Source organism: Aptenodytes patagonicus, chromosome 5 (genome assembly GCF_965638725.1).
Source record: "Aptenodytes patagonicus chromosome 5, bAptPat1.pri.cur, whole genome shotgun sequence".
Taxonomy (NCBI): domain Eukaryota; kingdom Metazoa; phylum Chordata; class Aves; order Sphenisciformes; family Spheniscidae; genus Aptenodytes; species Aptenodytes patagonicus.
Window position 1 is genome coordinate 70,907,254 of NC_134953.1, and position 130,329 is coordinate 71,037,582.

The window sequence follows — 130,329 nt, forward strand, 5'->3', positions numbered from 1 at the left end:
TATAAAACTGCATAGGGGATCAGAGAGGGACATGGGTAGAAAAATGCCTGAGCTTTGAAACTTGATCAGCTTCATCCACCACCTGGAGGCCAAAGAGATCTTTCTGCCAAAGCTGAGATGCTTCTGGGTGTCCTTGGAGTAATGAGGTACTTGTGAAGTGAAGGGTTTTTCAGGATTGTAACATGGGATTTGTATGACTGAAATCCATTTTTGGATCTCTATGTAGTCTTTCAGGAGACTCCTGAAAGTCTTTGCCCCTCTGCAAGGACAAATATGACAATTTCTGAGAGCAGACAGATGCAATTCTTGGCCAGGATTGCACGCTGCCTGGCAACAGAAAGCAGAGGTGTGTAAAACTACTGGCAAATACCACTCTATTGCCTATCTGCACAATTAAGTTCATGGGCCATGCTGATGCTGCACAGGCCAGTATTCAGTCTCTGCCCGTAGGCCAGAGTAAAATACTTCTCAAAATTATGCAAGTACTCTGCAGAGCGCCTGTGTGCTGGCTTTCCTTCCTGTCCTGCTCCAATAAAATGATCCCTGCTGCCATACTCTTTACCCTGTGGAGAAAAGCTTTAAACCTAAGCTGCTGCTCTTCTTTCCCTCTGCATGTACCTGGGGCTTTTGGCGCTTGGTGTATAATCAAGATCACCAGACAGGACACATTGCATCAGACACTTTTGCTTATATGATGAGCTATGTAAGTTTTACCAGGCTTACACTGAAAAATGTATTACAAAGTGCATTCCTGAAATGTACTTCAGGTTGTGACTGAAATTGGTTTATGCTCATAAGGGTATAGAATTATTAATGATTTTCAATAGTACTTTTATTAGAATTTCTAAAATTATAAGACTCAATCAGTTATTTAAGGGATTTAGATTTATTAACACATTTTAAAGTTCTTCTGGCTGAGTGAGAAATTGGGGGTGGAATTTCTACGAGCTAGACATTAACTGAGCTGTCTTAGTAATGGACTTGTACTAATAATTTTCTTTCATCAGTGTCAGAACTTTGTTTATGAAATCTAAAGGATTTTGTCTAAAGACATGAGGAAGCACAGAAAAAAATTACTTAGCGCATACATTTATGAGAGATCATATCTTTTGGTTGATCTATTTTACTTACTACATATTTGTTATAGCTTTCATACACTAATGGCTTACACTATTTTCCCTTTCAAATTATACATCGCGAGACTGTATTTGTCCTTTGGGGTTTTTTGTTGTTTTGTATTTCAACTTCCAGGATATTGTACAGATGAAAAAAACCAACCCAAAAACCAAAACAATTGAGTGTAATTTTCTTTCCCATCTGCATTTATGAGCCCGGCAGGAAGAAGTTCATAACTGAACAGATGGAATCAGTACAAACTAATCACTACATCTGTTAGATTTTGAGATTATGACAGGGTACTTAAAGCCCAGCTCTGTGCAAGGAAGACACAAGGGCTTATGAAGCCAGAGCCCCATGGATAACTGTAGAGAGGGGGTGGAAACTTGTTACCCATGCAGAAAGATGGAATCACAAATCGCCGCTCTTGCGGGGCCACCAGTTCATCTTGTTCGTTTTGGTTCAGCGGTAAAATTTCTCACGTGGAGAGGAGCAGCCAAAGTCTGCCTGAGTGATGGCAGGAACAGCTGGAGATGTGCTCTGTGTCTCAGATATTTAAAAAGAGAAAATCAGCTTCTTTTTCCAAAGTCCTGAAAGGGTTTAGAGCAGAACAAGAAGACAAGCTGTTGGTCATACTTCAGGTATAATGTGTAAAACAGGAAAATCCCTCTTCGTGAAATTATCCTCAAGTGTGCCTTAAGCACATCATATCATTTTTAGGATGACTGAAAAGTTCTGAATTAAATAAAACCAACCAACCACATGTTTATGTGAAACAAAGCAGAAAAAATATTTAGGCCTGTTTAATGATCTAGAATATTTTACCGGACACTGGAATTTGGAAACTTGACATAATATGTAAACAGAGCTGTACTAGTGCAGCTCTAAGGAAATACTTTCGTCCTTTTTGAAAAAGAGTGGGAAAATCAAATGTGAAATTGCTTTGACCTAATTTTATTCTGGGATTCTTTTGCATAGTCTGGAAACTATGTATCCAATATAATGTTGTCTTTGTATAGTATCTGTATAATAATGTGCCTAACAAATATAAAATAGGTAGGGTGTGGGTAGTCATGTAATACTTAAAACTTTGCTGACTCTGTACCTCTTCAAGTGTGACATTTTAGAGGATAATTCCAGTCACAAATATTATTGAGCAAATCTGACTGGGAAATGTCACATGCCTTTTCTTATTTTTATCTCTTTCTAATTTCTTGAATATATATGTTCTCTGTGGTATGTGAAGTACAGGTGTTTTGGTCCAAAAGCTAGGCATTTGGAAATGCTCTGCAGCTGAATTTCAATGTAATCTCTATAATAATTTGTGAAATAAAGTATAAAAGGTTCCTCTTGGAAGCATATTCAGGTGTCCCCTAACAATTGCACATGCAACAGCACGTGGAAATTTTATCATCTGGGAGATACCTGCTTGATTTTGTTCACAAACTAGGTAGTTCACATTTTAAGCATGAGTTTAAAGGTCAAGGAATATATTAGTAGATGTATTAGAAAATATTGGGCTAGTGTGGTCCATTACATTGATCTGTCAGTGTACCTATAATGCTGTACAAACAGCTTTTCATTTCCCATTTTATGTATCTATAAATGAGCAACTTTAATTATTGGTGTTCTTAAAAGAAACAGTTCTATCATGGATTTTTAACCTAAGATTGTAAGGGAGGAGAAGAGGGAGAATAAGTTTGAATTTTTTACTAGCAAAGAAAAGACAATAAAAACTGTGATTAAAATTAATTTCTACCTTAAATCCGATACCTCCTAATGATCAAGTTTCACATATAGTAGCTTTAATTCACTTAAAGACAATGAAGAACCAGAATGAAAACTGAATATGAAACAAAACAAAGAAATATGATCTCTGTGGATTCCTGTATAATTCATGTGGTATGGGGTCTGACATTTCTGCATACTGGCAGTAGGAGTTAAGAAAGACCATGTAGTGTTAGCGACTTTCAATACTTTTTCCTCTTTTAAGGATAATGAGGTCCGTAAGTAGGTAAGACGTGCAATATGTGTTTGTAAAGCCAATAGTTCACCACAAAGAAAGACATAAAATTTTCTAGTTTGAAGAACGTGAAACATATGCCAAAACATCTCACTTAGAAATCCTGAGGGTACTTTTACCCTTCTAAACCATTTGTGAATTTAAAGACGCTCCATGGCATTTGAAGGAATAGTTTCAGACTTCCATTTCTTTTTTCACGTGGTATTTATTTTCCTTGTGGATGTTATGAGTAAAAATTCTTCATAGAAGTAAATGTTTTAAAAATTTAGTTATTTTCCTCTCTTGCACCTTTTCTAACGAGTAATGCTAGTGGATGGTGTTCAGTAGTAACTCAGAAGCAGTACGCACTTGCACTGTGTTTTAGTGCTTTTGCTAGTGTGCATGTTCTCCCACCATAGCCAGCCCCACAGCTCCCCACCAGCAGTTCTTTAAATGAACGATTCCTCACATCTTTGTTTGCTAGGTATGCATAATGCTAGCAACAGTTAAAGGCACAATTTTAATTTCTTACAAGCACTCCGTTACCTAAATTACCCGTTAATGTACTGTTACAGTCTATGATGCCTTGCCTCGTGGGAGGAACTGTGATGTTCCTAAAACAGCCGCAGAGCTGTCAGGAGAAGATAAATCCATTAGTTCTTCTGCTCAGTTGTTTAAGTATGCTGTATGTTTATTCTCATCTGAGATCACCACCTCCAAACCAGTATCCATTCCTTCCTTCTTTCTCAGTACTGGAAATAAAACTAATTTTGAGCTGCTTGTGTGTGTTTGGAACTTATGCTACCGTCTGCGTTGACAGTGTTTGCTATTGTATATCCAATACACTATTATTAGCTTGAAGTGCAGACCCCCATCATCTGGATTTTATTTTTGCATTCCTTTTCCTCTGTATTTGTATTTTCTCAGTAATGTGACGAGACTTCTCAAACAGTCCATTCCTGTTTTAAGTTTTCAGTTAAATAAGGCTTTAGCCAATGACATTGTTTGCTTTAGGACAAGGCTTTGTAGTTTTTGCGGTTTGTAAAGCTGTGTGCTTTAGCACATTAATAAAGATGGTTCAACTAATTCTGTCAGAGGGCTGGAGTAACACATGTCTCAAATCGCACTTTGCTGAAAACTGCTTAAATTCATGCCACTACATGATGGTGAGCTATCAGATATGGCAAGTACTTCGTCGTAGTGTCTTCCAGATTTGAATCTGTTTTTAACTGAGGCTTTAAAGTGGTTTAAAAAACCATCTGCTTGAATGCATTGGTGGACAACTTAATTGTTTATATTTATTGTGCAGGAACAACATTATGAATTCCAGATAACCAGAGGTGGTAGAAATGTGCAAAGGTCAGCCATGGTATGGAAACTTTTTGGCACTTTGGAATATTCCTTTGCCTTGAGCATTTGAGTCCACTTAATGTGAAGCCAAGAAGGTATGCCTTTAAATTTAAGTGTTGTACTGCCTTTCAGATGTAGTCCATTTATTTTCTGCTGTAATATTATTCACCAGTTCTCTGAAAAATTCCTTGGAGTTACTGTTACTCTTGTTATCCTTTCTGTTTATGCTGTGAACACTCTGTTGATATTCCCAAATTCTTGCAAAGCGATAGAATCCTTTGAAGTTTTTACATCTTTCCCCAAATACAGGGGTTTGTTTAGTGGTATTTTACCCATCTGTTTTGTTTTACAGTCTTGAAGATTGAAGTTCACATTTCTGTCTTTATCTCCCACATTATTTTGAATTTTTTCTTGTCCTTGGTGTCAGGATACCATTCAGCCTTCAAACTCGACTAACTTTTTGCTTGCCAACAAGTAATTCCTAAGTTTTCTAGTCCTTCCAGACGTCCTATTGTAGACCCAAACTGTAACACAGTCTGAAAGAGCTCAGCTCCACAAAGACTAACTCTTTACTTTTAAAAGAGTCACAGACTCCACTTACTTTTTATACTTTGTCTAAAATTCTCTTGTAATTTTGAGTGCGGTAGATGTCATGTGTCAGTATACAGTACTGTAGTTGTCTGTCTAACCAGACCAAGGCCTACTGAAAACTGTTTCAGAACTAGCAATATCCAGAAATAAAACTAGCTTCTGCTTGTCTTCCTTCTTGCTCACTCCCGTTGCTTGCTGATACAATCTCTGCTTTTGCTGTCCCCATATTTCCTGGTACGTTAATGCTGCTGGGACTTTTTTTTAAAAGGAAAGTCTTAGCTTGCTTTTGCCTACTGCGATATGTTTTTCCATAGTTTCACACAGGTCTGACGGGGGTTTGCTTCAAAGGGTCTTTAAGTTCCTGTATCACTTGAGCAACACAGTCTTCATAACCGGTCCCAGCTGCCTCACGCCACTTTCTCTTATCATAGAACCGTAGAATAGTTTGGGTTGGAAGGGACCTCTAAAGGTCATCTAGTCCAACAATCTTTATTTAGTAAGTTCTCTGAACAGAGAAGCTGAACATCTGGCTCATCCCTTTAGCAAGATGACATATGCCATTCTCAAATCTATTGAATGGTGCCTGATGTAAAGACCATCTTTTGATTATATTAATTTGCTAGTATTTATCTAAATAAATGATAATGGTCATTCTGCAGGAAAAGCTAGCTCTCAATTTCCCTTCTCACAGAAGCTTTATGTAAAAGAAGTAAATAAAATATTGCATTCTAGTTGCAATCTCTGATAACCAACGCATACTGTATGGCAATTTGATCAGATGGATCACAAGCTGTCTTTTATTTTTATGAATAAATAAGCAGTTTAAACTGTTAGAAACTAGGTAATTCTCTTTTGCCATGTTTGCTCAGGTCATGACAAGATGAGATCAAATAGTCTGGTGGTCTAGCAGGGACAGAAGATGGAGTTTAGTCCTATCTCTGTTTCCATCGCTGTCCCATCTAAGAAGTGAGCTTACAACTTCCCTTTCACTTCATTGAGCTTCTGCTACTCCATGAATGATGACACTTTATTATTGCTGTCTCACTCTTCTGCTGCTTTCTTCTTCTGTTTTGTTTTCTGCCTGTGATTTTGTTTTTGTTCAGCGTGCAGAGGAGATGGGGTGACATGGACTGACAGATGGGGAGAGAACTTGTCCTTTAAGATATGAATTTATAGCAACCTCAACGTCTGTGAGTGCTCCAGGCAAAAAGGAGCAAAATTCATCCCAAGCAAGCCGTCCTCAGCACAAGTAACCTGCTGTTGAGAAAAGGCGTATAAGGGAACTAGAGGAAGTCATCAGTCACATCTGTGAAAGTGTTTACATGAAAAAATAAATTAGTAAAACCATAACAAGGCAAGCCCAACAGGAAATTACTGAGTCTGTATTTACTTCTTGTCTCCTTCTGAGGTTAGAGGAGAAAGGTGGCCTCTAATAGCAATGGCAAAGGCACAAAACTCAAATTAAAAATTTGTGCCGTATGTTTTCTAATGCACGAATATAACACTTTAAAACATTTGGGTGTGGAGGTTTTACTGCTTAATGAAAGGCTGTCATGGAGATCATCAGGTTTCTAACAAAATTGAATTACAAGGGTGTGATCAGCGAACTGATGAGCAGAACGCAGGTGTTTGGAACAATTGCCCTTTGCTTGCTTTGTTATGGTGATAGGATTTATATTTTGTGCAAGTACTTTCATAGATCTCTCTTGAGAGCTTCTCTATGCCAATAGTTCCACTGTGTGCCTTTTCTCAATAGCAAATTTCATGTGTTCGGTGTGGCTGGTTCAGTAAGCATATTTGCTCCTCTTTGTAAACAAAAACTGGCTAATACTTCTTCCAATCAGCTGTGAACGTGCTATCCTCCCTCTTCCTCTCCACAGCTAGCATCTCTCATTTATGCTAGGGACCAGAATGAAGTGAAACTGCAGTGATAAAAACATCAAGACAAACTATTTTTTTTCTCCCTGTTTATCCCTTCTCTTATTCTCTCCTTTCTCCTCTTTCATACTGTTCTCGCTCTCACCTCTTCCCTGCTTCATTTTCATTTCCCCTTCTTCTTAGGTGTTACAATAGAAGGTATGAAGGTATTGTCCTTCAGGACCAAAGGACAGCCACAGAAGAAGGAGGAAAAAGATGCTATAACTTTTTATATATATATATATATAAAATTTTTCTTTTATTTTTCACTTTTTATATTCTATTCCTCAGGATCAGAGCAGGAGAAAAAGAAAAAAATAATATATATATTACACAGATACAGAGGACAGAGTGGGCTTTCAGTAGTTTGATACCTCACGTTTGTGTTTAATACATGCACTCACTGGTCAGATACTGTCTTCCTCATTGTAAACGTGGGAGCTTGATGATCAGTTCTCGCTCTCACTGCTCTGATCTAGGTTCACACATTTCCCTGGGTATTAGTGTGCGCTTCGGGTCTTAGTGTTCACAACAGGTTACTTTTTTCTTTAATGGTACGTGGCTTTCATTTCTTCATGCTATTTGGACATATTTCCTATGCATTATGTCTTATAATTAATAAAATATTGAATATAATTAATTAGTTACTAGTGTATTTGTTATTTCTAATAGACGCGATGGATAGTTACGGTGTTTATGGTAATGCTGTAACAGATAATATGGGGCAATATGGTGCTGCGCTGAAATAATGTCCTGAAACAATGCAAACACCTGCTTCCTTCTAATTATGAAAAAAGCATGGGTAATTTTGTTTTTTAATCTGTCCTGGTTTTGGCTGGGATAGAGTTAATTTTCTTCCTAGTAGCTGGTACAGTGCTGTGTTTTGGATTTAGTACCAGAACAATGTTGATAACGCACCGATGTTTTAGTTGTTGTTAAGTGGTGCTTACACTAGTCAAGGACTTTTCAGCTTCCCATGCCCTGCCAGCGAGAAGCTGGGAGGGGGCACAGCCAGGACAGCTGACCCAAACTGGCCAAAGGGGTATTCCATACCATGTGACGTCATGCTCAGTATATAAACTGGGGGGAGTTGACTGGGAGGGCGGTGACCACTGCTCGGGGACTGGCTGGGCATTGGTTGGCGGGTGGTGAGCAATTGCATCGTGCATCACTTATTTTGTATATTCTTTTATCGTTATTATTATTATTATTATTATTATTATTATTTTCCCCTTCCTTTTCTGTCCTATTAAACTGTCTTTAGCTCAACCCATGAATTTTACTTTTTTTTCCCCCCCAATTCTCTCCCCCATCCCACTCCGGGGCGGGGGGGGAGGGCAAGCAAATGGCTGTGTGGTGTTTAACTGCCTGCTGGGTTAAACCACAACATAATCTTTGATTTCAATGCTCTGTCCTGGCAGTGATTCAACATGTTATAGTAGATACTTCTAAAATGAGTGAAAGTTGCTTCAAAATGTCTCCAAGATCATGGAGTGATCTTTTCTCTTTGCTATGAATTAAAAAGAATTGGAAGAAATTCAGGATTACATAGGCAAAAAAATTGTTTGGAGAAAATTTCCAGGACTGCTAGCAGTCTACTTGAACTGCCAGTAAGGTAAGTAGGGAGCAAACACAGAAACAGCCTAGGGTGTTCTGGTGTCCAAATGTTGTAGTAATGAAAAATAAAGTAAAATCTGAGAAGAGGAGAAACCTATTAATTGCTGAGAATCAGAGGGCATCAAAGGACTCAATATAAATATAATTGTGTGCTTTTGCCTTGCCAGCTAATTCTGTCCTTACCAATTATGAGTTGAGGCAGGGGGAAGGACTAGGGAAGAGAAGAAAGCCATGTCAAGGTGTGGTGGGAGGGCAAGGATCGAGAGAGCTCTGGTGCTCTGGCTTCTGTGGTGGCCGTGTGCTAACTGACGTGGGGAGGTGGACAAAGCAAAAGCGTTAGAAGAAAGCACGGCATTTATTTGGAGTTGAAAAATGACTCTTCTTGGCCCTGGCCACCGTACCATCATTTGAATATCTCTTGCTTACTTAGAACCGAAGGAGCAGCCTATTTCTCATACACTAATCCCTGTACATATAATCTCAAGATGAACAGAAATTAAATGGTATCTCTTGTTCCTTACAGTCTCTGACAAACAGTATATCTTAACACTATGAGTCATATCTGATGCCCACTTAAATATAGTGAATAGTGAATCATTTCAGAAAGGACATTCAGCTGGAAAATACCATTTTTCACTTTTTATGTTATTTTTCCCTCAGGATCAGAGCAGGAGAAAAAATTAGTAGTTTTAAATAATTTTGGAAAAAAAGAACTATTAATTTATTAGTAAAATAACAGTTTCTGTAGCTGACAGGTTTTTTCTATTACATGTTGGGAAGCAAATTCCTATATCTTTGCATAACATTGATTTAAGATCATTTATGCAGGAGGAAAATTTTAAAACAGTAGAGTTTCAAGAAGGATTCAAAGGACTCACAGTAAAGAAACTAGGCTCATTTACTGAATTCTATGCCTTATTACTGGCTTCAGAAATGGAAGATAGGATTTATTATGGCTGGAGACACCTCCGCTGTCAATGAATTGAGATAATGAGGTTCACACATCTCATCTCTGAAAGAACTAACTGGATGCCGATTAAATTAGGCTTTCTGGTACTTCAGACTATATTCGTGAAGCCTGTGTTATACAGCCTTACGTACACGCTTTAAATGGCTGTAAGAAAACACTTTTTTGTATTATTCATTGGCTGGAAATTCATCTCATGGAAGTGGTCTATTCAAGAAAGCCATTAGGATAAACCAATTTAACACATCAAAACCTAATGAGCAATAAGACCAAATCAATTAGTCTGTCATTAATTAGTAAGGATTAGACTAAGAGGTGATAAAGTGCTTTTCACCTGCTTATCACAAAGCCCTTTGCAAGTTGGCATCCCTGGTCCGCAGGGAGAGACTGATGTGCTGGAGGTCAGTAATAGTAAATGGGAAATAGGACACAGTTCTACTAGGGCCCAGTCCTGTGCCCTGGGCAGAAATAGCCCAATTACACTGAGATGGCTGACCTTTTCTGGAAACATTACTGAAACTAATGTCATGTATTGCTGCTGAAAAACATTTTGACTTAATAAAAAATTCCATTTTGAATTCTTTTTTTACAATCAATAATGTTTTGTTTCCAATTACTGTAAAATTACTCTTCAGCCTTGGTCAGAATATTCAGCAGTGGAAAAATGAGCTTTCATTTACTTCAGAATAGTTTCAAGATGTCATGAGTTGACATGGGAAACCCAGATGGTTTTAATTCTGAAAATTGAGAAATAGATTTTGAACAGGAAAGCTATCTTGTTTGATGTGCATCCTCAGGAAGGAGGATAACAGAACATTCCCCAGCTCTCTGCTATTCTGTCATTTATATAAAAAGATGGAGCAGAAACGGTTTCCGGGCATCTGTGCAGAGCCTTAGGAAGATCTTGAAGGAATCAAAATAAAACCAATAACCCCCACAACCCCTGCACCTTCATCAGCTATCAAATCCCCTATCAAACCTCTCAGAGTAAATCTAATAATTTGTATTTTTCTTATCCTCTCTTAAATACATATAAGGGGAACTAAAAACACAGCTTATCAAAATATGATCTCAAAAATTAGCACAATAGAGTCAGGAAATGCTAACTTTAATTTCTGCAAAGATGTCTTTTTTAAAATTTATTATTTTTTTTACCCAACTATGCGTGCTATGACATACTTGCATGTCATGCTCAGCAAGCAACACGGTAGGATTTTCACACAAGTGTGGAGGAGAGTGCTAAACCTTTGGTTTTGGTGGTAGTTGGTGTAATGGTCCACACAGGATCTGAAGCAGAAAACTTCCTTGGAGGACAGGCTGTGTATTGCAAATCTCTGTTCTTCTGAAGTCAGTGTGAGCCTCTGTGGAACGCAGGACTCAAGGGAGAGCTCTCCCCTGCTCTGACGTGACTGTTCCTCCAAAAAAAAGCTGTTTATGAAGGAATTGTGTTGGTTTTTTCTGACTACTTAATTCAAACAAGGTATGTGACATTTCTCTCATAAATTTGAGTGGGAATCTGCTGTTTATAAATATGTTTGAATGTATGCGCAATTTTTAAGAAGACTGTTAAAATAATCTCACTTACGAGTCACACAGTATGGACAGGCACAGACCACTTCTCTCCTGCTCTCTTGGTGACTTCTTTACATCCTCTGTTCAGTAACTGGGCCCAATGGCTAACACGATATTTTTCAGCGAGTTGACTTTTCTCTGTACTTCATACGGAGCAGCAGTCTATAAATACAGATTGAGCTATAGGTAAGGCCAAAGACTGTGCCTACAAGATTCCGTCTCTCTCTTTGTGTAAAATCTCTTAGGAGTAAGGTGGAAAAAATAGCCAGTATGGTGCTGGTATTGCCTATTATACTGCTGAAGGGTTTGGAATACTCTCTGCGATGGAACCAGGGGAATGCCGTAGTTCATATGTTGTGTTCAGGAGCTGACAGCAAGATGTGGCAAAAAGTGTAAGGGACCAAGAGTAAATAAATGTATTGCCATGAACTCTGACCTTAGGATCCTGATGGAATGGGTTTGATCTGTATTTGCTGTGGGGACATGCTCTCTTTTGGGTGATATTATCACCAGACTTGATCTTTAGAAACAGCATATGTAATTTTCCTGCTCTCTAACATCTGAATGTCTAGTGAACTGATAAGCCAGTGCAGTCTCTTTTGTTACATGGGTAGGGAATTCCCTCTTAACCTGAAAATGTTTTTAGAAACCTGCTTGAAGTGCATGATTAAAAGTGGTGGCATTGTAGTATCAGATGATCATTTCATTTCACAGTGATGGTTTCATCCTTGGTCAAGGGAAGGCCCTTTGTATTTTCTTCAGTATTCTGGTTTTTCATTCTGGAGGTCTCTAGAGTCACGTCAAAGTCATAATGGATGACTGTAACTTGCTATATTTAAGCAGGTATAAGGACTTCTTTATATTCACTGGGCAAATAGTTGGCGTGACTTGAGATGTTACTGTTCCTCTCTCCAAGCGCGCAAACAGAAAATGTGTCTGAGCTCTGGGCTACAATCTGGCATCCAAGTTCAAATCCAAGTTAATCAGGAGTTTCAGCTAATAAGGTGTGGGTGGGAGTGGAGGGAGAGAGGGATTCGTTTGGCTGACTGAAGTCAGGGGTGTGTGCAAGGGGGCTGCAGAAGTGGGGAGCACCCAGCCCCCTCACACAGGTGAGTATGGATCTGCTGTGAGACTCTATCCTGCCTCGTGGGGAAGATCCAAGGCACAGATCTTGTCCTTGTTTATGTGTGTTTCATTTTCCATTCCGGTCATGGTTGTCACTGTAACAAAAAGTCAAAGTCATGGAGTTGCTCTTTCTCCCTTTTGGCTGTGATTGCTTCTACTTCATATTGGGTATAGCTGAGGCTTTTACTGTTTCTGGTTCTGCTGCTCAGGTACTTCAGTGGTGGTTTGCTGCAGCCTGAGAGAGCAAGGTGCTGCTGACATCTCTTCTGGACTTTGTTTTGGCAGCATTGTGTGATTAGCTTCTAAACATAGCTGTGAGCATTTCCAAACCACAGGATGCTCCAAACAGTTATTGAACACATTAACCACCTGCTCTCTTTGATTGCAATAATAGTGTTACTATGAATCCTTATTGTTGTACCTATTTATTTACAATGAATTATAACTAATATTTACAATTTTTTTTTAATGGCGAGTGTCATTTAGTTGTATTACTTTGCAACCACGCTGTTCAGAAGTGATCTTTCCAGAATAGTAATTTATCTCAAAGAACATTTCAAGTGGGTTCATCTGTTATATTTTTCCTAGCTCCTTATTTAATGGTTTATTTCATGTTTTGGTGTTCATTCTGCTCCAAATGGCTTTTTACCCAGAAGTGCCACTCCAACAATGATTCTGTGACTGTTCTTAGGCTCAGGCTGGTACTTCAGAAATGCAGTGCAGCACAGAAAAATAATGAGAAGAGGTCAAGAAACATTCATATTTATTGTCTTTCAGTGACTGTAGTTTACATCTAAAAAAGTTGGGCTTTTTTCTTTGGCCTGTCCTTCAATGTGAGTTCTTAAAATCAATGTTTTCTTTTTTTCCTTTTTTCTCAAATGTTGGTGGTGTATGTCTAACAGATGGCAAGATTTGGTCTTGCAAGTGGCATGAGACCTGTTCATAATCCCATTCCTTCATACTGATGCTGAGCCAAGAGCATTTGCAGGAAGGAGTGGTGGTAAAGGGCTGTTAGTTCAAATATATTGGGGGCTGTGACTCTGATATACTAACATGCTCCGGGAAAGACTTATTTCTCAGAAAACAGAAAAAATGAGGGTGTTGGAGTTACAACTCTCATGATATCTTTTTTGACCTAGCTAATAGAGAGGTAAAAGAGCTGTGTTTAACGGACATGCCTTTGAGAGATGTTTGTAATATTCTCTTCACTGGTGCAGCCATAGTGGTTTCCCAGGTAGAAGTCAGATGGTAGAGAAGATGGTTCAGACAGTTGGTGCAGTGCTGTCTCCAGCTTTTCACCTTTTTCACCTCAATGTCCTCTTGCCTTGTACTGTACTGTAGAAGCAGACTGATCTGCTGCCCTTAGTCTCGCTAGGGATCAAAAGTTTGGAAGTATTTCTCGACAGTAAACATTCATCATAGTGTTCAGGAAACTGTGCATATAGGAAGTGCCAAGTCTGACGTATTTGAACCAGAAGTTTCCATGCACTTTCCTTACCATTCCCTTGTAAACTTTGAATTTTCAGTTCAGCCCTTGAATTGTTGCACACATCCTACTGCTCAGCTAAGAGTGAGAGGTACTTAGTGTGTCCTGGTGCTTTCAACTCCACCCGAGTTCAAAGCGTTCATGATGTACCCTTTAAATATTTTGCTGTTTGATCAAAACAAAACAAGAAGTTAACCCACTCAGATAATCTGAGCAGTCCTTTCCCCCATATCTGTGGAAAGGGAAAAAGTAGAACATTCAAACAGCTCTTTTAAAATGCTGGAGAAGGCGGGGGATTTATGTCTATAAAGCCTGTGCTATCATGTGCCTTGAGAGGCTCCCTTGACCATTGTAAGTAACTCTTGAGTAACTCTTCAACAAAATATTTTTCAGCTGTTATTTCTGTCTCTTCACTTCAAAATCTTCTTTCTAACAATATTATTCAACAGTTCTGTTGTTGTCGCTGTGAAAACCTCCCATCTTTTGCTTCTGCAGTTTTTCATTTTACCTACTGATTTTTTTTTTCCTAGGGAATCGTAGAATAATTTAGGTAGGAAGAGACCTCAGGAGGTCATTTGATCCAGGCCATCAGTCTAAGTAGGTCTAACTTTAGATCAGGTTGCTCAGGGCCTTGCACAGTCAAATTCTGATTATCCTCAAGGATGGAAATTTTGACGTCACTGGTAAAGTGCTGTTTGATTTCTGTGATGCAGGACTCGGGCCTAATGTATTTTAGCCTAAACACTTTAATACTCAATGTTCAGATGGTCACCAAAGTTGGGATTTCTGTGATGAATCTGCGGCTTGGGACAGCCCTCAGAAAAGGGTTGGATTTTCATAGCTGTGTAGCCTCAAATGGCATGATGAGAAAGTAGTACTTAGGACCCAGATAAGGGATGTTTTCCTGTAAAGGAATAATTAGTATTGAATAAGTTCATCGCTAACAAATAGTTCACCAGTATTGCTGCTGCGTAGTCCACTAATACCAGATTATTGTGACAAGCCAGTTTTGAAGTAATTCTCAATACAACCATACCTTCTATTTCATGTTTGAACTTTGGTGACTTCAGTTTCAATGGGATCTTGTTGTAACTTTGATTCATTGAAGAGCATCCAAATATCTCTGTCTTTTTCACTGACAGAAATTAACCTCATAAATAAGGTTAAATGGGTTGAATAGTAGGACACTGCCATACAATACTTTAAGAATAAAACCTACTAGGATGTGATTTTTTTTCTCTTCTTTTTGAATAATGTATACTGGTTGTGTACATGTCTGTAGAGATTTCAGTGCAGTTATTTTACTTCCTGAAAAAAAGAATCTAGCTCAGCTGAATAGTCTATTCAGAGCTTATTTCTGCTGGCTAAATTTACACATCTAAAATTGTTTTAACACACATTTTAGCTATATAAGTACTAGTATATATGGAAGCTGCATGTAGCATATTTGGATTAAATATGTCTATTTCTACTAAGTTACTGTAGATTTGCATTAATGCATACAGTTCTAAATTACGCTATGATAATATACCTCTTACAGAAGAACTAAGGCAAATGATTACACCTTAGAGATGTTGATACACTGCTTCTATGTTGCTATAAAGGAAAAGATGACAGAACAACTTCAGACACAGAACTTAATTTAAAAAAAAATTAATATATTTTTTGTGATATGTCTATTCTTTCAAGCTCACAGGATATACATGAGAAAAAAAAAGTAGGAGTTTCAAAGGTAAAACACATAAATTTTACTTTCTCATGTCTGTTTTGGAGTTCTTTGTTTTCAGATGCTCTTTTTAGCAGTGGGCAGGGTTCTGTGGAAACAGTCTTCTTTCTCCATATTTTTCCTCCTGGGAGGGCTTTACATCATCAGGGTGCAGTGAGGGATGGGAATGGGAACCTAATATCAGGAAACATTCAATTTTATTGTGACCTGTATTGTGGGAAATATGTAATCATATTGCTTTCCTAATTTCTCTTTCATGCTGGCTCACTCTCAAACAAGATTTAGGAAGAGCAGATTCATCTGGAAATGTACTTTTTTTTGTTGTTTTTGCCAAATTTTCAATTAAAAGTGTTCAGCAAGCCAAGAAAACTGCCCCTCCTCTCACTTTCCTCCTCCCCCCCCCCCCCCTTTTTTTTTAAATTAAGTTTTTGTTATTTGGAATATTTTGTTCTTATATAGCCTCACTTTACATGTACACACATAAATATTTGAGAATATTTTCCATGGAAAGCCTTGATAGGAATATTCCATAATTTTTAGAGAGCAGAGAGAGATGCCAAAGTTCCTCTAATGGGGACAGCTATGTGTTTTATGAAAGAATGAGAGTCCAGTCCTAAAGAGCAGAGCAGGCCCTTAAATGTGGATCTCTTCCACTCTATATGAACAAATTACCACGTGGATTATATAAATCTGTCTTATAAGGAATGTCTTTCTTTTAGGAAAAGGGATTTGGCATCAATAAATGTCAAAACCTTAAAATCCATAATGAATGATATTCTTGTCACTGGCCAGCTGTAATTTTTTCTTTTCTCCTTTTCCCCCCATAATTTGTTTGGCCCTTCCTAGGAAAATGGGAAAGCTTTTTGAGTAGTTCAGTTTCACAGTATTAAGAGCACTGCTCTAAACCTAAAGCATATAATAACAGGCTCAGTAACAACCTGGGACTGGTGACTTTCCCTGTTAAATGAACAAAGAGAAATGGGATTTTTCACACACAAAAGAGAGCTGCATAAGTTAGACCCTGCCTGGTAAAAGACTCAGTTTGATCACTGAAAAGCTATTCAGGTATTCTGTGATCATTTACTTGTTAGTTTTCAAGGTAGAATTAAATCATATGAGCCATTGTGCTTCCTGTAGGAACCAGAGCATTTCCAAAGAAAAAGACCTTAATGCGAATGTGACCTATGGCCCTTCTTAAAATGTTTAAATGAGAAAAAAGAAAAAAGAAACCATAAACTCCCCTGTCATCTTGAAAATGTTTGGGGCTGAGATGTGCCTCTGAAGCACTTCCTCTCTGCACCTTGAGGAGAAAGGGTGAACGGGCTCTTCGTATTATCTCTGAGTGAGAAACTAATAGAATTTAGTATAGTGCTAAAATGTATACTGAGCAGGGAGGAGGGATGATTTCCCCCCACGTGTGATGGGCGACACGTTGGTCGACACCAGGGAACTCACCACAAAAAAATGCAACTAGGAAAATGAAGGTAAAGAGGAAAAACAGCTTGCTGGGACTGGCATTGTAACACTCACTGGTCAGCGCACAAAGGAAAAGTAATGCCTAAAACACCTCATGCAAGTGAGGAATTGCTGTTCTACTTGAACACTCTTCCAAAAGATAGCTTACGTGAGGGGTTAGGGCAAAAGCAAGCGGCTTCACCAAAATTTCAACTTACTGTTTTATGTAGAAATAATGCAAAAAGGGAATAAAACTGAAGCCGTCCACCCAGAATTAGACAAAGTTTCATTTTAAGCCCTGAGATTTTATGCTATAAATTAAACTGTTGAATTGCCCGTGCGGCCAGAAAGCAGGTAGCCTCTGCAAAACAGGTTGCTACCTCTTACACAGTTTCAGTGCCAGGTGCTAGAAGCAATGTTGGCACTGGAAGCAAGATGCCAGCTAGATTGCTCTGGTATCCAACATTGCTAAGGGTAAATGTGTAGGTCACAGAGTTTAGTTTAAAGGCTTAAGACCTCTGTGTTTAAATAGGTTTATACAGTTGTCTCTTGTTCTAGGAAATAGATAGTTGAATGAGTCTCTTGTCCAACGTTCCTGTGAGCTCTCAAGTAGGGAAATGTCCTGAAAACCTCTACTTTTGTTCTGAAGACATCTGTTTTCTGTCACTAGAAAATCCACAAATCCTTGAGGAGGTAAGAGGGAACTAGGTCCAAGGCTGCAGTCTAGCTAGACTACCCTTTGTAAAAAGATTTGCTATTAGGTAGTTTGGGAAGTTCAGGAAGGAATCTATGGAATTAACATTTAGCGATAAAAACGAAAGTACTGAGAAGAGACTTTGAGAACTTATAATGTTCTGAAATTCTTCATTCCATAAGGTATCTGGAAAGTACATGTTTCTGAAAGCAGTGATTAAATAGATGTAATGATGATCCTTCTTGGGCAGCTGTTTAGCCGTGAGGAATTGTACAAGATATACTTGCCAGGAGCAGAGGCATGCGCTTCTCCAAATATTGACCCCCAAACATTTGTCTTTAAAACTCTGGTCTCTAAGGAAGTCAGAACTGGAAATAGCAAATATATGTTTCAAGCTATTGGATCTTCAAAGTGCTCTTTGTTATTCTGGCATAATTAAGTCATATTTCTGAACAAGCGAGAAGCTTCCTTTCTAAAGAGGAATCATACAGTAAAGTGCTGTGCATTTTACTATGAATACTGGATCCCAGCAAAGTAAAACATGGCAGTACCGGGATTTCCACTAAGCTTTCCTAATACAATTAATAATATTATATCCCTTTTTTTGATTTTTAGTATGCTATGACTCTCTGATGTCTTGTTCAAGTTCAGTTTCTTTCAGTCTTCTTGACTATGAAGTTGTTGGACAGAATAAAAAGCAGTCTGAAACTGAACCTCGTGTTTGGCAAGGGGAATAATTTTTCCATTAATCTTTCCCTGATTCCTGTCAGTTAATCTTCGCCTTCAGTCTTCAGAGATGAGCAAATAGTGCCTTTTTTAAAGGGCACAACCACGTCAAACAGATGTAACACTAGAAATGAGTTTCAAGCATCACGGCCGCAGCCTCACGCTTTCAGCCGCACCAATTCAGAGTATCCAGGAAGTCACCCTGAGCCCGCTTTTGGCATGTTTTCTTCACTGCTGAAATTGGACTGGTTCATCTTCTCGCTTCTCAATACTGGCAATCAAAATTGCATGGTGATATGCAGGGATACTTTGATTCCCTCAACCGCAATGAAGAAATGCCTGGCATGCCCTAGGAAGACTTGCTGTGCTGAAGTAGAGTACGTTGTCCTCGGACTCTGAGCTCTACAGGGTTTTACTCTCACCTTTCCCAAGTGCTTGGCAAAGGAGATTGCCCACGAAGTTTGTTGAATCAAACATTCACAAAAAAATGGTGCCTTTTATCTAATCACTGTCTGAGGGGAGGCTAAATAGGTTAATGCGAGAACCCTGAGGGTTAGTCTGGAAAAAGAGTAAGGACATTTATTGCAATTTAGGAAGGATATCTTTGAAATATTGAAACCAGAGGGTTCCCTGCCTCCCATATTTGATCTACATTAAAGACTAATTTCAATCGCAAATGTGTTTCAGGGGTCTATTCAAATTGTGTGCCAGGAACTAAAGACAAACATCTTCAGTATATAAATGAAAAGATATTTTTTTTTCCTGTAACTGCTGGCCTAGCAAAGTCATTTTTGGCCCTGGAAGTCAAATCATGTTCTTTACTTCTATTTCATTACCAGTAATCAGTGGTCAGCAGGTCAAATTATGCTCCCAGAAAAGTGCGTAATCTGTTCTGATGGCCTGGTAGCATCAAAGCAGGAGCAAAACTGGTCTGTCAGCAGGCAGCATCTCTGATAGCACTGCAGAATAATAGGTTCGCTGGAGCAGCAAAAGGCTGATGCTCAGTGAAATAGAAAATGGTGTTAGTGCTACAATGAAGTTGTATGGCTACGTTTTTAGGGCACAGATTAGGGCAAAAACTGATAAATACAGATGCTGCAGGAATATTGAAAAAGAAGCTATTTTTCATAGAAAGATGCAGATATCGCCAAGGTGTTAATTTTGGCTCTTCACATGCCATAAGCTCACAGCTGGTGCAGGCCTTCTCGCACTATCATTGGTAATATGCGATAGTCAAGGGCTCCTGACTGGCAGCTCCGAGGGACGGCTGTCTCAAAAGGACATTTCTGCTGGAGGCTGTTCTGTGTGCTCTGGACCCATCCCTTTCTACCATGGCATGTTTCCCCCTGCCCTCCCCTGAGCACCACCTTTCTGGGGCTTAGTGGAGCAAATTGTTTCAACAAGCGCCAAAATCCGTCCCCAATTTTGTTGAAAACCCTCAGATCTGAGCCTAAGGTACCCCAGCAGTGCCTAAGCTTTGCTTGCTTGCGCTACAGGTGCTGAGGAGGCTCTCATGGCCCCTCTACAGGGAGAGTGTAAATCGTGTAACTGCTGCTGTCAGCTGCTTCCCACACCTGTGCCAAGCGCAGGGGCAGAGTAGCCGAGAGCTGCCGCTGGTTTATTTGTTCACAGCATCAAGGATTTCTGTGACGGATGTTGCAGGAATGAATGCAACTGTTCATTTCCATGGACACAAGCCACAAAGGACCATGATACAAAGCCAGAGAATGAGGATGTGTATATAAATACATTTACACATGCACGTGAGTATATATTTTATATATATATATATAAAAAAACATTTCTCCAGAGAAGTGAATATTGGAACAACAGTGAAAATAATTTTCAAGGAGAATTCCCTGAATAGCTAGCCATTTTACAAGACCTGACCTTAAATACAGTCACAAAGAAGTATTGTTTCAAACTGGCCAACTGGACAAGTAAAACTATGAAGATGTGGATTTTTAAAAGGCAGACTGTAATTTGAACACATTTCAGTGTTTATGAAAAGCTGTGATATTTTTCTCAGGAAAACATAATTCTCATAGCAGAACAAGGCAATAGTAATTGATGTTATATGTATTATTATACATATGTATATTTTACATTACTTCACTGAAGATTCAGCCAAGTTACTCAATTTTCATTCTGATTTTCACCAACTTATGCTCGTTTTTGTTTATGTACTATTATTAATTTTATTGGCATTACTCTCCATTTGTACTATCATAAGAGTAAGGAGAGATAGTGTATTAAGAATAATGGATTAGTCAAAAAGTGTTTTCATTTAATGTCGATCAAGGATGAGAGGGTACTATGCTATGCGCTGGTTTCTCCCTGTTGACCTGTTCTCCGGTGCAGGGCGTACATTCAGGACATTCTCCAGCCTCCTTCCTCTCTGATTCTCCTTTGTACTGTGATTCTCTGTTGGTATAGAGAGATCCTGTGTTGATATACATTCTTCTGTCAATAGAAGACCTGTGATAAAAACATCAGCATTAAAAGAAGTAATCTGCAAAATATTGATAAGTGCAACATGATACAGTGTCCTGTATCATTCAAGTCACCATGAAAAGGAATTAGTTTCAGTATCTTCAAGGAAATGTTAGCTCTAGCTGCCAGTATTAGACAATAATTTTGGATAACTCATGGTCTTATTTCAGCAGTAGAAGAAAGCTGTGGGAGCTGGGATGCTGAAAGCTGCTAGCAATGGCAGAGGCTGTCCTAAAGATTTCTGGGATTTTTTTTTTTAATCAGTTCCTGGGGAATGGAATTTAATTTATGGTTGAAACTCATGTCTTAAACAGGTTGAAAATCATGTAATAGGTTCCCTAAACAAGTTGTTCTTCCAGGTCATCCCACTTTCCTATTGAAAACTGAATCTCACCTCGGATTAAGCTGAAGTTTGAAAGTATCTTTTTCTTCTAAAGAAAAAATAATGGATTTTGAAGAACAGGTGTTTATTTCCTGTTACTGGCACCTTTATGGATACTAGTCTCAAAAAAGCTTGAAGTGATTTAATTGCATCTTTTCTTTCTAAAACCATGTAAAAATTATTTGGCACCAGTTTTTATTTTTACCCGATATTACACTTTTCTGTGGCCTTCTTTGGTTTATTGTCCAGTTTGGGCACTATAGTTCACAGAGGTAGTCAGACAGACTCATGCTTTTATTAATTTTGGTTAAGTACTTTTCTACAAAATTATCTTCCCACCCTTATTGCTTAATTTTGCATGCGGAGTCCGAGCCCATTTATTTTGCCTCTTAGCAGATGGCTGGGAAATAATGAAGAGCAGATAAAGCCAAAGTTCTGTCTTTAACGCACCTGCCTCTGCAACCAAGCAGCAGAGGCAGCGCAGTGACATAAATTGGTCTGGATATATTTCACAGTGACATATTGTGCATAAGAGCAGCAGGCAGAAGTTTTTTTTCAGTACATCCAAGCTCCTCTTCTGCATTATGGAGACTGCAACATTACTCCATCGACATCAAAAGAAAAAAACCCCTGATTTCTGCATCCAGTGTATCAATGGTTTGAAGAGTGGAAATCTCTTCCCATGAAGACTTCCATGCTTTTCAGTCTCATTTCTTTGGTCCGATTCTGGGCAGAAGATATACAAGCTGATATAAGGTGTTTTTTTTTTTCTTTCATGAAAGAGCTGTCAACCAAATTTTTCAGCATGATGGATCGTTCCCTGGAAAAGCTTCTAAGTATTCGTTTCTCTCAGGAGAAAGAAAAATTAATGAGTCTTAAAGCTGCTGGACACCCTTTACCTCCTTTCTCCTCCTATCCCACCTGGGCTGCCAGAAGCAGTAGGGCCACTTCTGCCCAGCTGCTTCATAGCCTGTTGGCTCCTTGGTACGTTACTGTGCAAGGGCTCTTGCTGTTCATACCTAAAACTTTTTCCTCTGTGATACCTGTTTTCAAGGTTACATGAAGTCTAACACCAAAGAATTTGCTTAGGAGTTAGTTCTAGAGAAATCACATAGAAAGCAATGCTAAAAATATTATTTTATATATCCATAACTGTGAATTACATAAAGCTCATAGAACTTCACAGTAAAGAAAACTTCATCCTGCTCAAGAGGGTCCACCCTCAAGAGGGTGAAGGAAGAGTAAGTGGGGAGCCAATTTTAGAGAAAAATTAATTTGGAGAGGAGGAACAGAATGGTGTGTGGGATATAGAAAAAAGAGGATTACAGGGGGCAGTGAGAAAGTGTCATCAATAAATTTTCTTTGCAATAGTGAATAAGCCCAGTTGAGATCTGGATCCAGACATATTTTTTGCTGCCACTGGAATGAACCAATGAAGCACAGCTTCTGTAGGGATTTGCTGATTTTTTTTTTTTCTTTGAATTTTGCCCCCTCTCTGGTTTGCACTCAGATGGACCTAAAAGCTCAAACTCAGACTCCGCCAAACTGAAGACATGAAGCCAGGTTACTGATTGTAAGCATTTGAGGGTGCTGCATTTCAGTGTAGTCTGAGTTCATGCAAACCCTCACACACCTTGACTCATTGTGACTTACAAATCCATGCAAGAGCTTCAAGGACTCTTTTTTTTAGAAGAAAAACAATGAGAAAACCCGAGGCTAATTTTCAGATTTGTCATGAAATCAAGGGAAATTTCTTTTAGAACTCGATCTCCTAGGAGATTTTGCACTTCATAAATCAATGGCCATCCTCTGCTTAGGGCTGTGGAAGCCTGCTACTGATGTGTGTGTGTGTGTGTTAACTAATTATGCTAAGAGAAATACGCAGCCTTCGGTTTTGAATTCAGTACTGGAAGAGTTCAGTAGGTCCAGTAGCAGCAGTACTAGTGCCAAGAGAGAACTGCAGGAGAGGATGCTTCCTCCCTTCTTCCACCCTTTGCTGGATAGTCACTAACTCAGGGGAAAATACAGAGCTAAACTGACTTTGGTCTGATATATGGCTGTTGTTTAATTCTTGTGCTTCTTTTGGTATTCCAAACTCTTTTATAGGTCAGAAATTTAAGAGCTGATATGCCATGAAAATATAATGGATTAGTTCCTCTAAGCTGTACAAATAATTTTTTTTTCTTAGGGAAAGAGGGAATTAGATCTCATTCCTTATGGAGAAGTCTTAATTTGCATTACTGACATCAGTCAACATCTTCAGCAGTTTAAAGGGGGTATAAAAGTACACCGATTGCATTAAATAACTGTGCTATTTAGCTATAACTGGTTTTGGCAGGTTATCTATCTACAAAGAATTATTTCTGTTTTTACAGATCCAAAATTTATTGCTCTTTAATAGAATACAGTACTTTCCTTTTGTATTCAAATTATGTGTTGGGGTGATAATCAAGAAATAATTGTTTCAGTGTGTCTTCAATGCTGTTGCTAAGTTTTCTGGAACTGCTCAAGGATGCATCTTTCATCCTTTAAAGAACTGCCTTATTATTGGGCCTTTTCTAATACCTGACATAAGCTTTTCATTGTACTGAATGATATATGATCAATAATCAGCTACACAGATGTTGCTAACAAATATATTGCTTAAGATTAGCGTTGCTGGCTGAATTATTTGCATTTTAGTGTGCAAGCACAGATCAGAGGTGAGTGACAGAGTGAAGTTGGAGAGGATGAAGTTGGCAAGTTTGGCGTCCCCAAAACCTCAGTGTTCAAGTTCGTTTTCCCTGTTAAGCCCTACACATCTAGAAAGGATGGAAAGACCTTCAGCTTCTTTTCTTGCCATGGGAAACAGAGAAGTCCTAAAGCTTGCCCCCACAGTGTGGAATTAGAAAAAACAAAACATTCTCAACTGAAATTTGTAATGTTTTTTTTTAAAATTGTGCTCATTGTCACCATTTTGGAGCACTGGAAGTCCATGGGAAATAGACATACCTGGCTAATATTTGGAGCATAAATTATTGCTGCTCTTTTATTCAAGAGACACCTTTGAAGTGTGATTGGTACCTCATCCTGTTCGGGGATAGCCCCACGCTTTACCAAATCAACATCACATCGTCATGAAACGATCCCATGTTTTCATGATTTAAGAAAGCCTCTCAGCTGGGCTGAGACAGGGTTGTCCTCCCTCCCTCTGGCTCTCCTTGTTGTAGCACTTCCATTTTAAAATTTTGAACACGTTCAGGCAGGAAACTGGAAGATTTCTAGGCAGAAGACTATATAGGTCTTTAATTCCTTGGTCTGCTTTGTCTCATCTTGAGCTAAACTTTCAGGAAGTGCTCTTATGAAATTCCCCAATTCTAGACTGGCATCAGCCTTTAAAGAGAGACACCTGAGCCCTGTCACTGCAGCTAAAGACTGCAGAGGGTCCAGTGTAAGCCAGAGACTGAAAGAAACAATTTAGTTTCCTTGCTTGATGTCACTGTGCCTGATCATACGGGGAGAAAACACAGGAAATGAAACAATGCCAGGTCGAATATGCCTGCAGAAGGAATACCAAGAATCCTTGAGAAAACAATGACAAGCAGGAGATGCAAAACATCCCAATGGGAGAGCAAGGAGGAGCTCTGCTTGCCCGGCATCTGAGCTGGCAGCAGCCAGCCCTTGCAAAGGGGAAAAGACCTTTCTCCAGATACACACAACTGACTCTTTCACAGTGGCCATAGGTGTGCAAAAGTTATACTGTGGGATGTGTGGCCATGTGGAGGTTGCAATGGGCAGCAGCAACGTGTGCTCGTGGCTCTGCTGGGGCCACTGTGCGAGGTCCTGTGCCCTGGGACAACATAGCCACAAACTCGGGCTGAGGCAACATGACTCCCCCAGAGCCTGTGAACTAATCTGACAGATTCAGGATTTTTGCTTTCTTTTATGCTAACAAAAGGTAACAGAGGAGAAATAGACTTTATGTGTATATATATATATATATATATATATATATAAAAAAAAGTTAAGCCAGAATATTACAAGCTATGCAGCATAAACAAGGCAAGGATGTTGTATACCATAGCACAGACAATATACTATGAGGGCCATCTTGTGGTCAGAGCAAGTTTATTCTCTGTGAGCATAGAAAAAAAAATATTCCTGGAAATTTATTCTATACCTGAAGATACTGTCAGCTAGATTTTAATCCTTAGAAATTGGTTCTGATCTGTTATACAGAATGGAGCTACTCTGCTGCTTGTCATTAATCGGGTCATTAATCTTCATGTGACTGACAGCAGGGTTAGCTGTGATGCTGTGCCAATGAACAAAATAATGTGTTCCATGGGTTGGGAAGGCTGTTGCAGACTAATAACTGGAGTCAGAGTTTTCCCTTGATGAATATTTTATGCCTATTTGCTTTGGAAATTGCTTTCATCCCCTACACTGTAGAAAAGCTCTTTGAAATCCATGGATTAAATACCATCACAGTGCTAGAGTTAAGAACACTGTTAGCTATTGTCAAATAACAGTTCAAACCAAGAATCAACGTCCTTTTTCATGGTTATCATCTAACAAACCCACTCTGTGAGAGACAGGTTTCTCAGCTGCACAGCTCTTTTGCTCTATATGCCTGTGTTCTGGGTGAAAGACTGAAAATATTGAATTAAAAGCGAAGCCTGCCCATTCAAATCAAACGTCTTCTCCATCACAGGCATGGAAAGTTGAATATGATCTTTTCTGTATCACCTGATCCACAGTCAGAATTACTCCATTTCCCCTTTTTTGTGTGCTTCCCAGTAAATCCAGATGCCTCCCAAAGAACCCAGGAACTTTTCTCTAATGCTTCCCTAATGGGAACCGTCAGCCAACAGTGCTGGGCAGGCACAGCTTTGTTTAGTTTATGGGACCATGATCCATGGTCGATTAACCGGGCTTTTTTGGTTCTAGAAGAGGTGTGTTTACAAAAAACCAGCCCCACCATCTGGTACCATTGGCTGTGGATCTGCTGCAGATCAGTCACAGTGAACAAATATTTTTCTCATTTGTCAGCCAGCCTTTGTCCACACACAACTGACTTTTCTAATAACATTAAGTGTTCCTTATTGTGCCATTTTACTGCTACTTATGGATTATTTAATTCTTTTAATGGCTCTGCAATGGCTCATTTGCTTTCTAAAATTATTCTTTAAAGTACTTGTTCAGAGAGAGAAAGACAGGATTGATTCCTCCTGCAAGGAGCTGTTGATAGATTCAGAGGTGCTGGCTGCTGAGCACTGCTGTAAATATTCACTATCTCAGCTCTGCAGGCTTAGCCTCTTTGTAGGGTGTTTGGGAATATCTGATAGTGCGGAATATAAAAGCAGAGCAAGGGAGAGCTGCCTTCAGCTTCCGAATGAAAATGACCGATTATAAAACCTGTATTTTAATGGCAGTGTCTCTCCCAGGGACATTTTGAAAGTTAAGCCAGCAAAGTCCCAAGCAGACTTTATGGACCAGGCATATCCATTGGTTGTACAGGCATGCGTCATCCGCTGGTGGTGTGCGTACTGATTCCCAGAGTCACAGTTTTATAGCTCTCCGTCCATCTTCTCAGCAGTGCTACCAGCTGCAGGGTCTGGAGAGATGGGTTATCTACACTAGTCATGAACCAGCCCATGAGAGATTTCACTTGGAAGGAGGTTTCATCGACAGCAGCTATTCAGTAAAGACGCAGTTGGCCTTGTTGTTAGGAGCATGGTGTGATAAAACAGCCTGCCTCCTGGATGCCTGCTCAGAGGGGGAACCACCGTCACCTTTCCAGGAGGGGAAATGAGAGGAGCATCAGGAAAGGAGGCACACATGTCCCCTGGGGGGGATGTCCCTTCTCCCTTTCCAGCTGTTTCTGTGCATGACTGTAGCATATGGTGCTTTCACAGTGCCCTCTGCTGCAGGCTCATGATTTAAATCACAGCAGAGCTCTCCGTCTGCTCTACATCAGTTGGGAAAGTAGGTATTTCTCAACAGGTCAGTCCCCAACACTGAAGTATGTCTATGCACAAAGAAATCCTTGACGCAGTAAAGGGATTGCGAGCTGAGTGAGTTGTGGCATTAAAGTGTATTTAAGAATTTGTATTTTTTAAAAACAAAAAGATTTCTTACCTCCATCTGTCAGAGTATACAAGTATTGGAATCCTTATTAGAGATATTGGTGAGTTTTCCTGTGACACTGAAACACTGAGGCACTCTGTTAGAGATGGAATACACAGTCTAGCAGAAAGCATACCAGATATATGTATATAATTAGTGTACACAGCACACTTTCTTACGTTGTTGAATGGTCTGGTAAGAAATAAAAAAAAAAACCTTAAGAAATTCAGATTAGAATTGATTCAAATAAATAAGACTTTTTTCAAACGAAAGCACACACACACATATATATATGTATGCATATATGCAAAGTGCTATTACTTCCTTGCTTTCCACCTGAAACAATCAAGATCCTTGAACTGCAAAACACCTGGGTCCAAACTTGCTTGGGGCTCTCAGCATATGTGTGTGAGAACTTGAGGGGGCATTTTGACATACTTCTGCAGCTTTTGGAAGGGTAAAGATCCTTGAGTCCAAGGTCAACTTGCAGGACTTGGCTTCATGCTGACTTTTGTCTATCTAGTCGGACTTTTCTCTGGCAGATGGAGGAAATCTGGTTTCAGTTTTTTCAGGGAACCTGTGCAGAGGAATGGAGGAATCAGTGGCCTGGCGCAGCAGCCACCTCTGAAACCCTTTGGGTACGGAGGGACCCTGGTGTGAATGTGCTGCGCTGCTGAGTTTTCTGCCTTGGCTAGGAGAGGCAAGGCAAGAGGCTGAGTCCCCTTTCTGACTGCACCAACAGGAATATTTACTCCCTTCTGCTTTTTCATTTCACTGGAAGGGTGGCAGGATTTAAGTATTTCTCCCACTTGTTCATTACCATTTCTGACAGCATTTGTAGTAAGTGGCGAGCGCACAAAATTGTAGCTCTTTAGTGGGTGAGAAAGCTGCTTGCTGCAATCAAAATGAGACAATTAGACACTTGACAACAGACTTTGGTGCTTGCACAGAAGAACAGAATAAATGAGACATGTCAGGAATGATTCTGACGCCGTACCCAAAGCTTTGGGTGCGTTTTGCCAGACCTCAGGCCAGATGTTTAACCCTCCCATCTTCTTATGGCATTGCTACTTGTTAATAAAATGTTACCACGTAATGAAAAAACAAGATTTTTCCATCTGTGACTGTGCTAAATGCTGTGTTCTGTGCTGAGGCATTTCAGAGGGTTTAGTCTGGTTTTTGGAGGGATTGTAGCTGCATCGCCTTCCTCCTTGTAGGGAATAATCGCCCCTTTGCAAAAAAATTACAGTCAAACATTTATCTACTACACTCTAACGAAAGCCTCAGCATATTTTCATATTAATAACAAAGAATTAGTATTAAAATGTTAGCAAAGATAGGAAAAATTAACATTGTCCAATTCATGAACGAGGCCTCAGCAAAGTAATTGTAAAAATCTGGTTAATACTCATTAATATTTTTGACTGTGCCACAGCTGGCTCATATTTTATGTAAGGATATGATCACACGTAGTTCAGAAATGGTTAATACAATTGATTAATTATTAATAGTTACTTTGATAAAAGCAGACCATCGCATTATTTATTACAAATAACATACAGACCAGCAAATCGGTATCAACGGTATATATCTGTACCTAGTGTTTTCTATTGATTTACTTTTAGCTCTCTGGAACTTAAGAGTATTCATGTGTAAAGCATGCTCTTAACATTTTAATTAATTAGTTTATCTAAAGCGGTAATATAAAGCGGGACCCTGTGGCACTGGTGCTGTCTGGTTTATTATCATCCTGCTACCTTTTTGGCAAACAACGCACAAATTTCGCTCTGTAAGAACTCCCCTTGGATTTACTAAGGAGCAAGAGAAAGGGAAAAGAGAAAGGATGTCGAATAAGAATGCTATGTTTGCAACGTGCTCACTTTTTGTCCACTGTGACAGTATAGGTTTGATGTAATATTTAAATACAAGCAAAGCAAAGTCATTGATACAATTTCTTTCTTGTGCCATGATCTATTTAGGCTGAATTCTGTTGACAGCTGAATAACACTGTTACCTGCCAGTATGATTACAGCAGTGTCCCCCTTCATTTTCAAATCCAATTTGCATTTAATAAAATGAAAGATGAAAGCAACCTGGCTGAAAGTGCATCATCAGCACTGGCTTGCTGAATAATGGATTTGAAAGACTGGAAAGAAGTCATCAAACTAGTTGCAGTGTTGGAGTGAATCTAGGGCAGGGAAACTTCAGCATGACTTATTGCAAGCTGATGGCATAAATCATCCAGGAGAGGCCAGTGAAGACCAGCTACCGCGCTTATTTATTGTAGAAGAGATTGGCATTAATGAGCTGGAGGAGCAGAACGCATTCATCTGGGATCAAAATATCAGTGTGTCCTTCAAAGTGACGGTGACTATCCAGAAAACGTTATAGCCAATGTGTCCAGAAAGACCCCTTGCTCCAAAACACGGGCGTGTGTCCTGCTGACTGCAATGCCATACCAACAATGCCGTACCAGGAAACGCAAGAGCTGGAAATGGTCCAGCCGTGACAGCACGGGCTGATCCATTGCACTGGCAAGGTCAACAGGCCTGTTTGGGGAGTGGAAATGGGGGGATGAATGCTATAGCTGTTGCTGCTTTTACAGCTTGGTTTTCCTGGGTTCAGCTGACATCACCTATTTTATCCTGACTCTGACTGCATTTCCGTAGTGCTGCTGTGGGTGTGGGCGTCGTGGGGAAGCTTGCGGCAGTATTACTTACGGATTGTAGTAAAACAAAAATCAATCGCTAGTGAAAAATGCCGGGTATCGCTCACTGTGATTCTTCTTTTTGGGCACAGGCAGAGAAAATATTTCAGCTTTGGTTCATGCAGGTTGAATTATTGCTGTTTGCTGCCTTTGAGCAGAAGGGATTGAAAGTTTGTGGTTTTGGGACTAGTCTTGATTAAGGCTTTTTTTCTCCTCTGGGGGATAATTATTCAGTACTCAGTTGGACTGGGATATTTTCCAGTGCAGTTCTGTTTTCAGCTGTGATTTCTCTTTAGCTTCCATTTCTAAATCAAAAACCTTTACAATGATGATTGCAAAAAATGGAAGTAGTTGGGTTGGATTGTGGGGGATTGGATGTTCCCTGACAACGTACATATGTTATTTTCTTTCCTTACTTGTAAGACCTGTTACCCAACTCATTTTCCTGGCTGGATTTCCTGTTTTGTGTTCTTGTCCCGGGGTATTTATTTCTCTTCTGTCTACACCTGGTGCTTGTAAGTGTCTTAATTTTGTTTTTTCTTGACATGCTCCTGTGATGCTTTGTTTTATAAAAGAGGACACCTGGCAGGGAAGCCTTGTTTAGCCCATCAGTTCTCAAGAGTGTTTATCGAATCAAAGAACTTCCTGATGTTTCTGAAGGCGTAAATGAGTTTGGCTACACCTAACATTCAGAGTTGTAAGTTATTTTAGTGGTCGTCTTTTGCAGGAAATGATAATTACACAACAGTAATTTCTTTCAAGTTTTAGTATCACGTGGATTGCAAGGCATGGGGGAAACTCTTTGGTTTCAAAAATCTATGTATCTTAAAAGGGATATGGCTTTGTTTGTGTATTACTGCCGGCATGGTCCCTATAATGCTTGTCATTTTAACAAGCTGAAGTAAATATCTAAAAGTTAAGCTATGTAAAACATGCTTCTGAAGCAAGGAAGGAGGACTTGCATATACCTAACCAGTAAAAATGAGCAGAAAAACTGTATAAATCTTACTTTGGGAGCTGATGTAACTGGAACCAGGATGTCAAAACTTTCAAGGGTCTGACAGCCATCAGCAGGACCTTAAATGAGGGGAAGCTTTTGTTCAGTGGAGCTGATGAACAGCTCACTGATGTTAATAGGATATTTTCCATGTACTTCAAATTTTTGGACTTTGAATCAGGTTTAATGTTCTCACTGAATGTGTGATATTGCACTCCCTCTGTTGTCATAGGAATGACACCTTCTTCAGAAGAGATTATTTTCTTTTGGAAAGGGAGGAACCCACGAAGGAAATAATTGATAGTCTTAAATTCTGTACTTTGGAAATTCAAGTTCTTTTTTATAATCCTCACAGAATAGGAAAAATGACTAGCAACTTCACAATACTTAAAGCACGCCTGATAATGGAATAATTATTTTACAGAAGAGCACATTCTTTATTGCAAAGATGAGCATTTAGTTCTATCTATACACAGCTTTGTAATAAAGGTAATAATTTCCACCAGAACATGTATGATTAACTGAGCAACTCAGTGTAGAGTTGTCAATCCTGAATGTTCTGGTAGCAAGGAAAGAACAAGGACACCTTGTCTCTGATTATCGTTATTGGGGTGGGGGTGGGCAGAAAGATCTTATGAATAGTGTCTCAACTCACCTTAGGTGTATCCTTTATATCCACAAAATACAGAATATGACTGAGAATGGGGGGTAAGGGGAATAAAGAAGCTAAAATGACTGCCTGCTTGCTGCTGAACAAATCTGTCCCTAGGAGAAATTAAACTTGAAGTAGAAGCAAAAGATGGGGGAAATGCATGATCTGTACCTAAGGAAAAAAATACGGAAGTAGAGAAAAATTAGCACATAGAGAATAACATTATGTAAACTAAAATTATAGTGCCTTGAAGACAATAAAGATATTTTAAACCATAATTTTCCCCATTTTGAATCTGTTTTTTTTTTTCTTTAAATTAGTAAGAATCAGAAAAGTGAAGTTCTAAGTCCTTTTGTTAAAAGATTCAGGAGGCGATGTTATTCTTTCTAATGGTACGTATGAGTGGATTAGTGTAACGTTAAAAAAAATGATTCTATTTTTTGCTGCTACTTAAACTGATAATTGCATTAGTGGTTCATAATCTATTAATGGCAATGTTACTTTCCTGTGTTTTGGGTAAAAGACAGGCTCCAAAAAAGAAAAAAAAGCATTAAAGATGTGCAGTACAATCCTCAATGTGCTGGTAAAATACTTGAATGGAACATAATGGAAATTAAAGCAAATTTTTAGGAACAAACATTTGTAATTTACAATTTATCTCAATGGTGTGTCTTTGGAGAGCTGTGGATCACAGCAGCAGGAACTACTGTGCCTATTCAAACCACTAACCTGGTAACATCTTTGGAAGGTGACCACTGCAGCGCACTTCAGGGTAAGCAGCTTTCTTGTGCTGAGCACTGCACCCATCACCACAATATAGAAAATAAAGAAAGCTCATTTTCTCATCCCTGAGATTTCACATTGCGTGGCATGAATTCCGATTAGCTTTTGCTTGCATGTTGTGTAAGCAGTGGAACTATCTGCAGTATTTCAGTTTGTTGATGTCCTGTGGCATTGAATTCCACAGTCTGCATTTGCATGAAGTGTTTTGGTTTTGGTTTTTTTTTTTTTTTTATTATTTACTTCTGACTTTCCTGTTATTTCTCACTTTGAGCATTAGTTTGGGAAGACAAAGGAGTGTGATCTCTGTTGCCTGAGTCCTGTTGCAACAAGAGTTGTTTTATGGGAGCAAAGCACTGGCAGAGGACAAGGATAAGGATGTCTTTGTTGGTGAGCACACACTGTAGCAAAACATGAAGAGCTGTGAGCAGTTTGAATATTACATCAGTATTTAATTTGCCCATTTGCTGATTTGCTATTGTCCAGGTGCTGTCCCCTTTGGTGGGAGAGATGGGATCTGAATGGATGGGGCTTGTCTCTCCATCCTCCTGAGGGCCTCTTGACTTTTGAGGTGTTAGGACTTTGCTACCTATGCTTACACAGGTACTTACCTGTAAGTGAGGTGTTAATTAACGCGTAAAGGAAATATCTGCGTTCTCTATATATTGAGTAATATTGCTAAGAAGGAACCAGAAGTTTCGTAGTACCAGGTGGTTCTTAGTGATGTAATTTAATGTTTTCTTATACAACCTGAGAAGATTTGCTATGGCACATGGTTTATTATAAAATGACTGGACAAATAATATGAATCTCTATTTAAAGAACCCAAGCTATGCAACAGCACTGTGCCAGTAAAAGAATCAATACAAACATTCAGTCACCCTCTCATGTTTGTGAAGCCTACACATACTGTGAAGGCAGATTCTTATTAGGTTTGAGCTACTGAAACAAGATGTTGCCCTCTATAACATTTATCACGTTACCCATCTGGACTGGGCTGTATGTAAACAAACACGTTATCACCCAACTACCAAACTGCTGAACCAGGTTTCTGCATCTTTGTTCTTTCTTTGCAACTGGTAACAGTGAAAGCCATCTCATTTTGGGAATCTGTTATTCATTCTGTTATTTTCTGCCCCTTCAAGCTGCTGGTGTTTTCATTTCTCTATCGAAAGGAAACTTACAGACCATAGGGAAGTCCATGCCAGACCCCAGCACTCACTAACTCACTCCTGCTCATTCAAAGGTATAGGTAAGTGCTATAAAGCTGTGGATTTGGGGTTTAAGGAAATCTAAGCCCCCACAGTGGAAAAACTACTCCATGACAAAAATATAAACCCCTGATTGCTTCACAGTCCAAAGCCACAGACCGGGCTGGGAAGGAAGCATCCGTAGACGTGTACATTTTTTTTGACACAGAGATAGAAGAAAGCAAGTGGTGTCCAGAGAAACTTCACAAACCTCTTTCCAAAGAGGATCTACAAAATGAAATAGGAACTGTAAGGTATGTGTGAGAGGAAAGCCAAAGCGAGTCTCAGCAAACCCGATGTCCCTAAAAACAGAAAGGATGAGCCATGTCTATATAGATGCTATATAGATGTGGAAAGGGCTGGGTTTACATTTCATACTGGTTAAATCCTGTTATAAATACACAAGAATGGGCTCTGAACCCTTGACTTTTGCTGGTTCAAAATCTACTTAAATGTTTTAGTGTGTATATATGCATAGAATTGGTGATGGGATCCTTAACGTTACCGCTAGACCCTTTCAGCCATCTCAGGGATGGTTTTTCTACATCCCATTCTCTGATCAGCTAAAATCTTACTGACATCCCATCCTTCCTCCAGTGATAGTTTTAAGAAGGGATGGGACATAATGAAGCTGATTTTTTTAATCTCCCAGTTTGCTCAGAGTGGAAAAATACACTTCTTTAGATGCAAATATTGCATGAAGAAACATAATTTTCCAAAGAAGTACCCCTTAAAAGGAACATTTTCAAGAAACACACAATGAGGTCTATCATTGAATAGTTGAACCCAATGCTTGTATTTGTGAAATCATGTTTGTAGAGGGTATTTACAGCACCTATGATAAGCCTGATGTATTTCATTCTGAGCAGAGTTACTACCTTTTTCTTAATTCAAAATACTTCTAGTTCTATGGGATTGTAGCAGTGCTACCGAATGCAGAAGTATACAGAAAGCTGCTCATTCTGCACTGCAGCTGTTTATGAGAAACTATTCTTTTGTTTTCTGTAATTTTTTTCCCTAGTGTTTTTTGATTTTGCTGATCAGTTGAACTTCTACAGTGACATAACAAAAACTTTGTATAAATCAATTTAGTGAGAAGGACTGAATGACAAACATGCCTAAAGAACTTTGAAAATAATTTCCTTGGCTTTTTAGGGAACAGTTTATAATCTCCTCATTTCAGATAGCGTGCCATGTCCAAAAGAACTTGTGGGTCACTCTTGTTAAGCACAGGGTGGGACTGCACCAGTGATCACGGTCTGGTGGTTGTGTCAAAGCACCCCTAAGATACGAATATTTTCATTTCTATTGTTAAAATCTCAGCAAGGCGGGAAAAATGTTATAAAATTGCTCGGGTAGTTATTCAAATTAAGCTAAGGCAATAAGACTTTGAATACATCCCTAATTGAGCATTTCAGTGTCATGCCAAAGGCACTGAGGGACTGGGGGGGCCAGTGAAGATGCAGTCATCTTGGTATTTGCAGGATGCATTTCTGCTCCCAGTAGGAGAACTTCTGCTAACTTTAGCGGAGCCTATGTCCTCAGTTCAGAGCAGTGCTTTCCAGGTTTTTTTTCTGAGTGGAACATAAAGAAAACTTCAACAAACAGGGCATGCTACTTATCTCTTGGATTTGTCTGTAAATGCATTGAGTTCAATTTTTTCTCTTTCTTACAGAATAATCATTCTCTGTAAAAGGCTCTTGGGGTAAGAATACATATACCGATACTTATAATCCATTATCTCTCTTCCTATATACAATTACACATTTTATCACTTAATTCTTTGGAAAAAATAATTTGAAAGTTTAATGTATAAATCCTTTCTAATTGTGTGTCAAAAATCTCTTTCCTTTCTTCTGATGATAGCTTTGTTGGATCAATATTTGTGTTCAAAATTATAAGTGATCAGAAAATGGAAAGTAGAATTAAGTTCTTTTTTTAACATGCATGGCTCAGCCACCTGACTCAGGCTTTAGAAATGACAGAAGTGTCAGAGATACTGAGCAGGCTTTCAGTGCTGTAGAAACAGTGGGGTTATATCAGTCACTAACCAGAAGAAAATAACTTTATTTTCTGACTTCCTTCATTCAATGGCATCAACACTCGGAAGTTCCTGGTCTGGTACTCTTCTAGTCAATATACACAGAAATTCAAAACCGTATTCCCAAGTTACAACTGTATGGCTGAGACTAGTATGTGCCTTTGGAAATACTTGTTCAGTTATGCATATGCCACGCTGTTAGTCCGCGTCCTGCTTTATCTGTGAGAACCGCAGTGCTGAGTTTCAGATAAAGTTCAGGCACGTAGCTCTCTGGGGACCGCCGGTGAGCCTGTTAACCACAGCCCTCTCTCTCCATCTGCAGGCTAGGTGACGAACTTTCAAGTGACTGTAATGCAAGAAATTAAAACATTCCCTCGACAGCAGAGATAATAATTCAGTCTTTGTTTCCAGGTGAAAGCGCAGACACTCACTCGCCACTGCAACAGAAGTAATTTCAAAACAACAAGTGTTAGGGAGCACTCCATGGGCTACGGTGAGCTACCGGTTTATTGCCTTTTATATCTTTTGTATCACTTTTAATCTGTCTGGATTCGGATTATCCAGGAAATCTTGGAAAGATTCTTTTGAATTATCTGGGACTGAGAGGAGATAATGTTGTACGTATTTGAGGCAAAGTATGTGCATCGTGCCACATGAAGGTTTATTTTTTAGCATCATTATCAAAATTTTGGCTTATTTACAAGTAGATGACCTAATGATTCAAAGACACCTTTCCGTAATACAGAATAAGAAATGTGAGAACAGTCTGACACACTAGTCAGGACTTTGCAGGCTGGGCTAGGCATACCTAACCAAAAAAGGACACTAACCTTGTTTGCAGGCTGTTTTTGCATCTGGCTGAACAGCAAAGATTTATTCTAGCAAAGCTGTCAGTGTCAGTATGGAGAAAGGCAAAGGGCACAAGCAGGGTGTGATAGAAAAATAATTCAAACAAGAAAACCAACAGCTGGTTTGAGTTGGATCAACCCAAATACCAGTTTGGCGCCCATGCAAAAAGAGAAGACAAGTTGGCTAGGAAAATGCACAGATAAAATTGATGTGCTCTTTAAGGGAGGCAATTTGCCGGAATTCCAGAACTCGAGAGGTTTTTGTAGACAATAAAAATGTCAGCAAAACAGTCTGCTCTATGATCAGTATTTATGGGAACTCTTATTTAAAATATGTCTATAAAAATTTATAAGTAATGCAAAAGATTAGTGACGACATGGATATAGTTTTGCTTGTTCAGGAGTGACTAGTCCAATGCTTTTTGATGGCCTTTACTATGCTTAATAGATACAGAAAAACAGTCACTCCAAAGATGGCAAAGTCCATGAGACTACACCGATTTATACTAGTTGAAGATCTGTCCTCTTGTGCTTCTTCTCCTTTACCTGAAAAATGGAGGTAAAAAACAATTTTCTGCTACTCTTGTTTGTCTTGTTTGTTCCGACTCTGGGCCTTGATGACAAGGACCGTCATTTCTGTTCGGGCAGCTCTCTGACCTCAGTGGCCCTGACCTCAGGCTGATGTTTCCAAGCACCGCAGTTGAAACTATCATATTATTAATGTTACCAGTGATAGGCAAGGCACCTGACAAGGGAATATATTTGTAAATATTTTTTTTTTCACTTTCCCTTTCAAGAGAAAAGAAGTATCTCCAAATTACTGGATGTAATTTTTATCTCTTCTTTGTAAGAGCAGTGTCCATGGTTACCTTGCTGCTGCCAGTCATGCCAAGTGTTATTACCAAGGTCTGGCTGTTGCAGTCATACATAATAAAAGTGATTATGTTTATGGAGGTTTTATTAGTCAAAATTATATTTCAGCTGAAAGGTTTACTAAAGGTGAAATGGAATTTCACTTTGCATTAAACAGGAAAGAGTACGAAGGAAAAAATTCTATTACAGTAAGAGACAATGCACTGTATGTGGGTTTATAAATTTGACCCTAATTTTGGAAATGGATCTCTAATCTTGCTGTGCAAGCAATGCATGCTGCACAATAATAGCACAGCCATAACATCAGGTTTTAAAAACTGCACATTCAATGTGGCAGACTTCCTCGGAAATGATCTAACTTTTGTGGACTGGGAGTCAAAGGCAGGTTAATGTCAAAAAAAGACGTGCTTATTGTGGAAACTGTGGTGACCTACTTTTAATGTTGCACTACTATATCTCCTGGTTATTTGCAAGTGTCTGACATTTCCACTGAGATGAATTGCATGGTAGTTAACCCTTGCAACAACTACTCATGACTATTGTTGGGTAAGTAAGTGGCTTATCTTGAGAACTAGCTGAAGCAGACTCATGTTCTCCTAGGAGGTCATCTAGTTGTCTTTGATACTTGAATCTTAGGTACCTCTCCATCCCCATAAAATCCAAGTGCCATGGTGCAGGTTTAAATGCACCTATGCTCAGACTGCTTCAGTTAGATAGGAAATTGCACAGAGTAAAACTGAGGGCTAATTCTCTAGGGAGATACAAGACATTTTCTGCTTGGAGTCGAGGTATCTAACTCTTGGGTGCCCTGATACCCCACGGGATCAGTAGGGCTCAAGGGTGGGATTCATGAAAGCTGCTATGCTCAGAGCCACTTTAACAGGCCAGGGGGAAATGTCCTTTCCATCCGATAGGCACTTAACTCCTGGCTGTAGGCAGAAGGCTTTGTACACCAAAGGCTCCATCCGGGGAGAAGGAATGAGGCAGTGCCTCTTGCATGCTCCCTGATCTTAGGGTGCTGACCTGGAAATGCAGTTGTCCAGCAAATCTTATCCTCGTTGTAGGGAGGGTGAGGTGTGTTAATAAAGACAAGGGCAGATGAATTATAACATCTAACTATTCGTTGTCAAATCATCTTTACTCTAAAATCCTTGAGGATATTTATTCTAAAATCCTTTAGGGTATTCATTCCTGGGTAGGGGATTCTCAATTTTGCTTCCTTTTTTCTGCAGCCTAATTAAATATTACTTGAGACAGGGGGATGATGCCCCAATTAAATGGATGACTGCTGTAATCATGGAATGTCTTTGAAACTAAATGGGAAGCATTCCTGCTCCAGGTGCAGGCAGTACCATGGATACCAAGGATATGTACAGTCCCAATTTAGAAATGCATAATAATAGTGAAGCAGTAGTAGTTACATTAATGTTACTGACTATTATGTATAACTTCTCTCTGACCCAGGGAATGGTAAGGTAGTTTGTATCGAACTGCTTCAATAAAAAAGAAGAAAGTATGTCTGCACTGTGCCATGGAGGGGCAGTACAGAGACACATACCTCATGGCGTTCAAGCTGCTGCAGAACTGAAATAATATAGTTGCATCAGCACGTTGCAAATAAGGTCTGCCAAGAGGACTGGCATCATTATCTAATCTAGTGATTATGGAGCTTGGCCAAGAGTGATGTATTCTTGGTCCCAGTCACTATGTCCTTGATTACTTCTGGCTTGTATTTGTTTTTTAATCCAGATGCCATCTAATGTTAGACGTTTGAACATCCCAGGGAGCAGAAGCTGGGTCCTGGGTTTCTTCCACTCGGATCCAGGTTTGTGCTTCTTTGTAGGCTCTACCTGGCCCAGTCCCTCCTGCGTTTTCCCGCAGGAGGTAGAAGTCGTAGTTTCAGCCCTCCTCAGCAGGGAAATGCCTGGAATCCAGGTCTACCACTTCCTAAGCAAATACTCTACTCAGGTATTATGCAAAATGCCATGGCTGTGAATAAAAACTTGGCATGCATTAAGATCGCTCAAAGCATACCAAATAAATCAGACTCTTCAGGAGGGACAGCTAGTTTGTAAATCCCAAACAGCCTTTGTTGACAGAGAAGTGCTTAGATTGTCAGCTCAGCTTGGATTTTTCAGAAATCTAGTGCAAAATCCCTTTGTGTCTTCAGTTTTCATTACCCCCTGAGCTGTGAGGCAGAGTATTTGTGTTCGGCATTCAGGATGAGGTGCATTTCAGCTCTTTGCCCGTCCTGTGCACCTATAGCAGCTGGGCCCCAGAGCCCCTTTTCTGTAAAAGGTTTTGTGCCTGGAAAGCAGGAGCGGAGTGAGAGCAGGAGCGGTGCTAGCACTGTTAGAGGTCACAAGCCTGGCAGCGTGCGGGACCTGGTGAATCAGGATTCAGCACAGGAGGCTGGTGAATGTTTCAACAGGGAAAGCACAAACAGATCCCCAGTCTGCTTGCATGTTCAAAAGCTGCTTCTGAAAGAAAAGGAGAGAAGAGGTTATAGATAAAATGAAGAAGTTAATTTTAAAAGAACTGTATGAGCACAAATGGGTGTTTGAATTCAGCTCTGAAAGGAAATAGCCTTTTAATACATACTTGAGCAGTTAACGTCTGAACCTTACTAGTTTCCCGAAAAGTGATGCTTATTGCTTGCAAACTGAGTGCTCAGAGCGACTGTCCAGAGCCTGAGGCCCATACCTAAGCAGCCAGATAGCTTAATAACAAGCAACAGCAAGTTCTTTTGTGCAGCCATGCTGCACTTGGCTAACTGCTCAGGATGTCCTGGAAAACGATGTCTAATGTCAACAGCATAGGTGAGACATTTGTGTCTTGGTTCTTGTTTCAGAAATGTGAAATTAGAAAGCTTGACGTGACTGTCCTGGGTACTGTTCACCTCACGCTACTCAGAAACTTCTTACTACGCTGGCATATCTTTTCCTGGACAGTATTAATTCTCCAGTTGAGCTACACAATAGCTTACATATGCTAAATCTATTCATGTGTTCACAGTATAAAGCTTGCCAGGCCTTATTTGCATTTGTGGTTTATAAAACCTGAACATGATTTCCTGAATGCATGATGGTGCCATATATCGTCTCCTCACGTGCTCTGAAAACCAACCTCTTAATGACTTTTAGCCTGTTCCTAAGGCTGCTTACATTATTGTAATGTTGTTGAGTTACCTCTAACAGAGCTAGCAGCTCACTACAGAGATTTCATTCCCTTGTGAGATGGCAAAGCAACTCTTTTTCTCAGCTGCATTAGTTGTCTCACTGCAGATAACTCGGCCCAGATTTGCATAGGTGTTGAATGTCACAGCCGCATGTCCCAGTGGCTGCAAAAGGCACTGGGGAGTGCTCAGTGCTTTCTGAAAAATGAGGCTATTCAGATTTCAAATTTACCACTGTAAATTAGAGGAGTGGAAAGTATGAGGCAATGAAGGATGGGATTTATTTGCATTCTCCTGATTCCAGTATACTGGTGTGACTACTAAATATATTTTGAGATCTCCTGAGTCTTTGAGAGCATGTAATATTTTCGTCTTAACAAGGAAAGGAAGAAAATGATGGATGAAATCGGATCGTCCAAATTTTATTTAGACACACTGTCATTGATTTGCATTTTATTTCTTGGTCCAACTGGAGCAGGAAAATCCTGCTTTTTCAGCTCTGCAAGTTCTATGATTACAGGAGAACCCCCTAAAGAGCTGATAAAACAAGTGTGACAACTCAAGATAAATAATTGCTTCTGGCTAATTGTTTCCAAACTACAGATGCAGTCATATAGTCAAAAATCATCATGGCCAGTTCATGGAACAGCTGTTTCATATAGAAATGCTGTGATTCATTTTGTATTCCTGTCCATTATGTGCTCTCGGTGAATTTAGTGCAATTATGTGTAGAACAATATTACTGCTTTTTTTTGAGGAAGACATTGGAAGCTGCCATTTTTCAACAGTGTATTTCTGTGCTGTATTATTACCCCCGACAAAAAGCAGCCAGAAAGGTGTGTCAGAAAGACAGTTTATCTTCAAAAACGCATGAAAAGTGGCAGTCTGGTTTCAACACAGTTCTGTGTAATTTATAATTGTTTTCTGTCACGTTAACTGTCCTATTTGGTAGATGCATGTTGATAGGAAAAAAATCCAAATGAGAAGCAACAGGTTATTCTGAAGAAGATTTTTTGAGAGAAATTTTTCTGGGCTGTTCCTTCTATAGCAACAAATAAACAAATTACCACACAAATAGAAGAGATTCTGCCCAAATTTGGCTCTCCACCCATGGGAATGAATGTGGAACTGAAGCCGCAGTGATCCTGGCTGTTAATTTTCCTGGGTGTTTGCTCTGTTATCTCACTTTCCTCCCTGTAAAATGGGATATTAATCCTTCCTTCTTTCAGAGAATTAGTTAGGTTTTGTACAACCCTTTGGCACTATTAATGAAGGATTTCCTCTACAATTTAACTCGCCTCTCCCCCCTTGTGCAGATACTCCCGACGACACCAGGAACCTTTCTCTGCAGAACCAGATTCGCTGTTTTGCGTTAGGAGCTGATGAATGTAAAGCCGAGATTTTCCCCGCGAATCTGGAAGAGAAGCTGAGATCGCTTCAGTGAAAAGCGAGCCGGCATGGTGAGTTTTATATCCCTAAATTAGCACTGAAGAGAAGGGGAAAACTTAAGAAGTAATTTCACAGTAAAGCCTCAGTATGCTGGTGAGTAGGAAAATAAAGTATTCATCCATGAAGCATGCTCACTCCCGGGGAGGAGAGATAGATACTTATTGCTCTTGCCATTTACCCTCTAGCCAGCTGTCTGAAGAAGAGTCATGCACCTATAGCCACATGTTGGAAATATCTTCTCTGCTCTCTTGAGTTGTTATAATGGTTAGAACAGAGAGGAATTGTGAAGGACTTCATTATTCTCACCATTTAATTTTGCAGGATGCCCTTTGGTGCTTCTGCTCTGCGGTACAGCAGAGTCATCCTGATTGATGTATACATCTGGTGGACACCAAAATAAGGCTGCCACTACTAAGAAATACTGACTTTGATGTCATGAATTACCAAAAAAAAAAAGAAAAAAAGGCACTAAGACCATTTTGGAAATATGAAGTAGCAATGCTTATTTATTTAGCAGCTATAACACAGAAGGAGAACACCAAAAAGCAAAAAAACACCCTAAAGTATGGGAGTCTAGTGCTAGCAAGCACCAGTTCAGTCTCATCTCCTATGGATACAGTTGGACGCAGCAGCAGGAGTGTTATTTTCTCCCTGCATGATATGAGTCACTTCCACAGGAGACAATATGCAATCCTAAGAGCTAAGCACTAGGTGTTTCATATTTGCTGAATCTCTTGCTTTGAGTCATTGATTTCTTCACATCGAATCTCATCTCTGGCCCAGTTAGTGAGCCATTAAGTGAGGAGTCTACTGTGTTGATGAAATAATAATTCTGTTTACAGAGCGCCTTCTCACCAAGGCACTGTAGGTGCAGCACTGTATCTGCTTAATTCACACTCTTTTAATAATTAAAGCTTTTCTACCTAATGCCTTTGTGAAAAACTGAATTCTTGTGCTGTCTTCAACCAGAAGCAATTGCAGAGAGGCTGCTTGGGGATCAGTTCCTAGAAGGTTGCCCATTTGTTTGGCACCGGAGCATCCTTTCCTCTAGAATGAAGAAAGCATTTCCTTCTGTTGAGGAAGGTGCTCAGGCCATGTACACAAGCACATCAGCTGGGAAGCAGAATGCAGTGGTACTCCATTTCTGCCATACTTTTGTCCCATTAGGGACCACCATACTCTGAAAACATAATTCAAGTGACACTTCAAAGTCTTTTTTTCCCCTTCTAAAAATTTAAGATATGCTGAAATTATACATATCCCTTAAAGAATAAATTGGCTGATGATAGCAGAGAAAGATACCAGAAACTTAGGAGAAATAGGGGCTAGGATGACTTGCTGCACCCAGCCCAATCCAGAATGGCAGGAGTTTACCCACCCAGCTGAGAATTCCACTAGAAGGGAGAAAATCTTGTTCATACAGTTTCAGACAATCATCTCCTACAGTACTCACTCTTTTTTTTTTTTTTTTTTTTTTTTTTTATTATTTATTCTGATGTCTAAGTAGGGGAAGAAGAAAGGAAGGAACTGAGGTGTGCTGGCTAAGCAGCCGATGTGCTGTCTCATCCCCTAATACTTGCACACTGCTGGCTTAACTATGAACAGTTCCTCAGTGCTCCGCTTAAGAATCCATAGGGGCACTTGCGAAACCTGTCCAGAGATTTACTTCCCTGGCCCACCAAAGCACATTTTTGTATGCTTAGTGAATCCAACTCTGGAGAGAATAAAGCTTAGTTACAAAGGCAAAAAAAATTCCTTTAACCATAAAGGCTTGGTTCTCCTTTTTTTTTCTCTCTATGAACATTCACGAAGTTTTTGTAAAAAGACACATTAGGGCTCTGTACATACCTTGTATAGGTGTAAAAATGACACACAAAAAAAGGATGTAAAGGATCAGATGTCATAATCCTGAAGTGCCATCCTCAGTGATTTGCATCTGTAGACCTGCTTTTGGGCTAATACGGCATAATTAATTAGTTATATTGGCTGGATACAGCTCTGAAGTGACCCTCTGCAGTGGGATGTGAAAAATGAACCTGAGGAACCAGCTATGAAACGTGGTGACTCTCACACCTGGCTGACATGACTTCCCCTTACCTGTGGGAAGGGTTCCTGGCAGCTAGAGCTCTTGTAGCAGAGTTTAGGCTTTAGGTCACATTACTGCTTGTGTTTGAAATATTCTTTGAGCAGGAAGAAAGACTAGCAGGGAAAAGATGATAGTCCGTGTTGGCAGGAACGAATTAATGTGCCTCTGGCACCCATGTGAACATTGGCTTCAGGAAGCGGTGTCCATTCCCACTGCCATGGCATGTCCCTTGCTGGCCGTGTCAGGGGACCGCCGGCATACTCGATACATTACACTGGTTAAGCTGAAACATCTTGAAAGTGTCCAGTTCTCTCTTAATGTGCTTATATTTCTGTGCCCTCCCTTCCTATGTTTGAAGGGTCCCTGGCTAAGGAAGGGTGTAGAGATAGACCGTCGTTTCAATTCACATTGCGTCATCCCAAACACTTTTTCTGAAAGTAATAGGCTGTAGTAGTAGATGAATAGTTCTGGTGGCATTAGCCCACTTCTGAGTAGTCTCTTTCCTGAAAGCCATCATGTGTGATGGTGTCTGGGTGCTGACAGAGGGCTGGAGCTCATGGGGGAAGGGTCACCAGACCCCCAGGAGAGGTGGTGGCTGAGAGCAAACTGTCATTGGCCAAACTGCACCTGAGTGGCACTATTGCTGGTGTGAAGGCATGGGACCAACTAAAACTTGCAATCTCCTCAAACAATGCCTTTGAAAGTATTTTCCTAAGATTTTTACTTTGCTTCTGTCACAAAAAGCAAGACTGGAGAATAGTTTGAGAGCTCTTTAAGATAAATCCTTTTGTGCCTTTCCTACAGATGCAGGTAATTGCAGAGAGATTTGGGATCTGTCTAAGTCATATCCTGCCCATTAAAAAATATATCTCAGGGTTGGATTTGACATGCAGTGTTGACATCCTTCTTTCTATAGTAAGGCAGATGATATGTTTAGCAGACAGCTACTTTGACAACTTCCCTTCTGAGGAGCTGAAGGAAAATGCTGAAAATTTCCTGTAGCTTTTGATATTTTATGTGCTTGCTGGGCTAATCTTTATAAAATCCTGATGCTGGGGGGGGTCACACTTACTGCTACCAGAGGCAGATGCAACTCCAGAGACATCAGTGGAATTGCATCTCATTGCAGTTATGAAGCTGGACCTCCCTTTGAAGAAAAGTATTGCTCTGCTTACATTAAGGGGAGAACAGACTCGCCAGCTTCTCAGCTTTGATACCAATTCTGCAGGCTTGTACGAATGCAGGATCTTTCAAAACCTATCATTTCTTTCTATTAGGAAAATCACCTGCACAAACCTTTCAAGAAATTATAAAAAAAATACTATTTCCTCCTCGTAGTTTAAATTACATCTTGAGTTATTCCCTACGCATTGTGTGTGTTCTTTACTTTCTTCCTTTCACTTCGTTACACTAGAAACTACCTTCTGTATCCTAACGTTGAATAGCTAAATGCCCATATTATGTGATAATGACTAACTCCAGAAACAGACCCTGAAGCCATTATGAAGAGCTATTGAACGAGACTTGAACTGCCAGTGGGCTCATTCAGAATGAGATGAAAGCCAGGCAAGTGCCTTGTAGAGGGAGTCAGTCTAGATGTTTCATTGTGTCACCTCCTCCCTTAACAGGAGATTCCCGGAGTGGGATCTCAACAGTTTTCTGGAAACCTTCCGACTGGTTACTGTGAATATATTTTTCAAAATAATACTTTTCCACAAGGTGAAATGTACCTAGTTTGTTTTTGCTTGTATTGGTTTGAATCATATCAAGATATATACCAGATTTTTGCTTGAATATTTGAGCATAGTGTTTGACTTGCATATTTATAAAATTTTTAGGGCCACATGTAATGAAGCAGCAACGTGTTTTGGCACAGCTGCAACTGTGAATACTTCTTGTGTGTCTGATATTGGTGTGTCTAGTAAAAGATACCAGTACTGTATCTTTTCTGAAGGTACAGTTAGACAAAGAGGCTCCTTCTCACACAATAAGCCATAATTAAAATTGATTATATATTAATGTAGAGATATTTCTTTGGTTAAATGGCTTGGTCACGTTTGCCCTCTAGTGGCAGCAAGTTTGCAAACGGCGGACCCCCAGGAGCCAGACAAGAAGGGCCCTCTGCAGAGAACATAGCTAATGGATTTTATTTAACTCTGTTGTTCGATTTATGGTTCGGTCTATTTATCAGCCTCTACTGTGAGCATATAACTGTACAGGGAAGGCTGCTTCTCACCTAGAGGTCAGGGTGAAGTGTAAGTAAGCCTGCTTTCCCACTGCTCCGTTCCCTCAAAGGCAAGGCCGTAGAGGAGCTCACCAAGTCCCTTATCTAGAAGATAAGCACAGCAGCAGCTGGTAGGAGTGGAGGGGGATGCAGTTAGGTTTCCTGGGGGGTTGCTGTAGGAATCTGTTCGGCTTGTTGAGACATACGTGATTACGTAGCGCTTTCATTACGACCCTGCTTTCTGCCTAACAAGGGAAAAATAAGCCCTACAAATGGCATAATGAAGAATTCAGGCAAAGAGAAGAGCTTAAAGTAGGAAAGGTCTTTTCATATGAAGGAAGTCTTTTGGGGAGGGAAGGGGGTAATGAAACCCAGAAGCTGTGAAATTGCTGTGTGATAACCAAGTAAGCAACCTCTCAGTCTGTCACTCAGAAAAATTATTGCCGTTTTCAAACTTGAGTCATTGGAATAGTAAGGCAGACTATGCCACGTATTTTATTTCTCATATACTGTTTTAAAAGATCTACCAACATTTTTGCAGCAGAAGAAAGTTTTTTTAATTTTTTCTAGAGTGCATGTTGATGTGGAGTAAAATGGTGAGGTTCAATGATTTCAGTGCTGTTAGTGCAACTATTGAGAAAATGATTGAAATTCAAGGATGAGGTAATGTGGAAATTATCAGGTATCTTCCTGAGGGGGCCAACCCTGGGTGATCCCACTTCATCTGTATTCCAAAGACCCACTGACTCGAGGCTGTTGGTTTTAAAAAAGTACTATTTTTTTACCATCTTGATCGCCTTAGCATGAAGTGCTTGTAGAACGGTGGAAGTGTAATGAGAGCCTTATTGGATGAAGGACTTCCCGAGCTAAAATATGAGTTTTGGCAGCTTCGCTAGACAAATGCATTTGCAGCTAGCAGTGGTGAAAAATCTCACATTGTCTACAGCACAGAGGTTATTGGAGGTTATGCAAATGTAAGCTGTTGTGGCAGTGCAATGCTTGTCTCGTGCTCGATATGGAGCTGCAGTTAAAAGGGGACTTGATGACTGGAACAATGGTGAAGGGGTGGACACAATTATAGAAAATATTTATATTGCCATTACATATGGGGCTGTTCAGGCATACAGTCCTGATCACCTAATCTCAAAACAAATCAGTTGCATATATAAATCATTGAAAAAACCCCTTTAAAACGAGACTTTTAAGGAAGGAATGTTGTCCAAAAGGATGCTCACGATAAAGCAACAGTTCAAGAGGAGCAAAAACTTATACATTTCAACCACTTTTCAGTGCCATGCTGAAAACGTGCAGCAGGTGAGTGAAGGTGACATTAAAATGTTTGTACCATAAAGGATTTAGCCTTAGAATTGGTGGTAGAAGCTTTGAAAGAAATGAGAAATCCTTCTTAATTATATTTATATTTATATTGACATGATATAAATCAATACTATAGTCTGAGTTACGACTCTGCCTTGGCCAGGCCAAGATTCTCTCTGTGGGTGTTTGTTCGTGTAAAGCTGTGGGTTTGGTAGGACTGAGTAGCACACAAAGCACAGAGCTTTGCCTGTGCCGGTAACCTAAACCTTGACCTTTAATTCAGCTAGTCTGTGCCTACCCACCAAGAGAAAGCTGGAATGAGATGCCGAACAATGTACAAAAAATTAGTGCTTTGGGCTTCAGATCCTTTCAAAAATATAAATGAAATAACCTCTTCACACCACACCTGAAAAGCTCCTTAGTCCCCTGCACGAGTGACGAAAGTGAAGCAGAGAGTAGTCCGTACGCGCCGCAAAAAGGAATTGCATCTCAGGGGAGTTTCGGGTTGTCACATTGCGTCTCACTCTGCGCAGGAGGGAGATGTCGGCATCCCAGCATTTCTCATGAGTGGAGCAATCCATTTTGTTGATCCACCAGCTGGCCAAAAGGTGGGGGGAGTGCCAGGTTCCCTGTCTGCCTGGTGCTAACCAGCTGGCCCTGGGCATGCTTAGGAGCCTGCGGAGCCAAGCTGAAGGCAGGAGGCAGCGCGGGGGGGCTGGCTGGTTGCTGGACTCAGAGCTGGCAACCTTACCCAGCCCAGGAAGCTGTGTAATCCGTACGGCTGCAGCTGGGGATCCGAGGACTTGGCAAAGGGGGCAACCGGCCTGCCAGATTTATTTTGGTCTGTCAGGCAAGGTCACCAATTAATTCCTCTGGAGCATTTCAGTTTGGTTGCATCAGGATTTTCCAATGTGAAGCTGTAGCGTTGTAGAGACAGATGCTCAGCTTCACAGAGGAAAGTAAAAGTCTTGGATACAATGTAGGTCCTTATAGTCAAGACTGAAATCCTTAATACTCCCTTCTACACCTTTAAATAGCAAAGTCTATCGGTGCCTAATTTTCACAATCTGTGCAGCTCTCCAGCATCCTAAAGAACAGCCTTGCCTCTGCTCAGAAGTGCTGGAAAAGCTGCGGGGCTCAGCCCTTTCTCACATGTAAGACATGAAAAGCCTCATACAATATGTTCTTCCCTCTACACCCCTTAACCTCTGTCAGTGAACCCCACAAAAGCCACAGTATCTGTGGTTATGCTCATTCAATGATACAACGGTGGTTCCCACCTATTTTCATACAATGATTTAATGGGTTGAACAGTCACCTGAGATGTGAGACTTTTCCCCCTTCCCACCACCCCCAGCTGTATTTCAGAAGGGGCAGTGTAGCTGCCAGAACCCAGAAGGTGATTTCAGATATGGAAACCTGTTCCCAGGGAGCCTGGGGCCCTGGGAAATGGGATGTGTATGATGACCTCTTCGGCATTTCCTATTGAATAGTCTAGGTAGCTATCAGGCCGGAGGGGGAAGATACCTTAGATCCTGCCTAAAGTGCACTCCTTAATATATGGAATTTAGTACATCACTCTGGGGAGAAGGTTGTACTCTGGCTTCAGACACATGAAAGTCAAGTCTTGTAGTACAGCGACTTGTAATATCAGAGACAATGTGGGCACTATGACTCATGGTGTAGAGATGTCCAAGTTAGTATCAAATGGAAATAGTATAGCCAGGTTCCACAAAGGTGAAACACCATTCAGAGATACCAATGTATCTGCATTGAGTCTGAAGTGAGGTAGACAGGTTAGTGTCACGGTGAGGTAAACATTTGACTGCCAGTTCTAGCCCCAGCCTGAGCCTGCGTCAATCTCTTATGCCCACAGTGAATCTAATCTGTACATCATCCCCCAGGTCTCATGGTCATGAACAGATCTTGAATATTAATAGTTTTGTTTTGACCACGTAAGCAGGAATCTAAGTAGAATTCTAGCATGTTAGCTTATTCAGCCCAAATTCTTGGCTCTATTTCTTTTGTTGTAATTATCCTTTTATCAGCTGGCAAGAAAACAAAGCATCAAAGCAGCTCTAGCTAGGGTAAATTCTCAACCACGTGAGAGACAGATATGACCACTATTAAACAAGGCACTTAAATATTGTTTCATATATTGTCTATAAAGAATGTTGAGTTACTTCTACTTGTGAAGGTTAAGACGATACATGGAGGAAATAATGTAAAAAAAAAATGGAGACAGGTTTGAGAGCCAGTCACAACATTCCATGTGTTTGTCACCACTTACTATATTTTGAAATTCATTTCATTACCAAGAAGAAGATTTTAAGAGTTGTGAAAGTGCCCTGAAGCTTCAGAACGAAAAGAGACTGTGATCCATTCTCCTAGTGAGACGAAACAAAGATGTGGCAAAAGCCTGAGGACTGTTATTTCAGCACCCTTGTTTAGCACTGTATTTGTTATAGTGACCCTTGCAGAGTTCATGCAGGACTCAGGGTTTGATGTGCAAGTCTCCAATTAGTATTTTTCTCCAAAGCACTCACAATTTACCTAAAGGCAAAATGCATCAAAGATGATGGAGAACGTGGCTATGCAGTAACAGGACCCAAGTTTACTTGGACTAAGAGTATGCACAGCCTGATGAATCCCAGTTAGCTGCTACTGTAAAGATTTTGATTTAATTTTGCCTCTATTATGCAGATGGCAGTTGGAGTACTCCAGGATAATCCATAGAGGTATTGAATGTTCAAACTCCTTCTGAACTCCAACCTTGCCTAACATCAACAACCCGCCTTTACAACAACTACCGTGTCACACATGTCCCTGGCCCTTAGCCTGTTTGTAATCATAGATGAGTGAAAGATACTGCAGAAGGAAAGCACACAGAGAAGAGAGAGAGAGAGAGCAAGTTTGCAAAGCTCCAAAAGCTTCAGCAGGCTGACGTTTTAACATGGTGTGCAATGTGAAATTTGAAGCTGCCTGAATAGCTTCTAGATGGGGCATGGTGCACAGCTGCAGGGCTGCCTGCTCCCCCTGGGAGCTGGGTGAAGGTGTGCTGAGATGCCTATGTTTGTCCTGCTGAGAGAAGCTGAACAGGCCAGTGGACACAGATAAATAGAGAAGGGAAACTGGGACGTCAGGAAGAAACAGGCTGCAGACAATGAAGGGATGTGCTGTGATCAGATCTATCTATATATAATTCCTGCTTCCCAAAACCCATCTGAAAGTAAACTTAATAATGTTAGGACATGTAAGTGTTCACTGTGAATTACAGCTAAGTGAACTGCAAGGGAAAAGAGGGGGAAAACCAGACATTTTTTGGTACATTAAAGCATTTTCAGGTACCAAAATAACAACCTTCTCACACTGATTGAGGAAGAACTGTAAGTGTTATTTTCCAACAGCTTTGGATTTTCTTAGTAAACTGTTCTCCCAGCCCTGCTTGCAATGTAATTACTGCCTATCCAGCAATAACAGAAATGAGAATGTCTTAGGCAATGTCTTTTTCCTCCAGAGACAATGTGAAATGGTGTTCAGAAAGGTACAGAATTGTAAGGTACTTACAGGAAAAAAACACATAGTAATCAAGTGTGGAGGTTAGAGGGAAAAAAACCACCCCAAACCTTGATTAGAATTTATATAAAACTGCCTGGAACGTATCAGACCTATAAATAAATGTGCAGGAAAATGATTTAAACCATTGTTAGCAAACCAAAAAGCCAGTAGATGGCATGAGAGACCTTGAGATTCAACATAAAGCTCAGATGGTCACTAATAGCTGCTCTCTTCTGCAACCTTCTGTGCTGTCTCTGGTTTTAGCCCTAACTACTGTATTTGCTAGATTCCCGAGGTTTCTTATTCATCAGCTGCACTTAGATCCACACAGTACATTTATTTTTAGGGACAACTAAAGTTCGTTTAATAACTCATTCAAACATGCTGAGTAAAAGCCTAGCTCTGTTGAGTTTAACTATTGACTTCAGTGGGTTTAGAATTGTACACGTTATTTTTTTTTAATGCTCATGCTGTGGAGCAGGCATTTCATTTCCAGGAGGGGTCTGATATTAACGGTTTTGTCCTTTCCTATCATGCTGCAGCTCCTTTCTCTGGAGCAGAATGACCATGCTTTCCTGAGAGTCACTGTGTCATTTAAAATTAGTGAATCAAAAGAGCCAGGTCTGATGGACAAAATGTTTGTTGTCTTTGTCTAGGATACAAAAGACTGTGTCTCCAAAAGCCTTTTGCCTATCCCACTGTAATAGCAGGATCCAGTTCTAGGCTTTTATGAATAATCCACTAAGGTTTAACCAAAGCTGACCGTGAACAAATTAAGTACATTGTTTTGATTTTTTTCTAAATGTATAGTTATTTTACAGTTGGATGAATCTGAAAATGAAAACCTTCAATTTAGCAATAAAATATTCTCATGTGGTTAGGAGATCTAGTGGAAAAATTTACTTTTCATCTCTAGAATCACTGAAGAACTTGCAAAAGACATACGGGACTATAAATTCATAAGCATTTCTGACTCCATCAAGTAGGTAAGTAGTCATATCCTTCTGATGCAGAAAATGAGGCACAGAAATCCCCAGCCTCATGCAAAACCGCATTACAGAGCTGCAAAGGCAGGATTAGGACTCAAGCCTGGCTTATGCTTGTATCTTTTTTCTGACACTCATTTTTTTAAACAATACTGGAGTACTATAATTGCAAGGTCATATTCCTTGATTACTACAGTAAAGTCCAGAGTTCATTAAGTCATATCATTGAGAAGCACTAGGAATGAAAAGTTGAGTGCATAAAAGCTCAGACTGTGAACTACACATTTTAATACTCGGTAGGCTATATAACTTTGGTTTGCTTTATAAGATAGGACAGGCATGATTTCCAAATGAGGTTTAAATCTGGACTGCAGATATCCTCCCAGATGGGTTGGAAATGTCTACGTGGTGCATTAGAAACTCCAGAAGGGCTTTTTCACACTTGTACTGCTAATGCTCTTAATTCCTTTGGCAAAATGAGCTGGTTCTAAGTGTTTTGCTTTGCCATGCCCACTGCCAACCTCAGGCTTTACTAACTTTCATTGTATTTGGATTTTACAGCTGCAACATCAGTGGAGTCTCTCAGTCAGTCAAAGGCATTCAGCTGTCTCAGCAAGAGGGCACTAACGGTCAGGAACTGGACAGAAATGAAAGCTGCCCCTTCGCAATGGAAATGATAGGAGCTGTGTCTCACCCATGCCCTGCACAGACCAGTGAAAGGAGTGTGCCTGGGTTTTGCTAGTGACTGATTTCCCCTCTGGCTGAGCCTGCACCCCAGCCCGGGCTGTGCTGCTGGTAGGGTGATGGTAAGTGAATTCCCTGGCCATGCTCTGACATTGTGGGGCATTTTTGCATTTCTTTCCTTGTGTCTGGGACAATCCGTGAGCTAGGAGTTTCTTTACAACTTTTGGGCTCAAGCTGTCGCATGCAGCATCATGCCATTGGGAGCTTTACTGCCCATGAACACCACAGCCAGTGGAAAGTACTAACAAGGTAGCTTCTGCTGGGGAAAAGGCATACGTGTCTGGTTTTAGCATGGGCAGGATACATTTTTCCAGGCATGACAATTTAGCAGAAAGAGACATGTAGCTGTCCTGGTGGCTCCCTTTCACTGGGGCACTGGAGGTGCCTTCTTGTTGGTGCAGGATCCAAAGCGGGGCTTCAGCAGGGGCAGGCCTGACCTGGCAGGCTTATTGTTTTTTAATGCTACAGCATGTATTATTATTATATAGCATCATTGTAGAATAAACTAATTTAGGACTGCTGATCAGTCTCTGCCTTCAAGTTTTTTCTGATGACTTGAACAGTCTGTAAATTGTTTCTGGGAGAAGACATTTGCCTTTATGAGCTGCTTGTATTTTTTGTACTGTACATCCCAGCTTGATCATTGTTAATTAGTGTCATGCTTCTGTGTAGATGACTGTGTTTTACTGCGAGCAGAATTACTTCTCTTACTAACAGCTCTTTGCTGTTACTAAATTTCTGTTCTTGTAGTTGAGCATGAAAGTTAATTTTTCTTCTCCCACTACATCTCTTCACTACCTTTGTCTTATCTGAAGTGGTTGACTGGCAAAAGTTTCTCTTTTGTAAACAAACGGATTAAAGAGAAAGGTGTTGGATTAAAGATGACAGTCTGATCCCATGAAAGTCAATGGCAAATAACCCACAAGCCACAGTGAAAACAGTACCTGGAAGAAAAGGGCTCTCCACATGTAATATTAGTGTGATTTTAAAGGAAAGCGGAATGCAATATTCTTCATCTCCCCTCTTGTTTGGGGCTACCCTTTTTCCCAGGTAGCACTTCTGATGAGTTGGCAAAACACAGCTTTTGTACAGGGAATTTGTGAATGCTTTATTACAAATAAAAACACAGTGCAAGAACTCACGTTACTGGTCTTAGTTTGAACATACTTGCATGAAAAAAAGCTGTTGAATAGAGCACTGGCTATGTGCATATAGACTCAGTACACATGAAGGTCCTCAAATACAACATATAGACTAAATTAAGGCTGGGGGAAGGGAAAGAGGGAGGTAGCCCCCTTTTGCCCTCTGCAGGTTATCCTCAGGAGAGAAGCTTAGGGGCAGAGGCAAACATGCTTGCCACAGGGTACGCACCAGGCGGCAGGGCTCAGCCCGCTGAGCCCTGGTTTGAACAAACTCATAATGGCTTACTTTCTTCCAGAAGTAATGCAGTAAGTGCAGTACACTGAGAAAAACTGGGTCTTTTCTAATTTCAAGTTCGTTGCAAGCTGCAACTTGAGAGTGAGAGGAGTACTATACATTACTCATGTTTCTGCTCTTGAAAGGAAAGCACTGAGAAATGTTATTCTGTAATTGTTCAGCTATTTAGTCTTCAACCGTCTTTCTGATAGCTCAGTTTTTAGTTAGAAAGAAAAGCGTTTTCTTTAATGACAGTTTCCTGACAGCATTGGGTTCAGCAGTACCTTGCCCATGCTAAGGCTTCTCTTGGAAGAGCATGCTGGGTGCTATTGCCTGTTATGGAAAACGTATCACGGCTCACTGCATGGCTGATCCGTGTACAAGGTGAAGCGATATTGTGCCGTTGCTTGGAGTTTGAAGGTGTCACCTATTCCTGGTCCCCTGGGGTGGGAGGGAATTTCCTTTCTGCATAGGCCTAGTGAAAGCTAGCAGATTGACACTTCACTGGTTAAACACAGTCTAACTGTCCTGCTTGTACTTTATTTTAGCTTTATGATGCTATTGATCTTACATATTTTTCTATATATTACTTTTTTGGAGTATTTGGAATGCTACCTGATGTATTATTGTTCCCTGAAGTTTTTGAAGGCATCATTTTCATAGATATACAATAGGAGATGGTAAACCAAAAAAAAAAGTTCCTATTCATACTTTTAGCTCATGAAGCAACAGCACATCCATTGAAATGTAAATGAAAATGGGGACTGTGTCACACACTATAGCTCTCTGGAAAGCTACAGTGGGAGTCTAGCAGTCCAATTCATTCCTTTGTAGAATGTACTAAGGCTAATGGTCTTGCTGGGAGTAAAATGTATTTTTTTACAGAATGGTTCCAAGAACAGACTTTGCTCTTTACCAGAAAATATAAAAGAAAACAAATGCTTACTGTGTCTTTAGTATGCTAAATACGAAATTCTTTGCACAATGGAATGTTAGCAGTAGCCGTAATCATGTTTTCCTTTCATCACCTAGTGAACATAATTTTAAGAGAGGACTGCTGTAATTATATTTCAGATAAAAGGAAGCAGAATTTCTGGATAATATTATAGTTGGTCTGATTGTTTTGTTGATAGGGAAAAATAAGGAGAGAGACCACATGAATACTTATTTAATGAACAACATATTTATTAAGCAGTGCAGACTGTACATAATGCATTTGACTTTGGATGCAATGCAGTAGGCTTATTTTCTTCAAGCACATTTCTTAATATTTTACTATAGCTATTATGTTCCCTTCTTATCTGTCCAGCTATTCAATTATTTGTGTAGTATGTCTATAGCACAACACTAAAGCATTTAGCTTAACTACAGTCGCCAGTGCAGGTACAATCAATGTCAGCATCCACAGACTCCACAACATCCTCAGATGCAGATTTCTTATCGCTGCTTCTCTGCCATTCCAGCAGCCTTACAGCAGTATCTGTCAGAAAAGCAAAGCCATTGTTAACTAACATCAAGCAAATTAACACATTTCAAGGAAATACTGTTTTGATGGCTGCCAGCTCTCTCATCAAGTAAAGAATGAAATCCTGCCCCCACAACTGACATCTAACTGACTCATTGACTTGGAGCAGGATTTTCATCCATGATATAATTACTATAATGCTTCCTTAAAAACAAAATGAATAACATTTTATGAAGCACAAAGACAACAGGCAGGAGCCTGTAAAAGTGCTGGAGGTAGCCACCTTCAAAGTAAGACCACCACGTACCAATACACATCAGCAATCTCTTTTTATGTTAGTGCTGCATATCACTGTGTATTTCAGCTGACTATTTGTTGAAGTTCGTTCTGAAGGATAAGCCCTTTGGAGAAATTTCAGAGGTTCATAAACTTCTAATTAAAGTTTCCCATATATTGTGAAATCTGGCAGAGCATTGTCAGTTGCAGTATTAACCTTACCACACTGCTTTATCAACAGCAGCTTGAATAAGCCATATCCCTTAATGCTGAAATAATCTAAATGGAATAATGATATTCATCATCCCAAGAAATATTCTTAGCTAGTTGGAGGTTTATCATTGCATCTGGAAGAATATTAGGACACCCATTTAGATTAAGTTTGTATAATGAGAATGGGTAAAGCTTTCATAATTTTACCTCCATTTGTTTTATCCCTTAGTTGGACAATACATTTATAACATGCCATCTCTCATCACAGGGAATCTGGAGACCGCTGTATGGGTTCAGGTTGTATCACTCACTTATCTCCTGAAATGCTAACACTCTCCTTGGCTAGATTACTGTCCAACCTGAAGCACAGGTTGATAGCACAGTTGATGAAAATTCACAAATTGTGAAAATCACAATTGATGAAAATTCTCCAAAGGGCTTATCCTTCAACCTGAAGCACAGCACGATAAACTGGATAGTAAATATTTCCCATAAAGGTCCTGGAGATGCTTTTTAAAAATATATATTTTCAAGCTGTGAAATGAGAAATGCTATAAAATGTCTGGGTTCTGGTTTTTTTATATACATTAATTCTTGTTATGCCTCTTATTCTTGGGCACACTTAGACCCACACTGTGGGTCTGATCACATTCCTACCCATGTAGGAAATAGTTCCCTTAGCAAACTGGATCATGGCTGAGTAACTACGATCCCTATGGGTAGGGCTTGTGGCATGTTTGAAATGTAAACCAATATGTGGACTTAAACCTGGAGTGATGTCTGCCTCAGTCAAGATCCTGACTACAGTCTCACTGATTTGAGGACAACAGGGGAAATTCTGCATCCTTGTACTTCATTTTATCCTTGCTCCACCGGTGACAGTGATGGGGTCCCTCTCTTTTAAAACAGCAGACTATCAGATCTGAGTTCTCATATAAGAAGCTGAGAAAAGGTCTTTGTCTACTCTATGCAAATAAATGTTCTCAGCTTGAGAAAGACAGGGATTTTGTTTCTGCTGTCATCGAACAAAGAACGAAAAAACAGTTTTTAAGGACTGGCCTTGTATTCCTATTGATCCTTAGCCTGAGGAAAAACAATCAGCTTTCTAAAAAAACACAAATGGCATCTTTTCCCTTCCTCCTCCTCCTCCTTCTCTCCCTCTTCCCCCTCCTCCTCCTCCTCCTTCTCCTCAGGACAAATAAATAAAAAAAGCCCTTGATTAGGAGTGCTGCTAGCAGACTTCCCAGTCTCTGGTTCAGTAAATGAACCAGAGAAGCCTGCAGTTGCTGTAAAAGCAGCACTGGCTGAGACAAGTAACATATCTTTTTTCTGATTTTCCTCTTTTCTCACACATTTTTGTGAGAGAATGAGACAGCTTTATTATAGCCTAATATTCTGAGGCAGTGAGTGGCCTGGGGTGATGACATTTCAGAGATACAGACTTGGACACACAAAAGAAATCTGTGAAACATGGATATGACAGGATTTTGGAAGGTTTTTTTGTTGAGGGTGGGTTTTTCTTTTCATAAAAGGATGCATCTATTCACATGTCAGGGAGCTGTCAGAAAACTATTAGCACTCTCTCCGAGTTACTTGTTGAATAGGTTGTTGTAGACGGTTGACTATTATAGAAAGATACTCATTGCTTTTATGGGCTGATTCAGCACATTAATAACACGAGCAAAGTGCAAAGTTCTACACAGATGTTGTTTAAAATCAGACATTAAATACTCTGTTCCTCTCCAGTATTACTCAACACAGGGACCATTGGCCTCAGTGAAACTACACTGGATTATCCCAGCTAACAATGGATTTGGCCAACAATGGTTAACACAGAGAACAGACCACTTCAGTAGATACTCCCTAATGGTAGTTTTCCCTCTAAGGTATATATGTACTGTGTGATTCATTAAAAGATTTAGGAAGGAATGCACCAGAAATATCTGTAGGTTCCAGGCTGGATTCCTCTCTCATACTTAACATAACTTTCCTGTGAATCTCTGTTAGACAATGCATTGCGTCCATGACAAATTGGTGTAAGTGAAAGGAGAAAAAGGCCCAGTATTTTTAAAAATCTGGGGCACGAGTGTGTGCGTATAAAATACCTTCAAAAACAAACCATTTTTGGAACAATCCAGAGAACATTTCAGCAACGTGTTTTTTGCTGATGTATTGCACAGTGGCATAGCGTGGCAAGCCTAATCACAGCAGTCATGTCACACTACTTGACTGACTTTCAATTGCCTTGCTTGCCCTGGTCTACACAAAATTGCAGGCTGTAATGTGCATAAAAGGACTCAGTGTTGCTTATCTCAACTTTATGGAGATCCTGAAAACGTGAAAAAAATTTTATCGATCACTGCTGCCCCTTTTACCACCTCAAATGTTTTTCTCAGATGATGCTACCTGCCATCATCTAAACTAGCTTTTAGAGAGCCAGTACTGTCAGTGGTTATATCAAATACTAATGGGATTAAAACCAGCAGCTCAGAGAGGAGCCGGAGCAATACAGGTCTGTGCGTGGCTGTGGTGTGTTTTGTTCTTTCGAGTGCTCTGACAGAGCTCCTACAGTACGTGACACAGAGAGAAAAAAATATTGTACCTTTTGGGAAACAGTGGAAGCCAACCTTAACTGAAGTTTTTTCGATTGGAGTACAGTCTTTCATACATTTCAGTACTGGGTCAACAGAGTAGCACGTAGATTCCTCTCCATCAATAGTAGGATTTCGATTCAGCTTCACATAACTGCGCTGCAGCTTGCACCCTAAGAGGAAAGGAAAGGTAGTTAAAATTGTAGAAATAAATCCCAATCGATCCTTGCAATAATAAAGGTCCGTATTTTCTCTTCAGCTTTTATTAAAACACAGGTGCCTGACAAACCATTTTCACAGTAGCAGGGTTATCGAGATAGGATGATAATAAGTTGGGGGATAGAGGAAAGAGTCTGAAAAGGGAGCTATTTTAAAATTCTAATTGCACAATATAACCCAAATGGAATCATGTATACCCAGTTTTTTAGAACTACATAATACACAGAAAATAACCTCTCATGTCTGAAAGCTATTAAGAATAGATACTGCAAGCACAATGGCTACTTCATTGCATTAGGAAAAATGTCAACTGTAGTGAATGGATAAAAAAAAGGCAGCATTTATATAATAACATCAAGGATAATTTTTCTATTGGATGATTTTTATAATGCTGCAATTATCTCACTAGGAAGGTATAATGTAACTTAACAGGATCCCAGCTATGACTCCGTTTCCTGACACACAGATAAGTACAATTCTGCTGCCACTGAAGTCAAGGAGAAAACAACCATTAGCTTCAATAAAGTTATCTCAGGTCCAAGGTAAATGGAGACCTACAGAATAAAACTGTATTGATGTTATGGGAGACCGTCATTATTTTTCCAGCTACATGTGAGAGGAAGCTCTTTTACTTTAGGAGTATTTCTAAATATTTCTCTGAGATTGCATCCTCAGATGGTGCAGAACAAAAATGAAATTTTGTGCGCTCTGAAACTTTACATAAACTTAAGATCTGACACTGCATTCATAGCCTGCAACTTGTTTGATTAAATTAAGTCTGCAGACAACAACTGAAACTGCTTTGATTCAGTGGTAAAAATCACACTTACTTCAGTGGGAGCAAGATTAGGCCTGATTTTACCTCTCCAAGAAAAAAGCTACTCAGTGTAAGAAATTATAGTAGAATCAATTATTTAACATTGAACTGCGCATGAGACAAAGACTTTTGCTGTAGTATATATTCACAGGCAGTGTTTTAAACAGTCAGTGGTTAATGAAGTTAAAATGGATATATATTGCTATTGTCCTTTCTAAGTAAAAGATATCTGCTGCTTTTAAAAAAAATATTTTCTAGCTATTGGCAGAGGAAAAGTGAAATCGTATTCTCCCCAAGCATAAATTGTTTTCAGATCTACTCACCACCAGAGCAGGTTTCTTCTAGCAATACCCATGAATGAACAAAAGCAGAACAGCTGTGTGCCAGCTTATGGTTTGGCATTAGGAGCTCATTGTGCTTTTCTCTGTCATTATTTCCACAGACTCCACAGGTCTTTCCTCTCATCCATGAAGCAACGGTAACCTACAAAATGGCACATCTTTGTAGTGAGTACTGAAGCGTTGGTCTGTTACGTTGCCAAGGTACTAAACAGAAAGAAAGTAGTAACCTTGAAAGTAAGCCCAATACCTTAAGGATCACACCATCAAAAGTCACATTCTTCAGTCCGTGTGTTGGAGCTTCCACGATAACTGTTGTTCCATTTTTATAAATTTTAACATCGTCTGTAAAACGATAGTGAAACATAAGGTGATCTGCTTAATTTCAAATCAATGGAGAAACTGAGTAGCACAAAATACACCTTAATGCGTTTTCCTTCACGATGATAATTTTCCTGCCAGAGTTGGATATTTCTTTTTTGTTGTTGTTGTGGAGAGAGAAAGCAAAAATAGAATAAATTATCTCTTTATCTCTAAAAATATTCTACTGCTGTTCCCTGTAGTTGGAACTGACTTTTGTATCCAGTCTGTGAAGTCTCAAAATGATAATGACATTGGTGGTGCTCCAGCTAAATATCTGAACCCAAGCATCTAACTGTGACTATAACAAGCACTTTTTTTCTAAACAATCACCAACCTGGACATACCATATATATAAGAAAGGGCTTTATTTACCTGTCAGTTATGCTGGGGGAAAGTAAGAGTGTATATGCTTTAGGAAACAGGAATGTAAGTCAATACAAATCTTAAGAAAGTAAAGTCTCTAGTTTTTCTTTGAATTAATCCTACTTGTGTTTTCTTTACATTGAGACTTTCCTGTGGAATTTATAAAAACATCTTGAAGATAGTTTCCAGGTCAGTCTTGGAAAAGTGGGTATCACAGCTTACCTTTTTCATACTCAGAAACTCCACTGTATGATAGAACTGGTTCTTCATTGCATGCCACGAGGAGAGATGAATTTGCAGCAGGACATATTGTGATGTTCCTTCAGAAAAAGAAAAAAAAAAAGAAACTAGTGGTTAATTTAAAATGTGAAAAGTAGAGATATTTGTGACCAAAGCTATCAGAGAACCAATTTGACTATCTGAATTTTGAAAGAATGAATGAGCTGTTTTCTTTCCAAAGTGCAAAATTCAATGGGACGTTGGGTTTTGAGATTCAACCTTTAAAGAAAATACAGTGTGGGGACTTAATGAGCAGGTTATCGGATAATGGTGGCTGTGAAATTGAAGACAAGAGCAACTAAACCAAAGAGTCTCAGATGAGGATTCCTTCTTGAAATCCTGTCTTTCCCCAAATATCTGATTGCAAACCAGTTTCACCTAGGAGCTAGACATCTCCCATCCCCAGACTAACTCCCTGAAACTTTATACCTGATTCCTGAGCCCTCAGGATAAACCATACTTACGCTGAGGTTGTATTTATGTGAACCTCTCTTGAGAAAGGCTGAGGATCAGCCTTTCTTGTAGTAATGATGAATTTTGGGTGTTCAGTACAGTCTTGGGCTACTATCAGGTTGCAGCTTTTATTGAAAGAATATGTACGGCTCACGTGATCGAATGTTTTGAAATCTCCCTCACTGACTTCACATGTGGCTGCAAAACAAGACCAGAAAAGAAATGTCAGATGTACAATGGCATGCGTGCTGCTGCAAAGTATTGAAGGCAAAGAGGAAAGAAACTTCAACATCTCCCTGGCAGAAGCTTTCAATGCTGCCAGAATCTGTAAGGACAGCATAGTACTACAGAATAACTACCAGATATAGATTATACTAGTGTTGATTTTGATTACATGCTAAACACAAACCTCAAGCTAACAGGGACTAAAATGTACCAAATTCTTGAGAAACTAAAAATAGTAACCATGCCAAAAAGTAGTTCACATTTCCCACAGAAGTGCTAGGCACCAACCAGCTAAGACTCACGACTCCTTTTTGAAGAAAATAAACAGGGCAGAAAACACATGATCTGCCTTGTACCCATCATCTGATGTCTCTCAATGCAGAGATGGCACCTTCTTAGAAGGGGCAAAAGACAAACTCTAGGACTTGCAGACAGTGATTCCTGAGCTCTGAATATTTACATCAGTTTGAAGTCTCTTCATTCACCTGCCAACAAACATGCTTCTAAGTGAAGGAATGAGCTGTTGAGAAAGCAGGGTTAGAGACGCTATGCTTCCCTATAAGACCATTACAAAGAAAGGCAAGGCCCAGTCATGGCAGAGGACAGATCTACAAACATTGCTTATTCATGAGACAAGCATATAAGTAATATTTACATTGATCTTCTTGTGTTATTTGCGAAGCTATTTCAGGAAGTAAATTCCAGGCAGTGATATCTCGAGTCTCGTAAGTTGGAGATGGGCCTAAGGGCAGAGTGAATGGCATTCGGAGTGCCTGATAGTAAAGTGTTACCTGAAAAAGCAGAAATGAAAATACATTGAGATAAATTGAACCATATTGCTCAAGATATGACTGCAAACAAAAAAACCCTCTTATCTTGAAAAAAAAATCTTGAAGATGCATTTATACAGTTGCAGTTGTGTTAGTCTCTCCAGCATGCACCCAAACTTAAGCTTTTGTGAGGAATCATTGTCTTCTCTTCTAGTCACACTTAACTTTTTGAGAAATTGTTAAGGACATTGGAAAGTAACCGACATAGATTAAGTGATAATTAAGTGACTTAAAAAATTAGGTAACAAGTTAAGTAACTGAGTAAGTCAATGGATGTGTCTGGAAAAGTGAACAGCATCCATTACAAGCTGAAAACTGGCATGATGAGCATTGGGGTAAGATCCCTCGCTGTAGCTACAAATTACATTTACCAAGAGAATCCAATTAATGCCTAGTGTGTCTACTTCTTCATTACTATATATTAAAGATCCTGCAATACTGAAGCACCATGGAAGGTTAAAGACACACTAATTTCTCTGTGTATGAATAGCTAGCTGTTATTAATTTGCCAGAGATGCATAGGGGAAATTTTTCAAAGCGGTGCATAGGGATTTGGTGGACAAGGACCAATTAATCAGTGGGACTCTGCAGATCCAGCCTGTGCAAGCTGCTCTGAGAGTGTAACTGACTGCTCCAGTTTGGTTAAGGCAGAGTTGTATTTGTGACTGTCATAACTTGCTCGGACCTGTCTCATCAAGCATGGTTACTGCAGATGTGGGACTTGAGTGCCAACACAGATAGATGCCGTACATGGTTGCAGCAGAGTACAAGGTGTTCTCAAGGCCTCCATTATCTGCTCTGAGACCGCTATACATCCCACAGAACTAGTGACATGGGGTAAAATGAATAAAGGTGTGAGGGCAGAGCAGCCATACTTGAGACAATTTGGGCCTAACTGCTGTTCTCAGCATGGAAATAAGGTATTTGGCTACAGAGTCTGATTTTCAACCTATTGCTACGTTGCACCAAAGCAGCGCAAAATCAAGAGTACTCTTGTATGTATTTCAAGACCCATGTAATGTAATCAGGTATATAGCAGCTTCTCGAAAAGGGAATGTTTTTCTTTTTTTTCTTTACATTAAGTATCAAAATGTTATTAGTTGAAAATCCATTCAAGGTAAGGAAAAGGAAAATAAAAATTGACACGTACCCCAGGAGCTTTAATTACTGTATCAATTGTTCGTGGAGATGTTGCAGCTGCCCTTACTATAAATTCATGAGATGGATTTCTCTGATGTGCTTCTGAGAAGCCCAACATGAGTGCTGTACCAGGAACGTATTGCATGAATCTAGAGATAAACGAGATGTGACAAACTCAGGTACATGAGCAAAAGCAGACATGGGAGGATGAGGACTACTGGCAGTTCTGAAAAATCAGGGAAACAATGAAAGAACTGAAAAGTCAAAGAAATAATACTTTGGGTCAAATTAAATGGTTGATTTTATCCAGAGGAAGCACATTGGTTTTATTTTGCTCATTTTAACTGGGTATTTTTTGAGACTGAATAGAAGAACATTTCAAAACAAAAAGGCATTTTGAACTGAAATATCAAATCATTTAATATGGAAAATGAAATTAAGCATGTTGAGTTTTTAAATATTTGGGGCATATCTTTTAATATGAAACATGTGGAGAAAGTAGAACACATTCACAAAATACTTTTGTGCCATTGAACTTGTGTTTTCCATCAAAAAAAAAACCCCAAACATGTTTGGGTTGAAAAATTTCATCCAATTCTTTCAGTGTTTTTATAAAGCCAACTAGCATAAGAAAGGCAAAATAACAACTTAGGAAAGAGCGAATTACATACGCCATGCTTGTCTTTTTTATCCAGGATGGAAGGTTTCCCCATTGCACCTTCAGCTGCACGGCCGGCTTCCTCGCCAGTTGGCCTGTGGTAGCCATGGCTGCTATCCTGTAGTCCCGGCACTCCTTGCCCCATCTCAGTCTGGCCTTTACAAACAGGGAAACAGTCAACCATATTTCAGAAAAGAATCACAGAACTACCTTTGAACATTTCAAAATGCAAGTTTTTCTTCTTTCCTGAAACTTCACCTTTATCCTTAATATTTCCAAGTCTTTCTTTTGCTCTAAATAGGCTCACAGAGAAATTTTGACTCCATCCGGAAAAATCTAAAGCACAGTAGAAAAAAAGTTTGCTAGGCTGTGCAGAACTACATGTACATGTTCCTGTCTCAAAGCAGCCCCTGAAACATCAGGTTTGTCATAATTTCCTGAGATTTTCTTAGACTCGGTAACTTCATAATCAATATGTATTTTTTTCTAGAAGACGACTGCACTATAATTTCTATTAGCCTTCCCCAATACCTCGATTTGAACCGCACCCCACTTTTTTCAATACTGAAATATCATGCTGAATTTGCTAATTGCAGCTGTGAAAAGCAGAGGTTTGTAAATTGTTATGCAAAGACCTCTTGCATTAAAAGGCACATGGGAAGAGCAGCACAGGGAGACGCGAAAAAAAAAAAAAGGAAAGACCTGTTCCTTCATTTATAATGCTCTCTCAGGCATCAACCCATTACCCAACTTTACTTTTTCCATCTTTTCATATAAATCCTAAGAAATACAATATTTCAAATGCATTTGAGTTATGAGTCTTCTGAAATGAATTGTATAGAGAAAACCAGCCAGATTCCCAGACAAGCAAACTAAGAGTAGAGCAAATAATAAATAGGTGGTAATGAAGCAGTCAATTTTTCAAACATTTTTTATACTTCTACTGGTCATTTTTTGATGTATCTTGAAAGTCAATATCTTTTTTTGCCAGATTTTGAAGTGGCTGATTATTTTTTTTTATTTTTTTATTTTTAATTCAAAAGAATTGTGGAAGATAGGAACATTTTCTGAAATTTCACAAACTTTGTGAAACTTTTCAAAATATGTATGTTTTTCCTGTTTGGTTCTCCCAATCAGCAGGTGCTCTGTGCTTATTTACAAAACTATGGGCTTTTCAGATGTCTCTTTGGGCGAAGCTGCCTGTGTACTTACCTGTGCTTTCAGAGGCAGTATTACAGCATCAGCACATGCTTTCCAATTGGTTTCAGCCAGCTGAACCACAACTAGTTGCACATCAACTTTGGCAGCATCAGAACGAACATATGTTGTAGCTTGATAACCTTGATTTCTGTTGTCACTCCTTACTGCCTGTGCCACAATCGTAATGCCAGGTGGAATTACGTCTCCCAGGAAGTTGCGCTGAAAAACAACCCCCAGCCATCTGTGCTTAAGTATTTCTGTGTATTCACTGGAGAGCCTACAGTCCAGTTTATGTGCGCTGATAGCAGGAAGCAGCCCTCGTCCTTCGTCAGTTTAGTTTGTGGAATGTATTTCTACACCCTCAATACTTAAGAATAAATTTGGTTGGAATCTTGATTATTTCATTACCACCGGGAATTTTCAAAGACGTGATTGTTTTGATGTTGATCCAAGACTCTTCCAAACTATCTTTATGCACTTAGTAAGATTTTGTGCATTATTTTAATATTTCAAATAGCTGCCTACAATACATACTAGATATCTTCATAGCAGTATATGCATTCACAACATATTTTACTATACTACGGCTTCTTCAAGCCAATTAATTATTTTGAAATCCTTCTTAGTAGCAGAGTTCCCATAGACATTGCCTGCATTTGCAGAGCGATTTGTTCTATTATTATGTAGATACCTTTACTTAGTACAATTATAGAATACTAAGTGTGTAATAAAGATAAAGATGATCTGTGCTTAATAGGACTTTACATTTACCAATCAGTAATGACCATGGAGAGTCTGATTTTAGTTATACTCTGCATGCACTCATGACCTAAGGTCTATGTCTAAAAACAATTAGGCGGACCTAAAAAAATCTTTAAAGGAAAACCTGTTTATTTCCACCCCATTTTTACCTTAATGCAATCTATTTTGCATTTTGGGCTTTCATAGGAAAAAGAACATTCTTTCCCCTTTAACTTACAACCCCATTCCCTTCAATTTCTATAATTTCCAAGTCCAGGCTTTCACATACTGCAAACACCTTTAGAAATGAAGGAAGGTATACCCAAGAAACCAGCAAGCAAAACCCTAAAGCCAAGGGAATTTGGAAAAAACATTTTCATGGGGGGAAAATATCTCAATGGACTTTGACTTTCCATTTACAAACTTGACTTGCAACATACTTCCTGAGCCTAACCCCCTCAGCTGGTTAGAATACCACCACATCTACAGTTCCTGCTCAGCAGCCAGCAAAGCCCGGCTGCTCGTTTGTACCACTCAGATAGTAGTACCTCACACGTCAGGCTGGAACCACGGCTGTGGTGAATGCTGACTCCTCTGCTCACGTGGCTCCTCCTTGAGCTGCGGCCAGCGTTTTCTCCGTGGCGGTGGCTGCTGCTGCTGCTGGTGCTGCTCGGGCGACTGCTCCTGCTGCTGCTGCCACTGCTGCTGCTGTTGCTGTGGCTGCTTCCCGACTCAGAGGAAGATGACAATGAGCTGCTTGATATCTTCTGATCTGGATGCTATGAAACAAAAAATAGGTTAAAAAGCTATGGCGTGGCCTCTAGTTTTACAGTGTAGACATCAAAATCAGAGCTATCAGCCTCCCTCTAGAGGTAACAGACAGACTTAGACATATCTAGAGTGTTACTTTTATTATCATAATGCAGACATGAAATATGTTGGATAGTAGTGTGCCTTGGATCCACCTGGACCTCTCTGCTGATAGGAAGGCCGCGTAGACAGTGATTGCAAACGGCAACATCACATTGTCCAGGTCTAATGTTAGGGACAATAAAACCTGACACTTAGTAAGTGGTCAAACATACCCATATTTTTTAGAAATAGAAAAGAGATTACAATTTAATTAAAAACACTGTAAATCATCTTACTCTTTCATAAGCAGGATATATAACACCTGTAGGTGTTTACAGGTAACACCTACAAAAGCCACTACATTATCATCCTTCTTAAATACTTAAAATACCTCTCTGCCATAATGCATGCTGAACCTGGTTTCTGATACAGTCCACATACGTGATGATCTTACCGTGATTGCCTACAAACTGTGGACACAGCTGTTTCTGTTGGAAGATCCTGCTCTTTTATAATTCCCCCATGGTCTTTGTTAACTTAGCTTTGGCTGCATTGTACAGCATCTAGCCCAAAGGTGTCCTGAGCAAAATTTGAGGATTGCAAATGCTGCAACAACAGAAGGATGTAGTGTAATAGTCGGTATTTTAGTAATAAATATGCTTATTTTGGCCATCGTCAATGTTGATATTGGACAGTATGGAATGCTCAAGTGAAATGAACCAAACAAAGCCCTACAGTAATACGCTGGATCATATCAACTGTAGCCACCATGGGAATGTGCACTTGAATTAGGGACCTACCCAATGGACGTGAGCAGACCTGAAACGGAGCCGGTATACTTTTGGAAGGTGATATTCCTGCAAAATTCCAAAAGAAGGTATTACCTACAGCTCAGTAAGGTTCACCTCCTAGCAGAAGTCAAAGCATTAGAAAATTTTACCCATTCTGTAGAAATGTCGTAACTACTGTGACTGTTAAATTGGGACTTGACATGTTTTGGCTCAGCTTGTCTGTCATATTTGCTGTGGCGACGGGCAACATCAACGCTTTCACTGCTGCTGCTGGTGCCACTGCTGGTGCTTCTGCTGCTACTGCTGCTACTCTGTGTTTTACGCTTCTGCTCACGGACACTTCTCTCTCCTTCAGCAGCGCCGGCATGTGGAAATGATGTGGTCTTGGACTGCTTCTTAGCCTTATGCTTTATACCAGATGCTTTGCTACTGCTGCTGCTGCTGTTGCTGCTACCTGTGCTGCTACTGCTGCTGCCTTTGCTGCTGCTACTACTGCTTCTGCTGCTGTCCTTGCTGCTGCTACTCCTGCTTTTGCTGCTACTACTACTGCTGCCCTTGCTGCTGCTACTACTGCTACTGCTTTTCCTACTGCTTCTACCACTTTTGCTGCTACTGCTGCTGTTACTACTACTGCTTTTGCTACTACTACTACTACTACTGCTTTTGCTGCTACTACTGCTGCTTTTGCTGCTACTACTACCACTACTACTGCTACTGCTGCTACTACTACTGCTTTTGCTGCTGCTACTGCTGCTGCTACTGCTGCTGCTACCACTACTGCTGCTGCTGCTGCCACCGCTGCAGTCCCCAAAGGGGTAGAATTTCTTTCCTTTGGCTTTGGACCGTCTTGTTTTCAGATTTATCTGGGTGCCTCCCTGTGATGCTCTGTTGTCAGAGTCGCTGCTGGAGGGGCTGCTCATTGCACTCTCGGCACTTCCACTGGTGCTGCTGGCACTGGATGAAGAGCCTCTGGATTTTCTTGTCCCCTAGTCAATGGTACCATTGGAAAAACAAAATTATTTTTCTGTGTTCCTGCAGAAGGCTGTAAGTAAAATCAGATACAGAGAGCTATGAATCTCTCTGCTGCCTGAGAAGATGTACGCCTGATAGCATTCTTGCAATACATCACAATAAGGCAAATTCATAATAATGTGTTAAAACCACACATAAGCAGAACAATACCCCAAACCCTTTTGTGATAATGAACATGTGTCGAAATTGTTGATCATACAATTACATGTAACTAATGTTGGTAATGACAGTGCTGTAGCTGTGACTATCTCAGGGCAAATTGTGTAGGTAGGCGTCATACCTTTTTGCTACAGTTGCAGTAGCTGGAAAGAACAGACTACCTTTTGGGCACACAACAGCTATTTTGTGTCTTACAAGAGATTTTCAGAAAAACCTACAAACCCAACCTGCTCTTTCTAATGTCCTTCACCTGCAGAAGAGATGAATGCAAACCAAAGACCTGCAGAAAGAGTTCTGTACCCAAAAGCCTGTCTTTATTTTCCAATTTTTGTATACTATCTAAACAAAGGAGGCTACTTAGTAAAAGAACTATAAATAACTAAGTTTTGTATGTTGTATCCCACAAATCTAGAAGTGGATTTTTACAGCAGTACCTGGTCATCAGTATCATCAAGGATTTTCTTCACTCTTTTAATTGCTTCTTTGGTGGAAGATACTTGTGTCTCTGGATCTTCAAATGTTACTAAACGTACCATTTTTGTAGGAGCTTGGTCTCCTGCTTGAATTGTGACTTGTATTTTTTCAATAGGTGCCTCTGTGTAAACTGAAATTGCATGACAATTAGTATTACTGTTAGTATTAGCAACCAAATAATAGAATAAGCCAATTTTTGCTATAATTTATTTAGCCATTCTTCCCCAAATGAAAATATAAATGTTCATTTATTATTTTTGGTATTGAGCAACTTTGTTAAAAAATTTCTGTAATAGCTAAAGCAAATACTGGCAATAACCAAATTTTAAAATATTAACATGATACTAGATTCTTTTCAAGTCAATAAACAGAATGATCAGCAGATTTAAGTCAAGAGAATTGGATTGCCTAACTAGCTAACACTATGGGAATAGCAAGTTAGGCATCAGAGAGGAATTGAGGCTCAACGCCTGAATTGTAAAGAATGACCCAATGGTTAGGCCATTAGTCTGATACATTAGGAGACCTAGATTCAGTGGCCTGCTGTGTTTTTACTTCTTATGATCATGGATTAAGACATTAAGGACTAGATCCTGGCAGGGTTAATCCATAATTCCCTTTAAGAGCCTGGGTTTTTAGAGTGTAGCTACAGGGCACTGCATCAGATCTATGGCCCATGTCCAATTGCTCTGTGCTTGCATTCCAAATCCAATGATTCAGGATGCATCAGACACGCTCTGCAGGCACAGATCAGCTCTGCTTGATGCTGGCCATGCTGAGTGGCATTGCTGGGAGAGCTGGGAAATAGCTGCTCAGACGAGTGGGAGAGAAATGGATTCCTGCTACAAGCGTAGTCTGTTGCCAATACTGGCAGGGCTGGTAGGTCTAATGGTAGTGTTAGTGGTACTTAAGGTAGCAAAGATATATATCTACATATACAAATATCTATGTGTATATACACACGCCCTTACCCACTCACCCATTACTTTCTTTTTTGTGCACAGTTGTATTTACCTGGCTTGAAGCTCATTCTAAGGGTGTGCTCTCCAACTAAGTAATAAAGAGGCACATTTTTGATAAATGCTGCATGTATGCTTTTCCTCTCAATGCACACTTGAAACCCAAATGTACTTGCATTGGAGCACATGGACTGAACAAATGGCTCTTTTCGGGATGAAGACTGTCCAAAGGCAAAGGAATTTCTTGATGAGACATCTTCTGCAGACTCTCTGTCCTATTAGATAATACACATGTCAAGTTAAACTGGACAACAGTAAGAGGAATATTTGGATGTTATGAATCCTGTTTTGGAAACAGTTACACATATTCTGCAGGAGGAATTAACTGGTTTGTTTGAGATAGCAAGGCCGTGACATAGGACAACTTGGTTTTCAATTGGACAAAACTATCAACTGAATGGCTTGATTAGACTATCTAGTGTAAAAAGAGCTTCAGGCTATAAGAATAGAAATTTGTATCACAAATTTATTCTAAATATTTAATTTTGTTTTTCTGGACTGTTAGACAGTGTTAACAGGTTCTTGATAAATCTGAGTGTGCTCTAGACTGACTGGAGTTCTTTCCTTTGATTTATGATTGGGTCAAACAACAGAACCTTCATCTATGTCCATGAAAATTCTGTCTCAATTGAGGTCTGACATGAATGTGAGACTATATCAACTAGATGGTCAAAGCATATCAGATGTTAGAAATTTCCACTCAAAACTATGTAATTTACATGTGCTAAGCAATGCTTGCAGAAGAAGAAATTAAAGTAATTAAAACTAGAATCAAATCCATGAAATGAAAACTATGATTTCCTGGAGCAATGAAGCAAATAGCTAAAGACACATAATCATGAGCTTTCATTTCACATGTAATACAAGTTTGCAATTAATTTTTTACTCAGTTTATCATGTCTCACAAGATTCCAAACTTGTATGAACCCCACAGAAAAACTGGAATTTTAATGCTAGTATTTTCTTTCCACGGGAAATTCTAATGATACTGGGAAATGCTCCAGTTAGTGCCATTTTTCAGTTGTTCATTTAAGAATAACTGCGGAGTGCTGAGTTTTCAGGAAGGGCAGCACAGAGGCACAAAGCAGAAGAACTTTGCTTGTTCCAGGATATTGGAAACTCCTCTTGCTGACAGTACGTTTGCCTATTGACTTCTCCATAGGAAAATGCTGTACTCATCCTCTGTTTGTCTCTTATTTTATCTGAAAACCCTTCAGAGTTGCAGGAAAACAATGAAACCAGAACAGGACAGTGTATTCCTCACCTCTGTCAGTCTTTCAGTGAATGAATTGTCATGGTGATGCCTTCACAATGCTGCCCATCATAGAAAGCCTGTACTGGCTTTTGCGGAAAACTGTAGCTCAGGAAGTCATTTCACTTGACACACAAACTGCCATCCATCCTTGAATCAGATGCTTATATGCATTAAATCTGGCTCTACAAGTTGAGCAATGGAGCGTCTTGTGGAACATTTGTAGCTGCCCCAGGAATGTGATGCTTGCATAATGGTTGCAAAAGTATTTTAAAGATTGTGGGCCTATCCTGTAGATGGCAGTGTAAAATTAATTACCAAAGAAAATGCTTTTGCTTTTGAAAAGGTGTTGCAAGTCTGATGCATTACACTCCAGATTTTAAAATAATGTTACTGTAGGGTTATTTGTGTTATTAGATTGAACCTGACTTATTTTGAGTGAAGCAGCATCAGTCAGAGATGAATTGTACATTTTCCTATGGAGAAAAGAAATGGTCTCCCACTGATTAAAAGCCCAGAAAAGAATAGTCAGACACTACATCATTTACCCTGATGTTATCAGTCTCGCCTGATGCAGAATCTGAATCGAAGGACATCTTCATTATGTCAGGCACTGCTTCAGGTAGAAGAACTGGAGTCATCTTACTAGCAGCCAAATCCCCAATATTTCGTGTAATGGCAAACGTCTTAGACCTGCAGAATAAACATTAGAGGAAACCTGTATCAATAAAGCACTGCTGAGGAAAAGACCTGAATAATGCCTTGTAGCATGTACTCAGCAACAAGTGTCATACCTTGCAAATTGCTTTATGGATATTTACAGCATCTTTCCTGTTAGTTGTATTTTCAAGGACTGCTAAGAGTGAATAAAGACATGGACCAATCTCAGGGGCAGATAGCTCAGTTAGGCTTTTAGAATCACGTGTACAGGTTAAAAGCATTGCAGTTGATGGGATCTCCGTATGCCTAACACCTTGAAGAACAGCCCACTTACTTAGAAGCCTGGCTGTGGAATATATTATTAAATTTTTGAGTCTCCTATTTTGATCTTCTGGACTTTTAAATTTTTAAACTCATCTTCTGTGTGTTCACTGCTAAACTTAGTTCTGATTTCCTTTGACATTATATTTGGGAAAATACTGCCATAACTTCAAAAAACAATCTGGGGACTGGTGGCTACTGGATGCTGTTTCCTGTCCAACTTTTGTTAAAGCAGAATTAAAGAAAGGAGCCTGAAATCATCAAAGTAAGTGTCTCCAGCTTGATTTAAATTCACTTGTACTCGTGGCTTGGCCATGCCTTGGCAAGACATCACAGAGAGATGTGTAGGAAGGTTAAGAGCTTATTTACGTAAAAGTGTTCAGTACATTGTTTCCAGTGTTGTGGATTCTAAGCGTATTAGTCAGGATCCAGGATGAGTGATATAAGGTGCAGCATGAGACTGAGACTCTCGTGGCTAAATATCCTGACCCCCTGGCTCCATACCCCACGTTCTTCATGGAAGTTGTTACAGTGCTGTGATGACTATGAGTTTTGTTTTGGGTCAGAGAAACATCTTGAATACTGAACACTTTTGAGAGATGAAAACCTATTTCCCTCAGCTATTAACATTGTGCTAACTCTACCTTATCAGCCATTTCTCAGCACTAACATCCAGCTCAAAATTCCCCACGTGCTGTTTCTCAAGTATGAAGCTGATCTGCTTGCCCTGGGGTTTTTGTGGTCTGCCAATGGAGGTGGCCTTTGTGACAGTGAATGGAAAGATGGTCTGCCAAATGGTCTCTGTTTTAATATGGTCCACACTGTACTAGCCTGAGCAATTCCAATCTAACCTATTTGAAAGATGAATTTGTATTCATTTGATAGCCCTCTCTGCCTCTTGAAGGCTCCTACTGTGCTGTGTGCACTGTAAAGCACACAATTGCACTTCACATGGAACACCTCAATAAAACGTGTGTCACCTGTGGGCTTTGTTTTCTTTTCCATCTCTCTCTTTTTTTAGATAAGGACATGACAGCAACGCTCCATGCTGGGTGATAGGAGAACCTTGAAGAATGGAATCTGAAATAAAATATTCTCCCTTACAAGCTGAGGGGATAAAAGAAAATACAAATCAGCTTGCATTTCAGATAGTTCATCTGGGTAAAGGGACAAAAAGGGAAATGGCTTTTATTTTAATCCCATTCAGTGATTCAAATGACCACTGAACTGCAGGCTGGGTCTCCAAGCAGAAAGTCCTGGGGTTTCTTTTCCAATTTTTTTTAGTATTTTTTATGCCAATAGTCTACTCCTGCCACCTAATGAAAGTGGAGGATCGATTCCTCCCTGTTGAGCACAGAAAGCCGACAAATGTAGCTGCATCACAGGTGACACATGTCAATGTCTGCAGAATCATACGGCACAGTAAAAATAGGCTACAAGAGCCAGTTCTGGTGCTTTAACAAGAAAAACAGTCACAAAGAAGGCCTAAAGCGATGGTATGAAAGAATCTGTTCTCTCTGATCCCACACAAGGGAGAAAAAATAAAAGGGAGATTTTCCAATACGTATTAGTGTGTTTTTTGGATGAGAGAAGAAGCTGTGCTATAGTATAAACCAAATTTACTGCAGGGGTAAGGGACACGCAATTCAGCTGTGTTGGGCCCACTGACGTTTCAGTGAGTGTGGCCTTACATACGTCCCTAACATGGGGACAGAAGAGCTTGATGCTTGTTTAAAACAAAGAAAATCAACGAAAAACTATATTCCCAGGTTTTAAAGCACAGCATGACATCGTATCTAAATAAATGAGAAGCAAGAGACAATCCTCCAACCAGACCTTTAGCTCTTTTTCCGCTGTGGTGAAACGAAAATTTCTGCCTTTCCTATGCATCATCCTTCTGACCTTGGTGCAAAGGTGTTATAAAAACATAGACTTGGGGTGCCAGTCATTTCCCTTCACTGTCCCCAAACACACCACGCTGTCTAGCGAGCTCACAGCGTATGCTGGCTCTTCTGCATTTTCCATTACACGTGCTGTATACATGTTGCATACAGCGTTGTAATTTCGTAATTCATCTTATAAATAAGATGCCCATGTGAAGCAATTTCTGCTTATCCTACAGTTAAAACAAGCAAAAAAGCCCTATGATAGAAGCTGTATTCAAGTTTATGTATATACTTCAGTAGCCTGTCATTATGAATATGTGATATATTTGCAAAGTGCATTCTCTGGCAGCTCTCCATATTTACACTTTAATCACAGAGCTCTAATTTTTCCCTGAAATTGATTTGATTTTTACTTCTTCCTGTAAATTTTGTTTAAAAGTATGTTTAAGTAGCCATCTGTAGTATACCAAATAATTATGTTGAAAGAGCCTTAAAAATAACTATTATTTTTAATTAAATTTAACTTTGATAGGATTGAATTGAAACACATGCTATATATTCTCTCCACAGCATAATTAATTATTTTGCTCTGATTTTTGCTATAAAGAAAGTCGAGTCTGTAATGTGCTGATTTGTCTTGGGAATGCAATCTCTCTATCACCAAAGTTTTCTTTTTTTTTTTCCTTAGAGTCTGCGATAGCTCACCTGAGTTTCTCTTTGGCTCCTGAAAATTTATATAAATCCCACAGCTGTGACAGGTTATAACCTGTATGGTGTGTAGGATATAACTGAACTTAATGTTATTGAAGACTGTTTGCTTCCTGCGTCTGGGTGTGAGAGGTGAAGGGGAAAATGATATCACATCCTGACTAGCTTTAATGATATAGTACTATAGAAAGTAACCCACGGACCATCAAGACAAAGTGCCCAATACTAAAATATTTTGAGCAGAGCTCACAAACAAATGAAAGCTCAATAGCTTTCTAGAACCATTTATTTAAATGGGGAATTTAAAGCTAACAAGGGAAGGTGTCAGAATATCTCTAAAATATTGAATTCAATAGGTTCTTTATTCTTTGGTGGATCTATGCAAAAGGAAGAGAAAGTCTATGTCAAGGTAAAATTTTTGACTCATTCTATATGGAATATATATGTATCCTTTCTCTCTCTATCATGCCTACTTGCTTCTCTTCATACCTTTAAGATTTTACTTTGCTTGGTCTTTGACCTCCTCAGCGATGTGGTTCAATGTTACATTCTCTAGTTATTGCTTTGCCTTCACTTGTACTCATTGCTGTTTCATTGCTCTGTGTGGTTTCCACTGACCATTTGTTTTGTAACAGTGAACGGGAATGCTTTTTGGAGAAAAAATGATGGTGCTAAAAGTTAGCTAGTGAGTATTAGCTTTCTCATATACTTGGCATTACAGAGCTATTTCCGACTGTCTACTTCACTTTATAAATGATAATGCTGCAGGGTCTAGAGCAGGGCTTGGGCTGGAACTCATGGACTCCTCCGCTGTAATCCCCTGCCTCTCATACTGACTTGCTTTCTGCTTTCTGGCAATGCATTTAACCCTTTTTGTGTCTGATTTGATTTCCCCTTAAGTCAAAGGAGGAAAATATTTTTTATTTTGCTTTGCGGGAAGGACCCTTCTGCTAACATTTGTAGCTCTGCTTGAGGCTCTAAACTTCGTATCAGTGTCCAATACTCTCATTTCAGTTCAGAATCCTTACTGAGTTCATTAATATCTGCCTCACCCTCTCCAACTGTGAGAGCTAGTGAGAGCAGGTGCCTGCTGTCCCTGATGACCTTGGGAGCACTGTCCTGGTCTTCACAAGGAACTGACAAAACTTTTGGGCTGTGGTGCCCCAGCAGCTTACACGCAGCTAAGTGATGCTCTGTGAACTGCCGAAACCCTCCCTCCTCTGCACGGAGAACCTGATTACAATCACATTTGAAGGAGTGGAGGAATCATCTTAGGGAGGAGGATGTGATGTCAAATGCCTACTAGGATGGTCTGTGACCATTGAAGGGCAAGGGAGAATAATGATTAGCGTAACTGGTGGCTAAACTGAGGAGACCTGCAGAGCTTCTCTGGGCCAGAAGCCATGAATGCTAATTGCAGCTGGATCAAGCAGCTGAGCTCTTTTGTTACGGCTGTATTCCTAGAGCAGAAACTTGTTAACATTTCTGCAGATTGTATACTAGCTGATTTCTGTTATCGGTGATGCTTTTTCCTTTGTGATGAATTTTTGGCTTGTCTTTCTCAGTATTTTTTAATGTGTGTGTATGAAGGTTTTCTAAGCTTTGGTCTACTGCTTTGATTCCTTGGACATAATCTTTCTGTTTCCTCCCTCTCTTTGTGCTTGTATTTCCATCTGTTTTCATTTGTTTGGCATCTGGCTACAACAGTTTTCCAGAGTGTATTGTAATTGCATGCACTGATAATAAATCAAGTAGACCTAACAGACAAGAAAACCAAATGGCAGCCACAGGGAAACAAGGTAAAAACACAAGAAACACCGAATCCTCTACGCTTCAAGGCATCGCATGCAAATATATACGGGTTATCTGTTATAACTGATAGGATTCAGTTGGCTTATATCTTACCTAGTGTCTCCAGTCCAAATATATGTATTGGGATAGAAATTTTATGCCATTCGTGTTTCAAACAGCTTATGGGTCTCAACAACTGAGAAATGGTCCTAAAGAGGATTTTCAGGTGAAGACCACAGGAAGTAACACATATTTTCAAGCAAAGCTTTGGTACATGTCACTTCATTTAAAATAAATAAACTACACCAATCATTGCCAGTTACTCAAGCTGTCAGTCAAAGACAAGATCCCTAAGCAAATGTTCTGTTTTATTTGGAAAGACTCTGCATTGCGACATAGAAAGATAATAAGTGTTATGTCTTACCTTACAGTAATTATGTTAGTCTCATCTTTACATGGTGGAATTTCAATTTTGATATTTTTTTCCTTCATATGGACAGTGGCAATAACATTCACAGGTACATGAGCATTCATTTTGGTGTGTGCTTCCAGCCCTGCCTGGACCATGTGTGTGTTGATCCCCATTACAAATGTCATCTCCTTAGCCATGCTGAAAAGGTAGAATGAGGGTAAAATTATGTTCAGACAGTAAACTGCTGTTGAATTTTTATGGCCTTTGTTACTTGGGAATATAATTCTTTTACTTTATACTAAATATTTACCTTAGACTCATTTTGGATCGCAGCCTAATGTTGGCATTTAGTAACTCAGTCAATCTGAAATCAGACTTTGGAGAAGGTGTAAGCTGTGCTTGAACTATTACAAAGAAAGCAAAAAAAATGTTAAAAATGCCCCCCCAATCCTGACAAGCATGTTTGTATTGCTCAAGTCTTGAAATACATTACCATTTCCTGCCACTTTTGTGACAGAAGAGTAATAGAAGCTGGTCTCTGTCGGGAACCCAGTGCAGGTAGGCACGATACGACGGATCTCAGAGGACAGTAAAGCCTTGGTCCACTGCCTCCCTACACCACTTTGAAGGCTACTGATTATTCTCCTTATTGAAGGGTTTTTTTCGTCAGGTCCGTACCATGCCTGCAATTAGAGAGTTCAACTTGTCTAAATAAGCAGAACTTGAATATCATGATCCGTGTCATTAACCGTGCCTCAGGGGAAAGTCTGCCAGCAATGATTATAGCTAATCCTGATCAAAGCTTGACCTTATTTGCCTTGATTAATACTAAAGACAAAAACCCTCTTGAATTAAAAAGTTAAGAAAAGGGAGGGAACGTGTGAAAGAAACAGTATTTTAAAGCTTTTGATGCTTGGATGGTGGTGTTTTCAAAATGATACCTGCAATGCATTTTGGATGGCGTTTTTATCAAGTCCACCAAAGAACAACTCTTGGCCAAACATCTTCAAGTAGCCTGATGCAAAAGGTTTGTCACTGGAGAATGCCTTCCAGTCAGAGAGCTGCATGAGAAGAGGAAGAAAGTCTGATTCTTCATAACATTTGGGGAAGCAATACCTTAGAGATTTTCTTTTCCCTGAGAATTTACTGTTTTCAGGATTTCCTTGAAGTCATAGTCAGTCTCCCAGTTCCTGTCAGGAGAGTAACCTTTAGCAAACATCTCCTGCAGTCCTTCAACCGTTATTCCCACCTGTGGGAAGAAGTAAAGTGTAAATGCCAGTTGGATGATGGTCGTAGGAAGGGATGAGAGGGCAAACTGCGGGTAGATCCAATTACCTCCAAGGGATCAGCCACTCTTCCAAGGAAATGTGTCCGCAGCTGGGACATTGCCATCTTTGGAATTAAGCTGCCTGCGTTATTCAAAACCAAATATTTAGCTGCCAGTCCACTCATAAGGAGCTCTGAAGAGAAATAGGCAGTAAACCACAGCACAGTTAGTTTTTAAAGCCACAGTGCGCAGATTGTATCAATTTACTAATTGAATAATTCAACTGATACAGCATGATATGAGAAAGGCCAGAAAACCCAGCTGTAAAACTGATGTTATAAAACAGTCATAAACAGAATATTCTGCATTTTTGGACTATTAATGGGCAAAATTACAAGCCCCCTGCTCATTGCATGGTGGTTATGCTATTTTTCCAATTGCTTCTGCTATATCATTTACATCCGGTCAGATTCTGTAATGTCAGCTTATGAAATGCTTTTACGAGACGTCATTTAGGGCAACTTGACAAAGGGGATCAGAAATGAAAACAGATTTGCCATCCTTTGCTAATAGTTTAGGGAAAGTGATATAGATGTCCTATAAGGACAGATGGTGAGGTGTAGATTTGTCTCTCAAATGACTAAGAGGCAATTTAATACATCTAGTTCCAAATGCTGTAACTCCTTACATGAAATGCACTAATTGTTAAGTAATTGTTAACTATTGAGTGAACTTTGAGAAAACATAATTTATGTCTATTTATTTCTCTACTTTAGATTTATCATCTACAGATGATACAGATAATCAGTGCAGAGCACAGTCACGTATTCTTCCCGATCTTGGCACAGGTCTATACAGTCCTGTTTTCTGAGTTAAAGTAATCCCAAGGCTTCTAAGTTTCCTTAGGTTTCAAGAGGAACAAGGCTGACATGATATGTAGGCATCCCTGTCGTGCTTCCTTTCTTCCAGCCCTCCTCTCCCTTCTCTTCCTACACTAGTTGGAGGATGGGGAAGTATTTTAGGAGTCCCTATGTTAAATTTCTGCTACCCTCATGTTACACATAGGCACCATATACTGATTAAATCCCAGCACCATCAGAAATCAGCTTTGGAAATCCGGTACAGACAGGATAATGCAGAGCCCTGGAAGATCCAGACCAACAATTTCAGTACCTGTACAGACATTATTGATGAATTGTAGGAAATATATTTTCAAACATTATGAGACGGAGTGAGTCTTTGACCTCTTTCCAGAAAAGGAGTGCCTAAATTCTCATAAATCACTTAGCCAAAAGTTAAAGAAAAGATTATTGCTTCGTTCACAAATGTGGGGCATTATGAATACTCATGCCCATATTACTTCTCTAGTGCCACTCTTTGTGTTTTGAATAACATCTCACTTGTGAGTCAACACTTTCCCATTCTCTTCTGAAACCGTGCATGCAGACAGGGGTCTGGATGGTCCTTTACCCTTGTTTACTCCTCACACTAAGTTGTTTTGTATCAGCTTGCTGGGACTGATTTTGATTTCTAATTTCTCAGGACAGATTCCAACTTTTCATGTATTTGAGAAACCGTCTGTCGGAAAAACAATCCACTTAATCTACTAAATCTGTATGAACTGGCATGTCACTACGTCACTTTCACTGTTTTGCTGTATAAAGCTCCTGTGCTACCCAAAGTGCGAGGCACTATCTACCTACAACATACGTGGTCCAGGAACAGCTCCTATAATCAAAATACAGGTATGTAAGCCACACCATTGATGGCAGAGGAATCAGTGGAGAACCTTCAGCAGACAGCAAGGAGAGATGACAAAAGCTCACATTTTAATGCCGATCCTACAGAAAATAAAAAGCAAAGCGATGCCACGCTGGGACATTATTAATAAGCTGACTTGAGACTTGGAAATGTGAAGACTAGTTTTTCTCTGAATAAGCTTAGCCAAAACAGTCCTAGGTGTTATGTGGACTGGACACTAGAATGAGGCATGGTACTTTTGGTGAATTTAAGGCTCTTTTTGTGTTCCAACCCACGAAAACTGTTAGTTAAAAAACCCCATGGTACTTACTGATACTTAATAAGAAGTGTTGCTCATAACTGATTAAATGATTATACAGAATTCATTGACTTGAAAAGAGCAGGGATATTTTCCATACTTCAGGCATTACATAGCGCTAATGCTCTAAGAAAATATTTACCAGTGAAAAATCCTACTGACACAGTCAGATGATGCACTGTAGCCACCTCACTGAGAGTGTGATGGCACCTGCATATATCTGACTAAATGTCTTGCCCCAAGGAAAAGGGAAAGAAAAATTGGTGATCAAAGAAAGCATCTTTGGTACCTCTGAACATTAGTACACACATTTAATTATATGAATCTGTGCATATTGAGAGTCAGATTCTGTCAGTCCTCACATTGAGCAGAACCCAGGTCATTCCTCTGATTTCAATAGCAGTGTGTAGAGCATGAAGCACTATTTGTGGTGGCCATGTGTGACAGATTCCAGATTAGAGATAGATTCAGCTGACATTATTGCCTGTCATTAAAAATTCAGCATCTAGCACCGCAAAGATCTGTGATGCTGAGGGCACATTTTTGTTTTTAGCAAGGAAATAGGTACTGCATTACAGCCGTCACTATGGTAACTCCTCCAGAATGGACTCACTGAAACACATTTCACCTGTGGCTAGTGGTGACAAATCAAATCAGAAAGCTGGAGGTTGGATCCTCCTCCCACACCAGTGTAATAGAGGATTGACTTCATTGAGGTAACTGAGTTATCCAAGTCTAAGATTAGCATGTGTCAGAAAAAGATCTTGTTCCTTATTCTTCAGGATGAGAGGTTTAAATATTACATATGCATGGTAACCAAATTTCTGACACTGGTCTTCACCAAGAAGAAACAGCAGTTCACCGATATGCTGCATTTCCAGGCTATAGCCAGAACAAAGTAATCCGTTTCACATAGCCCTCTGCCAGCTACCCTCATGCGTACTGCATCCTTCTTTCTCACTGCGCAAAAATTCAGATAGCTTCACTTTAAAAGCAAAAATAAGAGGAGAAAATGAGTACTTAAAACTAGAAGCACATATCTGCGTATTACTCAACATTTTATCTCTCCCTGAATGCATTTTAAATGGTACAAAAGTTCACACAGTGCGTATTAGTGACTGTATTTCTTTGAGCACTCTCTGTCTCTGCCTCTGAGGCAGCAAGCATGTGTATCATATATTACTGTGGCTGTTGTGGTATGTATTGTATTTATTTTTATTATAGAGCAGATTAAATGGTCATGTTAAAAACCATGAAACAGGGGCAGGGCAACAATAAGATCTACAAAGGTCTTTCAAACTGCTCCCCCCCACCAAAAAGAAGGCAAAAGTACTTGTACACTTAGCACTGTGGACTTCAGGTGTTACAGAGTCTCTTCTTCTATTGCTTACTTTGAAAAGAATCTTTACATGTACCAGTGAATAAAAAAAGTGCTAAAAACATCCAAGTCCTCCTAGATAAACAGCATGTATAAGGAGACTGTGTTTGTAGATATAATCTCCCTAGTCTGCCAGCTACATATGCCAAATCACTGACGCTGTCATGGTCATTTACACAGAGGAGTTGCTTAAAAAATCTCTACTGAGAAAAATAACGTACATGGAAAATAGAAATAGCTACAATTTGGCCCAGCAAGCGCTGTCTTCTAATCTGGTCCTCCTGTCTCTGACTACATTTTTATGTGCAACTCCCATTGATGTAACTGGTCAGCTGCCAGATCCCATGCGTGGATCTGCTCATTCTGGTAAAGAATCCTAGTAGGAAGGTGCAAGAAAAATCTTTAGACAATAAGCCTGAGTTAGCTGCTCATGGATGCAATGAATTGTCACATCTGAACATTTTCAGAGTTTGCTGTTTCATTGGGCGCTACTGTTGGGGTGAAGAGTATTTAGCATCACATCTGAATTCAGCAAGAGTTGTAGGTGTTCAGCACCAGCAGAAATTAATCCACTTCAGCAGCAATTTAAGTCCCTTCTGTTTGTTTGGTGCTGAACAATGGTATGAAATTGTCAAGCACCACTGAGACTACGGCATTTGATACAGGAGCATGTGCTTCACCGGCTAATGAAAATGGAGGGTTAGAGCCCCACAAGCCCTCTGGTAATTTCATGCTGGCAGTGTGTAATGCAAAACACACAGGGACCTAAACACTCTCCAAATGGAGAGCCTGAGATTTTTTTTTTTCTTTCACTGAACATAGGAGAATATGGAGGAACAACATGCAGCTAACCAGTTGGCTAGGAGAATTGGGTTCTCATACTGTACAATTTTTTTCACACATTGACCTGTATATATTTCTCTACAAAATCTTCTGAATCTTACCTTTAAACATACTGAAGCGGAAAACCTTGCTGAACTGATATCCAGATCTGTCAAATTTGGGACTTAATACTCTGACAGCCATTCTGCAGGCAGAAGCCCTGAAAAAAATCAGTGAGCACATTAACACCTCAATTAGTTTGCAACAAGTTTTTCATCTATGGAAGGGATCCAGATTTTCCTTACATCACTTGAAGATCTGGAGCTGTGCTTCTACCCAGGGCCCTCAGGTGAGAGTAGATGAAACTTGCCACTTGCATGCTATGTTCCTTCAGCACAGCATCAGTTAATGTCATCAGTATTGGAAGACCTGGCTTGGTTTCAAGCAAAACCACTGCAGCTAACATTCGGACCCGAGGATCAATTTTGTGATTCAGGAAAATCTCAAGGGTAATAGCCTGGACCTGAAAATAATAGACACATTCAAATTTACAGTATGTTTGAACATTTTGCTAATAACCATTCATCACTGGTGAATGATCTCTTCATCACTAGTGCAGTAAAAATTTGTATTATTTAATTATTATGGAAACAGTGCTCCTGGTTTCATAGTCTGAGGGCTGGAAGGGGCATTATGGTAATGTCGTCTGACTTCCTACACAATCAAAGCCAAGGAACTTTGCTGGATAACTCCTATATCAGCTATATTGTCCCTTTTTGAGCTATAGCAAAATATATCTGTAGCATAACAACTCTGGGTAAAAGAGATTTCATGGATGCATCACATACCTGAGAAGTGGTTTCAGTGATCACTTATCCGTACCCATAAAAATATGCCTTATTTCTAATAATTTGATCTCCTGGAGCCCTTTCTGCTAGAATAAAACCAGTTTACTACCAGAAATCTCTGTGTCATGTAGGCAGTTTAAAACTGGAAGTTTATGCAACAAATGTAATTTCCACAGCACTGCTTGTGACCAACGTGTTTCACCCTGGCAATATTCAGTATCAAGACTAATTTTGTACTGGAACCTTTCCAGTTTCCATGAGCTGCACTGAGGCCTTTGACCCCAACTTCAAAATGGATGTGGATGTTGTAACACCGTTCTGGCAGCCCCTCTGTGCAGTCCTGTCCTGGCTGGGACAGCGTGTGTCCGTGGTCTCTAAAGAAAAGTCTGATCCAGAAAAGTTCAACAAACTTTGGAAATACCCTGATTGGTTTTATTAATTTGCGTATGTTGATTATCAAATACCGAGGTAAAAGTGGTGACAAGGATGCAGTAGCCTCTTTCTAAATGTAACTACCTTTTCAAATTAAACAATAAAAAAGACAGACCATGTATTAAGTCTGTTTAATGCAAATATGGGTGTGTAGCTAGCTGCAAACCAGGCATTAAACTGGTTTTTGAACAATGAAAAATCCGGCCACAGTCATTAACTTGCTCCAGATCAATTTTCTCCAAAGAAAATGCATAGAAAATGGGTAGTCTGGGTCACATGTGGAAAGCCGGGCCAAAGGGCAATCAGAGACGCAGCATTGCTGTCAAACACCAAACTGGCTTTTTTCTTCCTCAGCAAATACCCTAACTCCTACCCTTGCTATTCTCTCCTCCCCCTCTGCTTTTCCCCATCTAGCTCCTGCACTCTAGTAAATTGATTGTTTATTCTTTTGCTTAAAAGCACACCCTGGCACACTATTGTTTGTGGATCAATATGTGCACTCAAACTGGGAGTCGTATGCAAAAAATGAGTGCAATAGAAAAACTGATAGAGATTAGTAAGAGAATAGTTAATGAAAGCTTTTATTTTACTTTTTATATTAAGAATAGTCTTATATAAAACAAAAAATTTCAATATTAGGGAAAAAAAATCTTGAAAATGCAAGGTATCCTTTTAGAAACAGGTTGCTTTAAGGTGAAAATGATTGTAAAGTGATGTCTGTGGTGAAGGAGAGTATGCCTGTGCAACCATTGTATGTAATATCTAATCATTATCTTGTTCAAGGACAAAAGTCACATTTATTAGACGTTCTGTTTATGACTTAAACCCACACAATGTCTGTAAATTTGTAATTAGGATGCAAAACTCTAGTATCTATTTACAATAAGATCTGGTCTTGAATCACGATTAGATGTGACACTCAGTATTAAATGTCAATTCTCTGAAAATCTTGCTTTGTGGTTTTCTCGCATACCGAAGTTGAAGTAGCACTAAACACATTTTGGTCAATAACTTAGCTTTCTTTCTAATGTCCTTGGAAAATAAATGTTTGCAATGGAAATACTGATTTGTCTTCAACAACAGGGTAATGAATGTATCTTTTTAATGGGACTTTTGTTGCAGTCTGAAATACTAGAGGTTAATGTCAAAAGGAATAAGACATGCCAACTAAGGAAGGGTTAAGTATTTGAAAAAAAACATATTACAAGTATATTTGAAAAAAAGATGTGCTTTCCCCTCATCACCCATCATTGATTAGCAGACTTGTGTTGGGTTATCATACGTGCAAAGGAGGCAGCTTTGTTTCCTTACCATTTTGGGGTCTTTCATGCCTATGTTTTTCAGGGCCATCACAGCAGTTGCATGGACCTTGCGTGGCAGATCTGAGGCACTGGCTGTATACCCTGGCAAAAATTTCTTGATGTGCTTGATGCTGGCTGGATGTCCTACGTTCCCAAGGGCTTTCAAAGCTAAGGAAATTTCTTCTGTGTTAGACTTGCTCAATGCCTCTCCTGCAAAGCCGTGAAGTAGCTGAAAAAAGAAAACAAATCGGTTGAGTTCAATTCCAGCTCTTATCTATATCCCATCCCCCAGCCTATTCTGACATTTGACTTTGATAATTTCAGTTTGTTCAATTCACTGATTTGAAATATTTTCAAATTCTTTTTGTCCTCATGAATAGGACATTTTATTCATAGAACAAGCATAGCCAAGAAAGCTGCAATGAACAGCTTCTTCATCACTATGCCTTAAAGTTATCAAGTAAGATTTTTAAAGGAAAAAGTAATGGCTAGGAGCTAGTTCCCACTGCCTTTCAGGGTGAGTTGGGAACCCTGCAATAATGCTGTTTGAATATCTCTGTCTAATGGTTGAAGACAGGTGCAAAAATGCAGATACAGTTAAATTCTTCAGACCCTTAAATAAGATTCCTGAAGATATGGCTAGTGGTGGTGCCCACTAGCACCTTCAGCTGACAGCCACTTTTTATTGTTGATTAATAGCTGGCAATGTGATCATCAGGTCATTTTACAGCTTCGTCGTAAGCAACCGGATCACACATTTATGTGGCAGGATTAGAAAGAGTTGTCTGAAGGCTGAATATGAGAAAAGAACTAAATCCTAATAGAAAACTGTTTTCAATGCTAAAAAATGGCTCTAAAAATAAAGCCTGAGATGTTATAGAATAATTTCAATACAGTTCCCATGCTTTAAAATATCACATTTGAGATCCATCGATGGTGCAGAGACAGTCCAATTGGTATTACTAACTGAATGAATGGACATTTAAAATGCATTGAATAAGCCTATACAATCATTTGCTTTGGGGAAGAATTTCCATTCCCTGGCACTGGGCTTAGATTTACTTAGCTCAAGAGCATTGGTGGCAGTTGTAACACAGGAGATACATGTACGAATGTCGGCCATGCCTGTGTACTACAGGAAAAAAATCATGGCAGGCACACAATGTATTGGGAACACCTTGCTCTTACTGGGGATGGTGGACTGACCAGTGCTGAAGACTGAAAACGCCTATTTCTCTTTCCCTCTCTATCACTGGCTGGGTGGCCAACTTCTGTTGACATGCATCTCTAGAACGGGGAAATGCTATTTACTGCCTGTTTAAATTGTTTTGAGACCCACTGATTAAAAGCAGTGCAGAACAGGGAGGGTATTATTAAAAGCTTATAGTCTATGTGGATGAACTGGGCTCTGCTTCTGGCTGAGAAACGGCTGGGCTACATGACTTTTGGCAAAACCCTGGGCTTTTGTGTCACTTAGTGTATTTATAAGTATATATAAGTACCTATATTTAAAGTGTTTCAGAGCAGTGCCATGGGACTTCATTAATAATTGGCAATAAAGCACTCAGAGATACTCAGACAGAAAGTGCTATGAATTATATGCTTCTTCCTCTCACTCTCTTTCGTATGTTAATCTAAAGATAAAAATGCTGTATTTAACCAACTGGGGTTCCTTTCCCCAAAGGAAACACTGTAGTGAAGTGAAATACAGGTTTCTGAATAATGAAGAAAGAACTCAAGGCTTAATTTTTCTTTGAAACAATAAATAACAATGTGGTTACCTGGAGACATTCAGAGCAGGAGTCTGATGAAGAGCACTGTTTGTGGCACAGTGACGCGTAGCTGAGATGGCAAACCTTTCCAAGTACAGTACTTGAGCGTGGGCAATGTTTTTTCACAATGAGCTGGGGAGAAAGCAGTTGTTCGTTACCACCATTAATGACGAGCAACAATATTGAAAAATATGTTTTTGCCAAATGCAAGGCAAAACCAGGCTTTTGATATTTTTGTATTGATGGATTTATAGTTAATCAGTGGATATTACTGTATTTGAAAATGCAATTGTAAAGTAATTCCAAGTAACATCTGGAAGGCAGGTCTGTTGCTTTTATAGTGTTTCAGATTTAAATTTGCCATAGGCTGTAATCCAAAGGGAGGAAATCGCCCAGTTACGGAATAGAAAAACACACTTTCTTCAAGAAACATTCCTCATTGTTTTATTGCCTCAGCTATAGGTACAAAAATCTTGAGATACACTGTGAATGGACCTCAGTACTTTGGGCAGACAGGAATATTTCGTATAAATGTAGGAGCTGAGAGGAGGCACCAGCCCACTGCTTTGTCAAGTGGGAAGCAGAGCATTACCACACGGTAACAGCCAGGCTGTCATGGCTTTTACAGAGGGCAAAACTCTAGTCTGAGATACGTGGTCTCTACCTAAAGTAGGCAGAGATAAGTTCCTCCATCTGACACTAGAATTAGACCCTGCGGAAGAGGAAAAAATTGTAAAAATCATTAGACTTTCTCCTACACGGGCTCCACATTGGCATAATTTCCTTGATTTTGATAGATCTGCTCTGATTTATACCCATCCTGCTAGGTCAATCAGGACAAATACAGGATATAACAAATATGTATTTCTTACTCCCTAGTCTTTGTAGACGCTCAGTTAGAGATCTAATCTGATGTAACTATAAAGTACATTTGGACAAAGGGAGACTAGAAACCACTGTTTGCAGCAATAACCTCTGCCACTGAGGGGTATTTTACTCTTTCTTTCCTGTTTCATTCTGGATTCATTTTTGCCCTTTTGATTTGCATTCTCCTCCCCTTAAGACAGTCAGGAAACTCCTTTCAACCTCACTAGAGGATATAAAACCTTTATATTTTCAAAGCCTTTGCAATCGTGTCAAAGGAATAAATATGACAGATGCTAAAATCAGTAAAGAGCAATTCGAGAGTGTTTAGAGAATCCTACTGTTGCTTCCTCCATCACGTCCCGCGTTGGTGTGCTTGAGTGCAGAGCCACAAGCACCATCTGAGCCGCTTCCCAGTTGGTGAGTTCTTGTCTTTCCATTTTATGCCTCAAGAACCTGAGCGCACGGTGGCTGGCAACTGCAGGAATTATATCCAAAATGTAGCGCCTGTAATGGGAAAAGCACAGACCATTTTCCAGATCTGCATTTGAACATAGTCATTCCAGATGGTCTCCAACAGAGTTTATCAGCAGAAGAATCACCACTTGTATTGCTTGTACCTGTACGCTGGCCGACTGGAGAACTGCTTCCACACTGACTCGTAATTCTCCTCACTTGCTGCACGGAAGAGGTGCATAAGCTTGAGGGCTTTTGCTGGTGCATCGCTGGGAAGCTGTTCAGATGTGGTCTCTACTAGGTCTTGCAGGCTTTCCTCTATCTACAGGAAGATTAAAATGCATGAAGCTCACACACATTGTTTTCCACATGGACGGATTCCAATCTCCAACAAAAAGTCTGTCCAGTGGCTGAACTTTACCTGGCTTTCCACATTTTTTATTCTGAATAAGTGGACAGGAAGCTGAAGCAATTCACTGCCAAACTGGTACTGAAGTGACCCACGATTCTGGAATTCTTTTGGTGGGACCTCTGCCATGTGCTTTTGCACGTCAGTCAAAGAAAGTTTCTGCCTGGAATGGAGGAACCCAGGGACATAACATCACAAGATGCAGGGTACAAACTAAAAAGAGAACAGTGTTTCTGCCTCCCTGCGTTGCAATGCAACTACAATTGTTTCAAAAGGGCTTTGTTACTGAGGGACAAAGGTATTAACAAATAGATACATTTGGACATGATACTCAGAACCGTACTCTGAGAAGGTGTGCACTTACACAGCGGGGCTCAGATCAGAGCCATCCTTTGCCTTCCTTTGGGAATAACATGGCTTGAGAATTTAAGGAAGAAGTGGGAGGCTGTGGCCTGACAAAGATCACAGTAACTGTGTGTTGTGTTTTAAGGAGTAAATTAAGGATTAGAGAAAAATAACTGATGGGAAACTTTCTTCGAAATCATCACTTAATTTAAACCTTTAAAGAAGTTCATAAAAGCTCTTACGTGTCTGTGCCTCCTGGAAGCTTCCAAAGGAATTGAAAATTGTTAGATACAATAAGAAATGCTACAGTCTTTTTACTTGCACTATTACAATTCCCTCCCCATTTTCCTGGCAAGCTGAATGTCCTGGGGACTGCAGAAGATAAAAGATTCTCATGAAGTTTCAAATTGGATTTCCCAAACAAAAAGGGCCAGATAAATTCAGGATTAGTCTTCGGAAAAGTACTCAAGTTTTTGGAAACTTTTCAAGGAGCACCAAACCTTCATCCTTTGTTATTAAGAATAATTCCAATGAGAAATTGTATTTTTTTCCAATGAGAAAATGTCTTTGTAAACATTTTCTATCTTTGCTACATTTTCAGCTAAAGGGATGCATCCTATCCCACCAATTATGTTTAAAATAGGTCGTTTAGGACACTATAATAAAGTTAGGCATTTGTATTGAACAACTGAAAACATTCCAAAAGCAATATTGTTGTACTACACAGTATCTCAAAATCTCTGTAGAAAATTGGCGTGTTTATTTTGGAATCTCTACGATGATTTTCTGTATCATTTCTATCCACTCTTTCCATATGGATTGCAGAGAACTGCTGCAGAAAATAGCATATAACTGCTTTGCAGACAGGCCACTGGAATTTGAATAGAAATCGCTACAGAATCAGCAGAGATTTTTTTCTCTCTTGAAATTTTATACAATATTATTGAAAGGGCATTTGGGTCAGAAAGTATAACGTCAGGTACACTTGGACAGATTTAACTCCCCCTTCCTGAACATGATGAATCTATTATGTCTCATCTTCATCTTTTTGGGAAGACATATATCTGCCTAGAATAGATGGGAAAATGTTATACTCCGAAGAGAAGAGCAAATGAATACTAAAGATAGGATTAAAATGGTGAAACAGTAGTAAAACCTCTCTTGGCCTTGAAGGGTGCTGCAAGAGGCTTATGCTGAACAGTTCTGAAAACTCAGCTCCAAATGTTTTAAGTCTTTGATGTTAGATTTTTCTTTCTTTTCTTTTTTTTTACACAGAAATTGCATAGTAGAAATAACTTCTGAAGACTTGGATGACATATCCACATCTTCCCAGCTATCTTATATTTGGCCCCATCTGCTGGGCAATGCCAAAGATCTAGAGAAAATGGGGAAAAGTAAAGGCACTACCCTCTCTGGGGGCTCAATACCTGAGGGAGAACAGTAAGGAAGACAGTCTATGCAAGCTTGCAGAAGGAGAGTTTAAATCAGCAAAAGTTCATTGGCTCCAGACTAATGCTCACTCACAACAACCTATAATTTGATAAAAGCACTACAGTTGTGTCTATCTTCACCTTGATTGCATGAGATAGTAAAGCCACTTTCACCTTTACTGTTCTTTTTTTTTGGTTAGCCAAACTTAACATGTTCATCATATTAATGAAGTTAATCAGTGATTTACTGACATGAACTTTCTGATGTTGCAGTTTCAAAAACTGTATATTATACCAATAGATTCTTGCAGAAGCTAACGGAGCAATGCAAGATTACAGCAGCTGGAGTGGGACTGAGGTATATCTTCTGTACAGTGACCTTTATGCAAAAAGCCTCCCTCTTCAGTAGGGCACCTCTGTCTACAGAGTCCATCGCTAAAGCAGGTAAGTAAAAATTTTTTCAATAGATGATTTTGAAGCAGATGAAAAAATTTTCAAACACTGAAAGTTTGGAGGCTTGAGCTAAAAATGAGCAGGGGTTCAATTTCTTAGACAACCATATTCTCAGTTTGCCCCAAACTTGTTTAAGAAATATGCAAAATTTGCTGTGGAAAAGCAAATAGATTTTATATGCTTTGTGCCCAATCTTTTTGCAATAAAACCCAATTTCCTAGCAAGAAACTGTTTTGATGGGAGATTTGCAAGCAGCCCACTGTACTTAGGAAGTATATCGGAATCCAAAGTCCTATCTAGATTTCTTGTGAACTAGTCTCCAGGGTCTCTTACTGCATTATTATTTTCCAGGGAACTCTCTTTCAGTGAGTAACTGTCTTTCAAAGTATTTTACTGCAAATATATTAGTTCACAATTTTTCAGATGGAATTACATTTGTTTTGGCTTTTATGACATAAATCAAATATCCCTGAGAAATAATATAGTCAAATCCTGCCAAGTTTAGCTAACAAAATTTGGATAGTGATGTGCATGTTTCAGATTTACAACTAACAGTGAAGGTTGTTTTTATGAACTGTGTGGGATTTTATGTAATTAAATACTGGCAAACAATAGGCTGTGGAAGGAAAGGATTTATTTCAGTTATGGAGTTTGACCAGATTACTGAGATGCTGAGTTAGTTGCTGAATTAAAGGCATACATACAGTACCTTGCTTCTACTATAGCATTTCCTCCTGTTATCTCATTGAAGGGTGCAAACTGGTGGATTTCCTCAACATCAGCTTGTGTAATTACAGCTTCATTACGTGTATATTTAATTTTGTAATTGTAAGTAGCAGTTGCCTGGGAATTCTTGTTTCTCTTTATAATATAAAAAAGCAAAGAAACAAAGAAAATAGAAAGTCATTGAACTTCTAAATTCTGTGACTAGAAGCTATTACCTCACCCACTTCAACCCACTTATTTTCCAGGGCTGTTTTGTTCATTGTCCATATGAGTGCTTTAGGTGAATTCTGCATGCACACTTCCATGGGAGAGATCAGGCACGCTGCCTGGCTCCATTACTTTTACTGCTAAGAAGTGTTAGCTGGTTTTTCCCTTTCCCAAATATAAGTAATTGGTTATTCCCTCGAGAAGGAGACAGAGTTTCTGAGGACAGCAGCAGTATAAGCCACACGATTTCTTATATCAAAGACAGGATTATAGTAAAATGCAGCAGTACCTATTAGCAAGTCCTATTTGGACCTCTGTAAGGCCTTTGACATGGTCCCCCACAACATCCTTCTCTCTAAACTGGAGGGGTATGGATTTGATGGGTGGACTGTCTGGTGGGTGAGGAATGGGTTAGATGGTCGCATCCAGAGGGTAGTGGTCAATGGCTCAATGTCCAGATGGAGATTGGTGATGAGTGGCATCCCGCAGGGGTCCGTATTGGGACGGGTACTGTTTAATATCTTCATCAATGACAGAGACAGTGGGATCGAGGGCACCCTCAGCAAGTTTGCAGATGACACCAAGCTGAGTGGTGCGGTCGACACGCCAGAGGGACGGGATGCCATCCAGAGGGACCTGGACAAGCTCGAGAAGTCAGCCTGTGTGAACCTCCTGAGGTTCAACAAGGCCAAGTGCAAGGTCCTGCACCCGGGTCGGGGCAACCCCCGGTATCAATACAGGCTGGGGGATGAAGGGATTGAGAGCAACCCTGCCGAGAAGGACTTGGGGGTACTGGTGGATGAGAAGCTGGACATGAGCCAGCAATGTGCGCTCGCAGCCCAGAAGGCCAATCGTATCCTGGGCTGCATCAAAAGAAGCGTGGCCAGCAGGTCGAGGGAGGGGATTCTGCCCCTCTACTCTGCTCTGCTGTGGTGAGACCCCACCGGGAGTACTGCGTCCAGCTCTGGAGCCCTCAGCATAAGAAAGACACGGACCTGTTGGAGCGGGTCCAGAGGAGGGCCACGAAAATGATCAGGGGGATGGAGCACCTCTCCTATGAAGAAAGGCTGAGAGAATTGGGGTTGTTCAGCCTGGAGAAGAGAAGGCTTTGGGGAGACCTCATTGCAGCCTATCAGTACTTCAAGGGGGCTTATAAAAAAGATGGTGGCAAACTTTTTAGCAGGGCCTGTTGCAACAGGACAAGGGGGAATGGCTTTAAACTAAAGGAGGGTAGATTTAGACGAGGTATAAGGAAGAAATTTTTTACACTGAGGGTGGTGAAACACTGGCACAGGTTGCCCAGAGAGGTGGTGGATGCCCCATCCCTGGAAACATTCCAGGTCCGGTTGGACGGGGCTCTGAGCAACCTGATGTAGTTGAAGATGTCCCTGCCCACGGCAGGGGGGTTGGACTAGATGACCTTTAGAGGTCCCTTCCAACCCAAACTATTCTATGATTCTATGATTCTATGATTCTGTCTTGAATAGCATAAACTGGACATCGTGACTATCTTTTTTACTCAACAGAGTAGGTGAATTAAGTCATGCTGATAATTGGTGGTTTTCAAGCCAGCTAGTTTAACCTAGTTGAAGTATGTCTGCAGCACAGACCTCTGCTGCTCTGTGGATCTGATTTTCATACAGAAAGAAAATGTTGGTAATTACACAGAGAAGATCTGATTCTTCTCTCATTTTAAGTGTAACAAAGCAAGAGCTAATGTGGATGCCAGATGGCTCCCTGAATATGAATATAAAATGCATATACATAATACTACTCTAATTTACCTGCTGGCAGGTCCGGCATGGCTGAGTGTATGCTGAACCTGTGACCATTTGAACTTTCTCTTCACAACTGTTCAGGTCCTTGGATTTGGTCACATAGACTAAGTTTGCTCTCTTGTTTTCCTGGATTGCATATGTTGTGTTGCAAATACCTCCGATCCCAGCCTGGCAAAAATGAGAATGTGATCAGAGAAGTTCACCCCTATGCAAAGCTTCGTCAATTCCCCACATGGGCTATCATGTTTAATTCTGTATTTTCAAAATTCCTGATAGAAATGAATGCTTTTTTATTTATAGTACTCTCCAGAAGCAAAATCGGGATGATCGTTACTTTCATCTCTTTTTTACATGTACAGGTTTCCAGTAAGCCAAACCAGAGTTTCACTGAGAGAACTAAAATTCTCAAAAGTTTCACTGAGACAAGATTTGGAGCCTCAGAAAAGGTGAGTAACAATTTCCAGTTGGAGCTGTTGATTATGAAATACGATTTAAGGACTATTAATAAAAAGTGCCAAAATAATTTGATCAATCAGAATAAAATCTCAACAGCAAAGTATTTTAAGGTTGCAGATGACATTCTGCCCTTAAAAATTGCTTTTATAGACAGCTTACAAATGCCTATGGAACAGGCCTTGCAATCTCAGATGATCTGTCACAATATGAACAGCAATAATTAAAAAGAATTTCAGGATAGCAGAGTTTTGATTATGGGTTTTCCTGAGTTTGCAGTTTTAGCTCATATCTTCAATAATATTTCAAGCATATATATTTATAAGATCTCTTAAATCTCTTCAGTCAGTGAGGAGATTTTTGGAGAGGAAAATATTTGATTGCATTTTAGGAAGAAGTGTTATTTTCATGATTTTTTTTATTGTTATTGATAGCATAGCCACTCCAGAGAGCAGCTCGGGGCTATGTCAGAACAGCAAAATGATCATGTGGTGGTTGGGAGGCAAGACATACCCACTTCATCTTTAGCTTAACAATATTCCTGAAGACACTGTGGCTTCAGAAAGGGCTAAAAATAAGAATTGCCTAAGCTTTCTGAAAGACTTGTACTCTGCAAATACAGGTGTGGGGCTCCTCTGCAGACTGCAAGGTGTGGTAGAGACATCTAGACTTTAAATGGGAATGTCCACCGGGCTCAGTGGGATGAAGTAGCCTCCTGCCTAGCTGGACAGTCTAACTGTGTGCAGTTCACGGCTAGCTCAGATACCATTACCCTACACACTGCAGGATGTGATGTAGACTTTCCCAGGTGAGTCCTTTAAACCTCTCTGCAGCTCAGATTTTGGGACTAATAACACTTATCTTCCTCTACAGATTGACTTGAGATTGTCAAGCAAGGGTGCCAATGTTCATTAATCATGTGCTGTCTGAGAAAAGCAAAGAAAACTTGGAAACAGTTCTAGGAGGTGAAGTCACGTATGCTGCTCAGCAGCGACAGTAGGACATATTGCTAACTGAATTAGAAAGAATGAAGATGTAGAACTAGATATGAGAAAACACCACCCAGGTTTTTATGTGCAACAAGCAGTGTGAAAATATTAAATCATGTAGTTCCTTCCCCAGAAACAACTCTACTTACATAAAAATAAATTTTTAAAAAATTAAAGTTACTCCGGTCTGCATTTTCAATAAAAATAACATGAAAGTATAATAATTTCAAGGTTTTTGCTGATCTCTGAATTGAATGTAGTCTAATCAATGTAAATATGGTTTCACAAAAACTAAACAGATTGCAATTTCTGCGGTGAATAGTAATATCAGATGATTTACCTTGACTAAGATATTAAAACCTGAAAAACAGTGGAAATTCCAATAGAGCATCAACTGCAACTGTCAAAGCTATTACAGTAATGTCATGGCATATATACTGTTTTCCTCCTAAAAGAGGAGATAGAAGAGATTAAAGTATATATGATTGGTAAAAAAGTCAAATTACTGTTATTTTAGCTTTAACCTTGTGCTGTATGTTTAAGCTTGTTTTTATACAGTATTCAAATTTTATGTAGGCTTCAGCTTTCACAGGAGTTTACTTTCTCTAGAATCAGAAGCCAGATTTTCTAAGGGTCTAATACTGCAAATGCATTTTCTGAAATACTTTGATCAGCCAGATTAAAAATCTGCTATTCTGCTGTCCTGTTCAGCTACTGCTCCATCAAATGTTGTCCCATAAGAACAACTTGATCATAATTTCCCAAGCTTAGGTGTTTCTTGTTAGCGAAGTCTATGCCAAGGATGAATTCAGAAAATGCAGCAGAAGAACCTGAAGAGAAGGCTTATTTACTTACAAAGTGACCACAATGCCCAAAAAGCTCACCTCCTGTAAGCTGTATGAATGCTGCATCTTCTTTATACTTAGCTCCAGCGCATTCAGAATCCCTCTGTAGATGTTCAGACCATCATCCGAGACAGAATCAGGAGCCATAAGGTTTCCAACATGGCCATTGCTATACTCAAACTTGATGGGATTACTAAGTTGCCCGGTTAGTACCTGGGTTAGTTTGAGTGATCGAGAGAATGAGCTTGTAGGCCAGACACCATTGTACTCTGCTGCTTCGATTGAGTGAATCTAGAACAAGGGGGAATATAATTCCTCTTTAATTTTTTCAGTTAACTTTTTTCAATGCACATAAGCATCTAGAGCTTTACTCACGTCAAAAATACACTTTTAAATAACACAAAGCCTCTGCAAAGTGAAAACTTAAAAGTTGTCATTTAACATAGCTAGTATCGATATACATATTTCCATATATAAAAGGAAAGGGTAATGCAAATGACTGTGATATTTCCACAGTCACTGCACTCTGTTCTGTTTCATAGATAATCCATGTTGTCAAAGGTTGACTTGTATGAAGAAATGAGCCAGAGAAGAGCCGCATGAAGCAGGTTGCTACCCAAAAGTAGTATGGAAGATCTGCAGGAAAATGCAGGAGAAAGTTAGTGTTGCATAAAGCATCATTAACTCCTGTTGTGAACTCTGTCGTCTCCCTCGCTGGGGTCACAGAGCACAGACAGCAGTCAGAAACTAATAACAACATGGGTGCTGGGCCAGCCAGATAGTCGTAATTAGTTTGAGCAGTGGAGAGCAGATTACAAAAATTGTCCTTCCCTACACGTTTTGCTGCAGAGCCGAAGGCTCAGGCACTGCCCCCAACCCCGCTCTGCACCTCCCACTCCAGCCTCAACCTGGGGCACATCCAAGCAAGTAGAAAGTTGTGCTAACCTGTGCATAACTCGAATGATTTCTACCCCATGGGAATGGGGCATGTTTAGCTTAGTTTTTCAGAGGACCCTTCCCTTCTATATATTTTGACAATTTAAAGAGATTTTTCTCTGTCACCTCAGGCTGGCGATGTGATGCAAGACACGGATTAATTTCTCAAAAAGCCACACAAACTAAATCCTCATACAGCAAATCGCTGGAGACTGCACTTTCATATTTATTTTTGTTATTGTTGGTGGAGATCACTGCCAACCCCAGTAACTGAAGCTTACAGAGGAGGCTGTTACGGAGCAAATCCCTCATGCTGCCTCTTGGACATGCTTCTGGCATATTGCATACGGGCAGGTTTGGGACTGCTCTGCAGGGTCAGGGCGAAGAAGTTTTCCCCAGCCCTTGGGGCCCAGTCAGGACTTACGCTGTCTGCTAGGTTTTGAACACAGCTGGCAATTCTTACTTGTGGGTTTGCGATGAAAAAATCGTCAGCTGGAAACCGCCCAGGGAACACAGCTTTTTGCTTGGGCTGAATGCAAACTAGTAGGCTACAGATGAAAAATTAATTCCCTGAACCATCCCTCCGAACTGTCTAATTTAAATGTAACAGCAGCAAAATAAACTTCTCCCAGAGCAGAATAGAATAAATGTATCGTTACCTTTCATTTAGAACTTGCCCCAAAATCTCGTGATTTTTTTTTTCTTTTCTCTTCTTTTTCTTGCCTGAAATTCTTTCTGTATTTATTTTTTAAACAGAAAGTTTTTTCCAAATGCATGAGGGCAGGTGGAGTGGTGTTGGAAGGTTTTAGGGAACAGGAGTCAATTTTTGGTGGAGACTTACCCTGACACACCAAGAGCTGTTTTGGCAGGAATGGGGGAGGATGTGGGGCGAAGACAAGACTGCTTCCACCTCCTCTCTGCCAGGGAAGCCTTCTACTCACCAGTACAGATGTGTGGCTCTTATCTCCTTGCTTTTTTGCAAAAAACCCCAGCCATTTGCAGAGGTCATGGAAAAGCAATGTTTCCTGTCTAGATCTATTATAATTTGAACTTATAAAAATACCTAGTAACAGAAGGCTAACTCAGGCTGGAAGGCTACAGCATTTACAAGCATTTATCAGACAGTCACCAGTCTTTTTCATCTGCAGTTTTCAATTTGCCAAATAAAAGCTTTTAAAAAGATCATTTTTCTTCCACATATACACAAGACTAAGTGGAGTTGGTGTAAAGCAATTGAGGAGTGCGTTTCAATACATTCATTAGAAGCATGTATAGGCTTCTGTTAAAGGCAAAAGTGTTTTTCACATAATCAGAACTCTTAGTAATTACTCAGCATGCAGTAAAAATATACAACTGAGGATGACAAAGAATGTCATTTGGGACCCTGTAGAAAAAGAAGCCACCAGATGACATTAATTATGCTAAATATTGAATCACATCCAGCTACTGTCACATGTTTTATTGACTTTCGTTTGCTGGTTACAAAATCAGTTGATTAAATAATCCTAGGTTGTATAGTTTGGAACAATTGGATTGATCCAGTAATAAATTATTGTGCATTTCAAATTACATTCCATTGTCTCCCTGACCACAAAGCAGAAGAAATCCTTCAAGCCCAAGGTTGGCTTGAGCTGAGAATTACCTGGCAAAGTGCAAATAGAATTTAGGGCACTGCATAAAAAAATAATAGTGTTAGTCATATTCTCCCTGAGTAAGCACAACACATGATGACACGTAATTACTTCCCAAAAGCTTAAAAAAGAATTTTACCTTTTAAATTGAATACATTTTCTTACCCTAATAAGACAAAGTTTTGGCCCAATACCACTAATTTCCACTTTACTTTTTATTCTTATTCCAGCTCTTGCAAGTCCTTTCTCTGGAAGTCCACTGAGAAGCATGCTTTCATAATTAAACGTATAAACCTTGTTTTCACTGAAATCGGGTTCTGCAAAGAAATAGTTCCCATAAAACATTATAGAGACTGTACAGAACATATTAAAGTACCTTTATTAGAATGTATGGAACAAAAAAGATGAATTTGTTCATTTTTGCATTGCACCTGAACAAAATTAGCTGTTGTAAAATTATATTAAACATTGATACACTTTTCAGATTCTATTTTGAATTTCACTCATTATAATTATGTTAGCTGATAGGAAAATTACTTACGATAATTAAGATGCTGGCTCCCTGAAAGAGAAGGAAAAAAAAAAGAGAAATGAAATGACAAAGCAAAAAAAACCCTAAAATGTTAATGTATTTTAGTATGAAAGGCTATATCTCATCTTGTACATATGGCATAACTCTTTCTAATTAACTTTACTTCTAGTTCAGCACATAGCCAAAAGCCTTTTTTCCCTAAACAACAAAAAAATTGTCATAAAATAATTTTTTCTATAAAATGTTACAGTTCATGTTTGTAAGTGAACTATACTTAGATTCGGAAACCTTTTCCTGAATCTATTATTTTAAATTCGTCAAAGCAGATAAGTTACTTACCCACCAGGGTTAAAACCAGGGCTAATATCAAGCCCCTCATGATGGGGATAAAGTAAAGGTGAACATGCTGGGTTCTCTTTTATAAAGGTATGTGCTATCACATGTTTCTTTTGGCATGTTGGTTTGACAAATAAGCGCATTTTAGAATGTGTATTGATCAATCAAAAAATAAACATTTCTGAGGTCATGAATGCTGACAACTTCAAATCACCTCATGATTTCAACTAACTTACTTTCTATGTGCAATAGAGATTTCATTTGCTATTTTTTCCCCCAATTTCTCCACATTGTAGCTATATAGTAAAACAATAATTAAAATTTAAAATTAAATAAAAATAGTTCCTCAATCATAACTGAAATAATTTAGCTTTTCTCCAATCATGTCTTCAATCTCCTGATAATTTGCTCTTGCTAAGGGTCACAGCTTTGGAGACACACCTTGCTCTGTCACATTGAAACTCTACTTTTAGAGGAGAGTTTATGATTGATTTCATAGATTAGAATTGAGATACCTTAGAGCTCATAGACGTGCAATGAGAAACTGTCTTTCCATGGTATCTAACATGGCTGTCTTTCCAAGCATATCTTGTTACCGACACCTGGGAAGACAAATCTTGTCAGTATGACGTTCATATTAGCTTCTGGCTAGTGGTCAAAGTTTATACGATGAAAACAGGAGGGAAATGAATGTCTTTGTTTACGAGAAGAACCTAAGAAAAAACGAGTTACATTTCCAGAAGGACCTCAGTGAGCTGGGAGTGTTGGGTCCTTCTCAGTGGGTTCTCATGGGGCTCCGGCTGTTGCCACTTTGGGGAAAATATATCCAGAATTTCCCACTTGTAGTAAAAACATTTAGACCAATCCTTAGCAAAACTAAGTCAGGAGGGAGTTTGTTCCCTAACCTCAGTTATACATATGTTTTGCAAGTGTTTAACATTTACTTTGAATTTAAGCTTGTCTTTTGGTCAAATGGTAAATTAAATATCCCGTAAAAAACCCACCTGGGTACAAGGGTTACTGAGGGGGCAGGAAGGAGAGCTCAGGAATGTATATCTGGTGTTTCCTTGAGGCTGTGAAAGGTACAACATACTTGCAAGTAATGCACATAGTCAGGCAGCTAGACTCTACACTCCAGGAGGAGAACAAGGTTTTCTTGGCTGTTGCTATTCATCAGGGAGGAGAAGGGCGAAACCTGAGCACGGGTCCTGAGGCCTCCACCATCAGGCCTGAGAATATGTTTACTGCAGGCCCCACCAAACAGTCCCTTTACACGATTACTTCATTTACTTGGAGCGATGCCACCTGACTGAGGTATAATGAAGTTTATTATCGCGGTGCCAGTGCACCTGAGCTGGAGTCAGGGATGCAGCCGCCCGGGGCGCGCTCGGCGGCGGCTCGGCCCCTCCGCTCTGCCACTGCTCCCTGCAGCCGCGCTGGCTGGACGAACAGGGGAAAGCCAGAAGTCAAACGAGGGCTGTCTCGTTTGGGCACCTTCGCTACCGGTACCTCCAGAAATCTCGAGAATTTTAACATCGCAGCTTGCTTTCATGAAGGGAAAGATACGCAACTGGATGAGTAGTCAGATCTTCCTTCAAATGAAATGTGTGTCTAGTAAAATATTTACAAATATATGTTAGAGATATGAACCGTTACAAGAGATTAATAATTGGGTATTAGTTCACTGTGGATTCAGATGGCGAAAAATTAAGTGCACATGGATTTTCCCTGATGTTTTCTTCTAGGGTGCTAACTAATGTGTGAGATATGACAAGATGCACCACGTTTGCGGGCCCTGTGAAATCCAGCAGCATACCTTGGCTGGCACATATGCACTGTCAAATGTAGTTAGAAATGCCTTACAGTCACATTTTCTGCAGCCAGAATGGAAGCAAACGCACAGCAGCAGTGTAATACTGTAAGCGGTAACATGCGAAACTCTCCTGCTTCGGTCACCCTGCTTTTATGGCACTGCTCATCAGTGCCACAGCTTGATCTCTGCAGTAATATGGGCTGTCGTGCTCAACTAGCCACAGGACAGAATATATAAGAATATATATATATCGTATACAGAACTATATAAGCGAGACTATTGATTTAAACATTGTTATTAACAGCATATTGAAATAATCTCTAAGGGACACATACATATTAAAATGGAGCTATAACATTTTTCAAGCTTAATAAAAGGCTTTATAATTAAGGTGTAACATGAATAGATTTGTGCTAACTGGGTAGAGAAAATACTGCATTTCTTTTTTTAATGGGGAACACTGAGTCTAAGCTTGCAATAAGAATGTAGACAGCTGATTGCTAAACAGTTAGCTAAAATAATTAAGAGTGTGCAGGCTGCTGTGTTCTCTTCATCTGCGGCATGTCCTCTCTCTTTTCAATAGCTCCTCTCTACCCAGGCTTGTCTTGGGGTGAGGAGAAAGTGATCTCAGAATTGTTGTACCCATTATTACTTTAAAGGGACAAACTAATAAATTCACTAAGTGGAGAGGAGACACAGCTAGACTTTGAGGGTCACAGCACTGGGCTCTAATCCCTTCTCCTTTCAGCTAGCTCTGAGGGAATAAACAGGCAATCTAGCACTTTAAGGAAACGGATAAAAGGAGGAAAGGTGAGAGCCACGCTTTTTAAAGCCGATACGATTTTTCTTAAACATTCGACATGTCATGTTAGTGAGCAAGAAAATGCATGAAAAATAAATAAAATGCAATTAAACAGGCCCTCCACAAACAACTTCCAAGTGCCTAATTTGGTTGCAGAGGAAGGAACTTTAATGTGGGCATGGGCTTTATACACAAGCAGTATCTTTTTCTTTTTTCCCTTTTTTTAGCCATAAACAATGAAGAAAAGGAATTCTTAAAAAGCAATGGGAAATATCTTGAGATTTTTTTTTCTTAAGGAAGAAAATTTATGGTGTCGAGTGTTACAGAAAGCATGACGGCTGTATAAGAGGTGCAATAAGATGAGGTAGACTGCTTTGAATTTACAGGGCGCTTGCACCATAAATGAAACATGAATACAGCCTAATTAACCTGATTAGAGCTATTGCTTCTACACTGCAATTGTCTTTACATAACACATTCTGCTTGAGTAACAGAGTCTTATTATCTGCTGTTGTACTGCCGCCGATAGCTCTGCGCTCTCCTTGTTCTGTATTCATACTGCTGAATTATGGTGCAGTGATGCCATTTCCATCCTGCTAATATATAGCCTAACGACAAAGCAGGGATTAGCAAAACAGCTCCCAAGCAACCACAGCAGGTTAAAATAGATATAATCAGTTGGCTAAGCTAAGTGATTTTTAGCCTTCAGTTTTCCTCATTTCTAAAGATGAAGAAACCTTACTTAAAAAATTAAAAAAAATATTCACACCTATTTCATATTTAACATTCACTCCTTGAATTTTTTTTTCCAAAATATTCAGCATTTGCTATTGTAGCATAGCCTCCAAGATAATGTTTGATATTCTCTCCAGAGACTCTGGACATTGTCTAATGAATAAGAATGTGTTCTGGGTTGGGCTAAATTGCCATATGCTGATTCTAGTACATTCACAAAGGGATTTTGTTACATTAGCTTGCTTTAAAAGGTGCTTTTTGTTTTTTTGACTTCCATTCCTTTTACTAGAAAGAAACCAACAGGCCCAATTCCCTGCTGTTATGCCAGTTTGACGCTGGCACGCCACCAATGAAGTGATAACTGTGGGAATTGGATACAAGGTTTGCAAAATGAAAGAGGCAGAAATGCTATTTATATTTTGTCTAGCTTTTGGAGTATGCATGGTTTGAAAGATGCTGTCGGTCTAGATTTATAGAATAGCTGTAGAGTGTTGTTTTGATAAATTTGTTTTTTGTTAATGTATGCTGTTAAGCCAAAGCCACATCTTTGTGCATTTCAAGTGAAGTAGTCAGTGGGACTGTTCCTGACGCCTAGCATGGATTTGCCTGTAATTTCCAGAGAAAAGAATGAAATTAAGAAAAAGAGAGGAAGAGTGTGGAATCCAGCTCTGACATTCTCAATCTGAAAACATCGTTTTGATACAACTTAGCTTTACTAAGATGTTCAAAGGGTTTTATTTTCATTCAAATATGGAAAACACATTCTGAAACCTAACAGTCCACTGTCGTCGCTATCATCATTGGCTCATCAGCCAACATACTGATTAAGTGGCTTCAGGATGTTCCCCCCTTTCAGTATATACTATTTCCCAAGTCATTCAGTAGGGTTAAATGTTAGACAGCTTGCCATCTGAGATTTGAGTCATGTCATATTTGAGGACTGGTGTTTGTTATGTAGTTCTATTGCACTAGAAGATAACTTCTCCAAGTTTATCTTAACCCTAACTTAGACTTCATGGTCACAGCATGATTAGCTGCTGTGGCATTGGTACTGACGGGAAATCAGGTAGCCCTGAAACTTAGCCTTGTCATGTCTCCACCTCAGTCACTTTGGCGATGAAATGGTGGCTGCACATATAGGACACCGGGGAGCTCTGTGCGCTGCATTAAACATTGTTCGACTATAGGCTGAGGTACTGCTTGTAATTGCATGCTTGGTTAGAGCTATCATGGCTAGTAACTTATCCAGAGGGAAAAATACTTGTGTAATGTTTATTCCAATGTACTCTGACTGTATAAAATGTGGGCACTGCTGCAGGGAGGTGAGGAGATCCCCGGCCATCCCATATGCCTTAGGATGGACGGCAGGAAGAGGGAGCTTACCTGTTTTAGCAGACTTGGCATCAACAACCCTTTTGCAGGAGGTGCTGTGAGCACATAAACAAGTTGCCACTTCAGAAAAAGGCCCACTGTCCTCTGTAATCCTGTGTGAGGATACTTTTCTCGGAGGAACAAGGCCTGAGTCACTGGTGGGAGAATCTTAGAAAGAAGAAAATTCTCAATTCTTTCTTTTCTTTACTTTGGGCCAAATATGTTAGGGCTGCAAAACTTCAAACTCTCCTAAGAAATGAATTTGGCTTTTTTTTTAAAGTGGGGATTTCTACAAATATGTAATGAATTCTCAAAATTGCTACTTATTTTGTGGTTCCACCCAAAATGTGCAAGATTCTTTATGAATGAAGGGGAAAGCATTGACTTTTTTCCCCAGAAGCCAATATTCTCAGGTATAATGATGATTATTTTTCTGTTTTATAGACCTTCACCTTAGTGACTTATTCCCTTATACCACAGAACCACTGCAAGAACATGATGGATCTGGATCATCACTTTCTAGTGTCAGAGTATCAGGTAAGTTTATGGTATCAGGAGGAAGCTCAATATGAACTTGCTCTCAGTACAGAATATATGAGGTGTGTGATACCTTAGTTTCACAGCACTGGGTCACTGTGACATTAGGTCATGGGTCAGATAAGATAAGCAGTGTATTATTCCCAAGGAAGGAGCAGATAATACTCTGCCAGTTCAAACAACAGGCATTAACTTTACCCTCGGGGGAAAAAAAAAGTAAAATCACCTACCAGTATTTAATCAATGACTTTGACTTGCAAAGATTAAAAGTTCTAATCATATAAAAATAAGAACACAATTTTGTTTTTAAGTTACTGTGAAAGTTAGTTCAGTAATAAATTGAGCACCATATGTTTCATTACTTTGAAAGAGAGTTGCTACATGATTATTCCCACTACAACATGTATTAATCATAATCCCGTTTTCTGTATAAGACAATTGCAGTTTAAAATATTAAATGGAGCACTGATGTTCATATCTGCTTATCGAGGAATGTAGACTCACTACAGTGCTATGTTTCCACATTGCCCATAAACATCAGAGGACAAACTAACTCCTGAACACACCTTTGGCTAAGCCTATGAAGAATTAATTTCTTCCCCCTAATATAAAGAATGAAGGCTGAACAAATTCCTATATCCAGGAGATGTGGGATCTGGATGCAGATCCAGGCCTACAATTTTCAGCTGACTGGTGTCTTACACTCTTACACAACTGCATTTTCTCCCATCTTGCAGAAAATTTCTCACCCATTTGACCGGGAACAGTTCTAACTTCTTGTGATAAAGACTGTCTTTTGCTGCAGGAAGCATTTAACTTGGCCAGAACACTACAAATGCTGTTCTCCAGCATGGTGTGTGCAGCCTTAATGTTTAACTGCTCAAATTCTATTTTCAAGGTTTTTTAGTATGAATATAGGCAAAAGTTAAAGGCAGACTCTGGCTCACTACACTCTCAACCCTGCACTGAAGTTCATGGTATCTGTTCACAGAGTTTAAGTGGAGCTATATCTAGTATATACTGACACTAATTTGCTCTTTGAGTAATCACAGTAACTTCAGTGCAAACACTCAAGGAATAAAATAGTTCTCAATATGAATAGGGCTTGAAAATCTGCTCTATCATGGATACCTCCCAGAACATTTAAAAAAGTTCTTTAAGACTTTATTTCAGAAATCATCCAGTTTCTTAACTGCTCTTTTTTTTTTTTTTTTTTTACAGTAATATCTAAATTCATTTCCTTTTGCTCATCTCTAGAGAAAACTCTAGGAAGATTGTTATTTTCTTGGTGTTCAAAGGCAAATGACTGGGAAAGCAACTTCTGAATGTAATTTTCAAGGAATTCCTGCACTGATTAACAAACAATGTTGGTCTCAAAACTGAAATTGGACATTAATTATCCTTTTTTTTTTTAATTCTTCAGGGAAGGCAATGGAATGAAGCCAGATTCCATGGACATTTTCTACAGTTTTGTCTCGTTGGCTTTCCTTTCTCCTCTGACAATTTAGCTGTGATTCATTCACAGGCTGAGTTTCTTCTGGGATAAACTGATTGGGTCAGTTTACCCCAGCTGCGTACTCTAACCCAACCCAGTATTTTAAAATTTTTGACATAGGAAGATGTTGGTTGATGCTACCTTCTTATTTTTCTAGAGGCTTTCTAACAACTAAATTCCTTTGAACTGATTATTAGTGCCTGAACCCCATAACTGAGTGCTTATGCTGCAAAACACAAAGAAACCTAAGTATTATCTAGTACATACTTTAAACATTCCTATTAATTTTCCCAGAATTTCTGGACACTGTGACACTTAAAATGAAAATTGGAAGAAGTAAAAGTAAATGGAAATTTGTCATCCTCTTCATTTAAAGTTTAATTTAAAACCTTTCCTACAGCCAATAAGACTATTTGGATTCACACACCTGTGAGTTTTCTGAAGTGAACGCCAACTTTACCACTCCGTTCTGTACTTGTGCACTTACAAATACATGCAGCATATAACCCTATAAGGTATAATAAATGTATGCATTTAAACACATATATTTATTTTAACTCCTAACTAGTTATACAAACATCCTATACCACTTGTGTTCTTGGTCTAGCCACCACTGGCAACTACTCTTCAGCGCAGGTGCCTGTGGCTGCCATCTCACACATAGTTTCAGCTGAACTGCCTCTTAACACAGCCAAGACTCTTAACACAGGATTTTTTTCAGTTTATAAAGCTCAGATCTCTTTCTCAGTGTAACTATTACTCATAAGCATTAAGGATTTTTTGAAATCTGTCCATGTGTAGGCTCTCCAGACAGCTCCTGGGCTTTCTGTAGCAGCAGTGTGCTTGAGCCGTTGTTCTAATAGATGATGGCAGTGCCATTGTTGAACTTGCGGTCAAAAGATGCCATCATTTTAGGTAGAAGTGTTGATACTAAATAATTCAAGGTCTTTCTGGAAGGTAGCAGCCCTATAACCTTTCAGTTCTCCTCACCAACCAATCTACAAAGAAATGTTGCTAGGCGAAGCTATGGAGGAGTGTGGGAACAGCTCGTCTTCCAGGCATAAAAGTAACTGCTGGTAACGACAAAGGGAAATTAAAATACGAGACATACAGCTGTAAAAGAAAATATGCTCTACATGAAAGCACATCAGCAGCTCCATCTGTAAATTTCCACTCACCCAACATGTTGGGAAAGGTATAGAAAAAGATAAAAGGGAGTGACAGCAGTGCATGTACCAAGACTTAGGCAATGTCTGAAGAGAGGGTAACAAATGCTCTGTCTTAATGAAGCATGGAAAAGAAACCGATCTCACAGTAAGTTTGAAAAGCCAGGCCAGTCACCTGGGAAACAAGAAAAAAGGAAAAACAAGCAAATAGGCTATGAGCTCAAACCTCACAAAGCATTCACGAAATAAAACTACCACAGACTTGTAACTTAGTGGTTAATAGGCTCTAAAATTATAGAACTGTCTACACTACACGTGGAACCACAGGTACGTGAGCCAACCTTAGCACTGAAGAAGATAATTACTGAAGCAGCAGGTTCAAAGTATATTGAAATGAAGATCATTAAAGGTATTTCTAGAGACGTTTCTCTGACTCCAAGGAGCAGTTTAGCGATGGGCTTGAAACAGTCTGCCTTTTCATCCTGAAGTTACAGCAAAAGGGATTTTGTTGCCATTTAAGAGGTAAATTGCCTCTTCCTCTCAGAAAGAGTGAGACCGGTGGACAAATCTTAAAAATGGACCTGGACTGAGCCCATGGACCTCCAGTTGTGAGAAATAAGGTGCCAAGGACTGCCGCCAAAGGCAAACTGAGGCAGTGTGCTTCTTCAGAAACAGTGGGAAGAATAGTTGCTGAAGTTGCCTTGAGCTGCCTGCAATGAAAGGTGGTACAAGGGGTGAAGAGAAGACTTTCGGGAACTGTATGAAAGGGCAGGTTCAGGGAAATAGCCAGGTTTTTCACGAGGGTACTCCCTGACCCTGAGAGATAAGGGAAGCACAAGGCACACAAGAAGCCGTTTGATTTCTCGACATAGCACTTTGCCCTCACTGTCACTCATTTTGCTCTGGAGCTTTATAAGATCTTCGACCCAAAACAGGTGTTTTTGTCCTGCTAATGATACTTAATTGGAAACCTATTGTTTTTACAGAGAAACTCTTAGGTATCCTCAATAGGCAGATTGAAATAACATGAGGGAAAAAGGGATTTAAACTGAAACACACATTTTATTACCTCAGCATTAAGTAGTTTATTTTTGGCTCTCTGTCTTGGGGAAAAATTATTTGGATTTGCCCTTGTAAACAAAAGAAGATAGAGAGGTTTAAATAGATTTAAATAAATACACACCAAAAACTACTCTGGAAACAAATGAGAATAATTTGAAGCTACACAATAAAAAAGATAGATATATATAGAAAATTCTACTTTTCCATTTTGAAGCCCATTTAAAATTGTTCATATGAGAAGGCTGGAAAAAGGGGCCTACTTCACTCTCTTATCTGAAGCCAGGAGCAAGTGTACAATGCAGAAAAAAAAAGGAACAAAAAATAAACTTTTTTTCCTCTTTGATCCCTCCCCGGATCCTTCAGAACAATATAAGAGAGCTTCAGGTATTTTCTTTTTCTTAGTCTTGCACTTCTGGAAGACCCCTGAATTTCATATATTCTGTTTTTCCCAGTTGGCTTTCCTTTCTTATCTAGCAAAGTCATTCTAACATCTCTCACCATTTTCAGCCTGTCTCTTGCTTTGTGGCACTACAGACACAGGGACTCTGTCCCAAACTCAAAGCTGAATGAGAAGCACAGTGCAACAATACCCCTCAGATGGTTCCTTGATCTCTTAAACAGCTCACGCTGCAGTTCTCTAAACCTCTCACTAATTCACATTGCTTCACAGGGACTTAAACTGTACTAACCATGAAGAAGACTCAATAAAACTGGAGAGAGATGAGTACTTAGCTGTCTGGAGAACAGAAAGGGAGCTCCATTTAAACCATCCTTTAGGTGCTGCTGCCTCCTCGCATGGTGCCCTGGCTACGCCACTGTGACAGAAAGTTTGACATTGACCTTGCCCCTTCCCTTCCCTCCTTTATGCACTCACACAAAGATGTGGGAGGCACTGTCTTCCCAAACTGCTCACGAAACTGGTCTTGTGTTTACCATAGACATTGCTAATGAACAAATAAGCAAAAAAAAGCTCCACAAAAACCCCAACCAAACAACCCCAAAAGGCCAAAGAGTTATTTGTATAAAATGTTCTCTGTCTTCCTTGTGTATATGCTATGCTGATTACCATGTATGTTAACGGCTGCCATAGGGACTCTAAAAGGGAAAAAGCCCAGCTTTGCCTCAGCATTACAGCACAAGGGATAAAGAGAAAGGGAGAAAGAGCAAATATGTAGAAAGCAGTCCAACGACCTGATTCACTTGCAGCAACTTACTTTTTGCTGGCAGTAACTCATGTGCTGCGGTGGGAGGAAGGCACTCCAAGCAGGGATGTGGTGGGAGAGAAAAGAATGCTGACTTACGAGCTCCACTCGTACAAATAAATGTTACTGCTTGCTTGTGAAGTACAAGAGGTAACAACAGTTAAGGTATATCTGCTTGAAGGAGGTTAATAGGGATGCCATCTCTCTCCACATTTCTGTTTCTTACTCTAATTCATTAGGTAAGAACTCTCCAGCAACAATTTGTCTTAACCTCATTAACAATCTCTGACAACTGCTTTCTCTCCAGCTTTGCTTCCCCCAAATTCTCATGATCAAGACAGACACAGTTCTTCTTAGTTTTCTTTTCCCCGATTTTATTCTTTTTTTTTTTTTTTTTAATGAAAGCCTGCAGTATGTAATGAACGATTGCTGCCAGGAGCACACTGCAAAGCGTCTATGTGACGATTATGTGAGAGGTTCATAGTCTTTCACGTTCCATAGTATAGAAGTGAGCCTTTGGGGCACCTCAAAAAGTTTTAAAACACTTGATTTCATTCAGGGAAGAATCAAAGAGTTTCACTAGAAGAAATTGTCTTTACACACATAAAAAATGAAGGTTTCTAAAGGGATCTTTTAGTTAGATGACAGAAAAACTGCATTTTGTAATACCCCAGGGGTTCTTTTAATAAGTCACTGAAAAGTTCCATTTGACAAGTTAAACCTTGAATTTTTTTTCATACTTATTATAGCCAAGGAGGTGCTAACCTAATACAATGGGCAAAGGAGTGTTATCACAATACAATAGACCAGACAGAGTTTGTACAATACTGGGCAATAAGGGATCTCACTATAATGAGTGAGACAAGCAGTGTCTGCAACATAAGAAGCATGCTTCAGAAAAGAGAAAAGAAATGTGTTTGGTTTGTAACCGGTCATTTTATAGCTGCCATTGTAACCCAATACAGTGACCTCAAGATGCTTAGGAGTTTTCTTTAAAAAGTAGAATGATCATTTCAAAGGTTCACAGGCCAAAAGGAACTGTTATGGTACCTAAACTAGGGGCCTCAGTAACACAGGGTATAGATTTTTGCACAGTGTTGCCTCTATCTAACCTGATAATTTGGAGTTACATCGGTGGTGTTAGGCTGGGGCTTAGTTTGGCCCTCTATATTGTTCACGTTGATGCGCTGTGAGGACTATGGAAGTATTTAGAGGACAAGATGAGAGAGTTACTCCTGGTTTCCATTTAACTATATCTGACAAAAAGTTGCATAAATTAAGTCTGAAATCACTTCGCCTTCTGTACTTTTTTGGTATCTGTTTCCATGATCTTTATTATATTCTTGGCCCTCAAGTTACTTTCTTCCATTTGTACTCACTTCCCAGCTCATGCTCAAATTTCAAGGAGCACTAGCTCCAGCATCAGGGTAGTCCTGTAGAAAATATGAAGGGTGTTTTACTAGAAGAATGTTCCCATCCACCACATCATTCTAAAGCACAATGTGGGCAAAGGATGCTCAGAAGAAATCCATACAATGCACTATATGTAAATCTCCACAGGTATTCAGCAAACTACACTCTGCAAATTTATGTGACCTACTTTTTCAGATTGTTTAGCACCTAATAGTATCCTTGCTGCCAATCAAATGGCAACTGCAAATATAATATATGCCCTTGATCTGGGAAGAATAGAACGATCGACGGATAACTTGAACAAAACTCGGGCGAGGTGTAGGAGAAAATGACATGGGTACGAGTTCAAATTTACAGCACAGCTGTATGAATGCTTGGCTGGGGAAAAAGTGCTGCTCGTTCACTTGGTAAGTGGCCAGAATGAAATATGTGGGCTAGAACGGTGACATTAAGCGTAATTGTAATATACAGAGATACAATTTGGATCACTTAGATATGCATATGACAGGTATCTGAAAGTCCAAGTAGCACCTTTCCTGATTACCAAGGCGGCCTAGTGCAAAGCTTCATACAAAACAGTGACATGCTTGAAAATACCTGTCAGCAATCATAACGTATGATGCACCAACTTCTCTGATGTAGGTATGAAAAGGAGGTGAGCAAAGTATGTTGGAGTTATTTGGTGCAGTACAGTTTAAGGAGGGGTGCACTTACTTCTGGACCTGATTTATTAAGCATTTTTAATAGTTTAGTACTGAGGAAAAAGGGCATTCTTATCTAGCACAGAAAAGCTGTAGTGGTATATAAGCTTGAATTCAAACATGACAAAACACAGCAAAGTTACAAACATCACGAGGATGAAACAACCCTTTTGGCTTCAGTAAGACCCAATTTACAGGTACTAAGAAAAAGAGACTGTGAAATATTTCTGAGTTCAAATTGCTAAATAGCCTGCAGGAGTCAGAAAACTTGGTTTTGTGGTTGAGGCAGTGGATACAGCCTGAGAAGAACTGGTTTCAATTTATGGTTCCATGTTGCTCTTGGAGCAAATCACTCTTAATACAAAATGTGGATAGTATGTCATGCCTATTGGACTATAAAAGTTTTAAGGCAGGGAAAATCTCTCAGTAGGTGAAGACTCGGCATCTACCTCAAAGAAATATCTATCTTGACTGAGAGGCTGAGGTATCCCTATATTAGAAATACTGATCAATAACAAAAACAAATATTGCTGTCTCTTTCCAGCCTCCCCTGATTGCTGGAGCTTATCTCAGATGCGAGGCTGGGTACACAGATTTTCTTCCGCACTTAGCTTTGTTGTGATGCTGGGGGCAGACAGCTCTTGCTCACTGAAGATCAGGAAGGCTGGCAAAGAAGAAAATGAACCAGAGAGGGGAGGGAAAACAGAAAGAAGGAGGAACTGCTGGAAGAAAATGAGCTGGTGAAGATATTCTGGTGGGCAGATGGTGAAGAGCAGTTGCTCCTGAAGACCACTGTTAAGACCAGGGAGTGATGGCTGCACTAATGCTATTGACACAGAAGATGGGGTGCTGGCAAAATAGAGGCAAAGGCTCATGTGAATCACACGTGCTGTATGAAAGGCATTTCCTTGACCAGATGTTTATAAGCCAGGACCAAGGGCTTTTGAGGGTTTTTTTTGCCTAGTATCAGTAAGGATCAGTGCTTATTCCAAGCGATTTCCACTTTGTAGTCTGGCACTAACTAGAATAGAAAGTTCTCAGGGAATTAGAAAATGCTGCTTTCACCTCAAAAATAAACAAAATACAGGGGTAATGATTAAGGGGAAAAAAACCTGATTATATAGTCAAGTAGCCACAGTTCAGAAAGAGGGTACAAAGAATAAGAAACAGCAAGGATGAGAGCTCTAACTTTTTTTTTCTAGCCAGCACTCAGTGCAAAAACTAACCCTTGCTCTGAATCCTCTTCTCCTTGTTCCTGTGTTTGATGCTTCATGCAGTCCTCACCATCCTACTTTTCTCACCCTTTCTTTTTACAAATCCCTGCATCCGCAACACTGCTGCACCTTGCTTTAGGACATAACCTGGCACATGGGATAAGGGCTAATGGTTTCAATAGACATATATGCTTTTTGTTCAGAATGGAGAGGGCATAGGTTAGAGAATGAACTGCCCCCTCTCTATCAGCCTTATTCTCTTCCTTCTCTAAGGGACATTTGGGGTATAATGTGGTGGGAAGACATGTTACAGATGGATAAGCATGGTGAGAAGTTGGTTTTATCTGCCTCAAATTAGACATGGAGATAGAAAGGACAGCAGTTTCTGGGTATTAGAAGGAAGGTTTGTTTGGCAGGGGTTTTGAAGCTCTGTCACATATTTTTTGTTTAACAGCTTACAAGATAGTGTATTATAAGACTGAGTGAGTGTTTACGATCTGTGCTGGAAAAGGACTATGGGATGAAGGTTGCTGGTGAAAGTGGTTTCAGCTTACGTCTGAAAGGGCTGGCAAGGATGAAGGAGGCACTATTTAGCTTGGCCCTTAACCCTGGAGAACTGGATGCCGACCACCCTACTTCTGCTCCATGGCTCCCTCTGGGGCAGAACAATAGTCGCTACCGTTTCACAGTGAGAATTCAGCACACAGTAGTTACTGCACTCCCCTGCTTTTGGAGGAGGACGGCAACTTCCTTCAGTTTATACAGGCATATGCATTTATTGCTAAGGGAATCTAGCTTCCCATTAAGTGCCTCTCAACTCAAATAGCTCCGATTGTTCTGTCTTAAAGACGTGAGACGTGCTTTTTTGTGAAAGCATGTAGAAAAAGACCTATACTACCAAAGACAACTTTTCTTGCTTCTTACCCTTTAAAGGCTTTGCAAAATGTTCCTATTTAATAACAGTTATCTTTATGTAGTAGCTGAATCTTTTCATAAGCTAATAGTTGTAAAGCACTGTCTACTTTGCTTAATGATACTATTTTCCCAATATAAAACAGGGCTAATGGGTGTCAAATGTGAAAGCAATATTCCTGCAATTTATCACTTAAGCCTTCTTTCACTCTTTTGGGGTGAATTGTTGTATTTTTAAAGGGAAATTGATTGCCTTGAGTGAATTCTTTTATTCTTCTACATTAACAATTCATGAATGAAGCCAATAGCTGCAACACAATCTTCAGTTCCTTGTCCCACCAATAACCTCGGCTGTGTCCTGGAGGGTAAACTCACACTGCATCAATCAACAGTCTTCGTGGTCTGTAGCATAGCCATGTGAACTGTGGCTTACACTATGTTCTCATTCGCTCCCTTGACTTCTGGCAGTTGGGAACTGCACAAAAATGAATTAACTGTTACAAAGTTTCCTGGCATGCTGTACTTTACATGATTGGAAAGTTACATTACTAGAAAGAACAAAGAATATAGACATTTACTCTGAGGTTTGGAACCAAATGCCAATGGTCAAATGATCCTTGTGCACCTTTCTTCTCTGCTCTCCCCCTCTCCCTGCCATTGTTAAACGTTGGGCAAGTCCAGTTAAAAAGATTCTGGGAGATTAAAAAGATCTCAGTTAAAGGACATTTTGGACTACTTATTTAAAAAAAAAAACCACAAAAAACCCCAGCCCCCAAACAGCACTATAAAACTGAACCTGGAAAGGCAGAGAGGCCAGCAGTTTAAGAATACATTGATTGCACCTGCAAATGAGTTCATTCACTTCTTTCCATGAGCAAACCTGATGCTTCTATTCCCAAATGAGAAATAAACATGCAGTGTTGGGCAGGCAGACATCCAAATGCCCAGACTTAGTGTAACTGTGTGCCTACAAAAATCATAGGTAGAAAATGGAAGCCGTGAATGTGGACTTCAGCCTAACTTGTGAAGCCAGAGCTACTGTGGAGGTAAACTAATCGAAGTGTGGTGTAATGGCTGGCTTTGAGTCACTGGTAAAACTTATCTCTGGCATGTCCCTCTCCTCGCCGCTGCTGACTCCTCTCTTGAAAGTCACCTGTCCTTAAGCATATTTTCCTCCTTTACCAGCTTTTTTTGGCTCAGAGTCTCCACATAAGCAGGTGTATGCATGCGCCTTTTGCTGTTGTGGCTCCTCTCCAGCCAAATTTATTGTCTCTGTATGCTGCAACCCATACCCACGCACCCACGTACAGCTCCCGCACTGGGATGTTGCTGGTCTTCACACCCCAGCCTGTGCTAGAGCAGGCTTCACCCAGGAGTAACCCCTTCGACTTTGTGGACACCTGAGCACATTTACATTATATATACAAATATATACACACACAAGCTGTCTATTTGTGATTTTTCATAATAATTTTCATTATTTTTCTGTATTTCCTATATATGCTGCTAACTTTTCATCAGACACTTATTTCTAGCTCAGTTTCATCATGGCACTTGGTATGGCTGGTTATATCACTCTGTACAGCAAAAAAAAATACTGCTGGTTTACAAAAAAATAAAGATAAAAATCTGAATGTCTTTCATTAGTAAAAACATTTTTTTTTGTGATCAAAACCCAATAAAACTTAACAAAAACTGTTACTTTATTTTCTCAGGAAAACAACAAATGAAGACACAAATAAGTAGCCCACCCTTGTCATTAAAACTATATTTAAGAGAAGCTGCTGTGGCTTCAGTTCTGAAGCATTTGACCTCCTTGGGATAGAGGAGATGATACAAAAGATTTTTACTTGTTTGCAGATTGTAAGATAACAAGCAATAAATCTGAAAACACAAACCTGAGATGACTTTTCTCACAAATGATCTTGGGAGAAGAGGAACAGGTACAAGAAAAGAAAAAAATGAAAGAGGCAGAGAAAGGAATGACAGACATGCAGGTTCTATGAATAAAGAGCTAAGAAAAGACCTGTGGAAATAATTAATTTTTCTAATTCACCACTGACATTTCTTAAAAATCCGCAATGTCCACCTCAACCTAATCTTTTTTTTTTTTTCCCCCAGAATTATCCACAATTGAAACAAAAATTTCTTGAGGTTAAATAAAAATCTTTAATTTTATCTGAATTGCTTTTAACTTTGATTTAGGTATTTTCTGAGGCTTTAAAAAAATAAAATAAGAAGAATTTGAAAACAAAGGATTTGATTCACAGGGACTTAAGCAGCACCGCTAAAATTAAAGAAAGAGAAGAACAAGTAATGATGGTGCCTTTCACAAAATGGAGCAGGAACAAGGTCTGGGATGTGGAAAACCCAGGCCCAGATTTCACCTCGACCAAAGCTGCAGTACAGACATTAATCTCGGTCTCCTTTCCTATCCTCATGTAATTTATTCAGACAAACACTCAATAAGATTTTGATTACATGTTAATTATTCAACATGTTACAAAATAATGTCTATAGACCCCAGCTGAGATCAGGGTCCTGTGTACACCAGACAGCGTTAAAGAGATGACCTCACTCCACATAATGGAGAGAGAAGATCTGCATCCTGTTCTTAAGCTGTGGCAATACACAGAAAGGCTAAAGGTTTCTTGTTTGTCCAAAGCAATCCCTGGAAACTGAGGTCAGAAATCCCAAGTCCTGGTTCAGCGGCTTTTCTGCAAAATATTCCACAAGACACACTATAAAGACTCTCTCGGATGTCCCTCCACCCCTTTGCTCCACGAACTGGTAGTGCTGAGACTCCAGGAAAGCTCTGACCTTGATTGACAAAACATTTTACATGGACAAGGGCAAGGTAAACTTCCCCAGACTAGTCTGCAGTGTCATAAATGTTTGCAGGATTGACTGTTCCCTCCAGAGGCAGCCCCATGCTTCACAGTCCTTGCTGCATACAGATGAAGTCACTCCACAGCACAATCGAGTGCATATGCTGTGGTGTGACCTCCTGTTTGGTGACATCCATCAGTGAAATGTTCTGTGGTAGCGGCTGTCTGAAAATCATCTGGTACAGGAATTTTTACTCTGATTTCACTAAAGCCCAATCAATAAGGGCACATAGTTTTAGTGTTCTCATCTACCTGCTCTGTGAATAAAATAAATGAAATATTTGTGCAGACTTTTGTGATTCGTTTTGAAGAGCCTGACCAGAAATTGGAACGTGTCAGCAGCTAGAAGGAGGGGACTACTGACAAGCAGCATTGCATGCGCATGAACTGCAAAGTCCTCCCTTCTGGGTAGAGGAAAAGGAAAATCAACCCAAATACGAATGAACACTTAGAAAAAATCTTGAAAGATTCATTTGGCATGAGTTAGTATTGTACTCTCTGATGCTGGACCCTAGTGAGCATGTAATTCTGATTAAATTAAAGGAGCATTATAGACAGGTGTTCAAATATAAGTGTATATCCCGGTTATACCTATATTTGCACAGGAACTTGTGAAAAAAGTTCTCTGGGCAAAATACTTTTAAGTGTATTATGGGGGATTTTTTTTTCCTATAAAAAGTAAAACCATAAACCAGTCCGATTACTTTTTAATTTTGGAAAGATCAGGGAGCAAGTGGAAACAATTGCTTACTTTGTATTCTAATACGAAAACTGGGGCAAATGAAATGAAAGTGCAAGTAGCAGTTTCAAAACAAAAGGAGATTCCTCTTTACTGAGTGTGTCGTTAAGCTCTGGGCTCCTTTTCACAAAGTGCCCCGGCTATTGAAAAATTTACATGACTCATTGGAAAGCTTCTGAAATAAACAGCCATTAAGGCTAATACAGAGCTATCACACTTGGATCAAAAAAGACCCAATGCCCCTAGTGGCAACACCGAGAAAATATCACATATGCTTGTTATTTTCTGAAGCCTTAGGTATTGTCTTTTAGTTACCCTCACAGACAGGACGTGTGGTTTTGCGAGTAAGAATAGCAGTGCCTACGTGAGGCAGTAGGGTTATTATTCCTAAACATTAGGTTATTCTTAAAACCTTCTGCTAAAAAACAATGCAACAAGATAAAAACAATAGTAGTATACTCAGAAGAAAAAACCCAGTGGCTTTAAAAAAAAACAACTCTGGGAAATGGAGAGAAGATTTTGCAAAAGAGCTCTTTTTAATACCTCAGGCAGGGTATTATGTTTTGCTTTGCAAGGGTTTACATGGGACTGAACACACAAAATGGCTAAAAGCAGAGACCAGAGCATTTTAAATGAGCTATTCAGATGTTTACTAAATAGATATACATCTTACATCAGGGACAGATGACAGTAACCCTTCCCCTCCTCCAAGTTTTCCATTCTGATAAAAGTGTGAGTAAAAGGTAAACATATCTGCTCATGTTTATTACTGTTCTACTGAGAGAAAGACATTTGATTAAAACAGTAATTTACTTTCCAGCTACAGAAGTTATATGGTAGTTTTTGGTGTTCAATAAGAGATTGTTATGTGATCTCAAGCATTAAAACTGGTTGGTGCCCTGTCTTAAAATCCTTCATCTTCTCTCCCGTTCTCTTAATTTTTGCTCCTATCTTATTCCCTAACTCCTTTTCCAGCTGTCCACAATTATAAAAGTAAATGATTTCAATATGATGCAAAAGAGTAAACAAACCCTTACCCTGCAATTGTTCTAGGCACTGTGAAAGAACAAATAATCATTTTGACTGGTAGACATGAGACAGGTCAAAGTGATCTGCTGAAAGTCTGCCTTCAAGAAAGATCAGCAATGTAAAGCTTCTTTCCCCTTTCTTTTCTTCTATCTCTTCCCCCCCCCCCCCAAATTTCAGGGTGACCCAACAGCATTCACAGATACTGAGCTAAAATAATCAGTGACTTTGTTCATAGCAAACCACTTCATTTCTAAGGCAGGTGTTGCAGAAATATATGATATTTTCTGTATTTTTTTAAATAGTATAAGATCCCCTTGCTTTTGCATAATGATATAAAAAGCCATTGCCATTGTATACAAAAATTACAATAAAATACACTCTGAACAGTAACCTCTTAGAGTTTAATAAGTAACTTTCCTCTAAGACGAAAAGTTTGGACACTGGAATGGGAGAAGTCCAGTTCACCAACTTTTTCTTTCTGCTTCTCACTATTGCAAGAAGAGCTCCCGTGCTGTTAAAACAAGGTACATACTCTGAAATAATAATCCAGAGCCCTAAAATATGGAGGGTAGCTTAAAAAAAATCATGCAAATACTGCAAAATATTTAGAGACATCTAAATATATTACATGTATATCTTTATATGAATAATACATTTTTTTATTCTTTTTAAGTACCTCCTGTCTTTTTCTGAAAAACTCATTCATGTTCTCAAGCTTTTGCCCTCCCTCAGGCTATGAAAATTAGACTCTTCTCCCCTCTAATGGCAGCTGGCACCATGCTGCAATCATGGCTTTCCAGCAGCTGGCTGGAAAGTTTTTTAGCTGGTATGTGGACAGCCTTATCCTGATCTGGGGACAAGGGGCAGTTGGGACACTTGTTCTGGTACTCATGGCCTCGTGCGATTCATGGGGGGATTGCAGCGGGAACTGTGACAGGGAAGAGGCAGTTCCTGGCCACAGAGTCCCGGGAGCAGCGTGGTGGCTGGAGGTCCTGCCGCCCCTCCAACCAGGGCTGCCATGTGGGGAACGGCAGTGTCAGGGCACACTGATGGCCCAGTGCTGGGCACAAACGTGACACGGACTTGGTCCGTTTCTGCGTGGAACCCATGTTCCAGGAGGCATCACCAGCCCACATTGGAGACCTTTGTATTCTGGTAGCCCTCAACTATACATTTGCTTGTGTTATTACTTCTCATGCTAGCTGCCTTAAACTACCAAGGGTAATTCTAGGACAAGCTACAATTACAATTTCTTTATGCTGCGTAGACATGACCTTTGACTATTTGATTGCAACTGGCTTTGGATCAGAGCCTGTAGCCAAAGCTGTGTCGCTAGAATAACATGCAACACTCTCTGCAGAGCCTCCAAGTATAAGCCATCGCTTCTCTGATCTAAAATACACATAATTGCAGTGAGCTGCAAGATTCTCCAGCATTTCACAGCATACAGAAGAGATTTATTAACAAAGATTTTCTGTTTGCAGATACAGAAATACACAGAAGGCCAAATTCTTAGCTTGCATGAAGCAGTGAAGCTTAATGTATGAAAAAGGATGAAACTCTGGGGGGGGGGGGTGTGCGCGCACATGGGGACATACTGTTTCCATGTAGTTCCATGTAGTTCTATGAGGCTAGATCTGTGAAAGAGCTGGAAAAAACTGACAAAATGGTTGTGGCTTTACAGTCCAATTTAAGCTAAAAGAAAACTATTAAAAAAGATTTGGGCATTCCACATTCTGTTGCTAGATAAATTTGGGTCCTGCCTTTTACATACAGCGCAATGGCAAATTCTTATGAGTAATTCATACATACGCCAGAATTACAGTTCTGAGTTCGCAGAAGAATTGTGGCTAAGCCCAGTTCAACAATCAGAGAAATACGAGGGGTATGTCAGCATCTCTGCTTTAGATGCAACATAGAGCTGTCTGGATCACCGAGACTCTGCCTTCAGCTCTTCTACGCTGTGCAAGCCGGGGAGCAGCCTACTCCTACTCTAACGACATAGTGGGTCTGTCAGAGGGGCACCGCAGCTACCAGTGCATCGAATATCATCGAAGCTATCAGCATCGAAAAACCAACCCCAAAAATCTCTCTCAAAAGCAACTGCCCTGTCAACCGCTACATAATCTGATTTATCTGTCACACACGCTTTGTAAAAGCATCAACCCATTAATTTCAACAGGGTCAACTACACTCTCACTAAAAAGGGAACAGGACACAACGAATAGGTTTTGGTCAGGCATGGCACAATATTTATGACCTTTTTTCCCCACTACAGTTATGCTACAAATGCATTTTATGTGAGTAGATCTTGTTAGACAAGCAGGCGTTTGCAAAACATTGCAAATGCAACAGAGTATAATGAGTACACTTCCAGAGAGAATATTCTAGTACCCTCCAGGCCTTGACTGGGTAGCTCATTTAAACATCAGGTTAAATCCTGTTCAAGTGAAGTGCCTTATAGAAGTTTTTTCAGCAGTGCTCTTAATGGCTCTGAAAAAAATGATGGGAAACAGAATGAAGTCAGTTCTCATTTTCTTTCCCTTTTTCAGCTAACCACCCTAAGACACCTTACTCTCATTTCTTCTCAGACACATGAATTCTGCGCGGACTTAGAGGGAAATACTGATTTCTTGCTCCCTCTCCCGCGAAGTGTCATGTCCCCCCATGCCACACCACCGCCATTTACTCCTACGATTCTTCGTGCCTCCGGCTGCATCGGGCCCAAACCTCATGTCCCCTCTGCCCCCCCCCCCAATCCCCTCGGGATGGGGTTTTCCGCCGGGGCGTGCAGCGTCCAGCTGTTTCCAGCTGCGCCAGCCGCTGCCCCTCCGCCGGGGCCGGCTCGGCGGGCCCGGGGAGCGGGCCTCTCCCGGCAGGTGGCACTCGGGCTCCGCCGCCGGCCCCGCCGGCCCGGCCCGGCCGGCAGCAGGGCGCCGGGCCGGCGGGCAGCCAGGAAGGGGCGTTTGCGAACGCGCATTTCATCCCTGGGACAGAGGCAAACGGGCGCTTTCTCTGCTCAGATGATTAGCGGCGCCTGTTGTGAGCGGGCTGCGCTGCGAGCGCGGTCGTGTCGTTGCGGGGAAGTCACGCCGCGCAGCCGGGGCCAGCCCCAGGTGGGTGTGCGGCCGGGGGGGGGGGGGGGCTGCGGGGAGCACCCCTCCTGGAAGGAGCCGGGGCTTATGTCTGAGCATATGTACTATCACAGCAAACCATCATGGAAGCAGAATTTAAAACGTAGTTATTATCCTCGGGGGAAATCTCCGCATCAAGAGGGGAATATATGTGCATACTGTAACTCCTATTAGTGCTAATGGGAATTATGTGTGTAAATCCCCAAATCCCAGTGTACAAAGATGAGAGTGTCCCTGTAAGGGTCTGAAATATGCATTTGAATTAAGCCTGACTGTTGGGAAACTCATAATGCTGTGGCTGTTATTATAAATTTATACTTACTAGGACTAAGTTTCACCTGAAACAACAGAGCCTGCAGTGTTATTTGTTCCAGCAAATTATTTTGTTAGATGTGATAATCAGTTCACAGCAGGACTGCGAGAGGCTACTTAGATTGTTGACAATTCTGAGTCCCATCCACCTTCAGGCAGCTTCTGAAGTGGCTCCAAAGGCCACGGAGGGGACTTCCAAATCCACCTCCTTGAGGAGACGTGGCCAGGGCAAGGCTAACTGTCCACAGCCACTTCCCGGGACAATCCTTTCCCAGGGGCAGGGTTACCTGTTCTGCCAAGCACACTCCCACCCCAAAGCACAAACGATAGGTGAGACTCGGCAGAGATGCTGCTGTTCCCGGCCCCCTGTATTTTGCCAGGTGGATGAGATTTTTTTTCTTATGAGCTAAGTGCCTAAGGCACAGTCTGAGGTGGAGGAGGAGCTGCAAATCAGTTCTTGACTTACTGGGCTACTCTGCAGTTTATTTCAGGAATTACGTGACCTAATGGTATGCCTTCCATTAGCATCACCTTTGAATTAGGAAGATGCCTTTCACAGGAGCTTTTGTCCCATGGTTATCATCTCGACTTCAGATCAGATTTAATCCCAGGGTATCCCTCCTCTCAAGGCTGTGCATGTTCCCTCGGGGCTGGGAGGAAGGAAACCCTGTCCTGACCCTCGTGTCAGCAGCCATGAGTGAGTAGTTGTAGGACTGCAGGAGAGATGCCATGGAGTTGGGGAGCTCCTAATGGGGAAACATATCTAGAGAAGCCACGGCCATGGCTTCAGCCTGCTCTATGTCCCCTTCATCACCTTATTATATGGCCCAACACCTAAAGGGACATGAAAGCATAGAGGACAGGTGTGGAGGGCCTGAGCCAGCAGCGCGTGCATGGCAGGGAGGGGTCCCCTTTCCAGGGGTGTCCAGCTTACATGCCGCAGGGATGCAATGGTGCTGGGTGACAGCATAAGCCTCAGGTCAACTGTGTACAGGGACTGCCACAACTATGGTGGGAAACACCTGCCAAACAGCCCCTCACCCCCTCCCACTCTGTCATATTTTCTCCTCCTTCCTGTCTCTTTTCATATCAGTGCCCAGGCTCTTCGTTCCCCTTGATTAGCCCACTCGAGAGCAGCCATGTGTGCCCTTTAATCCTGTGCAGTCCCAAGGTTAGGCTGAAGCAGACCTGCATGTAATGCCACCCTTGATTTAAATACCATTCATAGAGACAGGGAGTTGCTTTATTCTGAATGATTCCTTAATCTATTGAGTTATTTGGAATAGCACAGTTAATTATTTTTAAACCCCACTCTCCCACTTTAAGCCTGGGTGTGACTCCAACAAATTCACTTTTGAATCTTGTAATGGAATAGAAGTATTGCCAGTCCTCATTAAAAACACCGCAAAAGCCACAGCAGCAGTGCTGTATTCCTAGTAATGATTTGTTTCACTGATAGATCAAACGGCCTGTTGACAATGGTTGACTGCAACCGACAGCCTCTTCTAATAAGATAAAGAAGTTGTACATTTTATTGATTATAAAGCAATTTGGGTTTTTGTCCCTTTAAATTTTTTATTGGCTACAAAATGGAGGACTTATGCCTTTGAAATTGCAGCTTGCCATGACATTACAATGAATTATAATCCTAACCTATTCATGCTTCCTCAAAGGCCTAACCCATTTGCCTGCCTCACAAGCATGTTGTAAAATACCCCACATTTACATACATATTTTCAGTAGCTTTTTATTCAAGAACTGCGGCAGACTTGAGAAAGGGAAAGGGGCTGAATAGGCAAGAATTCTCGAGATCCTGGAATTTTAAGAGTCTTGCAATATCTCATCACAAGCTACGAGCTCGAGGCAGACATTTTCGGATAAGGTTCTTAGTTTTTCGTTACACAAGAGGTGAAGTTTTTAATCCCTTCTGGCTCTGAAGATCTATGTTCCTGAACATGCTGGGAATGGAGCTCATATTGCCAAAATAAATCTTACACTTTCTAGATCAATATTTAGGGTCAGATCTTACAGAAGCTCAAGGCACATCAAGGAGCTCTTTAAAGGCCAACCACCAAAATCAGGACCACCAAATCTGCTCTCAGCATCTATCTTGCAACCCTAGATATCTCCCTGCCTGACCCCAAGCTGTGCAGGAGCCTCCAGCTCTGCCTGTACCTTTGCGCAGAGCGGAGCAGGTAGATCCCCATCTGCGGCGATACAGTGCCCGAGTGGTACCCGAGTCCTCTGCAAAGCATTGTTCAAAGGGGGAGGCCAGTGAACACCTATGACAGGGCAGAGTGCCTTAAAAACACCATAGCGTCAACTTCATTCTCCTAACATAATGAGCGAGGGAAAGGCAGAAGAGAGCAGATGCTTGTCCCTTCCTTGACACATCTTTGTGGATAAGTTAGCCGGAGCACTTGACTCTCGCAGTAAAAAGTCACGCAGTTGAGACAGTGGCAGGGAGGAGTCCTGATTTCTGGCCTCTAGTCTCAGGGCTATTTCTGTTCTCTCACTCTTTCTGCTCTTTTCCTGTTCATACCTAGCAGCTGGACAATACAAATGGTGGCGGAGGGTGGGGGGGGAAGAAAAGGGAAACAAATCTTGGAAGGAGCTGTCAGAGTACAGGCTTCCACCTCCTGGCTCAGTGCACTTCCAAAGGGAGAGACATTCAGGCCCCTCTTGGCCCCATGATTTTTTTGCTTTCAGTAGCCGAGATTTGCGAGAAAAACATGCCCCTACTCTGCCAAGTCCAGTTCATGGGCAGGTGTCTGGCAAATGCTCCCAACAAGTAAGAGATGTAGATCTGGACCCTTACAGGAGCTGGAGCATACCCTACCCAGATCCACTGCTCCCAGGTACTGGGCACTTAAGTATAAGTGGATCAGTGTTGCCATTGCTGTTGGCTATGAATTAAGAGGGGAAAAAACAACCCTTGCTCTGTTATTAAGCAATGGGATGTAGGTTACATCTCCCAGAAACGCCGGATCCAGCACATAAGACGGCAGTTGCTTTCCTAGCAATCACCTCTGTGTTGAGAGGACAGACTAACCCATGCTCCTCCTTTTTCAACCTTGTACTTAAATATGAGAAAATAGTACAAAATGTCAGATACCACACCACCCTGAAAAACATTACTCTGGACCAAGCATTTTATCCACATGATCCTTTGCATATTCTCATCTTCAGCCTCCTTCAGTAAGGAGGAAAGCACATACACACTCAGACACACAGAGGGTCTAGAGCAGGTGACAAGGGAGGGTCTGTATTGGAAACTCAGTTTCCAGCTGCTTTAAGGTGGGCAATTCATGAGCTGCTGCCCACAAAGTGATGAGGCACCACAAACAGATGCTACTGGCCTGCAACAACCACGGGGCTTTCACCACCCAGGGACCTCCGTCCCAACGTGGAGACCAGCTCCCAGATCAGCACGTCTGGTCTATTGGTCTGGAAACTGGATCTGAAACACAGCTTTTCAAAGTGGCGGTGACCAACTGATTAAACCCAGTTTGGCACTTATATACCATATTCTATTTTAAAATTAGTGTCTGAAGTGGTTTAGTAACTCCACCATTGATTTCAGTGCCAGTGTTTGAGCTTAGGAGACCGGTTTGAAAATTTTGGCCCAAGTACATGGGTTATTACCAGGTAACAGCCATTCACTCACAAAGAGGATCAGTTAAAAGAAGCTTGCAGTGCAACAGTTCATGCTATCTCTGTCCTACAGGGATTCAAAGTCCTTGGGTTTCCTGTTTGTTGATCGGGTGCTTTCACCAGTGCTCAAGTCAGTCAAAGGGAGAAAGAAAAAAAATTAACAGAGCTTCACAGAAATATTGCATTCTTTCCTAGAGTGGAGGCAAAACAAACAGAAGTTTAAAGTAAACAGTCCCTACCAGCAGATCTTTTCCCCTTTTATTGCATGAATTACAATGCCCTTCAGCCAGCAGAAGGCAGAGAAAGTTCTGCCAGGAAAAAGAGTTATTTGAAAAAGTTTACTTTAAACTTTTGTTTGCTTTGCTGCGCGCACACACACACACAAAAAAAAAAAGAGAGAAGAGAGACCCTTTCTTCTTCCACTTTAGTGCTAGGTAGAAAGAAAATGGATTTCTCTTTATTGACTGGTATACGGCTGGCAGAAGTAAAGGCAGGTTTCCTCATGGTCGTGCCTCTGTGCTCAAGCATGATCTGGAAGAACATTGTGAGAGATAAAACAGGACCATCCCGTTCACCTAGGACATACAGACCAGTGGAAAAAACAAATATGAGGGTTTCTGATCATTCCACTGATATAAACAAGCACAAAGCTACCAAAGCCAAACAGCATCATTTTATTCTAATAAAACTGCTCAATGAATCTTTTTCTTCTAAATCTCTGTCCTTTTTGTGATGAAGACAAAAGTTGCGGTCTGTTTTCATTCACACTCCTGTAAATCTGGAGTAACTGTACGTCTACTGGAAAAGAGCTAAAAAAGCTCTGTAGTTGATTAGGACAGAAATTCTGCATACAAAGTAAAGCGGTCTCAAAACAACAACTATCACCTTTTGTGAAAAATGTTCCCATTTCTGATCAGTTCTAATGTTTCTATTTGAAACAAACTCCTCGATCAGAAGTTAATAAAAGTATGTCACATGAAATATGCAGAGCACTTTATAAAAGATATAAGAAAAATAGGGTTGTGTCCTGAAGACTATAACAGGCAGAATAAGAAAGAGAAAAAGAGACAAAGGAAGACAAAAAGAGATTTCTAGCGATGTATAAGCAAAGCGGGATAAAGCTGAATAGCAGTTGGATTAGTGCAGCATGAGTTTGTTTTTAAAGTACATCCCTTTTCTGCACTTCCATCCTCTCCCGTCTGCCCCATGGCTCTGACCTTGTTCCTCCCCATTTCAAAAGAGCCGTCCCTCCTTATTTCCTTTCTGACCTGCATTCCTCACTGCTGGCTGTAATGTGGCGATAAAGGCACCAGTAAACCCAGCCAGCTTGCCTAAGATCAGAAGATACGGAGGGTGATGTTAGCAAATTAACTGATTGGTATAAAACAAAAGGGGAAAAAAAGTTGTCAGGAAGCCGAGAACTTTTGAACCCGTTTAAACAAATAAGTGTCGGAGGAGCAGGCTTGTCTGTCACAGGAATATCATCTGCAAGAGCCAAGCCAGAGCTTGGAAGCTACAACAACCAGATGCAGCCTCCGAGAGCAGCCCCTGGTAGGGGAGCAGAGCTGTTTAAGAAAGGGCAGTTCCTGCCTTTCAAAAGGGAGGACACAATGAGACTCTCCCCGCTGCCATTTCCACCCCTCGTGGACCTGTACCTGGCACCCTCAGGTTGCTCCAGTCTGCAACATGTGCAAAGAGACAATGAAGCCTCTTTGTGTGCTCCCCTTATGATTACGCCTTCAAGGGCTCTGTACCGGTAAAGCAAGCATGCTGTACTGACAATAATTGCAGTAGGGCTTTGAGATACACACAGACTCATTTATTTAGTAATATTAACGGGCTTTCCTGCTTTTCCATCAACACTAAGAGGGTTAATACCTTCCTCCTGGGCTGGCCTCCAGAGATGTTGCTCTCTGTGGCTCCAGATGGCTTTCAGAAATCTCTAAAGTTGTGCTGCCCTCATTAGTGACAGATGTGGGAGTTATAATTTGAAATTTAGGTTCACTAAAGTAAAGCATTGCGAAATCCCAGGAACCCACAGAAGCACTCTTAAATGCACCAGTGGTACAGATCACAGAAGACATGCTCTCACATAATGCTGAACAAGGGACTTTATTACCAACAACATCACTTTCCTTTTCCCCCCTCCACTTTATCTCAGACTTCCAGTGCAGCCTTCCCTGGGAGTCTCCCGCTTGGCTTTTTGCTGCTCCCCTACAGCAGCAGCCCCCAGAGTCTCGCAGCTTGGTGGCTCACTGCGGTGGGCACAGCAGTAACAGGCCTGGAAGCACTTTTTCCTGGGCCATCTTGCATGCCTCCCACCATCCCCAACAGCACAGTGCCGGCCTCCTGCCTCAGATGCTCACTTCCTCATACAGCCAGAGCCAGGCGCTAATTCTGTATTGGTATCAGCCCTGATATTTCAGTAAATTTAGTTCAACAGGCACCTAAAGTAACCTGAACCAGAACCCATCTCAACCACTGCTTTTGTCACGAAAGTAGACAGATTTTTCATTACCTCCACGCAGCACACTTGAGAACCACGTCCAGAGCATGCTTTTGTTACAAATTCCCTTCCATTCTTCCTGCTATAGAAAGGAGAGATCCAAAATGTGGCCGCGCTCTCGGAGAGGATGTTTGCTTTGGCAACCAGCCTGTAACACTCATCTGCAGAACCTGACAGGTAAAGCCTCCGAGGTCAGCCTGCATTGGCACTGTGCAAGGCTTGGAGAAGACACTATTGCTTCATTGTCATTACATAAAGCCCTTCACCAGCAACTCTTGTACGCAGAAGAGACACGGTACAACTGTCACTTGTAACATCTTCCATTAGTATTGCTTGAACTTCGATCTGGAGGAGGAGGAGGCCTAAAATAGCCATGCAACATGTAATCATTTCTGAATGGGCTTGAAGTGGATGGTACATAGTTGAGAGAGTCTAACTTCTTGGTCATTCAAGTAGTTAAGATAACATTGACCACTTGGAAGGACAGCTTACTTTAAAAACTGGCTTTATGTAACTGTTGTACACTATGTATAAGTACAGAGTATATTTCTGTTCATCCGTTTCATCACGGACATACAACATCTGCAGAGAAGAGTATCTCTGAGATGGATGCACCCTGAGGTTGTCAGATCCAGAAGGATGCTACTCATTTGTGGCTTACAGCATACGTATTCCATGCACACAGTTTCCTTCTGAAGAAAGCAATATTTTTAAAGGAGAAAAAACCCAAACAACCAAGACCATTCAAGCCATGTGACAGTATAAGCAAGTCTCATAGGCTTACATGATTTCATGGAAGCTGAGAAGAACCACAGGCTCTTTTCCTTTTCCTCTCTTATTGTAAACTTTTTCCCGCTGTTTCTGCAGGATTATGCTGCCTGATTCACTAGCCTGTAATATTTTTAGCCTAGAAATGTTGCATACAAATCATTCATTAAAAAGGTAGCATATAGGATATCACTGGGAGTTGCTTTAAGATTCAGTTGATTTTTTTTTTCAGTTTTGTTTAGCTTCAGGGGAGACATTCTTGCAAACTGTTCCCATTTGATGCTTCTCTCATTTTCCCCAATAATCCACAAATCTGGTTGTGTTTTTTTCCCCCTCCTTTAAATGCCACCATGTCCTCTTCCCCATCACTATTCCCCTCTTCTTTTGTCAAGTTCACTTATTCAGACAGGGAAGCGTGTGGTTCTCTAGATGATAGCTCTAAACTATCCATTTTGTCCCAGAAATCATTATTTCACTTTTTCCCCCCTCTTTGAAAACTTTACATATTTGGGTTAGGAGACACTGTTGCCTTTGTTCTGTTACTCACCAAGCATCACCGTTTTTACCCTTGTATCCCAGTTCTCTCTCTTTCTGCCTCCCTGTTGCAGCATTGAGATCCCTCACTCGCTGCAAAGTCAAGTTGGTCTCC

At 40.2% G+C, this 130,329-nt stretch overlaps 1 protein-coding gene across 1 annotated transcript; it reads right to left on the reverse strand.

The window, feature by feature from the left end:
* Window positions 1-55,674: 55,674 nt before the first annotated feature.
* On the reverse strand, window positions 55,675-100,270 carry LOC143160519 (vitellogenin-1-like). Its single transcript, XM_076338255.1, has 35 exons — window positions 100,231-100,270; window positions 99,901-99,921; window positions 99,525-99,676; window positions 96,832-97,083; window positions 94,512-94,673; window positions 92,504-92,655; window positions 89,579-89,729; window positions 89,322-89,479; window positions 89,043-89,208; window positions 87,847-87,969; window positions 86,076-86,294; window positions 83,790-84,007; window positions 83,607-83,704; window positions 79,294-79,418; window positions 79,106-79,207; window positions 78,900-79,019; window positions 78,452-78,641; window positions 78,269-78,362; window positions 77,971-78,156; window positions 72,729-72,873; window positions 70,924-71,143; window positions 69,870-70,039; window positions 68,394-69,230; window positions 68,254-68,310; window positions 67,150-67,380; window positions 65,873-66,079; window positions 64,674-64,816; window positions 64,013-64,151; window positions 62,688-62,823; window positions 61,819-62,005; window positions 61,298-61,395; window positions 60,600-60,694; window positions 60,335-60,494; window positions 58,987-59,148; window positions 55,675-55,910 (listed from the first exon to the last, which is right to left on the reverse strand). Exons 1-35 carry the CDS (start codon window positions 100,268-100,270, stop codon window positions 55,792-55,794), a joined length of 5,835 nt encoding a protein of 1,944 aa, XP_076194370.1. The 3' UTR covers window positions 55,675-55,791.
* Between the last annotated feature and the right edge of the window lie 30,059 nt (window positions 100,271-130,329).

Excerpts from the sequence above, each read along its gene's own strand:
- LOC143160519 (XM_076338255.1), bottom strand. The coding sequence starts at position 100,270 with ATGAGGGGCTTGATATTAGCCCTGGTTTTAACCCTGGTGG. Across the intron at positions 79,208-79,293 it reads GAGTGGCTGATCCCTTGGAG|GTGGGAATAACGGTTGAAGG; the intron begins GTAATTGGATCT and ends TTCTTCCCACAG. Across the intron at positions 78,363-78,451 it reads CACAAAAGTGGCAGGAAATG|TTCAAGCACAGCTTACACCT; the intron begins GTAATGTATTTC and ends TCTTTGTAATAG.